Source organism: Dromaius novaehollandiae, chromosome W (assembly GCF_036370855.1).
Source record: "Dromaius novaehollandiae isolate bDroNov1 chromosome W, bDroNov1.hap1, whole genome shotgun sequence".
Classification (NCBI taxonomy): domain Eukaryota; kingdom Metazoa; phylum Chordata; class Aves; order Casuariiformes; family Dromaiidae; genus Dromaius; species Dromaius novaehollandiae.
In genome coordinates this window covers 19,784,219-19,928,397 of record NC_088130.1, presented here as the reverse complement: position 1 = coordinate 19,928,397, position 144,179 = coordinate 19,784,219, and the positions used below count along the sequence as shown (strand labels likewise).

Genomic DNA, 144,179 nt, shown 5'->3' with positions numbered 1-144,179 from the left:
CGTGCGCACTGCTGTTTGTGGAGCAGGTAAGTGTAGGGTCTGAGTTTGCTCCCAGGAAATCAGAGCCAAAACCTGCCTCTGACTTTGACCGCAGCAGCCTCGGAGCCGACCTACCACATGCGGTTGACATAAGGTTCTCGCAGACAGTGCTTTGAGGCATGACAGCTGTAATTTAAATATATACTTTCTATAGAAGGCCAAAACCTTTTTGCATTTTTATGAAAGATGACTGCTACATGACCACTTCGGTTCAAAGGTTTGAAACTTAAATGAAAGTTTTCTAAATGTTTATGGTACCTAATGGGTTGAAAATACTCTGTAAGACTGTTGGCAACAAAGCCTCTTGTGAAAGCCTCTTGTGAAAGCTTTTTTCCCCTTAGGTGATTTCTTTTGCATTTCTTTTGTAATCCAGAACAAAAATAAATATTCCAATTCATGAAATAATATGAATGAAATGTCTGTCTGCTTTATAGATTTTCTCCATGTAAAGCAAACCAGTTACTTAAGGGAGACACAATTCAGATTTCTTGTACGATCAAATCGGTCCAGAAGAGGAACAACTTGGGTTCTGGGATGTATGTTAAGGAATTTTCTAATATTTTAGCAGGAAAAAAGCTTCTCCAGAAGGTCTTGAAAGAAGTGTCCCCCCCAGCTTTCTCCAGCTTCAAGAATAGGACATCTTCCTGGTTCTTTATAGTCCACTGCCATTAAGCCCTTGGCTTGGCCTTCTCTGAAATTTTACTCTGAAATCTTTCTAAATCTGGCTTTCACCTAGTATGTCTCAGTGGGATGTACCCACTGAAAAGTGTATCCCCAACAGATTTTTTTTTCTCTTCAGTCAGAAGTACTTTGTATATGATATCAGGTTTGTATGTGAACCCATGAGCACTAGGAGCCTGCTGTCAAGTATGGCATGGCAGTGAACTACCAAAAAAATACAGGTCCAAATTAAGAGATGGAAATCAAGGCAGAGTGAAAGGTTTTTGTAGTAACAAAGAGTCACGTGGCCTCAAAGAGCAGAGCTGCTTGCACCTTGGATCAACTCTAACAACAGCCGGGGCTAGAAGCCCGCTGTTTAAACTCACTTTTAAGGGCCTGTCCTTGGACTTTGTCTATTACAGTTTTTCATTTTTATTTCTCATCTAAATACAGAGAATCATGCAAAACATCCTTAACGTGAGAGTTGGTGTTGGGTCAGCCGCAATGTTTTCTCAAACAGTTGCGTTGCTAAGGTCCTTCTTACTTACGATAGCAAGCAACGCTGCTGTGTGCCACCACCTCTCGCGCAAACAGTTAGAGACATGCAGGCATCTTAGCAGGCAGTTTGCAAAGAGACCATTTCAGGGGAGATCTTCAAGACTGAAAATACAGCCAAATAGCCCTCTAAGATCTAAAAACCCAAACCATGACAACGCAGTGCAATCACTTCTATTCCTAATGGAGCTGTTAACCCAGCCTGTATTTCTACAGTTTTCACTCCTTTATCATGCTTAGCTTGGCTTGCTCTTTTTCTCTATGCGCACTGCTTTTCAACATTTTTGGTAGAAATTATTTCACATTTACTACTATCTTGCAGTTGTTTCTTTCAAATGCAGTTTTTGTTTTCCTTTGTTCTTATACTTGTCTAACAGCACAAAACTTACAAGTAGACTGTTACCACGTAAAAGATAATGACAATGCAAACCTCTATATTTTAAAGGCTTTTGCTACATACATTACATGATTTATACACTGTACATACTTGGAAAGAGTCTTTTAATGCTGTTGCTTTAAATGATTGAGACAGGAGTAAAGCTAAGGATCAACTTATACAAGTTGTGAACTTAAAAAAAACCCTCAACTTTTGATTGTGCATAAGGCAAGGTGTGGTTTGAGACATTAAACAGGAATCTTCACAAGAGCCCAAGAAAGTTGGATGGTTACATTCCTGTCGAAAGACGATCGGAACTCATTTGAGCATTTCCCTTCAATCTCCACTGAAGCCTCCAGCCCTGATGTATTGTTGATGGAAGTACCATGGACCACGTTCATGGGGACCTGACCCCAGATGTTTATGATGTCTTAACCCTTACAGGTCACCGGAGCCCCCTCTGAAGCGGACCACCATCCTGAATGGAGCCTGGTAAGGCAGCGATGAACCACGCAGTTGTTTGCATAGAGGTTTCTCTGGAACAACCTCTCTAAAGAGTAAGTTTGGGGCTCCAGGAAAGGTGGAAGATCTTCCAAACTGAATGGGCTCCCATTCCAGATCCAAGACAGGGTCGGGTACATACGGAGCTATTCGCCTCACCGTTATCCTGCTGTACTGCGTCTTCCCGCTTGGGTCTGCAAAAGCACCCAGAGGTTGGAGAAGCATAAGGTCCCACCAACAAACAGTAGGATCTTGTCCTGCTAGCTGGACTTCTTCCCCGACCGAATCCATAATACGATCCCATGCCACGGTAGCACCTGGAGAGAAAACTAGGAAATCCCCAAGGAAACCTAGCTGTGGTTCACTGCTTTCTGAAATGATACTTCTCCCTTTCAGAACTGAAGAATCTCAGCTTAGGTAGTGCATTCACAATGTACACAGGTTTACATGGGTTTGACATACATTTTTAAATACATTGAAAATAGTAAGTAAAAATATATGCATTGAGATAGTACATACACTTGATATATGTGTATTGTTGGGTCACATTTTAACTATTTTAAATAACAAACGTATATATCCCTTCTCAATCGTTATTTGCTACTGTTTGTTATTTACTACTGTTTGTTTAAAATAAGTTGTGAAATGTCACAGTGACAACCATCATGTTGTCTTTCAATGAACATGAAAAGTTTGAGTAACAGTGAAAAAATAAAAATACTGCATTGATATGGCATGTTAAAGTTCCTCTGTCAGTTTAAAGCTACTTCTTCATATGTTTTCAAACATCCTCTTTGAAACACATCTATCTACTTGTATAATCTGTCATCTTACACTGTATACTGCAATACGATGTTTAGCATATTGTAAACTCTTGCCAAACAATGACTTTTTAATAAGGAATTGTACAAATATACAGATATTTATACCACATACATGTAAGGCCATTAACATAACAGCAAGATACGTATAGAGAACTATAATTGCCAACATATGTAATGAGCCTTTTTCCCAATCAGCAATAATCAGGCTCATTTTCTGATCCTTGGCAGTGTTCAGAATGGTGATGTTTCTGATAGATTTTATAGATGTCTTGCAAGATCAGGCAGTGCCATATTTAACCACATATATGCAATGCCATCGCGGTGTACAATGTCATTGGACATGCACGGACTCTGTCCTGGCTGTTGGGTGGGTAGCAGGAAAAGTTTTCCTGAATCAGGTGCATTGCTGAATGAATACCCAAAGCAAATGACTGCTGATAAATAAGTCCTCAAAGTTAAATAAGTGGTTAGTGTTTTCCCCTATGATTTAAGTGCATGAACATTGGAACTCCATTTGTAGATTAACCCTAAAAGCCACAGAAAAGTCTTTGTCTTGAGGAGTCTTTTATTTACAGAAGTTTCCATTGTGAAATGAAGATTCATTTTTCTCAATGATACATGAGGGAACATTCATCTGTGGGAAATCATCCTTTGGCTTCTGGGTATTGCTGCTGCTGGATTTACTTCGACTGTGATCTGGCGTGGGCTGAATAGGCAAGGATCTGGCCACTTTGGATTTCACCAGGCAGCCACAAACAAGGCGAAAGAAAGCCCGACGCATTTCCTTACTAGCCAAAGTGTAGATGATGGGATTCATTGCAGAATTGATGACGGCCAAAGCAATAAACCAGTTGGCTTTGTACAAGACGGAGCACTCCTTGACCCTGCAGGCCACATCGATGAGGAACAGAATGAAGAGCGGCGACCAACAGGCAATGAAGACGCCAACGACGATCACAACCGTCCGAAGGAGAGCCATGGAGCGCTCGGAGTTACTGTGGTTGGTGACGTTGCGGCTGCTGGACTTCACCAGGATGTAGATACGTGCATAAAGGATAACGATAGCTACCAAAATGGCTATGAAGATACTTATGCAGAACACAACATACTTCTTGGAGTAAAGAGGCAAAATTGTCGAGCAATCCGGTAAGTTGTTTATACAGTTCCAACCGAGGATGGGTAAGGCACCCAAGGAGACCGAAATCAGCCAGCATGTTCCAATGAGCAGGAACACTCGGTATTTCTTATTCGCATCGTAAGGCCTCATTTTAATCATAGTCAAATGCCGCTCGATGGCTATTGCTAATAAGCTGAAAGTGGAAGCTCCCAGGGCAACAAACATGCTGCCTTCCCTAATGAACCAGATTGTGGACGACAAGCTAAGAGTTTTTTTCCCAGACATAAGTATGTTTACTTTGTAAACGATCCCGGCTAGAAGATCACACAGAGCTAGATTGCCAATAAAAAAGTACATGCGGTTGTGAAATTTATTGTTTTTCCAAATGGCAATCAACACCATCAAGTTTTCCAGGACTATAAAGCTACACAGGATGAGAAAAGCAATGGTTGGCAGGTCTACCTTATCAGTTGCTTTTTCTCTGAGAATAAGCTTTCCTGTGTAATTGTAATGCAGCACGATCAGAGAGTCCATCTCCTCTCCTCCTTGGGGGCCACCGAGAGCGGCAGGTGACACAGTGATGGCTGCCATCATCTGCCAGCCGATGCGGTTCTTCGCCTCTTTAATATTGCACGAATTTAGTTCCAATAATTTTCCACAAGAGGGAGATCAAGCCACGCTCCTCCAAGCACTCCTCTGGGCAGGCAGCAGGGACCCCAGGCTCCAGCGCTCCTCGCATGGTAATTCGGGACAGCAGCTCTCAAACCAGGCCCTGAAAATAAAAACAGCAGACGGCCACATCAGTCTCGCTGGCATTTGATGTCATCTGCAGCCCCCACGCAGTGCTGCTGCCGTGGTGAGGGGGACATAGACTGCGCGTCCATCGAGGTGGCCCTGGGTAAGCTGTCCGTCATGGTCCACATGAGCACAGCCCTGCCACGGGAATATGAGGGCACCTCGAGAAACTGCTTAACAGTACAAAATCAGGCTATTTATAATTAAGGAGATGCTCTGAAAGGCAGTCACCATAAAATCAATCCCACTTCCTACTCAATTTAGGTGGCTTTCTCCTGCCGTTGTTCAGATAAACATATTAAGTCACATCTCTGGAAGTACCACCCAGACAAAAAGTAATTTCATAACACTGGGCTTTTTGGTCAACTTTACTTTTGTTTTCCCTTTGCTTTTGTACACAACATGTATATTTAATATTTAAAAAAAGGAGCATGTTATAACATCTTCGATTGTCCTTTTTTACTTTGGTTTTTCTTTAAATTATGACTTGGTCTAACCGCAAAGTTTTCCCATGGACTCTGATATATTGCGTTTTCCCAGCAGATTCTCCTAGTTGTCTTTTTTTCCATTGCCATATATAAATATTGGAAGGGACCTGCACAGCTTAGCAAAAATACCAGGCTATGTCAGAAGTGCTTAAGATCGTACAAGAAATGTCACAGTTTAGATGCTGCACACTCCAATGAGAATCAGTGCTCATGCCCCAAACAGTAAGAGTGAATGGACAGCCAATTTTTTGGCCAGGAAAATCCAACTAGGATGGGGATGAGGAGAGAACTAGTTTCATCTGAACCAAATTTGTAAATGTTCCATTTTTTTTTCCTGGGAAAACTGCAAAAATAAAAGGTTGTGCTGAGTGGGAGAGCACCTTCTCTTGGTCCAAAATGAAAGAGCTTATTTTGGGGAACTCCCTAAGAGCTAGAGCTCCTGACCTCACCATACTATTCACCCAGGGGTGACGAACATTTTGCAAGCATGTGGAAGACACCTTCAAAGGAAGGGTATCGAGAGAAGAAACTGAGACACCTCAGCACCCCCCAGGGTCCAGCGCACCCACAGTTTTCAACCTGTGATCTCCAGACCCCAAGGAATCTCCGAATTACCCTAGGTAACACAGACAGGCAAGCTTACTGTCACCAGGCTTAAATTTACCACATAAATGTTTGTACTTTCACTGGAAAATAGATAAGTTTCTGAAGATCATAAAAACACGAAAGGAACTGCTACTCCAGCGTCCTGATTTGGGCCCTTGAAAAGCAAGAGTGGCTTTTTCAAGTGCCTTCTGGAAGAGGGGAAGAGCAAACCACAGCCCACATGAATGCTAAGGGACTTACAGGGTGACCCACAGCCCTTTTCCCCACCCTCCCTTTCGCTGGATTCTCTCCTTCAGCAAAGAAATAATCTGACCAAAAGCCTACGGTGACTTGCTTTGAATCCATGAGTACATTCAAGAAGTTTTAAAATTATTTCCCGAGAGAGTAATTTACCTATTATTATATTTTGCCCATTCTAGGTGTTAGGCCTGAACTACTGTGGTGAGAGACACAGGCCCAAGACAAGGCCCATATTCTCCAATAAACACAGCTGAATTTCGGCATCCCAAGTCGTGTCTCTGATCATGAGACTCCCCCCTCCCCATGTGCTTCCCAGGGACGGATTGGGGCCCTCGAGTCGCTGACGCTTTGTCTGAAGCATTTCTGAAGCCCTTCGGCAGAGCAGCTTCACCTCAGCCGAGGTTCAGCGCAGTTGTAACTCGGTTACAATCTGCCCACTGTTATCACAGAAACCATCACAGCCTCTCGTTGTATTGGCTTATAACAAAATGTCAGTGTAGCCGTATGAATCGCAAGTGCTTCCCGCTGTACAATAAACAATTATATTTGACCAGAAAAGTATTTGGTAGCCACAGCTCAACCAGCGACATTCATCAGATCAGTTAATGGCTGCACAACGGAGTCATACGCAGTAGCATTCAAGAGCAGCACATGCAACAAAATAAAAATTTCAGTAAGGCTTCTCCAAGCTAAGTCATCCTATTGCTAGATCAAGGGACAAATATATTTCTTTCCATGAAGAAAATGACATGCCAGACATTGGACTTTATCAGCCACCACTCAGCAGCTCAAACTGTCATTACTCTACTAAGGGCACCGGCGCTAGACCAGCTCCCCCAGCTGAAGGCACCAAAATCAGCTGAAAACACACCAGGTCTCCTCTTCCATTGCTCCTAACGACTTCTGTTAATGTCATTGCAGCAAGTTTAGGATTACAGGAAAAGTAAATCTTTGCCTTGGGCAGCCTTGTGGCAAGGCAGAGGAGGCTGTAACAGTTTTACAAGGTCCCTGCTACAAGACGGGTCTCGCTGCCACCATCTGCAAGAAGCGGTATCACTCGTCAGGACCCTTGGAGAGTGGCTCTCGCTGGCAGGCCACTGGAAAGTTAATATAAATAACAGTGTAATGAATTGAAATTTATTCTTTTCCAGCAGCAGCATTTCAAGGTAATATTTTTGGCCATATTACTTTTTAAACAATGCTCTCATTTTTTTCCTGCTTTGGAACCAGCAAATCAAGAAAACCATTCATTTTTAATAGCCAGCAAATATAAAGTTGGTTGCATATTATAATAACAAGACATCAACAGCCAGCTCCTGCATATTTGTGTCACTGCTTCCTGACAGCTCTACAGCTTCTTCCTCGAAACGCCTTTGTCCTGGCCACATGCAAAGGACTGGTCACTATTTGCAAAGTTTGGACCTCAACCTGGCCTCTTAAAAAAGGACCTGAAAAGCGTGCGTGCGGCCCGTTGCGTGTTGAGCATTGCCTTGGTGAGGTACCTCAGTACCCCAAGCCCTCGATACTGCTGGAAATCAGCTTTACTCGCTCTAAAGCGAGCGGGAGCATCCCTATTGCTGGGAGCATCCCTATTGCTGCTCCGCCGGGTACCGCGCCGCGGGGTACGAAGCGGAGGAGGGATCCGGCTACGCTTCCTCACGGATGCTGCGGCCAAACGGGCGACTGCCAAATTGCCCAAATAAAGGAAGCGGCGGCCATGTGAGAGGCGACTCCGTCACCTCCCGCCACAGTTCAGCTGACCTCGGTGCTCCCTGCAGCCGGACGGGGCACAATGGGGCCATCCGCAGGCCCGGCGAAGCCTCCCAGCCCCATCGCCGGCTTCGCGGTCCCCACAGCTGCTGGGGGCCCTGGGGCTGCCGGGGCGCCTCTGCCACCAATTGCCAGTGCCGGGCCGGCACGAAGGGGGACGCCGAGCCCCCTCCACACCCCCTCCCCAGCAAACCTGGCCCTGCCCCGAGCAGGGACAGCGGCGCCCCAGCAGGAGCCCCCCGGCGAGCCGAGGACTTCTCTGACCCTCCCCGCAGCCACCCGGCGCGTTGCAGTAGGAAGAGCCAACAAGAACTTGGTTTGGAAGCCAAACTGCCCTCAACTTTCACTCGCACTGAAGTCAGAGCAATTTGTAAGGCACAAGTGAGAACAGGATTTAACTTACTCTCTCCTACTTTTGCCTGCACCGGACCGTGTTAGGCGACACACTCAGCACACCCAGCTGCAACCGAACGGTAACTCGGCTGCAAACTGTATTTTCCTGCCTCCCAAGTATCAACGAAAAGACCCGACCGGGGAGACCGAACCTCCCCCCAGCACACACACATTCCTCCTCTCCCTTCTCCACGCACAGCCACACGCTGTGGCCACAAATGACAATTTTCAGGGAGGCAAAGGAGGGGGACAAGAATGCATATTCAAAGCCCAACTTGGGTAAATTTCCTTTATTTTTAAAGCCTTTACCGATGCAAAATAAACACGTGTAATTTTTCAGGCACACCCTAGCAGTGTTAAATTTTAGGACAGAAAGGGCTTTGGAGAACAACAGCGTGCTTCAATCCACATTTCCACTCTGAAACTGAGCTGCGCTAGATGCAAACGGAGTTCAGACGACAAACAGCTGCTGCAGAACAATGTCTCGGACAACTCAAATAAACTTCAGAAAGATCTTTCTTTCAAATGAATGTGCTGGCAACTCATGGCCTAGGAAAAGCCTTTACTAAACGGCTATTTTTCTCGGCTTCTGCATTTCGGACGCCACCAGCCCGCAGGCTGCAACCCCGCGCACCGCACGCGCGTGGCTCGCACGGCAGCAGCGCCGGCCGGTCCCCCCCGTGCGCTCAGGCACGCTCAAGGCAGGCGCCGCCGCCCCTTCCCCTCACCGCTCCCGCCGCCCGGCCCCTCTCCCCGCACCGGCGAAATGCAGCACGCGGCTGCACATCGGCGCCGCGGCGGAGCCTCCCGCGGCGACCAAGCCGCTGCCCGAGCGACCCGAGCAGCAGCCCCCCGCCCGCTGCAGCAAGCCCCCAGCCCGGCTCGGCACCGCACCCGGCCCCTGCGCTCCCACTCCCCAGCCCCCCGGGCAGCGCTGAGCCGAGCCCCCGGCGCGCGGAAACCCCGCGAAGCGCCCGCCGCTGCCCCGAGCACCCCCGCCCCGGCGGCGGCTCCCCCCGCCCGCCCCTCCGCGCCCCACCGCGCCCCACCGCGCCGCTACCTGCTGCTGCTGCCGCCGCGGCGCCGGAGCCCGCCCGCCCCGCGCTGCTCGGCGGGGCCCGGCGCGGCCCCGCGGGCTGCGCTCGCCCCGGCCGCGGCCCCGCCGCCCTGCCCCGCCCCGGCCCGGCCCCTCCGCCTGGCCCCTCCGCCCGGCCCGGCCCGGCCCCTCGGCCCGGCCCGCCGCCCCCGGCGCCCCCGCGGCGGCCGCGGAGCCCTGCTGCCGCCCTGCGCTGGCGCCCGGGGCTGGCGGGGCCCGTCCCGGCGGGGCGGCTGGCCGAAACGGAGCGGCTGCACGCCGGCTGCCTCGGGGGCGGGAGCGGCGCCCTGCAACAGAATAAAATGGTGAAAAGCGAAGGTTGACACCCCGGGGTCTCCGGACTAGACGTACTTGCCAGGCGCCTGTGGGTACGGCAAAGCCTTCCGTCAGAAGCCGCTCCGGCGAGCTGGCGAACGGGAGCGCTGCAGCAGCCCTGCGCCTGGGGTTGCCCGGTCGTCGCGCTGCAGTCGGTGTTTTTCTTGGGAGCCTCCCGTCTGGAGCGGAGCATCGTCACACTGGGACTCGTGCCACGGGCTCAGCTGTCGCGCTGCCTGCACTCCCCTTCCCGGGCGGAGAGACGTCCTGGAAGAAAGCTGAGCTAGTCTTTAGAAAGCCGCAAGTTCAAACAGAGCCCAAGTACCAGAACAAGTGGCGGGTTTTGGTGACTGCTTTTAATCTACTGAAGGGGACGGAGGAAACACTTTTGGTGTAGGACCTTTGTAGTCCCCGGCAGGGACTGCACAGGGCGCAAGACACAAGGACCCTTGGAAGTGAGTGGAGCCCGTGGTTACGGCCCCACTGAGCATGGCTACCCTGGCAAGCAGTGGCGGTGCCAGCATCGTCTCTGTTGGCCGCTGATCGCCTGTGCTCGTGCAAGCTGCTCTCTTCTGTGGCAGGAAGGGGGAGTGGAAAACTTCTTCCATGCCAGATGAAAGCACGCACCACTTTTTACAGCAGAGCAGACTCTGACCTCTGAATAGAGGTCCCTCATTGCACAGACAAGTGTTGTCCAACAGTTTCCCTGCAAACCTCTGTCCCCAGAAGCCCCAGAAGCTCTGTAGTCCTTAGAGGCCACTGGCAGTATGCCGTCAAGTCCCAGGTCGCACAAGTCCGTCCTTTCCCTATTTCCTTGTTTTGCCTTTACTGCTTTTTTGCACCTTCAAGAAAGGAGCCAGAAATAGTCATCCTCATCAGACTGTCCTAGGAGAGGGCACAAGACAAGGCCTGCCATGGATCTGATTGGCTTTCTTCAATCTGGCTTGCCACCACCTGGTAGCAGCCCATTCCTACAAGGCCCCACAGTAGGACGGATGTCCCCTGCAGAGGACCGGAAGTGGTGCATGGATGGTGCAGCTCGTGTCATCTCTGACAGAGACCTCCCCAAGCGGCCTTGGCCATCTGAAGCCCTTCTTTGCCTGTGAAGTACCTAGAGCAAAGCAGTCCCACCAGCATGCCCCAGGATCTCCCGCCCCAGGGAGATGCTGGTGCCTCCATCACCAGAAACAGATCTTGCCACGCGGTGCCGGAGGAGTGTCCAGCTGCTGACATTTTTGCAGGTCAACGAGCAGCAGTTTCTGGCAGCCGCCCGGCACCCCCTGCAGCTGCACCCCCTTTTATCCTGGGATAAAAGGATTGACTGTCAAGGAAAAGACAGAAAGCAAAGGCTAGGAAAAAGGGTCAGTTTTCATAGCAACGGGAGGTCGCAGGCTGAGCTCCGCGGGGATGTGGAGCCTGTCCTGGTCTGGAGGTTCACAGGGAACCAGGCAAACAGGGTGAATAACGGGGGAGCAGAGCTGTTACTGAGGCTACTCAACAGGGAAACTAAAACTGATGACAAGAAGCAGCAAAGACCTCAAGATCCTGTGACCTGCTGGTACAACGGCCAGTTAATTCCCATGTGCCAAATGAAATGTAGAAAAACACAACTCTGATTTCACATGTCGCAGTCTTCACGGCACGCTGCGGCCGCCGCTGGCTCGGTTTCCCTGTAGCGTGTCACACGCAGAACCGGGGTTAGCAAATCTGTTGACTTCCACTTGTGGCATCTGAGCCCACGAATTCAGTGAAAGATGGATGGCATTGATATAAATGGGTTTTCAGCACACGCCTAAAGTTAAGAGGGGTTCAAATGATTTCTACTTATCAATACTGCGTAGTTACAAATGAGTGCATATACAATAAACGATAGAGAAGCTGAAGTTACCCTCAGACAACAGATGTTGCGGTTTCTGTGCAAACAAAACAGATTATGTGACAGGACAATATTATGCTTTTAAGTCTTCGAAGACACTCCTTTTTCGGTTAACTGTTTAGGGCCTGATGGAATTGTGGTCATTTTACTCTATCAAGATTAAAAAATTACTCGTGCTATATTTTATTAATATCTTAGTTACAATTTCCTTGTACTGATGTTCAACAAATGCTTTGATGGTTTGTCATTGATTTAATTTCCTCGTGTTCCTGAGTGAATGTGGCATCATTTCTTTTTCATTTGACTGGCATTGTATGCAAGCAAAACACGAACAGGACAATTTTAAAACTGCAATTCAAAATAGCATGCAATTTATGTAATTATTTTTTAACATATTGTAGCTCTCTACTTTTTGCACTGCTGCTGAGTTTATAGTTTTTTGTCTTAATGAGATATATTATGCATTGTTACATCCAAGTAACAGAGTGCTGCAGCATATTTTAGTTTTTAATCCCTTTTCTGTGCTCATTTCTATGTCTGCATTTCAATTTCAAGCCAAGACTGAATGCAATATGGTTTAATTTAGAAAGAATTAAAACAAAAATAGAAATTAAAATGAATGAAATTAATATTTTAATTTAATATAATATAAAAAAAGAAAAAAAGAAATTTTCTTGGGAATGCTTTTGAGCCCTAAACTGCAGTGACCAAAATATATTTGGTTACTACATCAAGAAAGTCAGCTGTCAATCGCAGTTAACTATAAGAAGCAATTTTTGAAACTTCAAAGATTAGGACTTTTCTCCACATCTTCATGCACTTACATACCATCGCTATGTATTTTCTGAATCCTTTTGTGTTTCTGTCTTTGTTTTAAAAATATCTGCCCTTTTTTCTTCTTCAGAAAGCAAGCTGTCAAGCTATAACCCTGGAAATCCCAAACATCACAGGAGTGCTCGAGGCCAGGATCCTGCAAATCCTATCTGTTACTTCAACATTTCTAACCCAGTTTTATCAACACAGTTAGAGCCACAGCATCTCCTAATTGGAGTGCAATTGAATTCAGCTATTTAAAATGGTGCTCTTTGGAAACAACAGCTTGATTCAGAGCACTGTAAAATATTAACACTGCTGTAGTACATGGCGCTCTGGAGTTTGGCTTAGAAACGATCAATAGACACGATAAGCAGACACGTACACATCTTCTATTCACGTCTGCCTCAGATCATTATTTGGGGTGGTGAAAACAGAGAGAAGTTCCTCGCTGATAAGCTGATTGCAAGCTCAGATGAAGGCTGTAGCGTTGGATGTCCTTTCTTCTTCTTTTGTGTAAGCGCGATGGCCCTTTGAGCGGTAGAGTCTGGTATATGTCATCTGTATACAGTATATTTACATGCTATATATTGCAACTGCGTAATGTGTATTAACTACCAGAATTGTATGCTTAACTAAGCCCAGATCTGGTTGCTTCTGCAGTGGTTGCCCTTCGGCAGGGATAGCAGGGCCAATGCTGGGAGCGTAGCCATGTATTTCTCGTTAGCGTTACGTTAGGAGAGACTCAGCTGATTGCATGTGTTAGGAGCTCGTTGTTATCACCACACTTGCAGCCAGACATGATGTAAAAAGCAAAACGGCAAGAAAGGAGAAGGAGAAACAAGGGTTCAACGAGATGTCAGACGGTTACGTGAGTTTCCCCGTCTGCATCCTGTGACTCAACAGCGATACTGTACGCGCACTTCACTTTTTGAAGGGTCCTCTCTCACCTTGCCCTTCTGCACGTTGCTGCCCCCGGCCCCGGCCTTTGCAGCCCCCTCCCTTACGCTGCGCCTCCGGGAGCGGGGACCCCTCGGTGTCGCCGCCAGGGCACTCATCTCACCTTGACGGCCAGGTCTCTGCAAACTCGTCCCCGGCGCGTGGCTCCCGCAGAGCTCCCGGTCCCAGTGGCAGCTTTGATGGTGCCTGCTGCCAAGTCCACGGCCACTGCACCCACGCACACTGTCCTCGAAGGAGCGCCGCTCCTCCGTAGCGCAGCATTACGGCATACGAACAGGCATGAGCCCTTTGGAGCAAGCTACCCCATTTTGGCTGTCTTTCCTAGGACGCCCACATAGTTACAGAGGGACGTTTGCAACACTGTTTTTCTGTGGCAAGCAATAAAGGTGGGTAAAAGAACAGCTCAGCTCTCAGCAAAGAGGGCCAGGAGTGGGAATTATTTTGTTTGAAGAGAAAATGACTAATGCTGTAGGTGATCTCATTGAACTCCTTCCAGCCTAGCCACGGGCTATTGTATGATGAAAGCTTAAAATAAATTTGAGTTTGCCGAATGGCTTGGGCTGAAGAGAATCAGATTTTAATTAAGAGGGTATGTAAGGAAGCAGATTGGAGTAGATGTTATCTGATGAAGATAGAGGTGAATAGATAGAATGGGTTTCTTTGCTGGGCAAGGGTCTCGGTTCAAGTAGAAGTTACATTTCTGGCTGAAAATGGCACATCGCAGAATGCAGAATTAACACATTCAGAATTTTGGATAACTCCAGTGCTCAGAACAGCAGAATAGTGAAGTGCTGTTTCGAGATGCTTTTTGCTCATTATTTTTACAAGAATTTTACCCAGTGGAAAGGAAGTTCCTTTCCCACTCCTGGCCCTCTTTGCTGAGAGCTGAGCTGTTCTTTTACCCACCTTTATTGTTCCTTTTGTTCCTTTCCACTTGGGATCTGGTGAAGAACCAAGTCCAAGCGGCAAACATCAATCTCTGGCTTTCAGACTGAAAGCTTCCAAAAGTGCCGAGAAAGTCCCTACCAAGACCTCTACACTGACACGGGTGGCAGGGGGGCTTCAGGGTAAATGGTGTAGTTTTCCTTTCAGAGACAGTCTGATCTCCAGGCAGATCCCACAATGTGTATGACTCGGTTGCTCGCCTGCATTTCAGACACAGCTGGGGAACGTTTCCTTCCACCGAAGCGAAACACCGAGCTGGCTCCCTGGCGGACATCCACCGCCGTGCACCGTGGCAGGCTCTGTGCGCTCGGCCATCACTGCTTTACATCAGGGAAGGATGCAACTGCCTAGATTGGGAGTCTTGAAGGCCGGGGGCAAGGAAAATATATGGAAAAGAGTTGTTACGGCAACAGCTGGGCTCTTGGGCCATCTTCCCGAAAAAGGGCCTTTTTTGAGACAGCAAAGAAGCACAGTGCAAGAAGCTAAAGTTTTCCCCCGCGCTAGTACTGATACTCTAAATAATCTTTTTACAATGCTTAAAGAATGTTTTTTATTTCGCGGTGATGCTCGGTGTGCTGTATTTAAATGTCACGATCCTGTAGGCACTGACTTCCTACCCCTGCTGGATTAAGCTGAAGCTTCTCCTGCCCACAGTTGTCTTTCCTGCCTTTTTTGCTGGATGTTTCCATACCTCCTCCGTAAAGGCATTTTACACCTTGGCACGTTACCTTAAGTGACTATATTGTATCCTGGGCTATGGAGAGAAGTGGGTTAGCAACAGATACAGCATTGGCTCTGCCATCTCCGATACAAGGGGCTGCAACAGCTGTTCAAGCAGGGAGGTAACACCCGTGATGTCAGGGAGCCCCGCAAGGGGCTGGGGCCAGGCACGGGGCCATGAGGGGCAGTGAGTCAGGGCCCTGTGATGTGCCACGCTTTAAAATGGAGCAGCTGGGTCCCATATCAAGTTTATTCAGTTTGTAAGAGACATGATTCTTTTCCCTTGAGTTGTCTCCAAACTCTCTCAATGTTTATTCTGAAATACACAGTCCCAAGTGCTTTCGAGGCTCGTGAGCCCATCTCATACAGCGTGCAGGGACTGTATGACCAGCTACATCTTGGCTACCACCAGCTGGGACAAAGCCACTTGTGATGAGACATGTCAGGAGCTAAGAAGGAAATTCTTGGCAGGAAATCTGGGACTCAGTTGTGGAAACCTCACACCTATTCTTGTCACAGCACCAATAAATAGACACCTTGGCTAGACCTGAACTGTCTAGGCAACAGTGGGCCAGAAAGAGGGGACTGAGGTTCTTCATGTCCACAGGCATTTCTTCATGTCCTACTGCAAGTGTGGGCAGCCTAAATTAAGGCTGCCTGCATACTTTGAAGACCTTGCATGGGAACAGCAGGATCTTCTAGGAAAGACCCATTCCCCCATCAGCCAACTTGCTTGTTTCATGCTGGCCACATGACATGACCAAAGCAAGGGGAAGAGCAGCTAAAACACAGGCCATTATTTATACTAATAGTATGCTAGGCTAGTATTCAGCAAAAAAATCTGCACCTGGACTCGCATCTAAACAGGCTGGGTGTAAGGTCTATGTACTGAAATACTAGTTATCTCTGCCATGAGTGATTTATATGCTGAGATTGAGTGTAAGGAAGGAAAACAGAAATGGAAGAGGGAGGGAGAAGATATATTTAAAAAAAAAAAAACCCATGGACCTGGTTTTCAATGCCATTGAGAAATTCTGATTCCCACAAAGGCTAAGGGAGATTGAGAGTGCTCAGAAGTGTTAAAAATCAGACATCTGTATTGACTTTATAATAATGACTCAACATTATGATTAAGAAAAGCATAAAACAAGCCCTGTTCAGAAAAGAACCCTCGACCTCTCACAGCAACCCTTTAATGATCTCATGTCCTGCTCCCTTCGACATCTGTTTTCCTTTATACAGGAGATAAATTCCTCCCATACCACATAGCATTCTTCAGAACTGCTATTACTCTCTGAAACAAGAAGCTCCCCACAAGCAATATGTGCCACTTCTGTGAATCAGACTTTAAAAGCTTCTTAGGGGCTAATGGAGAGTTTGTTGCTCTTTTATGGCACGCGAATGTCAAAGTGTCCTGGTAAGGGTCTGTGTAAGTAATGCCCAGCTTACAATACAGCTCAGGCTGACAATCACTTTAGCAGTTCCTTGTGCCTCAGACGGTATCACTGGATGGAGAGGGATTGCTTATGGAAGAGGATCTTACAGTGATATTTGCACGTATCCACACGATGCTACATGAAATAATTGCTTTAAAGATGCACAAGTGGTTTTTTTCTGTTCCTCCTGGGTAGGTGTATGTGGTGTAAGGCAGTGCTGTGGGGAGACTGCCACGCTAGCTCAGTCAGATGCTGGAAGCAGTACTGTTGCTCCGGTGTGGGACACTCCAAGGTAACTAGATCTGCTAAGCAACACATATTCTTAGTGACACTCTACCCCCTTTTCTGTCCTGTCTGTCACATTTCTTGGGGCCGTGCAGAAACCCTGTCCTTACTGCCTCCTACACACCTAAGTTGTTTTTTGTGTGTGAGGGCCTTTTCTGGCTCTGCTGTTTCAGTTGACCTACACCAGCAATCACTGTATGCCTTTCAAGTTTCCAATTAGGAAATTAGGATAATTGAAATAAGTTCACTGGATAGGCTCTATTAGCAAAGGACATCTTTGTCATTAAACTGTGGTTGAGGTCTGTTGGCCACCTCATCTTCTTCCATATATCACCTATCAATACAAGTAGGGCAACATACTGGTCTTTTTTAAGCCAATAGAAAGATCCCCATAGATATTAATGGGACTTATATTCTTCCGATTTCCTATTCCTAAGGCTCCTATTTACTATAGCTTCTCCCTTCTGTTTTTTCTTACACTGCCGGCTTTTCGTATGCCTCACCTTTCCCTGAAAATCAGATTGTCCAGCTGTTGATTCTTCTTTTCCAGTTCAGTTTCCTATATTATTTCTACTTTCTTCTCTTAGCCTTGAAATCTCTGACATGGATCTTCATTTAGCAATATTCAAACTATACACACCTTCTCCTTCTGCATATTCATTTCATTTCTCTTAGCTGTTCATTTCTATGCTGAAAGTCTTTAAAGCATCCCTGAGACAGAAATATTTAAAGCATCAGTGTTACTAAAAGTTAACAATTTCTTGTCAGTTTTAGTGTTACAGTTTATAGGCTCCTAAACATCTGCTAGAGTAGCAACAGCTTGCCTTACTGTGGTGGTAACAACTATGGCTCGTCTTCTCCTCCAGGACGTACCTGGGTCTGTGGCAGTGATATAAGTATATGGATGTAGCTCATGGCTCAGCTGATGTGAGAGGTGGTGTATACGTGTGATCGGAGGCAAATTATTACTGCTAATCCACTGCCAGAGCAATGTATGTCTCCAAAGCACACTATTTTCTGGGCAACTTTTGGAATGGTATTTTTTATGCCCCACCCTTTGGTCCAGCCTGGGAATAAAAGGCATAATCAAAGCCTTATTTAGCTTAAATACAGAGTTCTGTGGTTCTGGAACAGCAAATCCTCCCCTTGCCTCTCCGCTGATGGCCATGTAGTGCATGTAGACACTGAATGGTTACAAGCGGCATCCTTCCCTTCTTGTCCTGGATAAGCGTGTGTGCAGCAGGGAGGGCTGTGAAAAGGGGAGACAGACACCTTCACTGTCACCATCACTTTTACCACCATTACAGTGCAAGTTACAATAATATAGAAGAGTAAAAGATGGAAATGTATGTCTCAGAGTGCAGGACTTTCTGCTTAATGCAAGCTTAGCTCTCCACCGAGTTTAGCCCCCCCCCCCCCTCGTTGGCATGGGGCAGGGAATGAGCTCCAAGGCAGAAGACCCCTCCCTGAGGATGTCTCACACACTTACACCTCAGGCTCGAGCAGCTTGGACCCTTCAGGAGCTGGGGTTAGCTTTCAGAGAAGCCCACACAACAGCTCAGCATGACAGTCAGTTTAAAATCTGCCATATTTCTCTGCATTTTTCTTAGACATTCTTGTAACTTTTTCTGGAGTTATGGAAAGCCTTGTGAATCTTGCTGATGCTGGCGTTTCCTCCTAAGTTAAGTCTCCTAGGGAAAGTTTCCTAATTAATATGTAGAAGAACATTTTGCAAGTCCCATCTTATTCTGAGAGCTATTTGACATTTGTGGTATTTACCCACTGAGAAGTCTAGACATATTTTTACAAACATCCACCACTGTTCTATTTCATTCACAAAAATCAGTTACTGCACCACATTTTTTTCTCTATATCACTTTCCTGCCTATCTGTTTTTCTTAGTATCCATTTCCAACGGCTAATGGATAAGCTGCCACTAAAGAAAGGTGGAGTAGTTTGATGTTACGTTACTCCCAAGAACGGTGGGAGCTGGAGCAAGACAGGGTAGTGGCCAAAGACCAGCCTACCTAGAAGTGGATGACGGGGGTGTGAAGATGGCATGAAGTTTTGTGCATAGCCGAAATGTTATACCACTAATAAAGTATCAGGAAAATTCATCATGATATTTCGTCCAACAGCAACGTACTTTTTGGTGCTACAAAGGCACAGACTTCCTATGTAAGACACAAGGAGAAAGAGCAGTTAAAATTGATAATTTTTCATTGCATTCTGTTCTCAGTTAGAGCCTCCGTCCACTATTAATTCTGGTGGGAACTGTATGTGCACACGTATCCTAACCTGCGGTAAAGGGGATCGTGGCCATGCAGCTAACCGTTGCACACAGCTATAGCTGTGTCTGTACCAGCTAGTCGGTGTCTGTAAATGCTAGTTTACATCCATTCCTTTTCTTATAGGTCACTGTCTCATACCGCCTCCAGAAATAGTTCTCCTTGTCCTGGGAAACAAAGAAATAGCACATGATAGTGGCTGGGCTGGAAAATAATTTACAGCAGTCCTTTGTATTTGCAGACTTTGGAGATTTGTTTAAGAAATGAGTCCTGTCAGTTTTGCGCATTTAGACCAACGTGCAGTTTTCATTTAATTTCCTCACTCACTTTTTAGAAACAGAAAGTGATGTGTTCTTTTCAACTATTAGCTTGACTATGGTCCAGAAATGACGAACCATGCATTCCTACTGGGAAGTGATTTAGAGCGGGTCAAAACTTCAGCCAGGATGTGTCAAACTGATAGGCATTTTCCTACTGAGGTCCACACCCAGCTGTTGTACCACCACTCTGGCTTCCACGCCCAGCTGTGTTGCACCACCACCACCGCTTCAGTTTTACCTCAATAAAACATAGACGTATTTCCTTTGCTTCTCTTTGAAGCCTATTTCTGAATACAAAAATGAAATTTTGTCAATAGCTTCACCCTGCGTATCCAATGAATCATGAGTTTTTGAAGGGCAGAGAAAGATACAGGAAAGATTGGAATAAGGGTGTGATGCTCCTTGTGATGTCTTCCTTCAACATTGAGGAGATTGCCAAGAAATCTGGGCAAGCAGAAACACTGTTGAAAGAGCATTTCCTTGTAAGAAATCCCCTCGCTAATGTATGTGTGCAACAGTTTATGGGAGTTTGGGAAGGAAAATCTGTATTATTTTGACTAATGTTTGGTGATTTTGAAATGTGCTCTGTGGCCATATTTTTATAAGGGTTGATTTTGTAATCTCAGCAAAAAGAGTCCCCTTCTTGATTTTTTTGTGTGTATCTCATCCCTTCTGCATCGCTCTCTCTTGGTTTCCATTCCCACTGGTTAATCAACAGACTGCCTTTAAAAGAGTCCGAAAGCGTTAACTAATGCGAAGTAGTTTTCTGAGTAGACTTGTTCACTTGAATGGGCTTGCATGACTTTTTTCCAGGCATTTAAAAAGAAGAAAGGAAAAACTGTACTGCTTGTTTTGGACTTGTACCTTGTGCCTCTTGCTCCCAGAAAAGGTTCAGTGCATTCCTGCAGTCCTCAGGTGATATATATATGAGAAGAAAGTGGACTGTAATAACAGGTAGCAGAAGCATATGAGATGAGGCAGTTACCTACCACTATAATCTCTGAAGTTCCCCATAATTTTACTTAAGGGTTTGTGTGAGCCACATTGCCATTCATAACTAATGGTTATGCTGACAGGGATTGATTTTTTTTTTTACAGGCTTGTTTGGTGAGCTTTGTGTTGAACCTTGGTACTTGTCCTATCAGTTAAGGTCCTGTAATGCATGGGCAGCTTAAAATAGTGTGGCTTAAAATAGTTTGTTTGAAAGGAATTCTTTGTCTTACAAGAGTGGACGATCAAACATGATTCCCTAGCGCAGGAGGAGAAATGATACAGTGTCTTAAAAGTCGCTGTTTAACGTGGCATGGCTCCAGGTTTATCCATTTGGCCGCTGGTTAGAGATAATGGAGCCTGAGAAGCTTTTCCAGCCAGTGTGGTGCTGTGGGTTGTCCGAGGCTGCAAGGCTACAGGAGCGTTGTACAGTTCTTGTATAAGTGTCTCCTGGTTCCCCATGGGAGCTGGAGAAATGCACCTCCCCTAATTGTATTTTATCAGATGATTTAGCCTTCAGAAATGGCCTCTGAAGCCTCCTTTTCTAGCAGTGAAGAAGCCCTCACTGAGAAGATGAGGACCTGGGTATCTGGGAAGATTGGACCTGTTTCAGAGAGCAGGAAGGCAGGAGTGCTGACCCACTCAGCTGCACATTTATAGCATTTGCATGAATAATCACAGGATGAATGGGGAAGCATATCAAGAGATCACCCACAAAGGAGTGAAAAAATAACAGAAATACTATAAATATCTAGGGGATGCATGACTTGGGTGAAAGCGGCTATTTTAATAGACGAACTGTGGCAAAATTGCAGGAGGGAGGGTGTGTGTGTGTGTGTGTGTAGGCAAAGCAGCAGGATTTTTTGTGAGCACACCGCCTCAAGAAGATTTTTTGGCCTTTTTGACTCTAACAGACAAAGCTCAGAAGGGTTTGTTGATAAGAAAGGTCTCTTGAAGGTTTAATTTCCTTCTCAGTGGGTGCACCATCATCTCTTGTGTTCTCTTCTGGGAGATTTGTGAAATTTTATGTTGCAGGATAAAGCTGAACTGCTGGCATGGTGAGCAGTACCAGCTCAGTTTTAGGACGCCGCTTTATTAGTCCCCTGCAGATCTACTCCCTGCACTACCCATAATGGACACCTTCACAGGAGCCCTGCTTGCTATGGAGGAAAGTGCAGTCACCGTTATCTGGAATTCATTAGTTGCTAACTAGTTTGGTGTGAGCAGATCAATGCTGTAGGGACTATGCAGCTAGGTGTACGCATTGCTGTTGTCCTGTATAACAGCACTAGCCTTTCACCAGAGAATTTTAATAGGTTTTCACAGTGGGAATTACTGAGTAATATGGAGACGATTGATAGAAAGCAGATGGCTATTCTTTGCAGAGAATCATCTGCTTAGGTACAGAAAAGATTATTTCCCCTTCCTATTTTAAGGTCTGTTTGATTGCCATGGGAGATATCCTGATATTTGTGTAGAAGGGCCTGAAAAGTGTATGATCCCAGGAGCTTTGAAAGGTCTGGACTGCTTTTTGTGACCAAAAGTGGAAGTTTTGAGCTCAAGGAACACTGATGGCACGGAGAGTCCTCCATTCTTTCTTGGACAGCAGGACTTTCGTTTATTTCTGCAGCTTATGAATCTTTTTGCTAGGCACTTGGGTGGGAGAAGGGAGCTGTTAATGACCTTCTGAGTAGCTGCAGAAAGAAATGTGCATTTAGAAGATAGACAGATGGTCCCGAGAACCAGCTGCCTGCTACAAGAGCTGCTTGCTGTAGTTTGCAAAACTTTTTCAAAAGCAGGGGAAACTGCATTGCGGGTGTGTGGCAGGAAGAGGTGGGTGGCAGCTGAGTACTTCCATCAGTCAGACTGAAGTCCCCCACAAAGTGCTGTGACGACTCCTGCATGCAGGGTCCCTTTGCACTCTTCCTCCTGCATAGAAGACACCTGCGAACAAAATATGGGCTTCTCTGCCAGGCTTTTGTCATGATCACTGCATATGTCCCATGTAAGAACAAAACTTTTTGTGAGGATTTCAGCACGTTGCACGTGGGGTTCTACGGTCGAGCACGTTCACAACTTGGGCTGTTCAAAGTGGAAGGTTTAATGAATTGTTCAAGATACAAAACTGTAAGTGTAAGGGTATCTTCAAAGATTTTAAAATAAATCATGAAGAATACATCAAATTACATGTCACAAACAATAAAGGAGGCAAATGCTTTGTTTGAAGGATAGTGTCATGAAGACTATTGCCCAAAGGCAGAGAATGATTTTATTTAAGGAATTGGAAAAACAGAAAAATGGACCATTTTTTGTTAACAGAGAGCTGCAGAAGTGGAAGTGACTCCCACACTGTGTGGACAGGCTGAGTGGATGACACAGCTGTATGGTTTCTGTCATATCTTTGATGCAAGTTCTCTTTTTTTCATGCCTGTGTATGTATCAAGCATTGGACCAAAGCTGAGGTCTCAGCAACTGTGAGCCAGGGATATAATCTTCCTTTTTCTTTTCTGGATTTCACTTTCCTCCAAAAGGGAAATTCCTTTCAAACCCTTTCCCTTTTAGTACTTTCCATCCTGGCTTGTGGCAGGTTAATCAGAGAGAAGGTGAGATGAGTGCTGTAGCGATCTTCACTGTTAGTTATAGCTTGGTGTATTTGGAGGTGAAAAGAAGAGACCAGCTTTCTACAATTTCTGGCATTGCTGCCATTTTTAGGAACGAGAAGGGTAAAGGCTTAAAAAGGGTAGTTTGAGAAGGTAGGCCACCATGACAGTGCCAAAACGGTGCCTGGATCTAAGTGGTTAAAATCTTTCTTCTCCTTCCTAAACTTGGGCCTATGCCAGTGTCTCGGGGGAGGGGTTTTGCAATGGCAGCCCTACGGGTCACCTGGATGCAATGGGTTTGCTAAAATCCGGGACTTCTGGACCCACCTTGAGCCTAGGTGAAGCAGGGAGGGTTCCTGGTGGACTTGCCAACACGCAGTGCTGGAGAGGCGACCACTGGCACAGTGTATATCTGCTCCCTCCTGTCAGCAGGCATCGCGGTAGTAGGACTAGGCAGATAGCCACACCATTTTACCATGTGCCACCACGGAAATCTGGCTCTGAAGTGGGTTTAATAACATGCATTAAAACACCAGCTGATTCAGAAAAAAAAAAAATTGGCATATCAACACATTTTTATGCAAAATGTCTCAGATTGACCTGGCAAAAAAGTGTAAATAAGCCCTACCTCTAAAGTTTGTTTAAATTATTGCATGTCTACAGTGAATCAGGGCTGTTTCCTGCTTAGTTGTTAATCTGAAAGCAAAATTAGCTGAGGATTTTACAAACTGACATTTTATTCACTCAATGTATCTTGCAAATTGTGTTAAACAATTGAAAGGTCCTAAAGTGTTTCTATTTGTAGAATATTTTATTTTCTCTCTGTGATTTCCTACATGACTGTTAGATCCCTATTGTGTCTAAAATAAAAGCACAGGCACTTCCACTAAGCCTTTTTAGTTTTATTTAAAACAAATGACCAATGTATTAGCATCCAAGTTGGCTGAAGTGATACGACAGAAGTTTTCATTACAATGCGATATGAAAAATTGATGTACCTTAGCTCTTGTGGCATAGCATTTAAACAAACAACATCAAACCGCCACAGTCAAGGGTAAACATCTCAAGCGCCTTTCACAATTACAAGAAGTGCTGTAAAAATAACTAGAATTAAGCATACAATTGCTGACCTGGCCCCATGCCCGTGTGGGAGTGCTGCTCGCTGCCATGGGAGAGGGCACTTTTTCATTCCTTGCGACCATTTTGTCCTGCTGGGATTGCAGGAGGGGATTGCAAGGATGGCTAAAGGGTAACTTTATACCCCAGGGTTTTCAGGGTGGAATAACATAGCAACAGCATAGCCGAGGAACCGTCCCCAGCCACCCTGGGAGCAGATACTCAGCAATGCCGACTGGACTGCCCAGCCCATGGCATTTCTGCGGGCGGGAGAAGGGAACAACCGTGGGAGCCCACAGGCACCTTCAGGTACGGTCCAAAAGGTATCAAATGTGACAAGCTACTCTGTGTAAAAGGTGTGAACGGTGGAAAACCGATCAACCAAGCAAATCTGTGTGAAGGCTTGTTTTCACGGTCTCTTCCGCGTACTCACCTCTCCTTAGCTCTGCGTGCGGCTGGTGGACACCGAAGATGGCAGGGAGGCCTGTGTAGGCATGCAGCGATGCCACTCCGCTCATCGCAGTGACCCGTGCAGGCTCCTGGCGCAGGAGGGGGCATTGCCCTGCAAAGTACAAATATTCATTTTTTGTTAGCAGGACTCATCATTTTTATGATCATTTGATCATCATTTTTATAAAGCTTAAACCATAGAAAGAGAAAACGACTAACAGCCAGGGACCTTCAACGGGAAGGTTTAATGGGCTTGCTATAGTTTCCCTGATATACAGTTTGTGTGTTGTAAAATATCTTTGTTATTTATTTAAGAAATAAATTTTGCTCTTGTGTTGGATGTGTGGAATATGACTGGAAATGCTGCCTCTTCCTACATGAACTCTGGACTCAGGCACTAAAAAGTCTACATGAAATGCCAACTGATAATAAATTTCAGGCAGAATGCAATTACAACCGAGTCTCTTGCTTCCTGGGAATGTGCCTGAAATAAATATTTAAGGAATTTGATTGCAGAATGAATCACAGATGTTGCAGCCTTACTTTGGGTTTTAGAACCAGCTCTGGACACAAAGTGGTTGGAATAACCCACAAAAGAGCCTCAAGTATCAGAGGACTGTGAAATGTGTAGTGAAAAGGAGCACAAATCCCTGATATAACATAAATACTGACTGAAGTGTGCTTCACTGCTAGCAAGCAAATATTTAACAGGAAGCCCCAACAGCTCCTTCGATGGAGTCCTGGCAAGAAGAATTTCCTTTCATACTTTCGTAAGCTGACGGGGCTCACACATAAATGAAGCCCCCAGGAGCCTTCCTTCCTTCTCTTTTAGGAATTCAACTGGGAAAAATCTGCAATTAATTTGAAATGAAACAGCTACGCAGGCGACCATTGCCTCCCAGCCCTGGGAGTACCATGGAGAAGTGATATCTTGATGGCTTGTGACGGGGCACCGTTAGCTTTCAGACATGGCTGTGATAGGGCTAAGCAGTACAGTTCACAAATCACTCATATCTCATGTAATTCATCAAGACCCACATTTCAGGATGCCTGTGTAGTATATCCGTGCTGGGCTGGCCAAAGGCCACACGTTTCTGTGAGCGTGCTGCTGAGCTTGAACTAACCAGCCCTGTGCAGAAGGTCCCGCAGGCAATTTTTCCTTCAACATTTTCTGTTCCTCCTTCTTTTATTATCTCTTTGCGAGATTAAATCTCTGTTTTGATGAAATTATCTCTGGACTTCTGCATTTGAGGCAGTGTGAAGAGATGTCTGCGAGTACAAGGCAGCAGAGGTTGGGGTCAGAAACAAGGCAGCGAGTACAGCAGCGCAGCACTCCAAAATTAACCGTGCTACTGCCTTTTTTTCTAACTGTGACTCATACAGCAGGGGATCATCAGAAACTGGAGTTGTTTTCTGAACAAGTCACATTAATTATTTGAATATAAAATGTTCAGTACATTCCAGATCCAACACATTGTCCAACTGTCTCTGGGAATGACTGCTTTTTCACTGGCTGTTGAGATTCCGAAATGTGAAAAAGTCCACAGCTGTCATTTTGTTTGTTGCTCCTGAAATGAAAATGGTTAAACAAAATATTTCAAATAGAGGCTGAGTCCTGGACAGGAATGTGAAATAGATGTGTATGTAATGCACTTTCTACTTTTGACGCACTGCTCTTGAATTACTTTGCCAAGCCGTGTGGGATATATAGATGCTCCAAAGCTTGTGCATATTATTTTGTGCTAATATACATAACTTATTATATATTCATAAATAAATGGAGAGAAATATGGCAGAAGAAAGAAATTATAACTATTTTTAATTTTGAATTTGGGTTCAAAACTAGGGAAATTAGAAACAAAGGACAGTATTTTCAAAGCAATTAAATAATACGGGAACCGCGGTCTTAGAATTGGTCAAAGATATGAATCATAATGGCAAGTGTCTGTCTCTCTTCAGGTAGAATATAGTGATATTAGGACAAATATGCTCCTAATAAATATTTCTCAGCTGATGCAAATAATGTCTCTAATATCAGTCAAAGTCAGTATATTCTTGCTGTATGGATACGGCCTTCTGCTGAAAAACTGCATCTCTTTTGCAAGACACACAAGCTAATCAGTCTTGTTGAGCAGTAGCACTGGTGTGGTTACATTGCTTCCTTTTGAGTGTGAGCATTTCTGTCCTGCAATGTGAATAAACCATTTGCTTGTATGTGCTGGTGTTGCTTTTGAGACTTTAAAAGGTTTAAGACATATGGCTTTGGCAAAGAGAGACCCAAGAATGAAATTGGCAACAGGAAATATCTATTATTCTCCCACTTATTTTATTGAATAGGAGTTATAGAATTGGGGTCACTGTAGTTTTATGAAATTATAATGGATAGGTACTAAAATCACAGTTGTCTTGTTGCATAACTCCTTGCTATCATTTGACATGGAAGTAATATATCCCTGGGTGGAGCAGAGTTACGCAGCTCATGTTAGCAGTATTTCACAGAAGCAACAAGTTTTAGAAGCTTTCTGCTATATCTAGTCTAGTTCCTACTCCACCTGCAGTATTTTGGCTCTCGCTTTGATCAGACACAGCAAGCAGCCACTTCCAGTGCTCCTTGAGCATGCCTGTGCAGTTTCTTTACATGCTTATGGGGAACAACACAGACAGACATAGCCTAATGATTAGATTTTGACTGATGATTTTGGAAAGGACCAAGTCTTTTCCTGCTGGCCATGGTTATGCAGAAACACCCGACAGGTTGGGCCAGGATTCCTGACTGGAGAAAGAAGGCTCATCTTCCATCATGCTCCATATTGCTAAGAGCATAACTAAGGAAAAGGCTTTGGTAAGTTTACAGTCGTTGGGGCAAATTGTCATTGCAGGTCTCACTGACCCCATGCCATTTGCAAACAGCCACCAAGGCTGTGAAGGTTCATTTGGTTATGAAAAGAGGTCATAACTTCTCAGCATTGCAGAGAAATATATAAATAAATGCACGGAACCGTAAACCATGTCTCAGTTCTTCTGCGGACTCACAGTGGTTACGGCATATATATATATATAAAGAAAAAGCCAATACTTCTGCAGTTGCGATTCTTAGCCCTGCTGTGGCAGGAAAGCCACTGCTAACCCACTGCCGAGTTCATCTTGCATCACCTTAGGCACTTAGGTGGTTGGTGTGGGAGCGCTGTCAGCCAGCATCTGGGGAGTTAGCGGGGGGCAGGTGGACGCACACACGTACGCACACACACGCGCACGCCCTCCCAGGAAGCTGCTCAGCCAACCTCCGCTTAGGAGGTGCTTCTCTCTCTACCGGCTGTGGTGGGACAGTCTCAGGTGACGATGCATCTTTCTGAGGTATCTCAGTTAGCTGTCAAAAATTAGCTGGGTCACAATGCCACTTCTTTGCTCCTTTGGCCTATCAAATGCAAAAAGTACTTTTCTTCCAAGGCATGGAGAACCCCTCAGCTAAATGCAGAGTACGATTTAGGAGCTGGGCAGTGGCTTCCTCTCCCCTTCCCCAAGACCACTTCGCTTGGCAGTAGCACAGAAGATGACTTTAAAAGTAGCCTGGTTCCAGACCAAATAGGCCCTGAGAGACACAGCTACCACCTTGGGTTTTACCGGCATCCAGTGGTCCGTACCTCTGTCCTCTGGGCACACGGCCTCGTTCAATTCTCCAAGAAAAATGATGTTAAAATGGGGTCAAGCTGGAGAGTTTGTGCACACACAATTTAGGGTGATAAATATATCTCATGAGTGTTGTAATTGTTAAACAATAAATTTTTATATAGGTAGGAAGTTTCTAGTTAATATTAAGTTTACCAGAAATCCAAACAACCTTAATACTGTGTTGTAGGTAGACTATACAGTGTTCATGTAATAATGCTTAATCTGTAATTTTAATGACCATTTTTTTATTACACACTACGCACACATCAGAACTGAGAAAAACCTACTAGGGTGCTCCAAAATCTCCCAAAATAAATGTAGGGCAAATCTCTCAGTCATTAGGAACTAGCTTTTTTTTTAACCTGAGTGATTTCACAACTCCTGAACATCTGTAAGAGGGTATATAAACTGCTACTCTGAAACTGGTCCCTCTGGAGTTATCTTTGTTCGTTGATGGATTTTTTTTGTAGAGAGGAGCACAAAATGGGCGGATGCCAGGATTATTTACAAGCAGTCTAATCTCCCCAACAACTCTTCTAACCCATTCATCTGGTTCAGAATACGAAGGATACTCAATTATTCAATGAAAAGGTTAAGCATGTGGTAAATATGCATAGTCAGTATTGACGCGTACTTCCCCTGGGTATTTTTTAAAGGGATGCAGACAGACAGATGTTTACCACATCCTTTCTGGACATGTTTTCTGAGGTTTTTGTTTGTGACACAGCTTATGCCTCTTTTTGAAATGCAGTTCTTTGGCTTCATTGATTTACTGAAATTGTAGTTGGGTGACAGTGAAGAAAGTCAGCCGCGAGAGCGCCTGTGTGTCCAAGCTGGGGCAGTATTTCCCATAGCATTTCTGTGGTTCCCCCCACCGGGGGAATCACTTAGCTTAAAAAGAAGCTGGTGAAACCAGTTATTTTGAATGCACCCATTTCCCTGAGCCTGCGGCCTGAGAGCTGAATTCTGGTTTGGTTTCCCCCTGGTCGACAACGTTACAGTTGGAGCAGGAGGTTCACGCAGAAGCGGCAGGTTAAAATTAACACCTTGACCGAGCGACACTCATAGGGATCTTGCAGGGATCAGAAGGGCAGATTTAATGACGAATGCAACATGGAGAAAGCTTGCGTAGAAGTTAAGTGTTCCTGGTGTCTGACTCTTCTCTTTGAAGGCATAGAGAACGAGAGTGTGCTTAAAAGAGCCCTAAGGTCAGGTAAACGTCTTGGAAGCTGGAACATAACACAGGAAAAATCTCTTGGAGCTGATCTGAAGTACAGATATAGTTATGCTTCTATTTCTTTTTACTGACCTCTTAAGCTTTCGTAACCCTTGTCTATATTTGGACTGTGCAAACACATTTCTTATTTTGTACTTCTTTTGCACCCGAGGTTCGTGTTGATGCTGATTGCTAAGCGATAAACACCACCGGTGGTCCACCCCTGTGGGCATGACACTTTTCAAACCTGGGCTTGAGGACCACCTGAATGCTGCCCGGTGCCTCTACGTGATTTTTAAGCACAAGAGGAAATACAGCATTCCCCCACCGAGCTGCACGGGAGCTGGCAGCACGGAGACCCTGGGCGCTACGGATGTCTTTGAGTGAGCAGTACTAGCCAGGAGCACCCGGCTATAGAGCGAGATGCTGGGAAGAGCGCCCAAAGCCCGAGGGCTCCCCTGGTGCCGCGGCTCTGCAGATTAAATCCCGCTCCCCACGGCCGCTCTCAGGGACTGTGAGCACGTCTGCGGCGTTGGGCCGGCTTGCCAGGGCCGCATGGGCGAGCAGCGTCCGGAGGCAGCGAGGGGGCATGTGAGGCCCCCTTAGTCTTCCCAGAAAGTCAGGGCAAGCAAGAAAAGAAAAGTTTATAATTAATTCAAGCCAATCCTCAGCCCGTGGGTTTGGGAATTTGGCGGTTTAAGCAGACTTTTTAGAATGCCTCCATTTAAATATCACCTCATTTGCTGCCTTAATGTTTGCAAACATTTTTGCTTTGAGGGCTGGTCACTAAGGCCTTGGTTTCATCTGTTGCACACTAACAACTTGAAATGCTTTTAATGCTCTTTAAATTCCCATACAAAGAGAAATAGTTCAATCAGAAAATCATGTCAAAATGTTGATGATTTTTCTTATTTCCTGTGGAGCCCTTCTTTGGGAAAATGCCTTTCTCACAGTGTTCTAAGGATATTAGCTGCCTTTGTTGTGGAGGGCAGAACTTCTTTTATGTGGTTCTTTTTATTTTCCTGTTGTATTCTTATCATTACTCCATGTTTATGTTGCAGTAATGCCCAGAGACTCCAAGCACACTGAGGATGTCATTGCGCTAGGAAAAAAAAGAGGCCCAGTCTTTGGCCTGGAAGGCTGGTGAACCAGTTTTTGTTTGCTCTTTTTCATCTTATAGAAAAATAAGACTTCTGGGAATTCAGCTTCAGTGTTGCTGATAAACACGGGAAGGCAGGAGAACTTGTAGGCAAAGGCATGCAAATTGCAATAAATTATATTGTGCATTGTCCCCCAGCTGTGGGACAGTCTAGAATGACCTAAAATATATGTGAGACTATAATTTCCTACAGATATATATCAAATATAAATGCCCAGACATAGTAGTGGGTATATAATGAGCATGCACCTAGGAGGAGAGATAAACTGACAGATATTTAAATGCATGATAACGTTTTTTTTTTCAGTGAAAACTACGCCACACATTAAATTGGAATCCATTTCACATTAAGGCTGAGATCAAAGGAATTGCAGTGGAATTACCTTAGTTTCTTTAAACATCTGAATCTAAATAATCTCTGTTCTCAGGGGAACACGTAGGTGAACATCTACACAGAAGTGATGCTCTCTCATGAGAGATTAAAATAGCCTCACAACTGCAGCCATGGAAAGCACCATCATAACTCACTGAAGCCAAGATGAGAGGAAATTTCTCTCTGTGCGGACCCTGACCAAAACAAGAAGTTGCTAGCTTCCCTTCAATCACAACACACCAGAAGGCAGCAGAAGTCCCTGAAATAGGTATTATAAGCTGGCAACAGAAGACTTACAGAACTGGAAGCCTTGCTTAAATCAGCAGGAATAAAGATATGAAAAAAAAGAAAAAGCTAAAATATGATATCTGCTGTGGGAAAAGTACCAAAGTGCTGGATCACCATGTGTCTAAAAGGATAAAAATTAAGAACAATGTGCTAACCAAGTAGTAGTTGGAAGATCTTAATCAAAGCTCATGGGCACTAGCTGCATCTTTACAAATATAACATTGAGTCCAGACTCGACTGCCTGATTTCAAAGGGCCAGGTTCAAATTTGAGGGCTCACTAGCAAATGGCTAGTTCAAGCTCTCACTCAGACGCTTGGGAAAATTAAACTAACTCCTTGCTGCGCAGCTAATTAATTTTCCTCATTTATAAGGAAGAATCAATTGCCCTACTGGAATATTTTACTAAAAATAACAAGGCTGGGGCAGCGGGGAGATAAAGATATAGCAACACTTCATTATTCTTCTCCTTTGAAACCCAGCTATAACTGTGTATCGTCCTGCTGTCCGGCTGTTGCTGAGGCATGGGGCTGCTCCATGCTCTTCTGCTGAAATTCCAATTAACAGGCAGTTTTGCAGAATCCGAAAAGTTTAAAAACAACTTAAATCTTTCTTCGGAAAGGAGCCAAATTATTTGTGAATATGAATTTGATTCAGAACAGAAGGTCATGTGAGTCAAGATTTGCACGCGAAGATAAGGAGACCTCAAACAAGACATCTGTGCACGGCCTCAAGTAGCAGAAAATTCCATCCAGCCGTTTCGCCTCCGATTATATCTACACAAAACAAACTTTACAAACATGCATGCAACCACAACATTACTACCAGTTGGCTACGAGCGGCTGCTATTCCTAAGAGCATTCACAGAGGAAGTTTCTGTGGGATCAACATCTGAGGTAGCTGGGACTATAAAGTAAGTGGAGGAAAGCATAGGTGGTAGGGGGGAAATAGAGCAATGCGTCCCAACCTCTAAAAGAAAATAGAAATTGCAGACCACCAGGTTTGCCGCTCCACACAGAGCCTGGGAGAGTTGGGCTTTGTTTAAATATCAAAACATGGGAAATTCAGAAAGGGGCTGGTTTGGCTGGAGTGGCTAAACCAGAAGCCCCATTACGCTGAACCGCAGCCGGCCAGGATACCAGTTATTTTATGCCTGCCCCAGGCAGATCAGCTGCTGTATCTCATTTCGCTGTAGTGGTGCCACAATAGTTTAAAGGTTGTCTGATTTTTCCTGGTATTCAGATTTCATCGGTGGAGCAGAAGCATAGAAAATATATGGATATTTGTTCAGGTCGCAGCTTCTTCAGGCACGCTTAGCCATAGCGCTAGCAAAAACCCAACATTTGGAGCCATGAGTTAAAAGCATGTGGTTTATTTATGTCACTTCAACTATTAGGAGACTTGAGACAGGGAGAGAGGTTAAAAAGTCCAGGCTGATATTTCCTGAAAAGCCAGAAACACCCAGCGCTATTTTAAGATAAAGGGGCAAAGGCTGTCTGGAGGAGAGAGCATGTTTTCAAGTTGTTGATGTATGAGAAGTCGCTGCGCTGCAGAAAGATAGCTGTAGCGTAATGACTTCTCTATGGGTGTTTACCCTGACACCAAGTCAGCGAGTCTGCTCCTCTCAGGGTCCCCGTTAGGCAAAAGCCTGTGGGCGTTTCCACTGCTACCAGGTTTTGCAATGTACTGAAATTCTCACTGTTAAAAGTGTTTTTAAAAGTGTCTCAGCGCTTGCAGTCAGGATTTTTAGGGTATTTTCACATTCAGAAAATCACATTTTTAACTTGTGTGGCTACCTGGAGTCTAGTCAAGTGTAGGTTCAAAAATAGCGGGCAAATAAAAGCAGCACGACATTTACTGTGTGTTTTGAAACCCATGAATTTTAAGGCTAATCTCTGGGCTATTCTGGACATGACTCATGATTTTTGTATGTCGGGGGTTAGCAATAGCACATCCTGATTTACTGTTCGCTCCGAATCTGTGTGTCCACACCAGACTGAAGTCTAGGCCAGCTGGCTAAAATCACGGTGGGAACAGAGCTCCCCCGCCCATGACTGTGCCATTTTGAGGGTGCGAGATGTCACTGCGCTCGCTGGAGCATGTGAGCTCTGCTGACACATCTTGCCTGGGTCTCCAAGGTAGCTCACCGGGGCCTGAGGAAAAATAGGAGGGAAAGGTATCTCCTTCCTTCTAATGTACTCTTTTACATCAAATATCCGGGACGGAAGAGGTTTGTGCATCCCCCATTGCAGCTACGCAATGCAGGAGCCTCTCTTCCAAGCCGGGAGACCTCCATGCTCCCAGGGACAGTCTCCTTTCCCTACCTGGGAGCATTTCTCCCCGGTGGACACCATCCTGGGCTCAACAGCTTTCCTGGGGCGATACATGTCCATCTGTTTGGGGCTCATGCTTGGCTAGCCGAGGTGAGCCTGGCCAGCTCCAGCCAGCCAGAGCTTCTGCAAAAACGTGGTTGCTCCTGGCTGGTGAGCTGCAGCCGGAGGGCAGCTGGATACGGGAATACAGCACCGATGCTTCCACCTCCAGAGCTTCATGTTGCTGGCCCGCTCCCCTCTTCTTTGAGGGAGTAAAGCGCTTCAGTTTTCCCTGGGTAAAAAGTCGCTGCTTAAACATTAGGGACTGTTTCTTGGAAGTGGTTTCTGCCAAGAAAAATTTCCTCCATAAACACTAACATCTGCTGGTCCCAGGAGTCAGGTTCTTACTAAAAGCCAACTCTGCCCACAGTGCCCGGAGGAGAGGGACGAGGCGTCCCGCAACGCCATGGGGAGAGCAGTGCGGGCCCCCTCCAGCCCCGAGGCCCCTGTGGGCACCCCAGCCGGGGAGGGGGCCCTTAAATCAAGATGCCTCATGTTTGCTCACCCAAGCTGAGGCTAGTGAAAAATAGTCTCATGCCGTATCCCGCGTGATCCTCCTTGGGATGTAGTCTGTGTGGCCCTACACTGAGGACAGGAGGGTCCTCTGGTGCCTACAGTAGCAGGACCTGGGCATTTCGAATGAAGATGGTGATGGCAGAGCCCCAACCTCTTCAGGACCTCTTATTTTCTGCTTTGAGCAGGTTACTGGCTGAGCCAGCCTAACAGGGCTGCTAATGAGAATCGTTTCAGCTATCTCCTACAACAGTATTGGCTCTCTCTTTTGCAGAAAATCAGAAATCAAAGGGCTAGCACAAGAAATCTTGCTTTCTGCAGGATGTGAAGAAAAGACTGGGGAAAACTCTCAGTGAAAGAATCTGATCCAAGTTTACCATCTTCCATGTTGCTGCTGCTTGAACTGCTTAAAAATCTAAGATGCAAAAGCCAGATCCGTAATGGAAATCAGGCAGGCCCTGACACACCGCCGAATTATGGCAGCTGGGCACGTGATTCCCCTTGGGCATGAGGTGGTGGTGGCGCAGCGAGGGGCCGCCGTGGCAGGCACAGCCCCGCTCGGACCTTTGCCCGCGGTAGCCCCGAGTTACGGCAGCTGCTGCAGCCTCGGGGCTGTGAATCCTATGGCACCAAGTTGTGACCGTGGACGGTTTCAGCCAAGAAGGGCACGAGAAAACGTCTCTGCACGCTTGGCTGGAAATTCAAGTTCAGCAAATCCTCACACAGATGACTCCTACTTCCAGACAAGTGCGCGCTTGCCCGTCTTTAGGTCTTTCTGTCATCACTGCATCTCCAGTCTCTGCTCTTGCTAATTGGGATTTGCTATTAATTCTCCCCCATAAGGGCCTTCAGAAAGCAATAAATGCTCTCCCTATAACAGCAGGCTGGGAGCAGCAATCGAGGGTCATTTTTTATAGTGACTAACACAGGGGCAGAAGAAACATATAACTTTTGGTCTAGTAGCCTCAGGCACTTAGAAGTTCCTTAGCAGTCTTCCAATATGTTTTTTTTTTTTTTTAATTCCAAATATCCCGTAATCTCGTCTGTCTCACTGTTAGCAAACACTAGGGAGTTCTTCTGCCACCAGGGCTATCAAGTTACCTTAAGATTTATAGAGCAGTTAATAGCCTTCTTTACGCACATGATGAAGTACTGAGTTTTACCAAAACACAACAACATTTTTTTTCATAAGAGAATGATCAGCTATTATTAAATGACCAAACACAGCTGGCTTGAAGCCATTTTTCTGTCCTGCATACAAAGTTCTTCTCCATTCTTCTGACCCTGGGTAAAGCTTGTGAGCTGCTTTTTTTCTGAATTATTGCTCCTTATGATTCCTGCAGAGGAACACTCTTGCTTTGGAGGGATGTGAGTGTGTTTCAGAAAGCCCATTTCTCCCAAGGGGACACATGGGAGGAGAGAGCAGCCACCTGGCCTCACTGGAAACATGAAGAATAAGTAAGACGTGTCTTGGGACTTGCGAGAGCTGGAGAGAGGCCAGCTGTGGACAGAGGGACTGTGTGAACTTGAACATCAGCCCATATTCTTTTTTTTCATTTTTAAGAGAACGTGGGCTAAGGCTTGAAAACACAAGAGTAAATGCACTTTTGACCAAAGTAGAAGAGTCTCAGGAAAGAGAGTGAGTTGAATTTCTTTGGAAGTGCTAGTTTTCTCTTTATGTGCTACATTTCAGAGAGTTGTAAGAGAGAATAAAATAGATCTTGCTATCCAGCTCAAAGGCAAATGGGAAGCTCCTCACAAGTTCAGATCGTCTGGGCAGAACAGATTCGACTGGGCATTTTGAAGAAGGGAGAAAGGTAGAAGTGAGAAAGGCAGAAAGCAGCAAACATAGAGAGAAAATTTTCAAAACTTCTGGGAAAAGCATCAGTTTGGCGCTAAACGAAGCCTTGACAGAGGACTTTTGGATCAGGTTTCTCTTCAGAAGGCAGGGAGCCATCAGTTGGAAAGCTGTTCCTGCATGTTGGGTCCTTTGTGTGACCCAGAAAGCAGGAACTCATTTATTCTTGTAGATATATCTTTTGTCCAAAAATTCCATGTCCTGTCACCAATTTTTATTTCTAACTCAAGTAAGTTTCAACCCCCCCAAATACTGGCTTAGCCAGTAAAGTCAACAGAAATACCATTAATGTTTCACAATATTTGTACTGCAACTAAGACAGGGGAAAAATGCGATGAATGTATATGAAAGGGGAGAGGGAAAAGGTATATAGGGACTGACATATTGGCCACCTTCGCTCGCTCTCCCCCTCCACACGGTGTACGTATGCAGGCGGACGCGGCGTGCCAGCTCCGTACCTGTTGGGATGCGGATCCCGCCTCCAGCCGCGGCCAAAGTCAAGGCTCCCAGCCATGCTCTGACAAGCCAAGCCTATCTCATCGAGACAAGCCGTGCAATGAGGATATTTTTGGCTATGGGATTTTGAGAGAGGAAGCTGTCAAATGGCTGGTTACTGGTTATACCAGTTTGCTACTTTGCCTGATTCTCCGGGGCAATTTGAAAAGGAGCTGCTTAAAAACCTACAACTCACCTTTGGCCGTTTGCTAAAGCAGAGTTTATCCATGCTCGCCTGGCTGGTTGCTGGATGTGATTTGCTTCGACCTGTGCTGACTCTGAAGTCGTTTCAGCCTGGGATCAGCCAGTTCAGTTCACAGCTCTCTTCAAAGGCTGTAAAATTGTTCACTGCTCTCCAGACCTTAGTATCTCCTTGCAGCGCAGTCTAGAGGAATGGAAACATCAATAATTTGATTATATTCATTGACCGTAAAAGAAAAAGTGACACTTAAAAAAGATCATGGTCTCAATCACTGTAATTTAAATGCAGGCTCACTTTGGGTCCTGGTAGTGTTTTTTATGACAGCCTTCCTCCTATTTAAGGATGAAAAATGTTGTCAAAAATCAGTTGCCTTCTCTATTTACGTGTACAGAACAATACATTAGCTTGGCCCATTCTGATAAACTTTTTTGCTGTTCTAAAATCTCTTTCCTACTTCTTTCTTTTCTTCACATTACCACATTATTATAGTTTCATTTGCCACTTGCAGTAGCCAGTGTTACCTCTCCTGTTGTGCATCCTCCCTTGGAAAGCTTTCGCAGGTACCCATAATAGCTGTGCTTCCAAACCTGGCTCATCAAATAGTCATGCATGAAATACTGCATCTAGAACAGCGAAAAAGGGTGAAAACACCATGAGACAGAACAATACTAACTCACAGTGCAGGTCAGGTGGCAGATATTATAGATACATCCAGTCTAAACTATTCGATGTTGCTGTTTCCTAATGCTACCACATCCTTTTATGATTCTCGTAGGAAAGATGGACTGACCCTGGGTGGCTACAGTTTTATGACTTCAAAATAATCACAAATTGTTCCCCAAAAGAAATGGCAAAAGCTTTTCAACTTCACAAAAAATGCTTTTTGTGTTTCTTTCTTCCTGAAAGCAAGCAGAAAAAGATTTTTTTTACAACAGGATGACAGATACTGACATCTTCTTCTTAAGCTGGTATCAGTTGAAAAGAACCCAAATGAACCTGCCCACTCACTTTTTGAAAAAGGTTAAATAAAATGCTTTATGCCACAAAATCTTCCTGAGGTTTTCATTTGGTGGAAGCTGTCTTTGCAAGCATTTCTCATTCATAAACATGTGACTGAAACTTTAATGCAGGAAACTACTTGCGTATGTGATACAAAACTAATGAAAACACAGTAAGGATTTAATGAAGGAAAACAAATGCTTTTAGCAATGGAGGGCCCGACTCTCCAGTTCTCGTCACTCTATGCAGTTGTCCAGATCACTGCAAAAATGATGTGAACCGTTATTATTCTCATTGGCATTATTGTATGCAAGCTCAGCACTGGTGATTTAGCACACAATGACCCCGAATAGTACCAGAAGAGGATGCAGGTATTTGCTGGTTTGTAAACAAGGCCGGTAGTTTAGTCTTCACATGGTGTCTAGACAGCAGCAATTAGTAGTAATTAGTAACTGCATCTGCTGTCTGCTGTGCCCATGGCAGCTCACGTGCGGTGGAAGTGAGGGAACAGAAGAGCTTTACTTTAACACCGATATACCCTAAAATAGTCCTGCTTTGTATTTCTGTATTTTGAGTGCCTGCCTGGCTTTGAAGTTGTGTTTCAAAGCTTCTGAGAGGCTCCTGCCCCTGCTCAGGAGCCAGCTCAGCAAGCAAAAGTGATACATTAATATTAAACAATATAATGTTAAAAGAAGTCTTGAGCTGGGGGGCCGGCATGTAAATGAAATGTACTCCGAGGAACAAGTACAGGCCTCGGTTAGGTATTTGCAACCTGCCTTTATTGGGCTGGCACTGGTAAAAATACAGCCTTCGGCATGCTGTGCCAGCAGGTAGGTGCCAACTGCGCCTCGGGTGGAGCTACCTACTGCCCTGTCTCCGGGCGAAGGGAGGTGGGAACCACTTTCAGTACATCGGGTATCAGACCCAGCGCACTTAAACAAGTCTCCAATTTTTCCCGGCTCCTTCGCTTCCTTGCTGTCTGAGAGCGGCCCTACGCGGCACTCTCCAAGTGCAAAGCCACTGCTTAATGGTTGTGGAAAATGCCGTTGACTACAGTTCACATGAAGAGGAGGAATGTAAAAAAGAAACTTGTTTTTCTTTTTTTTCAGTTTGCTTTTACATGCCTGTATATGTATATACACCCCCATGGGCATTGCTGCTGGCGGCTTACATCCTTTTTATAGCATCTACTTGCAATGTATTTGCTCCCAACCACATGTAATTGCAAGATTAAAGCAACCTTTGTTACAAAGCCTGTCAGTTGTGTGGCAGAGCAGTGGAAGGAGGCTGGCCAAGAGGCTTAAAAACCTGGATTTTTCCTTGACACTGTCACAGATAGTTTTACTAAACTTTTGATTTTTTTTTCTGCTTGAGTGATAATATAGTCTTAAAAAACCACATAGCGAATCTAAGCTGTAAGTCCTGTTTCTGAGAGATGTAAGCCCGAATCCAAGAAGGACTATAACTAGCAGAACACAAGTGTTTGAACCTAACACAACCTTTCAGGGGCTAGACCCTTTGGTGAATTTGATGCCTAGGCTCTACATAAATTAAAAATAAGAAGTGGAGAACTCATGACCTCAGAATGCTGGCACGTAAAAATGATGCTCAGAGCTGTAAGATACTTAATGCAGTAGATACAAGAACAGTGGAGATCAGAATGTGTTTAAAACCAAACTATATGTTTACTAGTCATGGTCATTTACAAGCAGCCAGTGAAAACATCCTATCCAGACTACGGAGTGATTTTTCTCTCTCTCCCTGTCTTTTGGACCTTGTTAATAAACCTTATACGAAAAACTGAAAGAGCGTGGCAGTTCCCGAGTTGCCCTGAGGCTAGTGCCTTGGATGTGGTCCAGCATGAGGAGCTGTAGCTGCCACATTGCAGGGTTTTGTCTCTTTGTGTTTGTGCCACATTGCGGCTGCTTAATGAGAAGTGTTTGGGGGGATTTTAGCAGAAAATTCAGCTAGCTATATGCCATCACCAACAGATAACAGTGGCTGGAGACATCCTTCCAGGGCTTGGGAACATTATTGCTCTGGGAGCCAAGGTCTGGGAGCTGCAGCAAGTCAGTGTGAGGTCCTCGCAGGAGACCTGCAGTTCAACAGATTGCCTCACGGAAAAGCCAGAGGATTGCTGTGCTAAATGTAAGCCTACTTTTTAAAAGCAGATGGGCATAAAAAGAAAAAGAGAAAAAAGGGGTGAGATTTTTCCAAACAACGAAGATCTGCTTTGTTGCTACTGTTCTGGTCAGTAGCACCAGCCAGCCCCAGAGAATATGTTTTCTGAAGCAATGGCAGTCTGTAACTAAACCCATGCTTTAATTAAGGAGTAATAACAGTTAATAGGCCTGAACTATATTGAGTCCACAACAGATTTCGGATCCAAGCTGTGATACACATTCAAAGACTCTGTAAGTGATGGATTAGCCGTTCTGCAAATGAACATCGACCCGAACCTGGATGTGTTTTGTTGCTCTTGTAGAGTGAAAGAGCCCCAAAAGCCAGCCCTTACTGCATGATGCACTACATGAAAAAAGGATCTTGAAAAAAGCGTCTCCCCATCACATATAAACTACAGTTTTTTAGCTGATTTAATGGATAGGCTAATCTAGGGTGCATAGTAGTAACCTAATCTCCGCTTGAATCATGGGTCAAGTGAAATGGCCACAGTCCCTCAGTCAGACACATATTAAAAAAACCCTTATCCTGATCTTTATTACTGCCTGAGTATCTAAGATCATTTGTGCATCCAAAAGTATAACTAGATTGTGAAATCTCATGAAGAATAAATAAACATCTTTCTCAAGGCAGAGACAGTCCTCACTGGGGACTTTTCTGAGCTTAATCCTTTACCTTTGCTTTATATACACAGTAATCTGAACCCGAAAAAGTGCTCAACGGAGAAGCTGTGCTGTGATTTGCATTTACTCACTGAACACGAGAGAAGGCTGTCATTTTAACAGCGACAAGGATCCATGAAATGAATGTACAAAACATAAGAGCCAAGTCTATTTTGCCTGAGACTCAAAGATTCAGCTACAAGCAACAGTGATGGGATCTTTGGGGAATACAGAATATTTAATGGAGGAGATCACAGCTAGACTGCTATGATAAATCTCCAATTGCCCATTTAAAGAAACGAACACCATTGAGAAGTACTAGATCTAAACTGTTGGTTGCAACTTTTGTTTCCAGAAACTCCATGGAAAATGTATATAAAATCCGTAAGTAAACCTAGTGCAAAAGGAATTGCATCTCAAGTGGTAAACATGAAAAAACTCATTAAAATTAAAAGTGGAAGGGTATTCTTCAACATTTCATGAAATATTTGGCTAGCACTGGAGACGCAAACATCCACAGACTGGAAAACATATGGAGTAGGAGCATCATTGAGATGTGTGAAATGTGCTGTACAGTCAGTTTAGTATTCATAGCTCTCCTTGCGGATAATGAGTGTTGATGACTCTTTACTTCTTGAAAAGTTTAGCATCATTGGAGGATTTTCCTCGAAACGCAGTTTTGACAGATTTCCCCTACTATCCTTTATTCAAACATGTCATGTACTCAAAATCATCAAATGCCTTCTGCAGGAACAGCATACTTGTAACCAGCACCTTTTCTAAGCAGCTAAAAGCATTTCTTCTCATTCTTGCTTAAAGGACGGAGAAAGACAGCTAATCCCTTTTTTTCTGTTTTTTTTTCCCTCTGTGTTACTTCTTTTATCCCAAATAGCGAGGATGCAGTTCTTTGCCTTTTCTTTTTTGGTCCCTAAGGAGACAGCCAGAGCTGTGCACACAGTGTCTTGATGCAGATCTTGGTTAGCTGAATATACCGTCTTTTGCCTCGGTCAATAAATACAGCTCAGCTTTGGCTGTTGGCACGATGCAGTCTGTGCTGGCCTTGTCCACAACGGTATTCTTGGTGCCCCCTTTTTGGCTAGATTTTAAGAACGTTCTTCGTTGTGTGCGCATTTGGTCTAACACTTCCTTCGAAACGACGTTAACCTGCGTTTTGCTCACCTGGCGCGCTTCCCTCTGATGCCCTCTTCCCTCCTGCACCACCGGCATCTCTTTATTTTCCCTCCCACACCAAATACTAAGAATGTAAAACCTTAATGGGCTGCAAAATAAGCAGCGCTCTAAATGACTGCTTCGTGGGCTTTGCAGAGACCCATCCCGGGGCTAACGCCTGTAGCTCGCCAGGTGGAGGGGCTGCGAAGGGGGATCCCTGCCGCTGTGGGCATCGCGCGGCTGACGTCACCCTGCTCGGTACAGCGCGTCCCGGGGGTATTGCCTGGTTGTAGTCAGCGGCGGGTGCTTTTGTAAGAACTTTTGGCCTCCTCTGCCTTATACTTCTGCAGGAAAACTTCTCCGGCTGCTAATGAGAAGACTTACTCTTTCTCCGGGCCATTTGCTTTATTTAGCTTTATGAGGCGATTCTTTCTTAGAGTCGGGGATCCCAAGTCTTATCACCCTGTAAAAGAGCAGTAACTGTTTTTACAGCCTATAAAAGTTAGCATTTCAGTGTGCAGACACATCCGCTGCTTGCAGTCTCTGTCAATTTATGTTTCCCATTTGTAGCATGTCGTTGCTGGAAGGCAGAAAAGGGAGAAGAGTTATACAACAACATTAATTTCTTAATAAGGCCCTACTTAGTGGGCTGTAAAATATTCATACAGTGAAGGCTGATCTTTGATTTATACTGCCCCCCCCCCCAGCACTATTCATTTTGATCTGAGGGCAGTAAGGAGGACAGTTTTCAATTTTTTTTCCTTGAAAAGCTGTGGCAAAACTCCCTTTGTGCACATATATCCCCAGTCCCAGCCTTCCCCTCAAATGTGGTATGTGTAGTAGAACAACAGCCACACATAGGCTGGGGCTGGCTTGAGGTTTTTTAATCTGATGCCAGTTCATTGATTTGGCAGTTCTAGGAAACTCCAGAAAAAGATATTGGAGAATTATTTAAATGCTGCAGTTCAGATTGCCTAAAGAAAATCCATTGCCAAACTGACATCAGGGATGATCACTGTGTCCAAGGAAGCTGTAAACTGACAAGGCTACGCAGGCCTCACCCAAAGGCTGCCCTTTTTGCCTCATTTCTGGTTATGCAGTTGGCTTGCCGTGGCCAGAAGCTGGAAGAGTCTGGGACTCAGTCTGCACAGATTCAGGATTTATTGCTTCACTTAGAAAAGAAAAGAAAATACAACTAAAAGTTTAGTATCTCTTTGATGAAAAGGCGGAAAAACCCCAAACATTCCTATCCTTACATGGAAGCACTGTATCTTATGCCTTTTTGCTTTCTCAGTCACTCACCCATCCCACCACCTCCGCCAGCTGCATGTGATATATGAGAAGTAAGGAACAGGATAAGGGAATAATATACTGCCGTTGCTGCACTCGCTTACACACAGTCCCTCTTCAAATTATTACTCTTGTGAGGCCTGTGCGTTAGGTCATCCAAGGTGTGCATGTGGAAGGACGGAGCAGCACAGAAGTCTGTCTTGCACTGGGAACATCGCCCGACTTCAGCTTTACCCCCTGCTCTGCCTTTCCTGCAGACTCTGCTCTTACGTGCTTGGGCAAAAGTGCATCTTGATCAGCCTCCTTTCACTACATCTCTTCTATTGCCCACAGTGCAGATGCGATTAGAAATCTCATGAATGTCTGCTTCTTGCTTTCTGGGTTTTAAATATGTTTGCTGCTACCTTTTCAGCTCCGTGCCCCCAGTTTGCCTTTGACAAATTCTCGGGGATTAACGTCTCCCGTTTCCATGCAGATTCTTTCTTCTCCAGCTTTAATAAAACTACCTCATTCAAAGATGATGTGGAGAGCTTTATTCAGTGGGTAAAGAAAGGGCTGGAGTTTCCTAGGTTTTCAGTTCAGTTGTGCTTGGAATGAAAGAAATGCACCTTGGAGCAAGGCTAGAGCACTTTACTCCAAATGTTGCTCTGTCTGTGTTGCTGTACGCACTTCTACTTCTATATCTCTTGCTGCAAAAACTTTTCAAAGTGTTTATCCAGCTGTTCCTTGCCTGAAGATTTGTGAAATATCCCCAAACCTTGGTGGATGTCAAGGGCTGTAGAAGCATCGGATTTTGAAATTTTAGCTTTTGAATGAAGTTACTCAGGTAACTATTAATGGCAACTGAAATAAGAGTGGGACTATGGAAATAAAACTCTAATGGAATAAATTTTTAATAAAATCTAGGCATTTTGCAGTTCCACAGAATTGTTATCAAAATACTGCTAATGAGTGCCGCTTTGCAAAAAAAAAAGTAGTATGTGAATGTAACATTAGGCAAGACATCTGAGAAAGGCCACAGGAAAGTGCTTAAACATCCAAGGTCAAGACAAAGCAAAGCAAATGCAAAGGATGTTAGTGGTGAGTAGGAGTACATCTTAGTACAAAGTGCTGCTACTGTTTCCTTTGCAACCTTTTTAAAAGTTGTTGTCCTGACTGCATTAGCTGCTACTTTACTGAAGTGTTTGGATCCCAAATGCAAACATTGCGGCTCTCATCTGGCATTCATTTGCATGAGTCAGGACTGGAGCTGGCTCATTCATTCTTTATGCCTCTGTAAAACCCTTCTGTGAGTTCTTACTCAAGCCCAATGTGCTTAATTCTTCCATAACTCTGTCCAGCTCTGTCTATACCTCTACGCGCACAGATAGTATCTGAAACTCACTCAAGAGTTTCACTGATAGCCTAGAGTCCTTTGTGATTTTGAAACGACTGAAAGCAGAATGACTTTGCTCCTGAGAAATCAGAATATATCCTTAATACTTTGAGTAGGATGGTGGATAAGTGAAATGTGCTATGAATGCTTGATGGATTTTCCATCTACCAGCTCAGTCTACTTTGCAGACTCCTCATTCACCTGGGATTCTGCTGAGCAACCTGGCTTTAATCCACCAGACCACTTAAGCTCATACCCATCCTGGGGCATGTGAATCAGTCCACTGAGATCTCTGAATGACAAGGGAGCACTGCTCTTTTAAGCCACCAGTCCAGATCCTTTCCTGATGAGAACACAGGAACATTTCTGGAAAATCAATTAAAAGCAATATTTCATCTTACTACTCTAATAGTTCAATATTGAAGAATGTATCTCAGCATCTACTGAAGTGTCCAGGAATTTGGGGAGCTGCTCCCGAGCTGCTCAGCTCCCCAAACTGCTAGGAATCGAGAGGAAAAAGTGCTCATTACATCATGGAAGATGTTGGTGTTTGTGCGAGGGTCAGTAATACCGCCTACACCCAAACCAAATTCCCAGCTTCAGAAAGGCAGGTCATCACTCATCAGGCCAGCTGCTCTCTCTTGCTCCTAGAGCATTTATATTAACAAGGATCATTCTTCAAAATCAGTTTGGGAAGCAATGACACCTAATCTTAGCTATGGAGGGAGTCGTCTCTGGAGAAAGGGCAACAAATCATGTAGAAGAAGGAGAGGAAGTAACTTTTTAACCTGGCTTCCCTTCACTCAGATCAGAGCCCGCCTTGTCTTGCACTGCTTTAGACTGCAGTTCTTCAATCGCTTGCCCGTGTCCTGGGAGGCTGTAAGACAATAACCATCCAATTTACACCAGGAACCCTGAAAAACTGAGTAAAATAAAGTTGCATCTTAAAAGTAGGTTTGGAAAACTGCTTTTGATATGTAGAGAGAAGCTGCTTTAAAAGCTTTTAGATGGGAGGATTTTATCTGCAGGCACATCAGAGTAGTCAGCATGCGAATATATCACAGCCAGCCAAGCAATCGGTGAGAATCTGTGATATTACTTACTGGATAGATTTTAACTCCCTGTGATGAATAGATATGCAGAGCTACCTCTAGGAGTGTTACTCAGCTGAACACTGTTTTGAAGAAGTCTTTTTTTCTCTTTTTGATCTGTGAGAGATCTGTGATCATTTGTGTCAGAGTAGTCAGAAACCTGGAGATGCTAGAGTTCAGAAAGACTTGTTTTAGATCATTACTTCTGGTTCAGCCCCTCAAGGCCCCCTTATGAAGTATTACCTGTAGCCTATATTCTAATATGCTTCTAATCCAACTTTAAATGATTCAGAGATATTCCTCTCCTACGCCTGAGATCATTTTCTACCCCAGTCTAACAGACCTCAGTATTAATAAGCTTTTCCTATTATAGCAACTCAATATTCTGATGTCTTTTGCATCAAATTCCTCCTAGTAATTATATGACCACAGAAAAATGGGATCTCAGTAGACCAACTTAGTCAGAGTCCCTGCACAGAAGCAGGATGAATCACACTTAGACCATCCCTACTTGATGTTTATCTGATCAGCTCTTAAAAGTACCCAATGGTTATTTTCTTAAAGGGGCGTAAGGCAGGTGGAAACGCCCCCACCCTGGGGTGGGTCACAAACTGGGACCAGATAGGTCCCGACATCTCCCTCGCCACAGTGCTGGGAATGAGTTTGTTCTCAGGGCTGCAGCTTGACAGGAAGAGACAGGGAAAATCTGGTGTCCTGACAAAACTTCAGGAAATAATAACATCCTTCTCTTTTGTCAGCCTGCCAGGATGGCCCCTGTGCTCTGGGACTTCTCAGGCCAAGCTGGACATCTGGGATGGGGATTCATCTGACCAAATGTAGATGACTACATCACAGTTAGTCACTCCAGGCTTTCTTTGGAGTCAATGGGGAGAAAAGGGTACTTCCAGGGCGTTATTCATCTTATTATAAAGTAGATGTCTAGAAACAGATTGCCATGAATTGTGCCCTAAAAGCGCCCAGGTCTCTCTGATGAACTAGCTAGCTCATTCCCATGTTTCACCATCGTAGCACTAGAAAAATTTTATAGCATCTGTTCTAAATTTATATTGCAACAATTCAGACTTACTTCTTCCTGTCCTTTCCCCCATGGCCACATAGAGGAGTAGGTCACCAGACTCTTTGCAACAAGCCTTTAAGTATTAGACAACTGTTATCATGTCCCTGCGTCTTCTTTCTTCTAGACGAAATAAACATTTTTCCTTCAACCTTTCCTCACAGGACATGTTTCTTAATTTCTTATCTCTCTGGACTTTCTCCAGCTTGCCTTCATCCTTCTAAATCTATTCTGTTCTATTTTAATAACTCAGACTAAACAATTTCTCTTAGTGTTCACACCTCAGCCACTGTACTTCAGTTATCTCCCTTTATTTTCATGCTAAATTGAGTTCTTTTAGTCTTTCTGCATGGATTTATATTCATACACAACTTCCAAAATGAAACCAAACTGAAAAACTCAAGGACTCCTTCCCTCGCTTGGCATTTGTATAGAGTTGTGGTGCTGACACTGACAGTCCAGCAAAGAGGAAGCAAAGCAACACAGTTAGCAGCAGGAGCTTGGACCCAAATGCCTGCCAGGATAGTGGCTGCGCTTGGGTTTGGATTTGCATCTCAGCAGGAGGCAGATTTGCATTTCTACCATTAGATCTCTGTGAGAAATTCTGCTCCTCCTCACTGTCTCCCTGTGATTTTTCTAGCTCATAGTTAATGCATACACATAGATTTAATGCCAGTGGTAACAAATGCAGACATGGGGAACTGCAGGATAATGAGAGGCAGGAAGCAGTTCCACACAATTTCCATGAATGAAAATGTATGTGGGTGTTCGTATTTCTCACTGGGAGCAGAGAACCATGGAGATCAGTAAATACAAATGCTGCTGGATTGTCCCTTCTAAAAACCCCCTTCTGAGAGCCAACACTAGCCAGAAAAGCCCTGCAAAAAAACCCAGGCGTGGATCAGGGTTACACAGCTCTTCCATTCGCTGAAGGCACAGTGTTGATTTCAGTGGGGCTGAGGTTCCGAAAAAGCTTTGGAGATGTCGATGGAGGGGTTCATTCATCTGCTGGGCATTACCTGCTCAGCTCATTTATCTCCTTTACGGGTCTAGGCGAGAGAGAAAAGCACTTATTCATTTGTGTAAAACTATCCTGGATCACAAGTAGTTCTTTGCTTTATTTTAAATTTAACCCATATTTCTTTGATGCTAACATGGGTGGGTTTTTGTGGTTCAGTTTCAGTGTTTTCTCAAAGGTGCTATTTGCCAGTCTGAAAGCAGTCCTTTTTTTAACTGCTGCTAGCCTGAACAAGCTCACACCTGGGACCGATGTAGCATATGGCACAAAAACGCAATGCAATTTTTGTGTCTGTAGCCCATACCACACGTGATGCAGGAGAGACAAAGCAGCGAGGGGTGGTGTGGGCAAGGCTGGCAGAAGCAGTTCTGAAGCATCAGAACAGGCTGACAGAGGGTGCCCTCTGCTTCCCAGGCTTGTCTCAATTCCAACTATTCATTTTAAATTTAAGACTTTTAAATATAAAAGTTGTAGGTCATTTCAAACGGTGAATAGTGCAGGGTGCCCTACAGAACCTAATCAGTTGGGTATGGTGATGGTGGTGTGATGTTACCTCACATCTTATTCCTGCATGGAGTCAAAAAAAAAGCTGAATATTTTGAGGGACCCACCATGTAGCAACTGCTACATGTCAGTGCACCACATTTCCAGGATAGTCACTCCCATGTGCAGGCCAGTGGGCTAACTCTTTTTTTCCTCTGTTACTGGGGCACAACTGCTGCGGCAAAAGCAAATAAGGAGCCGTTTGATCCTCGAGAAACATGCTCTCTACTGCTGACTAGGGAAAAGAGAAAGGGCTGCTAGAAAACAAAATTGCAGAAAAGAACTGAAAACAGAAAAAAAAGCAAACCCAAACAGCAATAAAACACCAGCACCCCCTTCTCCCCTCTCCAGCAGCAGCAGCAAGGAAACAGGACAAGATGGGAGCAGAGGCACGTGTAAGAAGGGTTTTGCCTCAGATTTCTCCTTGCTAGAACTATGGAGCTAAAGAGGACCATGACTGGTCATTAAACCTCTGTTCTCACCATCTTTTGCTATGGATCTTTCTCTGCTCAGTCTGTTTCATGTTTATCCTTCTCAAGACTTAGGCCATGTCCTTTTTTCCTCAGATCCTTGATTCCTACTCTTTTTTTCTCCATAAGCCCTTGCTTTGCTTCTTCCTTATGCTGACAGTTTGTACTGCTGTCTGTTCACATCATTGACACTTACCTGGGAGCGAGGCTTCCCTATGGTGCCCAGGCAGACGTTGACAGGATGTCAGATGGAATCAAAATAGTTAAACAGCAATAGAAAACTTTGAGAATTATTTGTATTTTTACTCTCTTTACTGTCTACATATGTGTCAACATCTGTTGGTTAGTAGACAGTAAATGCTGCTTGGACAGTGAGATAAATTCATGGGTTTTATTTGTACTTTAGCCCAAGGGCCATATGTTCTTGTATGTATCTTAGAATTCATAGAAGTACTTATTCAACCATAAATCATGTTGGGCTATATGCTGTTTAAAGTCTCCAAGACTTCTTATAGCGATGTCTATCAGATTTATCCTCTTCTTTGGAAAAACAAATTTTGTCTGCCTAGGCAGACAGCTTCTTCAATAAGGATTTCTCAAGACTTATTTAAATGCTGTTTTAAAGCCAAGGGGGGCATGTTACCACCATAATGGCTGTCAATGAATGTTGAATGAAAGGGCAATGGTGAGACGAGCTACTAATACATACATTAAAAAACACAACTTTCCAGGGTATTTTCCCCCTTTTGAAGATACATTGCTGAATTTGTGCCTGTGACGTTCATGAATGAATTATAAGATCTCAGATCTAGGCATCTGTAATGAAGTGCACTGTGTAAGAATAATTTTTGAACTAAAACTTGTAAGGATGCACAGCATTTATAAGGATGTACAATCTCCCAGTTCTCTCTGTGTTTTGATCCTTATGCGAGAGCCTTATTTTCCATGTCATATGCATGTTTGCTATTGCCTCTCCACAAGTATCCTGCAAGTATGCCTCATTTGTAGGAATAGTGTCTAAAAATGAGAACTTTTTAAAGCTTTTTCTGCTTGTAATTCTTAAGCTCTTTGCAACTTTAAATCTTGGGAAAAGGCATCTCTTCTTGCCTGTTTGTTCTCTACCACCTATGCAAGAAGAAGGAATAAAGCCAGCAATTAGACTTGGTTACTTACATGCACGAAGATCCAAACTCGGAGTAGCCCGTGCTGTTCTGGTCAGCTGGGATCCTTCCTCTGCTTGTCCATGCAAAACTTCTAATCACAACCTAGCTTAAAATGAAGACATCCGATTACATTCACCAAAATGAAATGTTGTATGAGAGGCCTGGTTGGCTGTTTTTGTTTTTTTTTTTTTAACAAAGGAGGTAATTAAAATTCAGGCATGGTATTTAATCTGGCTTTGGAAAAGTGACAGCTTTTGTTTGCAGCAAGCATCACCCTATATTTTTTCTGAGAAAATAGAGATTTACAAGTTTCAGAAACAAGACACAAGCCTGGAGACAATCTGTGAGGTACTAGGTTGATGTAAAAATAGTTCCTGTATTTTCCCTGGATTATGAAGTGAAAACTTCAGCAAGCCTAACAGCCAAGCACATGTACATAAACAGAGTGCATTGCCGGAAAAGAGGGATCCAGGCCATGGGCTTGAGGACTGGCACACAGAAACCTAAAGCACAGTGAACGGGATGGTATGATTGCACCACCAAGCTGCCTTTCGCCTGGACTGACCTGCCTACTTTCTTCCAGACAGACCATATTCTTCTCCCTCAAAGGCTTTGATACAAGATGGCATCCCTTCTCATTAAATGAGCTTTTTTTAACTACAGGTCAGCTGATGCTTCTGTTGCTTTCATGTGTTTCTGAGATGTTTGCTACCTTAGCCAATGCTGAGGACTGAATCAGAAACTTGCAGACATAAAAACAAGATTTACAGCTTGAGCTAATGAGTATGCCTCTGGTATTCAGCAGAAGTTAAGAGATGATATATTTCTGGAGGAAAGAATATTTAACATTCAGTGACCAGTTGGTTGCATTTTAAACAGTATTAGAAACATGAATTCTGTAATGCAGGCTATTATTAACATATGTTAGACTCAGCATAAAAAATTAAAGAGCTGCTGGTTATTATCTACCAGAATAGCTGCATTAATATACATTTATGCTATTTGCACTAAATTTATACTGATTCTGGAAGTGCAAGAAAGGATCTTATTCTTGGAAACTTCCTAGAATAATTCCCTCTATAAACTATTTCAGAACAAGTTGGATAAAGATTTGTGGGATCATTGGAAACAAATATTTAAATGTTTAGAATCGAGCTAGCTGAATTATTAGGAATAATATATTCCCCTCTTGAAATATGCTAGCTGAGCTTAATTTCTTCTAATGCATTTATTATCTATGCATCTTCCCCAAAACTTTTGGACAGGTAAGTTTTAGGTGTTACGTTATTAGCGTAGAGTAGTATTAGCAAGAGTCTGGAAATCACTGGACAACCATAGGACCAAATTTCAGTCTTCTGCTTCATGAAAGGATGAATATTTTAATTTAAGTAGGCTTGTTGTAAGATACAGCTATCTATATTTTAGGTGAGTTATAATTATTTTACATTTGGAGAGAGAGAGAATATCCTATTTTCTAATAAAAAGCTTTTCATCAGTTGTTAGTTCTCAAATGGACTGAAAGCATCTTGCCTAAATATTTTGTCAATGTTTAGCTTTCTGTGATTTAAATTTCAATTTTACTTTTACAGCTCAATTTATTTAGTGTCTCATCATTGTAGCACTATTAGAAATGTCAACATTTAATCTATACTTCATTTTGCTTCCTTAAAAAGTCTTCTGGAGAAATGAGCTTGAAGTGAAATAATGATTCTGCTTTCTGCAAAATTATCCTTATGGATGCCAAAGTCTGAATGTGTCCTGAAGCGCTTCAGATAATGAAGTGCTTGGGAGCGAAAGGGCTGAGTGGAAGGCTTAGCAGCATAAATGTCCAGGAAAACGAATGAGGACTAAGAATGGGTGGTGGAGAGCTGATGATGGTGGCTTAAGGCAGCCTTAGAGAAAGCAGTCGGGAGTTTGGAGGACATCGGAGCAGGTCAGTGCAGGACAAGCTGGAGTAAGGAGCAGCCAGTTCGGGAGTGTTTCAGATAAATTCCAGGTAGGTCAAGCTCAAGAAAGACGCCATGCTCTAAAATCAGCCACTTACTGTGACTCTGTTTGGTAACAGCTTCTCAAGACAGCACGATCTTGCAATCATTCCAGGCGTATTTCAGCATGAAAAAATACTGCAGATCCAAGCCCCCCCAGCCTGTGCATTACGGGTTGGTGTTGCGCATGGAGGTTGTGGGAGCTGCCTGCCTCCCGCCACGCCGTCTTTCCAGAGGCTGTCTCTGTGGTACAGGCAGCTCAGTACTAAAACTTTCTGTGGGAAATGCATCACAACACTGAAACAGAGAACCACAGAATAAAGCTAGGTATGTGGTTTAACCTTTTTGTAGATTTAATGAGGCAGTATTTTGTTTTTTAGTCAAGGTGGCACCCATGAGCACTGAAAGATACCCACTATGTGCAGAGTTATTTTCCCAGCAGGCGATGGACCCAGGTACCAGCCATGAAACAAAGAAAAATCTCTCCAAGAGGCAGAGTGGTTTTTTTGCCTCTAACAACAGCACAGCTCATTTCTAAAGCCATGGAAACTGGAACGTATAGCTTCTCGTATGGTGTGGGCTGGAAGTTAATTTGACAAGAGTTAGGTACTAGCTGGGATAGGTGAAGCCAGCAGAGAATGACTCCCACAAATACGCTGCACGGTACGTGATTTAGGAATGAACATTTCACTAACACCTTAGGAAAGAATGGAAGGAGTGGTAATATTTAGATCATTAATATTAAAGTGTGTAGGAAAGCTTCCAGGAGCAAACAAAACTACACAAAAACGCTTCACTATCACCATAATTAGGTGAGACAGAATACATTCCCATTTAAAGTTGAACTTCTTCTCATAAATGCAGGGCATGTTTAGAAATGAAAGCATGAACTCGTTGTTAACAGAGTTCAACTAATGCTGCAGCCCATTTTTAATTATTTTACTGGTAAACAAGGACACGCTGGCAGCCTTGACATTGTGTCATGTTTACAAATCATTGACTGCACATAATATTTCAATGTACCAAGTAAATCCCCTGGTTTTCTTGCAAGCAAGCTTGGAAATCCTGAAAATTTACAAGAGTTTCCTTTATGTTTTCCAGCTGCTGCATTTATATCAGTGAAACTAAGGCCTGAGCTGAAGCCTCTTGAAGCCAGAAAAAAGGCTCATCTTGATTTCCATAGGACTGCTTGAAAAATTCAGTAATATAATTCAGTTCATTGTTTCTGTAGTAATGACCTAGCCTAGCTGAGACTTTTAATACCCCTCCACGTTGACAGGACTGCCCTCACTTGGGTGATGGGCGTTTTACCGTCAATACCAAAAGACATCAGTGGTGTTCAGCCACCAGTGAGCAGGCTGGAAAGATCTGCTCCTATTGAATACTGTAGGGCTGCCAGCAAACACAACTTGCTGTATTTTTGGGAAACCACACAAGAGAAATGAAGCAGAAAGATGTGTGTTTATGGTGGACCTTATGATGGAGCTATGTATGTGTTTTTTGCAAGCAGTGCTATGATGAGTGGTGCTGGGATCCTGCAACAACCAGTTTTGACTGCAAGCAAATATTTCCTCTTGACTTTTCCTATTTCTGTTATAAAGGAACTATAAAACACTCCTACTTTTATATTCTGGCCTCTCCTTTAACATTATTTCCCATTAATATCCATGCATTGCCTCTTGCTCTTTTCTTTGAATCACTCGGTCTGTTCAAATGGTAATAACTGGTGTATCAGTGACTCATAAGTCTTGTCCTTTTTTCTGACTTGTATCCCTTGACCTCATCCCTCCATTTCAGTCTCTCTGTCTGACATGTCTTCCTTGGTACCCAGCTATCAGATTAAACCTGACGTTAATTGGATCAAGCTCCTGATCTTCTCCTCAAGCTCTGCTTTCTTCCTTCCGCTCATTCTGGCAAACATTACCTTCTTTGCCCAAGCCTTCATCTAATTCGGATGCTGAAATTAGGAGATGATTAATCCTTTTAAGCTCTCTTGGGAGCCTAATAGGTGGGGAGAGAGGTTTTCCCAGAAGGCAGTGAAGGGAAGGCGCCTGAAGTAGATGCTCTGCCTCTTGCTCCGGTGACTGTGGGGAAAGCACCCATGCGAATAGCTTCCAAAATCTCTCTTAGACCTGGTCCAACCCATTCCTTTCTGGGTAATTTGTTCTTTTGCTCAGCTGGTTGGCTCACTTGACCAGCTCTCCTGTCTACTCATGCATGCTGTACCACCTACCAAGGGAGTCTGTAGAGGTTTAGAAGAACAAAACCCAAGACCACCTATGAGAGAAACAGCTCTGAGCTGAGGCAGAAGTATTCAGTTAAAACTGAGACTGAATAATCAAACTAGGTTTGAACAGATTTATCACACAGACTGGGTGTTTTCTGGAATTACAGCCCTTTAGGGGAATGGGCTGTGACACAGTCCTGGGAGATTTACTGATTCACCGCTTGTACCTCCCATTCCCATGAGAGAGGAAGAAATTTCACAAGTGTAAACTCCACGGCAATGCAGAGGGGCATGTGTCATTATACTGCCAGCAGTCCTGGGCAGAAACTAAGCAGGGACGAGCAATAGGGAGAAGCAGGACTAATTAAAGGGGATACGATGCTGATCGCGTATTACATTACTCTAAAATTGGAAAATTACTACTCCTGAAAGTATAACTTGCAGAAGGCTTCATCATCACATACAATTCTTTAATGAAAATGCAATCCACTTGCAGCCTGGTGGAAAATACCGAGCATCCAGTTCATTGTTTCGTGGCTAATGAATTTCTGTGACAGCTGAATACGGCCTTTAAGAGCAACTCCACAGATTATCCTAATTGGTAGTGCAAAGAAGGCACTTACTGGCATACTGTGACATGCCAGCTACTTTGTAAGTAAGGCGATGGTTCAACTCTAACGCATAATGGTGAAAGAACAATAAAATGCTTTTTGTTCTTTGACTTTAGTAAAACTTTTCTGGATTTACACATGTGAAGCTCAGACTTATTCATTCACCTTTAATGCAGCTTTCAACTTGTCATTAAGAAACAGGAAAAATGGGTATCATTTATGCCACTACTGTTTATATTTTTATTTTCTATTGCTCTTAAATGTACCCCAGAAATGTCTTTAAAAGTTGTTTCTGATTTGAATTTGGCTCTTGATTATTAGTACGCTTGTATTAGAAAAGTAACCAGGCTCACAGATAACAATTTAATCTCTTTTCACTGAGTTTCATCAAATTAATTGGTTTAAATAAAATGCATGTGAATGGCGGTATACACAAGTGGAATGAATGAAGTTAGGTAGGCAGGCTGCGCATCTTCTACAGCACATTCAGCCCCAGTGTGCTGGATTTAAGAACAAATATGAGACCACTGTTAATTTTAGAACACCAAGAGTGAGTTTTGAGGCACCAAATCCCCTTATAGGGATAACAGGTAAATTCCATCATCTGGAAACTGAAGTGTGTGCTGCCTTTCTATAATATATTTGATTGCCAAGGTATTATCAAAGACTGAACGATTAGATTCTGGTGGGGTACACTAAGTGATGTCTTTTTATTGTTTGCTATTGTTATATTGTATGTTGCAGCATAAGCTTTCTTTCACTGTAGTCCTGGTAATCACAAGTGAGGGGCACTGCCATGAGGCAACTCTAGACTGGAGCTTTTCATAATACCTCTTAGCAAGTCTACATCAAGCTGCTTGCTTCTTGGGAGGGAATCCAATAAATCTTAATGAATTTCAGAAACAACTGATGTAACTAAGGTAACACAAAGTATTTTCAAAGGCAATGATTTATTGTCATAAGGGAAAGTTCTTAATTGCAACATTTATAGCGTGCCTATAAATAGAAGCATGTATATTTGTGTTTGCTTCCCTCTGACAGGGCCCACTGAGAATAGCAGTTGCTCATATACTCCCAGGGCTCCCTTGTGTGTTATTCTACTGCCTTTCCTGTCTACACACGAGGGTGCGGAGGTGGCCAGGGAGATCCTGTCATCCCTTTCCCTCTTCAGTTCCGATACTACAATAACTCGAAAAATGGACCAAGCACCCCAGATTTTTCAGCAGTAGCCTCTCATGTTGGACACCTCAGTGTCTGGATGATTTTTAGAAGGAATCTAAGAAAATCAGAGAATCCGTACCACCAAATTACAGCTCCTCTTGGAAAACCTGCTCACAATATTTGAAAGCCTATGTATTGCCTGTCTACAACCCTGTGTACTTGAGAGCCTTGTATCCAAGCTCCAGTGGTGTGCTGTCCATTTGCTGTTCTGGTGTGAGCAATACAGGGCATAAAATATTCTTCTGAGTTTTAATTTGTCTTGCTCTATAGCACCTGAGGTACTTACAGAAATATGAGATAAGAAAGCAGCCTTTTATATTTTAAACAGGTCCCACATTGATCTCTTATCTAAAGATAAAGCCGGGCATGGTAAGAGATTTCAGTCCTCTTCCAACTCTTCTGTGATATAATTATTCAAGCTGTATGGAACCAATTAGATACCCTGCATGGCATATGTTGTATTGTAGCGAACAGAGCTGTGTTGCTCAAAGAAGTCTCTATTAAGGGCTTTTGCAGAAGTTGGAACACACTATGGGAATGTTATCCTAGTCAATGAGGGATTCAAGACTTCCTCAAAAAATATTAATGGAAATAGTTGTCCGGAGATTTCTCAAAAGATTTCAAGACTTTTCCCCTCCTCTAATAAAACAGTTGTTGAAAAACTGCAGACGTTGCAGTGCTCAGAATCAGGGAAACACTCAGCAGATGTTGTCTCTGTCCCAGAGTGAGAAGTAAGTGGCTTTTTTTGGCAGCCCCCTGCCTGTGTTGGTGGAGTTCACACAGGCTTTCTGAAAGGATGCTCCGAGGCAGCGCTGGCTCTGCAGGAAGCGTGCGTCACGGGCATGACGCACTCGAGCCCTCCGAGAGCGCTGAACTCGCCCTGCTCCCCGACACGTCCTGCTGGCAAGCACACGCGGCCGCGCGGGCTCTCCGAAGAAACGCTCGGTTGTTCCTCTGGAAGAAATTAGCCGGGCTAATTGTCAGTCCAAGTTAAAGCAGAGCGCTCGGTGGGAGAGCGACGCTGAGCCAGACTGCCGAGGCACCCCGCGCCCCGCTTTCCGCTCGCCCCTCGGCGCGCAGGGCCGTGCCAGACCTCAGCAAAGCAGCGATCTGAAAGCAACGCTTTTGGCAGGTATCGGGCACGCAGATAAGAAATGGTTAGTGACGGAGCTATGCGTGGGAACAGGACTGGCAGTCTCAGAGGGAGGCGAGAAAGGACGCAGAGTGGCGCCCGTTGTCCCGACGCCCAGGTCAGGCAATCCACCTCAGCTCTGCGGCACCCTCGCCCAGAGCTTCCCAGTTAGTTAGCGCTCCACGGCGGTGACACATCTGCCCAAGCGATCGCTGCCTACCACCAGAAACCCAGCATCCGTCCGTACTTCCTGTAGGCGCTTCTGTAAGGACATGCCACGCGAGCTCAGGGTTTCTGCCTAGCACGGGATGGACGTAGCCACGAATCACTGGTGAACGGTCCCAATCTTCGGCGTCCTAAATCCGTGCCCAGTCTGTCACAGCGCAGCATGCACCACCTTCGGCCATTTCGGCAGCTCATTCCGCTCCGAGGATTACTTCAAACTTTCTTCAAGTGTATGCTGAGGTAGCAGAGTGGGGCCACTAAAAGCCTTACTCCATATTCAACAGCAGTGCGCGCCTTGCTATACACTGCTGGGGCCCCTCCGTATCCAAGACCATAGATCCCTTCCTATTCCCGGAGCTAAAGAGCCTTACTGTCCAGCAAAGGCTGTAACAGGCATATTCTGTCCTGCATATGCGAAGTATCCATACAGGGAGACACACAATTTCTGCTTCTGTCAATATAAATCAAAATGAGCCCAGTGAAGCTCATAGTAATCGTATCAGTTTCCAATGGTATAAATATGATCAAAACTCTCCTCTCTTTAATTTCCTTTTTTTTTTTGATACCCATATGCCAGCTTCTGGTCTGGGGAGCTCTTTATCTGCTGGCCAACATAAAGCTCCTAGCACTTGCTCATCTGGGTACAGTATCTGATTCTTCGGTTCTTTATTTTTTGTGGTAGCGCTTTCAACTCAAATCAGTTAATATTGTTACTGCATCTCCACATCATTAGCGTAAAGGAATAGGAAAGATATGTTACAGCGTTTGTTCTCTTTGAAACGATCTAGCACTCCTTTGGAAGAGTATGCTGTTCATTTAGCTGTGTGGCAGCTGAGAGTAATGCTGTTTAAAGTCAATTTATTCAACATAAAAGAAGAAATCAAGGCCTTGCATTACAATCTCAAAGCCAATAGCGAGCCATATAATGTTGCTCCCACCAGTCTCTCCATGCACAAGGACCCACCGACAGACTGACTTTCTGTGATGCTATTTCCAGACCTACATCTGGGCTTGAAAACCTCCATGTGAAAATTTGCTGTAAAGTGTCTTTTGAACCAAAAAGGAACAGCAGCAAAAACCTGACTGTTAAGTTCTAAATTGATCTTGAATGTCAGGGGGAAAAAAAATCAAAGTGGCAATACTATGACATCTTCCAAAATTGTGATGTTCTTGCTGACATTACTTCCACAATGGCAATATCTCTACCTGTATGTATAAAAAAACCTAATACATCTTCATGCTATCATTTTGTATCTTGAAATAGGATTTGCAGCTTCACTTGCCTATTTCTTCTTCTTGTCTTTAGCATTTATCGATTGCCTTTTCAACAAGGAATATATTATGTGAAAACTAAAATCTCTTAAGGCACTTTGTGGGATATAAAGTCAGAGCAAATTTCCAAGGAAGGAAGAAAATGAAAGGAGCAATTCAAGTATTCTGGCCTTTTTCCTCCGATGCTGCACCGGCCACTGAGCCATACAAGTGTACACTATAATTCTCACTGTAAGTAGAGAGGACGAGTTCAGAACTGTATCATTTAGTGAGAGGAAAATGGCCAGGCATATAGTGCAATCTGGTATACATTGTCTTTAAAGCTGCTTACAAACCATACATTTCCAAATAGTTATGTGCTGTCTGCTAGTGGCTCATGTGGTCTGGATTAAAACAAAATTGCCTACGTCTGCATTTTATCAGGTCTTTTTGATCTTCTCACAGGCAGGGCCAACAAAAAAAAAGGTTTTGCTGATCTTTTCAGATTGCTATGGGGGAAATACAGACTGTACATATAAATACAGTGTGAGGCGGTTTTGATTTATTAATATAACCATATTAATAACTCCAGGCCCAGTTTCCATTAGAGATAAAAATAATAAGAATAAATATTGTTTGAGCTTGACACAGAACTGCAATATACAGCAGTCACAAAAAAGCTGGCAATAGAGTGAGTTCTAGCTTTTCCTCCAATGTCTGTTATGTTTCTTATTGATTCAAAAGCCATACAGAGGTCCACTATACCATTAGAAAGATTCACTTTTTTACATTACTTTCTACTTTCCTTCAGAGTAGAGAAAGGGGTTAAATTCACTGAAACTTTTCTGCTGCGCTTGCATACTTCAGTATTTTCTGAGATGTTTTCACCTTTAAGCAGACATGTAACCTGCTAATGACTCTGCAGAATTATTTTCCAATTTCAGTATTTTTAATGCACTTTCAATGTGTGAGATTGTATTACGTAGATCTTAATCAGCTTTAATTTTGCTTTCTACAGTTGTTGGAGAAAAACTGCCCATGGCAAAAAATGAGAGTCAGCCTGAAGCCTCGTCACTTTTGACTTGGAAACCTCAAATCAGCAATCTCTTGGCCCCGATTTAAGCAGTCTGGACGTGCCCCATTGGCATCAGTGAGGAACGAACTGCCGCAAGAGCGCCGGGTGCTGCGTGGAGGGGAGATGCACCTCCGTGCAAGTGGGGCTGCTTTTCACAGCAGCCCGGGGCAGGAGGATGGAGGGAAAACGGGAAGTTATCGATGGATGGGAGACGATGCTCCCCGTCCTCCCGCACGCGAGGGAGGGCCAGCCGCCGCGTGGCCGCCTGCTAGCGCGGGGCTTGGTCGAGCCAAGGCCATGAGCCGGCTGAGCGAGGGCCACGGCAGGCTCGGCTGGCATCCCTGGCGAGCCAGGGCGTCGTGACCCTGCTTAGCTGCACGTCCTGGGGACAGGGAACAAATCTGGATAATTAGAGTGTTGGAAAACTAAATGACTTGTGTCACAGTGGAAATTAATGGACTGGAGGGAAGGCTGCTCTGGGCGACCGAGGTTTGAGATATCGTGGGAATACTGCACAGAGGTCGGGCAGGGGGGCTATAGACGCTCGTGGCACGCAGGGTGGGAGAAATCAGGTTTCTACAATGTTACTTCTACAGCCATCTATGTTCTTCTACCAGCCAGACTTGGGGATGTCACACGCAATGCTGCTGTTACATTTTTAGCTTACGTTCCCACAAATCATTATTTTCCTAAATTCCTGACATCCAGCTATGAAAAAACCACAGTGAGCAGCGGATCTCTACGCAGACAGACTCCACAGTCCCTGTGGCACAAAAAGAAGCATGTTTCCCTGTCGTTGCAGTTGTTTGCGCGGGAGCAAGCACAGAAACAGCGCAGCGGGTCCATGAGACAAGCACAGCGCAGACCCCGGGAGGCTCTGCACAAGGTCGCCGCCCCAGCGCTCACAAATGGCCTCTCGTGTAGGACGCGGCAGCTTCTTACCTCCATAAGCCTGATTTTCAAGGGTGCTGAACACCAAAAAATACCCTTTACAATGAGAAGAGCCCGCAGGTTTGCCAGGCCTCTGCAGCCAGTTCCTCAGCTGTGGTCATGCCCCGATGGACAGCAGATGCCTGAGAGGGGCTGAGTCAGAGAGAAGCACTTCTCCTCTACCTCGGGCAAAGATCAGAGAAGCCCGACACACGGCAGCAGGTTTCCACAGCAATACATTATCCTGGATCAGCACAGACACACAGAGCAGTCAGGAATTCACATCTCAGGAAACCCCTCACACCTTCGCTTTCACACTTTCTCACATGCAGCAGGAATTTCTTTTATGCCCTTGTCCTTTTACCAGGATGCTATTTAAATAACACATCTGGCATACTGAGCCCTGTACACCCCAGGGAACCCTGTGATATTTCTTCTTAATGTGGTTTTTCTAGTAGAAACCCTGGCTGACTAGATAAGAGTTGCTGCTGCATCTTAAAGTATTTATTAGTAACTATTGCTTCATTAATATCATTAGTGGTATCGAATGTAATATGTTACCCTTGCTTTTTCTCATGTGCTAGCTTTATTAAGGAGTTTTATTTGCTTTACTGTTATTACTTCCTGTACCAGGAAACGAAACACATTCTGGAAATGTTAACAATGGATTTAAAGTCGCCCATATGTAGCTTGAGGGAATAATTTTTATAAGTCCACTAAAGGGATGGAGTAGTTTCATGCGTATTTCTGTTATTTCCCTAGAAGGAAGCAGCTTGATTGCCTGGCTTTATCTGCAACATATGCTGATATTTGTTTAAACTGGCTGTCTGCCTGAACAGCTCAATTTCCTATATTTCCGACCCAAGAAGAATCCTAACGATACTCTATAGCATGCCCAATTGCAGCCAAAGGAGCATCTCGATTCCTGAGCTCAGCTGGAGGCATGCCAACAGAAATCAATTCTCACCGGAGCTGTAAAGCACGGTTACCCAGTTACACGTACACAGGAAATCCCCTCACACACAGGTCCCGCAGAAAGCGTTCGGCACTTCTGCAGTCCCAGGCAGCCAACCGGAGGAGCACTTCTGCAAAGATGCGCCATTTCGTGCATCCTCATTTACGAAGGCGGTTGTCCTAAAAGCTGTACCCTATGCAGGTTAAGGTCACAGGCAGTTATGTCTATGGTTGAGCAGTCCCAAGAGAGTTTAAGGCAAGGCTTAAGATAAAGCAGCCTACAGCATCAACACAGCCACTCAATAAGCAAGCACAAAGATAGACGTTTTGACCTGATGCTTATATGGTCCTCAGGAAAATTCTTTACCTCATGGGAAGTCGCCTTTGCACCTTGCTGTCTGAGGGGGCGAGTGTCTTCATCACAGGACTCATTTTCTCTCTAGGAGCAGCTGAGGGCTTTCTCGTGAAGGGATAAGGTCTTGAGTTCAACTGGAAGAAAGAAAAAAAAGATAATGCAATGCCCTCATGGTGCAGAAGCGTTTAGAAGAAAAATGACTTCCCAGAGTGATGCTCACACAAGGGACATGGACACTTCATTTGCTGATGCCCCCCCCCCAACACACACACCCCTTCCAGCTTCTCTCTATAATAAAACGATCCCTTTTTTCCCTTAGAGCAGCAGGTCCATGTTCAGACAACACCTCTTGCCAATACTGCTCCATGTAGAAAACACCTGGCCCATCTTGTTGTGTGAATTTATCCACTTCGGAATAACTACCTAGATTTTTCTTCTCCAAGGTCCTGCAGCTTGAAAAACTAAGGCCTGAAGAAAACATGCAAAAAAGCTATGCAGTGATGCCCACTTTGCTACCATAATCCCATAGGTAGGAGCCCCAAGTGTAACTGTCCCCAACTTTCTGGCTGGGACAGCCAGGGTTTTCTGGCTTTCTCCATACCTCCTGTCCTGCTTCTGCTTGGAGGTTTCCATGAGGCAGTCGCTGTGAGGGATCACCGTGAGCAGCACGTGGATACTGCTGCGCATCTCCGAAGCTGCCTGCATGGAGGTCACGCTCAGCAGGTGTGGACAAGGAGCAGGCCACGGGCTCTTCCAGTCTCTGCCAGAGCTGGTGCTGGCATGAAAAAAGGCATTAGGGTAAAAGGATCGATACTCAGCTTGTGCCAGTACCCCCTAGAAAACAAGTGAGGGTGATAATACGGCCCAGTGACTCTAAGGGGAGCAGGACTGCATCAGTGGAAAGCTGCTCTTTCAGGGACGTCTCTGAGCCTCACACCACTGAGGCAGCAGGCCCTGTGCACCCATATCAGGCTGTGGCATTTGGCTGGTGTTGCTGCTTGGCCCAAAAACCCAGCGTCTGATGCCTCAACACTGAGGCCACGTGCTGCTGAGGTTTATTTTTCACAAGGATGTGCTGATCAGATATGAAGGGGAGAACATTGCTCATAAATAAAATGCAGCTTGCAGCCAAGATCCTAATGAACCACAGCTGGCTGCTGGTATGAAGGGCTGGTATGTGCACTAATTACATCATGATAAAGCATCCTTGCTGACATGTTACAACACTGCTTTCAGTACACAGAGTGCAACTAGCCAAGTCTATATATAGGGAAAAATGAGTCTGCTTACTCCCTAATTCTTCAGAATAAAGCAAATTGCAGAAGCAGAAATCGCTGTCACAATGCACAGTGATGGGCCTGAGTTTCAACGTTTTAATCAACTGATGAACTGGGGCAGCTAGGATTAAGCAGATCCAGTGCCGGGGAAAGAATATGGGGCAGCAGCTGCCTCTTCCATACACGAAGGCAATGACCCACAGAACAAAGTCCCCGGTGATTCGGCCTCTATCAGCTGTGCTGGGCTCCAGTCTCACAGCCAGACCTACCTTCTACTATATTACAAGTCGTGGCCTCTAAAAAGACTGTCTTTCTGCTCCTTTTCTTCTTTTCTCACATTAATGCAAGGCCTGAACTGCTAGATCTGCTCAGAGCTAAGAAACATTAGCGATCCAGAAAAACTGGATGTTTTGCTGCCCCTGCAAAACTTATTAATGGTGCCAGTTGTGCTGGAGCACCATCTACTGTCAATTAAATAACCTATTAACAGATCATAATAGCTAGATTAAGTTCTTTTCTTGCACTTATAGCAAAAACTATGTGTCATCACCTGCTCCTGATGTGAATTATCTGCCTGGCTCCTGGATCCTGTCTCTGGTACAATGCATTGCTCTCTTCTAGGAACATGCACATGTGTGTGTCTCCATGACAGAGGCTTTGGAAAGGGGGAGGTCGAGAAGAGAGTGAGTGTGCGTGACCTGCAGCATGAAGAGATGGACTAACAGGACTGCAGTAAGACAATCCCACCCCTGGACACAGCAGGTTAGGCCCCACATACATCCACACAGACACACTCACCTCTCTCCCAGCCAGGCTAACGTAAAAGCAAAAGTTTTCCATGGGCCTATGAGAAAACCTGGCGTTATTTCGTCTTTCCTTCCTGGAGGGACATGGGGCTGCAAACCATAGAGCAAAAGAAAATCTTCTGCACTGGTTTTGCAGGCTCTCTGCAAGTTCAGGCAAACATTGTTGCATCAGTTATGCTACTTAGCTCAATTACAGCTGTTATATTAATTGCACTAGTGCTTTCAAGGCTTTTGGCAATGATAGTGGGTAGGAGCTTAAGAAGGTGAAGTGAGATTTTCATATAATCACACAGCTCTGGGACCTCTGGTCCTAAAAGTGGGCCTGTAGTGCTTATCTTTCTCCTCCTGATTACAGAAAGGTTGGGAGGGGATAAAATGAGAGTAAAGTGAGAGAAGAAGAAAAACAGAGATTGTGGCAGGTAGAAAACTATTGAAAGAATAAGTGGAGGAGTAAAAAGGGGAAAAAGTAAATGAATGAAACAGTGATTACACAATACAGAGAAAAGTACCGAGAAATTACTGCTGCAAGAGAGGGAGGGAAGACTGGTCAGAGAGAAAAAACTAGGTGAGAAGACAAGGCAGAAGGGAGAAACAAAATGAATGTAGAAAACAATGGGAGAACAAATGCAATGAAGGGGATTTCATTTATACATCATACCAAATGGACAGCAAGCATTTAACAGCAAAGTATTCTGCTATTCTGTTAGGTGAGAAACGTACATGCAATCGTGAACATTCATCTGGGACCACAAAAAAGGGATTTCCGTCTGAATTCTACATTTCCCTCTCTGCTTTAACCACTTTCAATTAAAAAGCCTTTGTTCTTGGGCCTCCCTAAAACTTTTTTTTTTTTTTTAAAAAGGTGCACCTACACATGTGAAGTTGTAAATGAATGTGGTTTTAATTGTGCGATATTATCCTGTGACCTCGCTATTAGACCTCTGGAACGTTCTCCATAAAATCTGCTATCGCTAGAAATGTTACTGTTCAAGTTTGTAAGCAAAACAAGAGTCAAGCAATGGACAGATTTCTTTTTCAACAGCTTTTAAGAGACAAAAGTTCCTTGCCCTCTTTGCCCTGAAGCGCAACTCTGTGCCTCCTCAGTGAAGCAGTAACTGCTCTGTTTTCCCATTTCAAATGTTTAAGTGATTCTTATAAACAATTTCTATTTACTTATGGAAAACAGTTGTTCACTGTTGAAGTCAGTGACGTTTTTATCATTGCTTTCTGTGTATTTGGCCCTGGAAGAGGATTCAGAGAACAGCAGGGGATGAACTCACTGTAGAAGTCAGCCGAACCAACCAGGCAAACTTCAAGAGTTTCCAAACAAAAGAGTGTTTACAGGTTTATCGGAAAAAGAAGGCAAATACTCGTTCTGTTCCCATATTTCTAAAGACCTTCCTTTTGAGTGTTGTCAATAGCCAATTGTAACCAGTGCCTTTCGGATGCCGTTGAAGAAAAGTCACAGTAATTTGTCCGACTGTCTCTGAGTGCACTGACAGAAGATAAAGAAAAGGGCTTGGAGAGGTAGATGGTTGGTACAAGAAGCCCAGGGTTAGGTCAGACCTCCTGAGCTCCTGCTGTCAAACAGGGGCAGAGTAACAGAGCATTAATTCAGCATTAACGCCACACAGCTCAGGACTCTAACTGGGAAACCCTCTGAGCTCAGAGCTATGTGGTACTTGACACAGTTTTTTTCTAAAGAGCGTATGTATTTATCATGCTGTAAAATGTAATCTGTTTAGTTTGGAAATATCACTATACCAAGTAATCTTCCGAGGAAATGCAGTGGTAATTCTGTCTTTGGTAATTTGCTTTCTGTTCCATCAAAGGGAACGGTCTGTAAAGCTCTGCGCATGTCTTGGGGTCTGCTCTTACCCCGTGTGGCACCTCTTCGGAGAGTCCTTTTGTGTGTAATGTGGCAACAGACACTAGTCACGGATGTAGAGGTTTAGACAAGATCTGTTTGGGGCCTTAACTGATTGCCGTCAGCAGTAGCAACAGAAACTTCAAGACTTCTTTTGTCAAAGAGAGGTTATCTGAAGGTCACCGGGTTTTGAGAAGAGCACACGTCTATCTCCTCCTCCGCCGCTTTCACATTCCACTCCAAACCGATATAAATAGATGTTGGCTCCTTCAGACAATGCATTTCAGATCACGAGTTTAAAGAAATCAGTGGCAAATTATTAATAAATCTGCTTTTCCAGGAAAACTGCATGTGGTTTCGGCTCCTCTGGCTGAGAAGTGACAACAACAACAAAAAAATCATGCTTTGGGACGATGGAAAGCACAAAGTAGGTCAGCTTGTCCCAGTGTACCACACATCTTAATGTGATCAACTCATACTTCTGATGACTGTGATTCACTAAGATTACTGCTCAAAATGACGTGAAAAAGAATTTGGAAATACCATAAATTTACAACTGATAAACAAGGATACGTTTAATTTAAAACTGGGGATGACCCAATGCTTGGTTAACTACAAATCTTCCTGTTGGCACTTCTGAGAACTGATTTTGACTTTTAGTCCAGATACATGAAAAATCACAATGTGAAACTGATTAAGGCAAACTTATGCCAGCAGCATTTTCCTTGCCTTGGCCTCGCTGTGCTTAGGACTATGATATTTCATAAGTGGTGGTCTAATCTTGCAATCTCATGCTCTTGGGAGTGCTCACAATGATAATTATGGAGTCTGATTAAGTGATAATGACTGGATTTCAAGGGGGCGTAGAAAATCAGCTTTTCTCTGCAAGACGCAGAAGTTATGTGGTTTTCCATTCCATGGTTCTGGCATTCTTGTTCGTAACTAAAGAAATTCTGGATAAACTTAGGTACTTGCAGAGTGAAGTATTCAGTGTGAAGGTGGGAGAGTATTGTCTTTGTTCAATAATTGGATCCCAATCTACTCAAATCCCAAAGTATCCATGACAGATATAACAGTGCTTGCCTGGGATGTGCCCTTGAGTAGGAACTTGACGTAGGAACTTGACACGGTGTACAGCCCCAGAAAGCCATGAGGTGAGTAAATATCCCCTCAGAGGTAGCTGTGGGCAAGCAGTTGTGGGGAAGAGTCTCACCATAAAAACATGTGGCTATTGGCTCACCTCTCCCCAAGGGCGTAGTGGGTGGAGGGGTGGGAAAGGCATCTGTCCCGTTTCCTATCCTTTCCCCATAGCTGCTGGTGGGAATTGCAGAGGCAGATGAGTACGTGGAGTTAAGGGGTGGTTAGGCAGCTGATTTGTCTCACAGACGTACAAAGTGAGAAAATGGATGGGGACAGCCAGTTTTCTCCCACAGAGAAACTACATGTACTAAGCTAAAGATCAATGCAAGCTTCACCTCCAAAATAATCAGTTAGATTGGGTACATCTTAGCACGTTCATCTCCTTCCTGTTCTTCTCATGGACATCTGACAGTAGTCTGCCTCTATTTTCCTGACATAGGTCACAGTACCATGTCATAGGGAGACAAGTATAGAACATAGTACAAAAACAGTCTTTCAGTTACTCTTTGAGAAGATTATGTTTTCTGTGCAAGTTTTTCAGCTCTCATAGGAAATTGCTGAGTCTTTTTTTTTTTACAAGCACATCTGCTTAGCATCTGAATTTCTAAATAACTTAAAATCAAATAAAGCAGCGCATTAACTCATGTGAGACTAAATATGTGGCTTCTTAGGAACTTAATTTCAAATGCTTCATCTGTTTTGCGCTATGACAATGACTATTTCCATATAGCTTTTTTATATGCTCTGAAAACACAGGAATGTGGAACGGAGATCAGCATGAACTGGAGCTTTATATGTCCCTTCAGAATTGTTAGTTTTACAAACACATTTATCTTCACCAGTTAAAGGGAATATAAATGATCAGAATGAATAACTAGTGATACCAAAACCTCAGGCATGAGTTTGCAGATAGAACTAAAGCTATTACTGCAACTTGTCTGTCCAGATTGCAGACATAAAAACCCAAGGACGCTCTTTGTCCTGAGTCCAGGTGCTGCTTTGGGTGCTCCCTGACTCTCCATGGTGGTGAGAACCACCCAGTCCCACCTCCTGGTTTCCACAGCATGGCCTCAGCACACCCCAACACCTCCTTGCCTATGCCAGCTGGGGTCTGGGACAGCACAACATCTCATGGCCTCCCCAGCAGGCAGCTGGGATGTAGCCAGCAATTTTTAATCACATGTATGAACAAAAAAGACATTTAATTACCTAATAAAAGGGCTGTTTTTAAATTTAAGGATTGGTTTTGTTTTTAATACTAATGCAGCAGTGATGTCTTTTCCATGTGGGTTTCTTAGATACTTCTAGATTAGCAAAGGTAGCTGGTGAACGTATCCAGCTCCACATTCCAGCTGGTATAAATCAAGATGGCTTCACTCTTCCTGTGGAGCTGCCATGACAATTACACTAATGGAAAATCTGGGCCAAGAAACGTACAGGAAATGGCTGACAGCGCACTAAAATGTTTGTGTCTTTCCAAATAGCACTGTTTCAGCTCATTTTCTATTTCTTGCTGCCAGGAGGCCTGGTTAACTTCTGCCTCCCCAATAAAATGCTAGGAGAATTTGATTCACCGCTTTTGCCAGATTGCCAGTTTTCACAGGGAATAATTACCACCCGTAAGTAGGAAATGTCACCCTTCACATCTTGCTAGGACTCAGGCCCACCACGTACTTCACTGACTTTTGACACCAGCTTTGTTTTAAAACTTCATGACAATTCTAGCATCAGCTCTATGGAGTAAAATAGCTCATATCTCAGAATTTACTGTGCAAAATCTCTCCCGACCAAATGTAGTAACAGATTTAGCAAAATTGTCACTGAGATGTGTCAGTGAAGATGAGAATTTCATGTGTCAATCTATGAAGTTTAACTTTGGACCAGTTACAGACATCATGAAGTAGCATCTTTGTTGTAAAAAGCAATGAGAATAACACATCTTAAAAAAAAAGAAAAAGGAAAAAAGAAAAAAAGAAAAAAAAAGGAAAGGAACAAAAATCTCAATTCATGTGCAGATTTGGAAACCCCCCAACAGGCTTATTACTCAATCCTCATGTCCAAAGTCTGGACATACCACAAAGTGGTTTTTTTGAGGGGGAACAACTTCCTGCTCCTTTGCCCTTTCTTTATGTACACATGCAAAATGAGGAAAGACTGAACTGGTTTTGAAATTTTATTGCAAGTACTTTTTGCAATCCTTTAAAAAACACAGTTATGTTTAATAACACCATGTTATTATTATTGATGTGACAATTGGTTCTTCAGGCAGGAAATTCTGACACAAGAGTTCTTTTGATTTGTGTACTACAGCTGCTTGTGTACATACTGTTTCTGATTTTTATCTTGGAGGTTATGATGACATTAAAAAAACAAACAAGGACACATATTTACACATTTGCTTTACACTCTGATTTATGAAGTCCCCAAAATATCTGACTTCAGGACCTAACCTTGAGCAGATTAAAAATGGTTCTGCTAAAGTTCACAGGACTTGAAAGGAAAGGGATTCAGCCTTATGAATAATGTATCATTACTTAAATTATGACCATCAAAGGAAACAGTGGTTGAAAAAAACCTACCTGAGAAACACTCGCAAATACGTAGAACAAAAAGGCATCTTGAATGTAAATGCCTCTGCTGGAGGAGTTCCTCAGGACCTACTAGAAATGAGGACCATTTCGTTTTTCAAAGGATCTTGTAAAACTTATTCCACATTCTTTATTCATACTCTATAGATTTAACCAAAAAAGAGACGTCTCTAAGTTTATATTTCCTATTAAACCTTAATGATTCTTTTCTGTATGGAAAAGGCTGCTCACCACATGGGGATACAGCCCGTTGCACCCCCTGTGGGTGCTGACATGGGATCACTGGTCTTACAAGGGTGAGACTGGAGCTTCTGGGACGGGAGCAGCCCTTGACACCGTGTCTGATCCCACACAGTGCACCAGGGACTTTCGGGGTCCCCTCTTATTGCTGCGGCTGGGGCTATGCATACACCTTTTGGCACCCATCCTCCGGAGAAAGTCCCTATTTCTCAGGTCCGTTAGGGCTCGCGGTGCTCTGACAGGGCATTTCCCTGAAGTCATCTGCACTCTTTGCCCTGTGAGTGTTGAACAAACTGCTATAAACGGCAGTCTGGCCCTCACACGGGCTCTAGAAGAAGAAATATGAGAAAGCATCACTGCAGATGTTCTCACTGCAACCGGAAGATACCGCGCCACTTTCTCTAAGACCAGTTTCTAGCCTGGCTGGATCTATCACCTTCGGCCTTTTTATGTACACACATCTTTTTAAAGACATTTGTCTGTGGAAAGATGTCCAGATCCCTGTCCAACAGCTGGCACTTTGCAGCAGCAGCCACCAAAGGCCTCAAGACTGGTAAATCATTTCCAAACACTCCCGTGCAGGACTGTTGCTTTGTTTGAACTCCTCAGTTGATTCAGCATTAGTGCCTGGGGAAGGCTGATTAATGGTTTGCTTGTTTTACGGACTAACACTCCACAAGCCCACTGCCCACAAATGTTTCACCCATGAGCACAAGCCTATTCCTGTATTTCAATAGGTTGCTAAGAAATTAGACCTTTACCTTCCTGGACTGTTCAGGATTATAAGAACAATTACGTGAAATGGAGTGCCGATTTAAAAATGATTATTTAAACCTAACATGTAGCCCTGTTTATTTACCAAAGTGCATAAAGCTGTCTGAAAAATTCCCTAGAATTTCATTTAAGAATGAAATTAATTTCTTCATGAAATGCGTGAAAAATAAATTTCTTTCATATAAGAATGAAGGAAATGTAAGATAAAAAGCAAGAAAAAAGAAGAAAGAAAAAAGTGATACATTGGCTGATCAATTGAGACAAACTGTTACTACAGTTTGTACAGCAAAGCAATAGTTCACTGAATTATAACTTTATTCATTTATTTTAATGCACTGGTATTAAATAGCTCCTGCTTTTCAGATTTTTGAAACATATTGTCTTGTGTTGGCTGTTTTGAGGTGCAAGTGCTGACTGGCCTGTATTTTGGAAGAAGATGGATTTAGAGTTCATTCTCATGAACTAGATAAAGACAGTGCAAAAATAGAGAGGGCTTACTTTTTGTGCTAGTCTCTTGCTGTGATGCTTGTGACAGTGGTAGAAGAGAACATTTCAGACAAAAGCAGCCTTTGCAAAAAGAACATGCTCTAATTTGCTCACTTTTGTTCAAAGACTCTTTATTACCTATTATCTCCTACAAATGATGTTTCAGGAGTTATCTTACTGAAATATCACGATGGGAAAAAAACCCACCTTTCACAGTTTTCCCCTTCTGCTTACTAAAGTGCTTTTGATAGCACTGTATGCTCTTTTTTAGCCTAACAACTTCATTTGAACATGGAAGATTACATACTTGTCCAAGTGTCTTCAGAGTTTGAAGAAAAATGTTTGACTTTCTCCTCGGAAGTGCAAAGAGGAAAACAGTAATGCAATTTTAAAGCCAAACAGGGAAGGACAGAAGGAGGGGATGGGACTCATTATAACATTTTTGCTCTGTTTGCAGGTTCTCTTCTGTTTAAAGGGCTTAGAATTTCTAGGTTCTTCTTGAATGTATTGGTAGCTCCAAAGGGGTGGGGAGCTGGATTTTTGTTTGCTGGTTTTTTCTTAACAGCTTCAACCATTAAGGCTGCATAGAGAGTGTGTGCCTCCCGAAACTGTCATTTCAAATGAAATGGATGAAAAAAGGCTACAAATCCCTCTTAGTGCCTAATTTTCAGCTGTATTTAAAATTTTCACAAAGCACTGGAACACTTCCAATTATATGAAAAATCACTTCTGGAATACACGGGCCACTCTGTTTCAGTTTCACCTCCCTTCCTCCCTCATATTCACATAAATAGTGGGTTCCAAACCCAAAAGAGCGAAGCCCTCTCCAGCCTGCAAGGAATGAATTCCTCAGGAAAGATGGGCAAGAAATCTTCTGTGAGTATCAGTCCTTCTGTAACGATCAGCCTCAAAGCGCACCTGTAACTCTGGAGAGGAATGTAGAGGCCCTGAATCACGACTGCAAGTTTGCTCCTGGAAGAGTCCATGGTGGTTTAAGAGTCTGATGAATACCACATCCCCACAAAAACTTCATCTGACTAAAGCTTTCTCTCTCGGTGGACTCAGAGTAGCTGCACCTGCAACAAATTTGCCCCACTGATGTCTGGTCGAGAGGACAAGGAAGAGATCAGCAAGGTCCTTGTAGCAGCCGTGGCTGAGGACTTTTGCTGTCCTTTGTAACGGAGGACTGTATATTGTTTTTTCAGTCAAGCTTTCCTTTCCAAATCCCACCACAGTAATACAGCATAGCGTGGATCTGCTGGGCAATCTTGGAAGGATAGGAGGACAGCTTTATAGTTAATGTGCTTGGTTTTCCTTTAGAATTTGTTTCCAAATTACATCCTGGAAAGGGATGATTCTCTGTAATGTATTCTTTTAAAAGCTGGCAAATTCAATTCCATTCCATTCATTTGCAAAGTGCTGAGCACAGGCACAGCCCTATGAGGTACTGACTGCCACCAACTCTTTCTGCGAACTCCTGGGAACCGAGCATACTTGGCACTTTGCAGAAGCAGGCTCATCATTAAAACAGGGGCAGAATGGGCCCCATGCTGAAGTCTAAGGAAATCTGAATTAGTGCAGGCCGGCTGATCACACTAGGCGTAGAAGAATCATTGACACACTGAAATGTCATTTACCTTTGATAGAAACCTCTCAGTCATGCTCAAAATTGGCACACAGCAAAGGGCTGAAGGTAGAATCGTTCTCATGCAGAATACTTGATTTTTCTTAGGAGAATAATCACTCTAGGCTCCTCAGTCCTCAGTGACGTTAGGGAGGAAGGGAGATGGCTTTGTTCTAAAAAAGCTCATCTAAACATCACATCTCCTAATTCCCATATACCCGGTTTAGGTGCTTATTTATCCATTTAGGTATGGAGCCTCTTCCTATGATTTTTCCCATTGCTTGGGATCCACGTTTCTGCTCATATAAGCACTTTTGATATACAACACTCCTAAGACATTGCAAGCACTTCTCCCCATTCGGGTCCATGGTCCCAGTGAATTACTCTGACCACTTCCCTCTGTTTAGCAGTCTGAGGGTATAGGCACTCTCTGTAGTCCTTCGCTTGTGTGAGCCTAGACTGAACCTTTGTGTACATACAGTTCAGGTGAATAAAACAGTTGCATTTGTGACCAGACTCTTTGCTGCTGCTGCCTCAGCCCGGTAACCAGTACACTGATACCTGGATGTGATGAGAGTGTGACAACACCACTTGGCAGCTAAAGCAAAGCAAACTGATGAGTAAGTGGGTTAGTTACAAATGGAGCATTATTTACTATGTTATTGAAAATGAAAGTCCACAGATTGTCAAGGGCACTGATTTTTAAAGCTTGACAATTTCTAGAAAATCAGCTTCTCTGAAGTGTCACAAAACCAGGAACTGAGGGGAGAAAAAAAAAAAGGGGACATTCAACCATTAAACACCACTGAAAATGTTAGCCAACAGTTTCCAGAGGAATAAATGATTCAGTTCTCAGTTGTTGTCTGTTGTACAACCCCACTACCACCATAGTCCCCGAGAAATGAGCAATCTAGTAATAAATCCTGCATTCTAAACAGGAAATGATTCCCCGCCTAGGGATGGCTAAAAGAGAAACAAGCTGCTGTCTCTCAAAAAACACGCAGTGAAATGACTGTGTTCCTCAGCACTAACCCCTGGAGAACTGCTGTGGCTCAGTTCCGCTGACTTATGGTTGTTACCAGATATACGGGGTAGGGGCAGGTTTTGAATTTAAGGTTACACAAGGGGGACTGAGACGCGACCGTTTGTTTAGGTTTGGCCTCTGGGGTGTGAAGGGAAGCACTGAGGGCACTGACCTTGCTGCTGCCGAGATTTTTTTCCTTCTCTACAGCTCCTAGCAGCAAACTGTGTGTGTCTCGCCGCTCCTGATGCACTGAGAGCCAGCAGCCTAGCCATGTGGGGCAAAGGCGACAACTACTCTTAGTTCAGTAAAAAGTGAGTCAGCTTAGATCCCGTCCTCTACCTTTCCTTCCCTTCTGAAGTCTTCTAGCTTTCCTGGCACATAGATTGCTGGAAGGCAGAAGAGACGTACGGATACTGTCAACAGGATAAATGGATACTGACAATGAAGGCCGAGCTAGGCGATAAAGACAATCATTTGATTACATGGTGAATAGTGTTTCTGCGAACGATAGGGCTCTGCTGTCAATTAGAAGAAAAGCCAGAGCTGGAACAGAGCAGAACGATTACCTTGATTGTGAAAAATGATGACAAAAATAACCTTGAATCGAAGTGGCTTGACTTTAACAGAAATTGGGGTAGGTAAACAAAACCAAACAACCCCGTGAACCCAAAACGTTGGGCATGGCTCCTGCTGGCTCTCATGCTTACATATGCTTTTGGGATGCAGCATTCTTGTTAGCCTGAGCTCTGTATCTAGTGACTGAGACTCATTTTTTCTCTCATTGATAGAAGTTTTGGGCTATCACGGACCTTGCCATGTTATTGCTCTGCTCCTTGTTTACACGTTCACATTGGTTCAGAGGGAGCAAAAAGGTCCATGAAACTGGCAGAAGTGGTTTTGGTCTTGTTTCATCATTCAGTAGAATTAGACTAGTATAAATAAATGGTGGATAAGTGGGAGGAGAATCAAGCCTAGCAGGCTACATTTTCCACCTGGACTAGCGCAGCGTGACAAAGATCGCTCCAACAGCATATGTATCTGCTAAAGCCTGAACGATGACAGCTTGGCCCTCATCAGCCCCCCTGTCCTCTCCACATTTCCTCCCCGCTGCTCCCGCGATGCAGCAACGGTCATGTCCTGGCCGCCGCAGGAATGCTCTTGCTGTGACGGCACGTTAAACTGTCTTCTCTCCCTTACAGCTCATTTCCTCAGACAGATTTTTCCAGTCAGGCTCCTGCTTCCACCACTTCTCCATTTCAGTCTCCAAGATCCTTCAAAAGCAGGTTTAGCGAAACAGGATGATGTCGTCTCGCCATGTTGATCCCATCCATGACATGCTGCCAAGAATTCAGTCCTCTCCCACTCGTGCACAATTCCTGTATGAAAGAGTAAATGTTTAGAGTACCGCTCTGCCAAGTCTCCAGGGATGAGGCTTTTTTCTGCTCACACTGATTTCCCTGGAGGAACAAGGGCTTCGGTCTTACTCTGGCTCTATATAATGGGAAATATATTCTGCAGGACTGACCCTAAGTTAAGGACTTGCCACTCATCCTGCACTTAGATGGCATTACTTTGCCTGCCTGAGATGGGTATCTTCCCATAGTCCGATCATATTAAGTATATTTAAAATACATATGATAAAATATTAGCTATAGACAAATTAGTAAAAAAATAGCTTATTTATGTTCAAATATTTTTAGGCAGTATATCTAAAATACCTGAAACATGACTTTATTTTTTTAAAGAAACATAATTCTCACATTCTAAAAAAGAAAGAAGGAAAAAAAAAGAATTATTTTCACAGAAGACAAAATACCCGTTTTAAAATGCATCTTTAACCTTCTAGGAAGGACCTAACACCAATCACATCAAAGTCAATCAAATCAACACTGGAAGTAGGACGCAGACCTTTTTGACAGAGAAGCTGATGAAAATCGAGAACAAATCACTGAGGGAAGTGACAGTTTCTCCATTCCTAGGAACTCTCAGTCAAGACTTGATTCACCCCAGAAGATATGCTTTAACTGCCTGCATACAAGCTGAAGGAAAAAGGTTGATGAAATACTGTGACCTGTGTTGAAAAGGGTGGCAGCCTAATGGTTCCCTGTGGCCTGGACATCTGTGTCTACATTAATATTGGGGTGTGCTATTAAAAGGTACTAGCTTTAAAAAAAATGCCCTGTAACTACTAAGCCTGTTGCAGCTACCTCTCCTGCCTGCTATACACAACTGACCTAGCATCTTCTGCAGACTGCAATGCTTTGTAATCGAGGTTCTTCCTCCAAACTCATCCATAGCAATGCTATTTCATTGTTGGTTTTAGTCCTTCCTCTGCATGTTTTTCCCTTTTAGCTTACTGTATTTCGACTTGCTGTTAGAGTTCAGTTAACTTCTCTGCTTTTTTGACATTTCTCTGTGTTTAAGAGTTCTCAGATCCAAAATCTTTGTTCAGCCCATCAAAAAGAGACAGCCTAAGAGCAAAATTCCAACCCTAGATTTTGATTTCTTTGTCAAAAGTCATCGTATTCAGAGTTCAGGGATGTTACTGCTAATCTTTCCTTTCTTTTGTGGTAGTGATGTTCTGGCAGCAGCTATAAAATTTCTCGGCTGAATTTAGTTGCCTTTAATCAAAGCCACTTACTAAGTCCACTGCATTACTCACATGAGAAAAAACCCAGCCAATTCCCTGCCTAAACCATGTGTGTGGACAGCAGAACTGAGCCCTGAGTCAGAAAACACTTCAGCTGGGATTCCTTTCCATTCATTTTCCAATCCCCTCTTTGCCTCTCGTCTCAATCTGCAAAAACTCTACAAACTCCTGAGTAAACTCTGACCAATTGCTTCCCATCAAGCTTGTATCTCATCTTGTGGGAAAATCATCTGTGGTTTTGTTTTTGATTAGAAATTTTCTGCTACTTGTTTACAAGCTGACATTCTTTAAGCCACACACACACACACTGCTTTCTGCTTCACTGCCTTACTCGGACAAGCCTAAAACAAACTGCAGCTGATCAAAGCTTGTGAGAAAACAGTTCATGGAGGCAGGTGTGACAGATCAGAGATGACTATTACAGTTGTATGAGATCGTACAGATGACATTTCCTCTTCTTTTAATTTTAACATCACTTTTTCCGAACAAGCTTGGAATTGCTTCAGTTTGTATTGCTTGGAGCAGAGCTGTGCAAAACTTCTAATCTGAAATTCAACTTCATTACCTGCATTTGGATTTCATTATAGGCATGACCTGAAGCCACAGCTTGTACATTTTCCTAATTGCATAAATCACTCAAATGAGCTTTTACAATATGTATTTCAACAGCACCATGAGAACCTCGCAGTTTCTCATGAAGTCACTTGAGACAAAACACATCACAATGGTTTTTGAGGAATATTAAGGAAGGAGAAAAAGTACAGGAATTAACAAATGGCTTTAAGAAGATATGGCAAGAAGTTCTCAACATGTTTTCTTGTAATGCCAACATGGGTAGAGCAGTTATTGTATGAACATAACTGAACAAAATGCAATATGATAAAAAGAAGTACAGCTTTCACACAACGAAAATTAAATCCATGAATTCCACTTTCTAAAGAAGCACCGAAGAAGGATTCAAAATTGGAATTAGACATTCATAACAAGTATTAGAAAAAAATAAACACAATTTTGGAAAGGACAGAAGCGCTCCTGCTTCAAAGCATAAGCCAACCTGGAACTCCTGAAGCAACAAGGCATCTTAGCATGGTAGTAGCTTAAATCATGGATGGGTGATTTTCCAGGGTTGTGTTCCAGTTTGTATTTTTCATTTCCAAATTTGAGGTGAAGTTCAAAAATTAGTGAAAATCTCTGTGTGTCCTTTGACACATATTATCAGTTGCCAACTCCTGGCTTGGAGTACACAATTTCTTCTTCTGGAGGAACCAATAATAGCTATGTTATGTCAAGAAATGGCACAGATGGACCACTGCTGGGAACAGCATGGCATCGGTTATGTTGGTATGTGGTCTGAGTAGTCATTTGGACAGCTAAATTCCATGCTACTGAATAAATTAGATATCCACAGACAGTTTAGTGACAGTTCACTAGAAGCACAAAACTATTCAAGGCAAGAGAGACATGAAGGAAAAAATTCATTTTTACCAAAGCCAAGGAGAAATTCTGCATGACCTGTCCATATCAAAGGTTGCTGTCAATCTTAGAGTTCTACCTCAATTATACTTGCTCTCAGTCTTTTTTCAGCACAGTCATCCAAACGTACCCATTTTGGACAGGCATGCAGACAGGATGGCTACTCCTCGGACAGCCACGTCTGTTCTGTTCAGTGTCAAGAGAGCTCTTCCTTCCAGCGCTGGCTCTTTTCTTTCACCTGCTGGAAGCCAAAAATATTCTTTGAACACTGAAATCGCTAGCTAATTGCTTGCCCAGGAAACAAAGTTGAAGGATCAGGAAGAAAGAAAATGTGGGCATGTTTGTGAGCCTGGCTACATGTGCTAATCAGGCTGATTTTCAGAGCATTTATGCCTGAGAGGATTTATTCTGACCCTTTACGAGTGAAATTTGATGGAGTTCTTTGCATTCATTAATGAAACCTGAATTTATGCTGCCTGGCCTCTCAGTGCTGCAGCTAGCTGCAGAGAGAGGGTGACATCGGTTGGCTGTGACTGTGCTGGCACTGTGTTTGAAATTTCCTAGTCTCTGCAGTATCTTCACCCGGCGTTCCTCTACTTGGAGAAGCAGAGATGACAACGAGCAGGCCGGTCGAGCACAGACACAACTAACTTGCGTGTTATCTAGCTTTGCTCCAAGCAGCTGCTGAACGCAAGAGCTGATAGTGACTCAATCCATGCAGACGCTGTTGACCACTGATAACCTCATAGCAGAAGTAGGGCTCACTAACACGAACCCAGAAGTGAAAACAGAAGTGGATTTGTTGGAAGAAAAATTCAGGGGCTGCTAATAGGGAACGCTAGACATGCATCGATTTCCCTCCCTAAAGCAAATGAAAAAGGACCAATCAATGTATCAATACTCCTACTTTGAGACATGGTTCTTTCCTAGAAATCAGAGTTTATAAATGTTAACTGGTGTGGGGTAATAAGAATGACCCTTCACCTCAAAGTTAGCACACCTCATTAGCATAACTTTAGGAAAATACCAGAAAACATTATTATATACGCGAGGTACAATAAAAATGGCAGAGCTGCCACCTCACATTAGCATTCACAAAATAGTTAACATTCAAAGACTAATTTTCCTCACCATTAACTCTATGATTGAAATGTGGTTATTTTTTAAACAGATATCTTTAACTAAAAGGCAGCAGGTATATATTAGGAACAGAGGGAAATCCCATTAGTGACGAAAAGTAACATTCCTTAGGGGAAAAAATTAATTTCATCAAGTATAGCTTTTAATTACCATTACTATAAACTCCAGATTGCAGATAGATAAATTTTTCTACTAAATTCTATTGAAATTTTGCATAAGAGGAAAGTATTCTGAATAAAAACACACTAGATACACTTCATCGATATTTCCTGTAGGGGCATTTCTATGTTTTCTTCTTCCTCATCTTCCATCTCATCCTTTTTGACACCAGCTTTTAGTTTGGACCTCTAATCTTCTGAACGCAGCTCTCTTCCTTTTTCCCATAGTCACGGCCGCACAGAATGGATATCCAATAATGTAAGAGTTTGAATAGAAATGTTGACCTTCTTTAGGAAGTGACACTTTGCCAAAGGGAGGTCACCTGTTCCCAATCCATTACTACTAGAAGACCCATGATGCATATTTCAAAAAGGATATCTTTGATGAAGGTAATTCAAACTTTCTGTGAGTTGAAGGAAAAAACACCGCAGATTCAGGAAGGCAGTATTTTCTTCTTTGTTCTCCTTTCTAGTTCGCTGAATTAAACTAAATGAGGTTGTTGCATTTGGTTTGGGATTTTTCCCCCTGCCACTAACTTCCATCTTTTCAGCTTTTTGGTGATCTGCAGAAAAGAGAAGAGAAACATTATCTTGAATCAAAAGACACCTTGCACTTGTTAGAAACAGATCAAAGGACTGCAAAGTAAAGTTGACAGGTATTCTCACTTTGGCTGAAGACATGATGCTTTAATTTAAAAAACAAATGAGACCATACAAAGGTAGCTTTAATCCTACTTGATGAGGTGCAACAAATTGGGTTCTGTGCAAAGCCACTCATAAGAGCAGATGTCTCCAATAAATACTAAAATCTATAATTTTTATGGTAGCCATGACCTGAACTGAAAATGTGTTTACAGAAGCAAGGCTTATATGGCGAAGTAATACTTTTCATTAGCTCAACATGATGGACTAAACCATCGATCGTATAGATCCGTTGGCTAAACTATATCAGTATACTGCTTGCTCTTATAAAAAAGATTATCTTCTCTCACAGACAGCTTCTCTGATATGCTTAGACTATCGCTGTTGCAATAAAGCTACTACCAAGAAAATGTTATTCACAGTAGATAAAATCTGAAAGACAGTTTGAGGATAAAGCTGAAAGAGAATCAAGTGCCTTTTGTGGTATCATAACACAGATAGCATCCCAGAGCAATGCTTGTCTACTTGTTTCCAAAAACAGCTTGTCCTTATCCAACACACGTATCTGTGAATATGCACAACGAGCTGCATCTTAATAGATACACTATGGCCAAATTATTCACACTCAAGGGTCCAATAATTGTTAGGTACCAGCTTAAATTGGTTGGTTTTTCAGTACCACTCAAGCCCTCATTGGAGTGAGAAGGAAAAATATATGGTTATAGGTGCTGAGCCAAAGGCACTGAAGGAGAGGGGCAAAATCCTTGACCTCAGCAGGTTATGTTTTGGAGCTTGAATCTTAGCACATGGCCCCAGGCGGAGGATCTGATAGCAGAATTAGAAAATATTTTTTTTCTGGGGAGAATCTGGGAGTTGGGCACCCACCAAGGTCTACCTTTCAAGTACTATGAAAAGGCTCCCAGAACACCAGCGTCTCCTCTCGATGTGCAGTGACAACAGCGTGCATTAGGTTGCTTGCACTGCCCTTTCATTCCCCCTGCAGCCACGTCACTGATTGCACATGGGATGGACTGGTTTCAACCTTTATATTTAAATGTACAAGGGAGGTTATGAGGAGCAAAAGGTCTGTTCACCCTCCTTGCCAGAATGGGTTAACTTTAGCAAGACAGTATTTTCCAAGCCAATGTCATCCTGTGCCTTTTTCAGTGTCTGTCCGCCCATTTTAGCTAAGTTTTGTTAAATTACAGTCTGCTGAATAGAATCAGTCACTCCATTTTTCTTACTGCATTATTTGCGGATGCAAATGACGTCTCATTTCAAGAGACAATGTCCTCTGAAATAAAGCAGTATGCAGTGCTTCACCAGTTCATAGGGAAAGTCGATTTTAAAATCCATGGTAGTTAAATTGTGTCCAGTTTATCCCTGTAAGACTACTGAAATATTTTCAGAAGAAAATGGGTGGACTCTCAAATTTATTTTATCTCTCTGAACCATTCCATCACTGAAAAATAAAAAACTCTTGTAATCATCAACCATGGTTCCTGCAGTAGTTCTCAGACTGCCCCTTATGCTTTTCCTTACATGTTCTTCTCCTGAATAGTGTTGACTTTGACATGAACGCTATCTTGGGGTAATAAGCAGCTTATCATACATTAGCATGATGGATTGCAGATATAAAGTATTTCAGGAAAACTGACTTTCTCTTTTTTATATCTTAACCACCAGCAATTTTTCCCTCATTGAGAAAGGAATTCTCAATATTCAAACAAATCATAAATATACAATGTATTTGGTATATCTGTAACTGGTATGAAAGTACTGAGTACCAGAATGCTTGATTACATAAACTTGGGCTAAAATTAATTTCACCAGACCATTCTCTTGACCCATAATAGCTTAGAGCTCAGTTTAGAGATTCTCTCACTTGCACAGATTTTATTTTTGATACATTTTGAAGCATGGCTTTCTACTCCCCTTCCAAGTTCTACATTTCTCTTGGGCTTTAAAAGATGCAGTATGTTGGTCTCCACCAGGCTGTTCACAGGGATATCTTCTGCTTCCAATTTTACTGACAATGGAAACTTGAAGGCTTTTCTTCTGGCACTGCTTTACAGAAAAAGCAATGGAGGTTATCAGATAGCTCTGTTCCACCTTCCAGAGACTCAGAGAGTTTGAGAAAGGCACCTATTGCTCCACATAGGTGTAAATAAGGCACACTTAACTACAGTGAGGTTTGTGGGGTAGATTCTGAGAGTCCGTGTAGGGGAACCAGAAGGGAAGGGGTACACAGGGAGGGGAACCAGAAGTGGCAATTTGTGGTTCGAGTCACAAGGAGAACAGGATCCCGTGGATCCTTCCTGCCCTTACGGTGACAGTCAGACAGTTCAGTGGGACCCCACTCCAAATTTCTTACTTACACATCTCAGGATGCAACTAAACTTAAACAAACCAGGAAGGCACGTGTTGCACTTGTATGCACTTGCATAGAAGGAGGAAATGCCTAAATACATTTAAAAGTGCAGGTAAATGGATTCAGGGGAAATAATATTGTGGAATTCAATTTTATCCCATCTGAACATTTCCATGCCATATTAGCTAAATCTGAAGACGAAGGACTGAGGGTTTCAGCTCCAAATTAAGTTTGGGCTTAAACCTGCATCCTTTTACCTGTTCATATTATTGTCAGAAACAGTACAAGCTCAGAGATCAGAAGTTATGGCATACTTTGTTGGCAGCCCATGGAATAGGATCGAATCCATGTCTTGGCTGATTCTGCCACAGGTAGTAGTAAATTGTCAAAAAATTTCACAAATGGGACAGAGAGATTAGAAGACGATATGAGGAACAAAAGGAAGACATTTTTATGCAGCTGCTTCTGAGGATGGTAACAGACAGGCGGGTAGGCCATCGAGACTTGCAACTTCATGGCTCTAGAGAGCACTTAAATGGCTGAAAAGATGGAAGAATTGGGTCCAGTGACATAATGTCCTGGACCGAACATCAGCAGTGTCCCATACAACGCATTTGTCCAGGATTTTGACTTTTATTTATTTTTGTATCACCCTATCATTTTTTACTTGCACTTTTGTACTTGCACATGCTGAAAAATAGTTGCAGTATCAAGGCCTTGTCTTTGCTGTGTGGTTAAAATCAATTAGCCTTCAATCTTCTGGATCTGCAGCACACTTCAAAGGGGCTATGTATTGAAATTCAATAGAACAGCACTGCTTGTCTTTACTTTCTAATTATAGGCTTTCTATTTGACTATATTACTTCTCATGAAGTTAAAGGAATGTATGGCCAATTTAGGATTCAGAGAAACGGAGTCTATTGTAGCAGCTACTTTAAAAATTAGAATAGTGTTAGAAAAAGTTGTTGGGTCACAGTTGCAAAATATTGCTCTTCACTTACAAAAACAACCCTATATTTTACTGTATAGTACTGATACTTTCAGACCACTCGGACTTTTTTTTTTTTTTTTTTTTTACTTTGCGCATCTCTTTGCATTGGGCAAAGTGTTCCCCATTGTATGCTGAACAGAGAATAGCTAATGTGTCTTTTCCTGTGTTACTAAAACGTATTTGTCCAAGGTCCTTCACCTGTGTGTTACATGCAACCAAACTTGAAGTCAATACAGGCTTTCTTTTCTAGCATATGTTATCCGAAGTAATAATAATTCCCACTTTACTTCCTATACAACCTCCAAATTCCTTACAGGGTGCCTGAGAGGCACGATGGATTCACGCTTTGGGAAGCCCGCTTCAGTCAGCTTCCATGTCTTTGCAAGCATCATCTGCCCATCAGTCCCCTCTCAAACCAGGCAAGTTAATGCTACAACAAATATTGCTCATCCTTCAGAAAAAGAAACGGGAACCAGAAAAAGAATAAGACCACATGTTAAAAAAAAGACACAACTGAACTCAGTCGGACATTTTCTGAACCTTTGCTGCCTGTATTACTTGGGAAAAACAACACAGGAGCAGGATCTCTGCAAAACTAGAGGAGGTATTGTATGGGAACAGGTCTCACACTGCTAAAACCGAAGGAAGAAGAAACAGAAATCAGTCTATTTCCACTTCTACATTCTAGTGCTTGTGGTTGTCACCTCTTTAGCTGCTGTCTTGGTTGCATCTTTTGCAAAAGGGAGTTAAGCAGTCTGAACAGACATAGAAAATGGCTGCTGGGATGCCTGGTTTCTAGGCAGACATGTCATTATAAAAACTGTGTCAAGGCATCACTCTCTGGGTTCTCTCTCCATCAGTTCAATAATGTCTGTTAGCAACTATTGTATTCTCAGAGGCTTCTTCAAGTATCAGCCCATCTAGAGCTCATTTATTCTGTTCATTAGATGCTGAGAAAGCTCCTATTATGGTTAAAATCCCTGCCACTAAAAGGAGCAGCCATGGAGCTCTTTGTTGACCTCAAACCCATAATGAGGTCTAAATCCTTTGTTTCTCCTGTCAAGGAAGTTAAGTCCTCTTACTGGCTCCCCGCTTGAGTAACCTTATTTTGTTGTTTTGTTTTCTCTTGAGTTTAATCTGTTGTGTCTTTCATTAAACTGGATCAGCTATTACCTACACTCTGTCCTCTTTCGGAAAAAATGCCCTTTTTGCCATAAAAAAACAAGAAAAGAAAAGAAAAACAAGGGTTTTACCCTATTGCCAAAGACTTGCCAAATGAGTTTAGGCAAAATTTTCTGGAACTTGTGCTGTTTTTTCCAACTCCACCAGCACTCTATCTAGATTTATTTACTACCTACTATAATCCCGTAGAATTTTGGCTGAAATTATTGTACTGCAGGTCCTGTGCTTCAATTCCATTTTGCATATAGGCTAAACAAACAGCTCTCTTGTCTCTATCTTCCATGTGCCTATTTACTCTGATTTTTTCTTGGTCTGTTTAATGCAAATGCCTGTCCTAAAGTGATAGAGGCATTTTCATCTAAATTCAAAGTGAAGGTTTAACTTTTTCAAGAAGGCAACTATTAGCAACATGAAGAATTCCTGCATCACAGTTGCATTTCATTGGAAAAAATATCAGCTGTCAAGGATTTATCACTCAGTCATCATCAAAGTTTCTTCAATGCTATTTTAAGGACTTGTAGGTCCTAATCTCGCAACACCTTTCTAAGATACTTCACAGCTGGAGACAGGCAGCCCCGGAGGCAGTGAGGCACTCCTGCTACCTCTCGCCAAGGCTGATGAGAAGCAGGGTCTCCAGACCAGTGATGTGCACAACATGTCCAGGAACGTGTCCAGGAACACCACGCGGGGGTCATCGCACCACTGCTGCCCAGCACTTTGATCCCCAATGAGGCACCCTCTCTTCAGCAAATCTTTCCTTCGCTTTCCCTAAAGAGCTCCAGCTGTTGTGTGCAGCTCTAATACTACCCTTAAGCATAGCTCCATTTCAGCAGATGCTTAGATGCAAGCAGCTCATATCGAACGTAAATGCTCACCTCTCTCTCTTACACACACATATATATGCGCATTTACTTTTAGATATAGGCCTACACATGCACTCCCCACTTCTCCTGCACCAGAATGGGCCTTATGTATCAGTCATGAATCTCTGCTTTATTTCATCAGCTTCTCCTTCCCATTACACAATTCAGAGCTGCGTTAGTGTTGCCTGGGAAAAATTCTGAAGTGTCAGCAAGCAAACTCCATCATTTGGAAAGCTCTAGTTCCATACCTTTCTCCTCTGTCACTTTTTCATTTCCCATCACCCCTGCTTGCACACTGCCAAAAGTTGGTATTAAACACGCCTGGACATTGCCCTAAAGAGGCCCTAGCCCTCATTTTGATATTTCACTGTTATCATTCCTAAGCTGTAAGGCATTTTACTTTGAACAAAGAGTTAGATTTAGTAGAGAGCACTGCACATGCATTCCTAGCGGGGCATGGCTGGATTTTGTTGTGTTAACACCCCAAATTAAAAGTGATGAGTGTGCAGCTTCGGAACTGCTCAAGTCAGCTGTGCTTGTTGGTAATGGATTAGAGATTTCCCAGAACGCATGAAGGGAGAAGCTTCCAGGAAAAAAATAAGAAAGGAAAGATTAAAGAGAACTTCTATAGGCTGTGCTGGTGTTCAGGAACTGCAGTGAGGGTAGCTCATTCAAGTAGCTTCATTCTTTGTGAAAGAGAAGCTCGGAGACTTGCAGCCAGTTGTATCGGGAATATGTCTTTTGCTGTTCTCAGAAAACCTGCTAGTGTTTGGCTGTGCTATTGACTGTTGCAAAATTGCTTTTTTGGTATGAATTGGGTGTCATGGCAAGCTCACAAACTAGAACCGCATGCCCCAAGCACCTTCTTCTTTCCCAGGACACCCAAATGCCCCTGAGGCCTTTCCATGGCTTTTAAGGGTACAGGCATTGATATAATTTGCACTTTTCTTTCATGTACACCAACACAGAGAGAACTCAGACACTTAGCATGTTATACAGAGATGAAATTAAGAACTGTGGAATTAAACTAAGAAAAGAGAAATGCCCCATCACAGAGGTGAGCCTTCTTAGGCTACAAAGGATTTACCTGAGATTTCCAAAAACAATGTAGAGTATATGGTCTTGCAGTGAGGAGGGAATAAAGGAGTGGTTCAAATGCAATCTTACCTATTTCCCACTTTTCCAATTTATATTCCAATCCCAGACAAAAACTATGGGGAAATTGAGTCTGAGAGCATATGTCATCAGGATAAGGTAATGTACAGTGTAGGGCTGGCAGAATTACTCCAAAGCAAAAATTATGAGACCATAAAATTCAGACAATAACTTTTACAAGGAGTGATACCCTATGGTAACTATCATATGCTTATGATTAAACTGTTTTGATCTCCACAACCCCAAATTAGAGTAAACAGCATTTTAAAGACACATTCCTCCCTCTCCACCTCCTACAATGGTGCCTGAGGCAGAATTAAAGCTGCTTGAATATTCCAACTGTACATTTTTGTAATTTAACGGAAAAAAAGAAGTTATTTTTACATCTGAATTTCTCAGATTTACCGTGCTTTGTCTGTTTGGCAAATTTCATCTATAATATTTCAGAAAAAGACTTACAAGGTATGATTTGTTCTTACAGAATCCAGCACTGTGGGATTCTAGAACTGGCTGGAGCACCTTGCACCCCTCATGATCTAATATATACAATTTCAGTGAGGCATTGCTACAAGGATGTCATAGGCATTTGGTTATTTAATAATCAATATCATTCAGAACAAAGGCATGTTGCATTTCCAAAAGGACTTGTTTTTTTAATTTCTCTGTTTCATATGTCTTAAGGGTCTTACAGTCTCCAGCATATCTGTCCTCATTAGAACTCTTTCAGGAAAAGAAACGTTGTTTTCACTGTTTGCAGGAAAGAAAGGAGATGGCTTGGCCAGGATCAGAAATTAAGTTTGTGGTAAGGAAAGAATTGAACCCAGCTTCCAGAGTCCCAGGCTTAACCACTAACTTCCCTGTAACTTTAGCTCCATCTATTTACGGGTTTCTTGTAACTTTGAAAAAGATGCAGTGCTCAGAGCTAGTGCTTTTGTTCTCAGAAGATGGGCTATATTTTTCGTATGTCAAGAATGATGCATTCCTGAAGTAAAACTGAAACTTAACTGTACATGTAGCAACGTGCAACCAAAAGCTGCATAACATAGCCAATAGAAAGCAAGAACATTTTTACACATACACCAAAATAGTGCTTTTGTGTTTTTCTTTTTAGGGAAGGAAAAGGTAAAAGTCATGATTACAGTTTTTTGGAGTGGCTGTTTTCACAGTGTTTTTATAATTCCACAAGACACTTCCGAAAGCTCTCATGAGCTTCATGCTATAAATACCAAGTCACTGGAGCGACACACACTGCTGAAGACACATTGGCACTCAGATGCTCCAGACCAGGTCATGGTGGAAACCTGAAGATTTATAGTAGCTAATGAGAGATTCTGAAGACATGAAAAAAAATCTGCTTTTTCATACAATCCAGTTATGGTGTAAATTTAAATTTCAGATCTGCTCAGGAATGTTTTAAAGTGTTTTATTGCCAATTATTTTACATGAGGGTAAGGGACATGTCCTTCTACACCTCATAAATTTGACATACTGTAGTTTGAAATCTCATTAGCTTTCCCTGTTGCCAGATGTAGCTTAGAAACATTAAGGGTCTTATGGACATGGCTTTATACAGTTGCGCTCTACCAGTGCTAGTTTTTGCAAGCGTATGTTTTGTATTTGTCCTTTTCATGAACCCTCCATTTTGTTTAGTAGCTATATTAAACTATTTTACTATGAATCTAGCTTTTTGACTACTCTGGGGTTCTTTGGATGATTGGTGCATGCTCAGAAAAGTTGTATACATAATTTTGTCCTCTGGAAGTACATTAAATATCCATAAATTACACTGAAGTATCTTGTGGAAGAATGTCTGCTATTCTGCTGCAAAATCTTAATCCATCTCTTTATACATTGGCAACATATGGTATTTTAAAAGCCATGTAAAGTTAAGGCTTTGGCTTAACTTGTAAGTGCAAATGAAATGACATCTTATCCTTAATCCCATGACTGTGTGTATACTGTCCAAAATGAGATCCTGTAATTCTCTACTAGCACTGCTCCACTAATGCAGACTACCAGACTTTGTGGTAATTTTGGTATCTGCACTTTCTCTACTCTGCAGCTTCTACCCAAGCTCAGGCTGGCAAAAATGAAATCCTTTCTCTGCAAATTTAGATGAGACCTAAATAGAGAAAGTTAGTTTTGCATGTACAAAATCTAACTTACAACCACATACATCTATTCTGTGTTCAGTGGTTTATGTTTTACTGGCAGCAATAAACCTATAGTGTTTTTTTAATGCGTATTTTTAAATAAAATACAAATTTTAGCTCTGTGTTGTTGGTCAATGAATTCTCTCTCTTGAGCATTTAAGAACTGAGTAAATTAGAAAGAACCTTCTGCTGCACTCTGGCTAACGTGGGTACTACATTGATTTAATAATGTATGGTATAAGTTAGAATTTCTTAAATGCCCTGTTATCCATTTCCATGTTAGATAATGTAAACCATTCATGGTAAAAATTTCCATGCCATCTATCTGCCTCAAGGAGAAATGCACTTTGCCAAATGACAAACCTTGAGCAATCTCAATTGGTACATTGTCGTTACAATAACCTTTGATTTTTGCAGTTACATCTCTAAAGATGCTGTCCGCCCTCACACGTCTGAGTCTCTTGCAGACCCCGGCGCTGAGCAGTCACACAGAAGTGCGCGTACTCCCCTCCTGGGTTACAAGCTCAGGACTGCTGGCTAATGGCTGTGCTCAGGCCTTGAGATGTAGGATCTGTCCAAACTGTAAGGAGAACAGCTTTATAACTTAAAAAAAATTGGAAAATCCAGTTTGAGAAGGCAGCACTAGAAATCTTCTATCAGCTTTTCCTGTAGAAGCTCTGGAAGAGATATCTTTTCTCTTTTCTGACTAACAGGGGGAATTTCCCCATATGTAAACTTTCTTCAGACTACTGCTGTCTCCTCCAACATACTTTTGTCTAGCTCCTGCTCCTGCTTCACTGTGTTCCCCAAAAGATAAGACCCTGTTCTGCACTGTAGTCAAGGGCTTCACAGATACACGTGCTGGGAGAGGCACTATTAATTTCTGGAAGAAGTAGTTGTTTTTCACAACATCTTCCATATTGAATTTCCCGCAAAGATCCTTCTTCCTCCTAAATCCAACTCGTTTCCCTGGGAAGAAACATATATCACAAAAAGTGCTGTGCAACGTCCAATCTGCACACCCCCTGGGGCTAAGGCTTCACCATATGCTGTCTCCTGATGCTGCCAATCCCTCTGGTTCTCAGGGAGGAAGCACATTCCCAAAGACATCTGCGAACATGCAGCTCATACGTTTGTGAAAATAGAGGAGGCACTTCCACAGTGAAGTGACTCCCATGGGAAACACAGCTTTCTTCCTTTTCTGGGTAACGAGCTAGCTCATAACTGAGTAGTCACTATCATTTCACTCTGCCTTTCAGGTAAACCACTATTGTTTTCCTTTAACTCCAGTTTTGTTTAATGCATTGGCATTATTCCTGTAAGATTAGCGTGAAAGGGGGCAGAAAGACTGCCTCTCTGTGGATTAATTGGCTTGGCCTGAGTGAGACCCAGATAGAGCAGCTGCCATTCATACGACTCATTGCACAGATTAAGATTTGGATTATTTCCCCTCTTTTCAATGTCTTACAACAAACCGCCGCAATTAGACATGATCCCTTGTGCTTATTTCCACCATTCCTGAAAATATCGCTGGTGGCAAGCCATGCTGGATATGAAGACACCAGCCAGATCTGGGTAATGGTTTCTGAAAGGTTTGTCATTGGTGGCAGAAACATCTCAATTTACGGCTTTCCCTAGTGAGATAGTCCTGTAGAATAACCTAAGACTGAGCAGCCTCCAAATGCTCTGCACCCACATCATCCTCAGCTATTAACCTTTTGGCCTAATGCACCTCAAAGGCAAAGGGGACAAAATGATCTGTGGTTTACTTTCTGAGGACTCATGCTTTCCCCTGTCCATGTGTCCTTTCATCTAGACAAGCTTTCCTCATCCTTTTTCATCTTTCCACAGCACGAGGCTGTGTCTTGGCTCTATGCAAGGACATATGGTCTCCCACTGACTAGCCAGCTCTTTCTCCAATCCCCCATAGCTCCGTGGCTCCCCCAGTTATTTTTGTTCTCTTGTGCTCCTCCTCTGATACACCATTATTGCAACCTTGACACAAAGCTTGCTTAGAAAATTGCATTGTCCTACTGCGAGCCTTTTATTTTGGTTGGTTAATTTGTTTAATATACTTTAGCTACGAAAATATTTTGATGCATATCATTGGGCAGAGCCAGGCTGAACTTTAGCCAGGCTAAACATTCATTAGCAAGCCTGCAAAAATAAAATTGTATTGTCTTTCCTTCCACAAATTTAATTCTTTCTCATTATTTCCAAGTTGATGGATGTAGGACTGGCAGGAGGGCAAGTTTAGAAACATAACTGACCCAACCCAAAACAAGGTAGACAGAACCTGAAATACTACAGAACGTGTGGGATAGTGAGTGTGTGTGTATCCACGTAGTATTGCCTGTCTCTCCTTGTACTTTCAGACAAACCAAACAGTTACTAACAATTACTACTAACTGCAACTAACCAGTTTATACTTGCACTGATACTTTTTAAGGGAATGAATTTATTGCTTGTTCTTTAAAAATTGAAGTATTTCTACTCCTAGCTTCTCCAAATCGTGGTTATCATAGTCACAAGTTTTATGGGGTGAAGAGCCAGCTCTGGTGGTTTTTATTTTGAACTGAGTCCAAAGCTAAGTGTATAGCTACTTCTGCCCAGCTAGAAATGCCTGTGTTTGTGGGTGGGTGGGTAGGTGGGGGTCGTCTTTTTTAACTAGACTGATTCAGCACGGGGACACTTTGTACTTTTGTGTATGAAGAGTGAAGTCACTGCAAACTCACGCCAGGTGGTACTTCCACTGCAGGGGATGTTATCAAAGTACCAGAACATTAGCTATGTTTACACTGGAGAAATACGTTTTATGTCGTATACATATATAGAGCATTCTTGACCCTTAGTCTTGGCTCCAAGTTTTCCTCTGTGTGGAAATCATATCTAGAACAGATGTTTCGTTGTTTCACACCAGCCACTGTAGACACAGCTGATACTCTTCAGTGGACATGTTTATTGAAACTTCCAGACAGAATGTCCCAATCACCTGGTAAGCATTTTAATTTGAAATCTGCCTTTTCTCTATGCAGTACGAAGCTTGCTTTTTGCCTCACCCCTTCCTGTGTATTCTTTTGCCACTAATGCCAAGCTTGAACTCTGCTTTACCTGGAGTTTCACTTTATTCTGGGCTGTCAAGCCCAGACATCTAGATTGCACTTTCACACCAAGTGATTTTATAAATTAGGATGTAAATTAGGAGGGGAAATGGTTTCCACGTTTCAACAGACGTTTACCACAGACCTTAAGGGTACAACACTGGGGATTTCAAAGACGAGATCAAAAAGTCTTTAGCTGACTAGAAAGGGAGGCATTAGCCCCACTTTCTGTGCCTTTTTCTGCTTTTTCCCTGGCCCTATTTCTCCAACTGGTTTATTGAAGTAGCAACCACATGGCCCAAGAGAAGAGTCTGCTATTCTGAGCTCTCCGTGTGACAGCCAGTTTACGACTCACAGGAACGTAAGAGTCCAGCTCTTTCTTTGTAGAAATTATATTAAGTTGCATTGAGAGGACCTTACCCTGATCTCACCCTTTGCAAACCAGGATTAATCTTCAGTAAAGCAACAGAGTACACAGCTGTAAGACAGGCATAGGCAAGACCAATGTAAGACACGCAGTCTCTGGTGTGCTGCTGTGTACGTTTCCTTGCTGCACCAACCCAGCTGTGACTTTAACCACAGCACGCACAGAAAAGCTTCCCAAATGTGAAACACAGAGAAGACATTCAATTTCTCTAATTTCTACAGGGAATTTCTTTCCTCCCTCCAGGGGTGGAAATGACCATGCGACCTTCTGAAATGGTTAGACCAGCTGCTTAATGTGCAAAATATTGCTGGGTTTGGTAGATTTGCTCTTGCTATTTCTTTCCTCACTGAGCTCACTGCGATTTTAATTCCACCCCAGTTCTCACAAAGATAAGATGTGAATAAACTCAACAGGGAGATGCTGGATACAAGAGCAGTATTCAGGCAAAATTTCCCTCTCCTCAGAGTCTGAATGCCAAAAAGCTTAAAGAAATCACAAACTAAACCAGCAACAACAAAGGCATGTGGCTGATAAACATCTTCTGTTTTTCCATTTCAGACAGCCTAACACTATTTCATCACCAAAACACTTCTGCATCTGACAATAATTCACATTAAAGATCCTATTTTCCTTTCTATCCATGCTTAAAATTCCTATTGGTAACAGTGGGTTTCATGTCTTGTCCTTTTCCCCTGGGTAAAATGGCTTTTCCAGCAGCCAGGAACTGCTTTCTACCATAATACAGAAGAAAAAATTTTCACATCCCTAACGTCTGTTGAAAACACCTCTTTTACATAGTTCTGTTACAAACAGAACTGAAAAAAAATCGCACTAGAGAGTCTGGGTTTGATTTCCACCTAGCAGTGCCTTAATGAACACTTTTTTTGCCTTTGAGCTTGTCAAATGTACACTGAAGTGCACAAATAAGTGTATTCGGACATCCTGTTACAGCTCTGCACAAGACACAAAACACAGACAACCTCTGCTGTGAAGAGCCTCAGTTTAAAACTTCAGTGCTAAGTTGAGACAAAAATGCAGCAGAGATTGATGGTCTTAATTTAGAAGCCTGTTCTCAAAAACTGGACTTCCCAAGAGAAAAGCTGATAGTCAGAGAAATATTCAGGGTAGTGTGGTTATTGTGCTGGAGGAAGAAGGTTGCTTGGTTGTATAAGTTGTCAATGTCCTCTGCTCATCTGGACATGATTCTGTTTTTCCGGATACACAGATCTTTCCATTTTCTTTCTTTAAATTTAAGCAGAATTTTTTAAAGCAGTTCTTAAAATAGAACTGTGCCGTGAATGTCTTGTTCAGGCATTTGCTCATTCCTTTAAATGTGCAGAGTTTACATAAAAGAAGCTGTTCTTTCAAAATGGCTCATAGGAAAGATACCTTTTCCCCAAAGGTATCAACCTCAGAGGCTTCTAGCTGACTATCCGGACCTGAGACATTTTCTTCCTGCTGCCTTTAATATAAGTAATAGGTAGTCCATTACCCTCAGTTGCCTGAGTAGTCCCAAAACTTGGCCTCAGTTTCACCTTTTGAGGAATACTTGATCAACACAGTCATTTCAGAGCTAACACCCAAGCTGCTCACATTTAGGAAAAAATCCCGAAATAAGGCATCCCACTTACTTAAAGCATCCGACCATTGAAACAGAAGCGTGAGTCCAGGCTGGTTCCCCTTTCATTCATTAAGTCTTCCTAAGGACATGGATGGGTGACCTGTGAGGACAAGAATACACGACAATGTCATTTATATTTCTCGTTTTAGCTACTTAAGAGGTCACGAAACACATTGCCTTTAGCAAGAGTTTACTCTGAAGTGAATTACTTCTGCCTGCAAGTACTTTTCTTTCAGTGCAGATTATTTTACAAATGTATATTTAGGTCTGTTCCTGGTTTAGAATCTCCATTTTCTAGGCGTCTTAGGTTGCATATTTTATCTTTTGAGTTATAACTCAAACTTGGGTTTTTTTTGTTTTTTTTTTAAGAAAAGCGTTTTCACTTTCTCTCAGTTATTTATAATTAAAGGAGCAAAAAGCTGATGTTAGGTAGAAAGCTGCCCTCATAATCAGGCTACATACAGCTCTAATGACAAAAAAGGATCAAGGACACGATCTGTAGCCCTGAGGCACTGTGTGTCCATGAATTGAGGGTTATTTTAGCAGTATATAAGCCACTGAATCTGTTCTTTCTGCAGCATTTTGGGAAGCTCTATGAATGGACCTTGGGGGGAAAAAAGTCAGAAATCCTCAAGTTTAGCATTCTGTTGCTTCAAAAAATGTTATATACAACAGAAGAAAATATGTCCTCATAGAACCATAGAATAGTTTAGATTGGAAGAGACCTACAGGGGTCTGCTGGACCTCTGTCTGCTCAAAATGGGGCCAACTTCAAAGTTAAATCAGTTTGTCCAGCTGCAGTGGTCTCCATCTTTGTCCAGCTCCAAGGATGAAAATGCCGTAACCCATGTTTGACCACTCTCCCTTTGAAGATTTTATTTTTTATATCCAAAAGCAATTTCCCTTGCTGAAACTTGTGACTTTGTCTCTTGAACTTACCTCCAGAAAGAGTCTAACTCCATCTTCTCTCTACTCCCTTTAGGTAGCGGAAGACAAGAAGCAGACTCCTTGACCTTCTCTTCCCTAGGCTAAGAAAACCTAACTTCTTCAGGCTCTCCTCAGACATCACGTGCCCAGTCTCCCTAATCATACTGCAGGCTGCTTCAGTTTGTCAATATCTTCCTGCAAACCCTTACCTATGTGCTTCACTAAAGGTGAGCACAGGCTTAAATGTTCATAGCATGGGAGCCTAAGACATTTAATGAGACAAGGAAAAATTCCAGACACATCTAAAGCTAAAATAAATGTGTTTATAGAGGTGCCTTTTTAAAAAGCAGCGCTGCGATCCATGTGTATTGTCTCTCGGTGATGTTATCTACAACAAATGGACATGGTGGGAAGAAAGGTGGGGTTCAAAGTTTCAGCCTACTATTTGGAAGTCAAGCTCTGCCCTGCACATCATCAGCAACCATGGACCTTAAAATTACTGATGGTATTTCAGACTTGAATAAAATACCAACTCACTCTTTCCTAGTAGTATTGTCTCTAAAACCTCACTGATGCCCCTGAGGTAAAGAGATGTGACTAAGATGACACACACAGAGTGGGAACTGAAAAAATAATGAAGAAAGTGCCATTTTCATTTTTACTTCTGTAATGGTAATTTCATTACTTTACAGCTCATGCATAGTGTCAGTCATTATGTCTCATAAAAATGAAAATGCACAAGTATTTCACAGAATTTTTAAAGGGAGATTTACATGTTTTTCAGTTTTCTAGATGATCTTGTATTGCGTGAAGAAATATTGATCAGCTGTCTAGAGCATGTCTTGATCCCAAACAGTAGGGCATACTAGGTTAAATCTAAGCTGTGTGCCTGGAAGGAGCCAGATTGGAGGAACGCAATGGTATGAAGCCCGTCTTTATCCCACTCCCATCTGTCTTGGATCTGAGGCCAACGTGTTTAGCCCTGAGGTCTTGATCTGTCTGAACAAACAACAGGCCCCTTAAAACAAACACTGCAGACTGAACAACCATCAGTTAATGTTTGCATTGCAGAGCATGCCAAAGTTACATGTACAAATATACAGTACAAATACAGTAATAAATATGGCACCTTTCTCAGAGGGTCTGTGAGATAAGGAGGTTGCCCATAAACAGAATTGTCCTGGATCTGTCCTATCTAGAAATCTGTATCTTGCTATCACTACCTGAGCCCTTTAAAATGTGATGTTGCTGGTGGGATGGTTTTTGGGTGGATGGATGTTGGGTGGATGGCTTTTCACCCACTTTTTTACTTAGCATTCATGCTGCCCACCAGCAGGAGCTCCATTGGCACCTGCAGGATCTGTTGACTTTTCATATCAATAGAAAGTAATGGAAAGCAATACCAGCACAAATCAGTTCAGAATCTAGCCTATACGAAAATACACCTTCTACACCCACAGAACTTCATTTGTATTATTGCAAAAACAAAACATTGCCTCTGTGCACCAGAAAATACAACACTTGAGTCAAAATAGATGTGGCCCTTCCCCAACTTTTACAGCACCTGCTTAAGTGACTCTGAAAGGAAATGTGGGTCACTTTATAAGAAAAAGAGCTGGAAAAGACTGGCCTTACATGGAAATTACTTCTGCCTGCATATGCATAGGAAAAGGATGACAGAATTCGAAGTCACATCAAGGAACAGTTTATTCACAAGGCAACTAGAAAGCCTGTAAACTCACGGCAGAGATGATATTGCGAATACCCTGCATATTTATTTTAAGATAAATCATAAAAGAAGAGATCAGCATCACCAAAATATACGTTGCAAATACAATCAAGGCATGGGATAAATTGCGGCGTTCAGCCTGTATCGGACAGACTTGCCTCAAGACTCAGTAATTGCTACAGTCTGCTGTGTAAGAAGGAGAACAGTGAAACAGGTAGGCCGGACGGGAGAAACAAGCTCCATTCCCTACAAAGAAATTACACTCTTGCATAAAACCAGGGCTCTCTTTCTGGAAGATCTGGGTATATTCATACAGAAAGAAAGAACCAAGCATAATTACTTGCAACCCTACCATGCGTATAATTACAGTTGTGATAATACGTGAAATGAGCCAAAACATTTTCTGGGCTGTTTTCTTCAGAAGTACCCAAAAAACACCATAATAATAACCCTGCCAGGCTAGAAAAGGACAACTTTTGCTGTGACACATGGACATAGCTTTGAAAAAATTATGGCTGCCCTGCCAAATATGAAGAGACTTGGTTTTCTTTTCTTTTTTTTTTTTTTCTTTTTTCTTTTTTTTTTTTTTTTTGCTCTCTGGGCTGGTTTAACACACTGCCTTAGAAGTATTACTTGTGCAATACATTTTGCATCCTTGCCCTCTTGTCTTAGCTCTTTCTTCAGTCTTCTAGTTCAGTAGTTTTCAAGAGCCTTCCAATATGTGGACTCCAGAAAGATTCCCAGCGGGGAGGTGGACCAATTTCCCATACACATATTGTTGTACAGCATATGCAGATTTGCTTTCTTTTGTCACTTCTCTGTGACCCCTTAAGAGCACACACAGGTCCCCCATGGTTTTGCAGTCTACAGCCCAAAAACTACTGCTCTATACACTTTCACGTTTGATTATGTTTCTCTATCGTATTTTTAAACAGCCGCTTTTCAGAAGTAGGTCAGCACGTGCAAGTGGCTCATAGTCTGGAGAAAAGAGGACACACTGGGTCATGCCTCACCACAGCTGTGGGGCACCTGATCTACGAATTGAGTGTCTCTTCAATTGCTGCTCTGGTTTCTCAGATCACACACACACACACACACACACACACACACACACACACAGAGTGCACCATCTTTTTAAATCGTAGGCAAATATCTGTTTCCTATTTATAGATTTACAAGCTGAGTAATTCATCAATATCAAGTGCATTTTTCCGGAACAAAGAAGAAAGAAAATCTGTGTAGAGACAGCAGGATTCAAGCCCATCTTCTTTAATGAGGACTCCCAGGCTCATCTGCAATGACCTTCATGGCAGGCTTCCCATAGGTTTCAGTAGGGTCAGGGCTTTGCTTTGAACACTACATGCTGGAACATGTCGTTTTGCTGAAGGAGTGTTTAGAACTTGAGGGAAATGGAACTTGCATACTTAATGCAGAGGGTTTTAGAAACCCCGAGCAGTTCATTTTCCTATGTTAACTTCTCCAGCCTAGTACACCACATTGTAACCTCAGGCACAGGGGTTCAGCTGTCTGTGTCCAAGAGGCAGATTTGCAAAGTGTGGAAGGGCTCCAACATGACATCATCTTATTATGCATATTGCAACATTAGAAAGCTCTTGGTTTATATATATTTTTTTCCCCTGGCAGATGGGGAAATGCAGTTCAAGGTTGCCCAATGTTAAGACAAACATGACCGAGTAGCAATCCCATCCCTACTGTTTTTCAGCGTGTGGTTACTTTCTGTACCCACAAGGGACTTGCTGTCCCTGTCCCTCCAAGACTAATACTAGCCACATTGTTGTGCTGAATGCTTAAGGGATAAGTGGGTTGATTACTGTAAGCATCTTGCCTAATCTACTAAGTCATGCAGTTCCACCTGGTGGTAAAAATACTTTATGAAGATTTTGTCTTTGTAGGTTTGTTAAAAGGGAGCCAGATGGTGCAAGTTGTCCCTGCTTTGCACTTCCGAAAAGCAGTCAACAAATTTAGAGAGACAAACTCATAATTTTGAAGACCTTGTGACAAAATGGGTTTGTTATAGCCTAGATAGCTTTCAACAGTGGGAAAAAATGTGTGCAAACATTCATTCAAACCCTAAAACAAGTTAACCGATGTTGTCATCTTTAAAACATGACCCTGTCCCCCCACCAGCATACAAAAGCATATGCATGTACACCTATCAGCAAGCTAACACTATTTTGAGGCATTGACTCTTATCCCAAAGTGATAATTTCCTCACATTTGGGAAAAACCCTAGTACTGGAATTTTTTTCATTCTTCTCCACTAGACTCTTTAATGACATGAATTCTGTTATCCTGTTTCCTGTGGAGCTTGCTTGTGACTTTAGTACCAGAAATTACTTGCTCATGCAGAGCAAGTAACAATGGGATAAGCAACACAGTATTATTCTGATTGTGCTGTTCCAGATGATGTTAATCAAATAAAAAGTAAATGTGGCTTTTAGAGCAAAAGGTAGTTCATTTTGAAAATTGCTTTTTTGTCAAAAACTGTGCATTTCATTAGCAGCAATCAGAGCATCAGCAAATGGTAATCACAGTGCTATCATTTTCTTCCTTTTAGTTCTAAAGTTACAGAATTTAAGGCAAGAAAAGAGCACTTGTACTGAAAAAACACATCTCTTTTAGATAAACATTACTCTTACCATCCAGAATTGCAAAGATGAAAAATCCCAGTGATTTTCATTACAATCCCTGTTATGATTGTAGTTATCCTTGACTCAAAATGTTGGGCTTTACTTCTAGTCTGAGCTTGTCTAGCTTCAACTCCCAGCTTTAAGCTGGTTTTCGCACTACTTTTGCCTACTAAAGGCTCTGCCAAAGACGGCTTTGCTCCTGAAACCTGGGAGCTCTGTTCAGCCACACTGTTACCACATTACCGTGCTTGCATCTCACCACGCTGAGATCTTCCACTTTGTGAGGACAGAATAAACCCAAAAAATGGTTAGCCCCTTAACTCACTTCCTGGGTACAAGCTTTGTATATATTACGCTCTCTTTGCATTCCTGCTCTCAAAGCCTGTTCTGTTTCCTTGGATTTCCTAGGGTATAAATACACCCTTTCTAGAGTGCCAGTGTAGGCGTACAAGACCGAGCTTGAAGAGAGACAACACATGGTCTGTAGAGGTTTATAAACATAGCCACTCCTTACTTTTTAACAGCAGTGATGCACAAACCCAAAGGAAATAACAGGACCTTGTATTTCCTGAATCAATGTCCTCACCGCTCTTAAATTCTCTGTTTTCACTGTGGGCCTCTGAAGCCTCCAGATATTTCTCTTGTAACTTCAACCTTTTCCTCTGAATCACTAGAGAAGCTAAAATGGGTGCTTCCTCTGCAATAAACTTCATTTTTCTTTGGCTGATCTCACAGTTTAATCCACCAGCTTCAGACTACAAAAGCATTCCTCTCTGTTTTTGCACCTATCCAAATATTTGTTGCTTGTAAATGCCTTCTCCGGCTTTTTAGACACACTGTTTTTGAAAGGCTGTACCATGAGTTGGCCTTTTTTTGTTCAGCCCCATGTTGAAATGCCATCATTTTCAAATCCTAAGTCCCTTTGAGAAACTGCAGACAAAGACTTTCTCTTCGGTTTCCACTTCCCATTCTTTACAGGTGTTCCCAGCAGATCGGGAGCCATGTGAGTAATCTCTGCATTGCTCCCAAGACTTCACTCTAGTGGCAAATTATCGATTCCACAAACACCAAGTATTTATACTTCTGGTATTTCATAAACTCAGCCAGAACACATGTAAAACCAGACTCCTCAAAATGCCACTTCCCCGGGTAAATCAAGTCACTTCTTAACTTCTCTTTGATAAGCAGGATAGATTGTGATCCTGGACACCAACATTAGAAATCATTGCGGCTTTTTTCCCAAACCTTAAATCATACTCAAGGCTCTGCTCTGACCATCAATATCTGTCAATCAGTGATATCAGAAATGCAGTATTTCATTTCTAACCATACCAGTGATCATATCATAAAATAACTTTGTTATTATTTCAGAGAGCCCCTGGATAAAATAGAGAGTGTTGGGACAGGGAAGAGAACCTGAGAACAGACTGCAGCTCCCGAAACAGCGCTCTGAGCATGATGCTACTAAGATACATTCCCAATTACACCCTCTCATCAAATGTTTCATCTGAAGCTACGCAGTTACACAACATTAAGAGCACTTTTGTGATGGTTTGGGCATTCTCCTAAGACAGAGGTTTGAATTCCCCAAAGAAGCAAGCTGAGACTCCATCTAAACACATCCTCTAACCACTGAGTTATCTCTAACCACCTTCTCCATTTTAAGCTATATTTTAAGAGGAGAACAAACCAATGTCCTCAGCTCACTGTTCAGCTTGCTGGAGTTGAAACAGATCGTACTCAGCAAAGTTAACAGATGCAATTTCATGATGAACCTCTAGTCAACCAATCATATAATCTGGGGCTATTTCTTGTAGAAGCCACTGGGCATTTCTGAATGATGGGGCCATCTTTTTGGAAGGTCTCACTCATCTTCAGTTGAAAGAAAATCAAGTACCCTGTGCACCTCAAAGAAGGAATCAAACTATGATTACCTGATATTGACAAGTCATGAAAATTGCTCTTTCTTCATCTGTCATCCATTTCCCTCCCTCATGCAGTAGTCTGGTTTCCTCCAGCTGTGATTCCTTCTCAGTTTCCTCCATTAGAAATCCTCAGAAAGGGTCCTCAGGATTAAATGTTTGGGGGGGTATCATTCCAGCTAAAGACTGTGCAGATTAAAATGTAATATAATAGAACAAATCTTTTAGAAATATGTGCTTACAGACATTTAACTACAAGCAGGTCACTTTTGGGGTCTTATTTCACTGGACACAAGCCAGCTAATTGAAAATCACATGGAACATAACTTTCACAATGAGAATTTTTTCATGTTGCATCTAACTACCAGAGACACCAATCCTCTCCACTTGTGCTCTGCCTTTGGCCCCCTTCTGAGATTTAGGCCACCAAATTGCTTCCACATGACATGACCTGGAATGCTGAAAATCGATCTAACTTACCATTCTAAAGTTCAGTCTCTTTTCAAGAGTCATATTTCAAAAGTTAGCAACCGATCCCTTTCCTTTTATAGCTTCCAGTCTGGATCATTTAAAGGTAATTTAAACATTATGACAGGATTGTAATATAAACTCTTTCTCTTCATTCATTTATTATTTTAACATGGAAGAGTAAGAGAAGAAAATCCTTTTATAATTTATCAGGCACTAATATTCAGGCATTAATTCAAGTGAGTATCAGAAAGAATGAAGAGTGCCAATTGCTATTTATTTGCACAAGTCATTCACTATACAGCTTAAGTCTTCTGCTCATTTTCAAACCTTCCTCTTCCTGACACAGATTACTAGACACACAAACCTCGTTTCTGGCAAACTACTGCTATGCTGAACAATGGATTTGGACACCTTTGGTCAATCTTTACACATACTGCAGGGTAAAAAAAACAAACAAACTTTTCTGAGGTTTTTTCAGCCCCTCCTGAACTGCAGTCTCTGGCTTGTCCAGGAAAAAGATTATGTACCAGCATTGAAGTGCTCTTGGTATCCATTCTTTCCCAATGGCCATGAAAGAGCTGTGGTGTTACAGTAATATCTACATATATAGTAACAACATTTCTTAGACCATTAATTTTATGTGATCATTTCACTAAATAGGACCTAACTGTTGACTTTTAAAGATCTTTTCAGTAAGATGAAAAGCAACATAATAAGCAACGTATAAATATTTGGATACTCTGCTGTTTATTAAACAGAATACAAACCACTTGCTTTTTTTCTGAAGGACCTTTCTTTGCATTATCCAGCTCTACTTTATGGCCCAAGGGTTCATATTATACAAACAATCATTTATTTCAGAAGAAATGTGATCATTACTAAGCTATTCCCTTGGTTAAAGAAGAATCTCTGCTTTCTTTATCCCAGCTGGGTTGAGGTAATTGCCTTAGGCTGCAGGCAGGAGAATGGAAAGCAGATGAAGCATGTTGAAGATTAACCACACAAAGAAACTGCCTGAACAAAGAGAGGACTAGAATCGGAGGAGGGGAGAAAATCCCGCATGCTGGAAAGGGAAGAAACTGCACAAAGATGTTCACATCTCATTTATAAGATTTGCATCTACTGCTTAATACAAACCCAGGAAGAAAGTCATCAGCATTTTCTGTAGACTGATTAGTATGTACGCAAGCAAACTGGGCTCTGCAACACTTTCTATTAAGAAATAAAATGCAACAATCGGCAAATGATACTGGTCATTAACCCAAATGCCGATACTAGGAAGATTGCTTAAAGGTGAAACTTTTTTTCATTTTTATCTGCTCACGCTCATATTGGAAACCAGGGGAGACTATTTAATCCTGCTAGGGACTCAAATCTACTACGAAATTTTCAGAAATCTGTTCTGTCATGTTACCCCTACATGACGCAAACCCACTAAAAGTCTCCTGTCTGCTGTAACATGCGCCTTATGTGGGATTCATTTCACCTAACTGAAGAAGTTTAAAAGTTATGAAGGTTTAAACATTTGAGCTAGTCACGCTAGCTGCCTTTATAGTCAAGGGAGAAAAATAAGAGTGATTTACATGACTCATCTTAGGCATATGCCTTAGAAAGAGATGAATTGCCCTCTGGAGACGCTCACTTCTTTCTACTGACTGTAGAAGGAGACGATAGTGACTATTTCAGGCTTATAGTCCAACTTTGAAAGGTCTAATTGAGGACAGACGAAGCCACCAGCCTGTCCTGGAAAAAAAGGCTGATAAATGCCTATCCATGATGCAGGCATACAGACAGGGAGTCCACTTTCTGCTGGGGGAAAGTCTCTCCTCGTCATTTCCAGGAGACTGGCAGTGTCTTGGCAGCAATGTCATTCTGGCCTGCTATCCTGTTGTTAATAATGACAGGATTGCTTTTTATTTTTATTTTTCCCATTAAAAACCTCTGCTGCCTCAGCACTGAAGCGTCGGTTGATGTTCACTGCAGGTTAGGCATTGCTTTACCTGGTACCAAATCAAACTGAAAGGGAAATAGATGTGGAAACACCTCAGAACCATGTCTGGTTCATGGGAGACCCAGGGAGAAAAATTCTCTCAGTGGAGACAAGCCTCTGGAAGGCCTCCTCTGTGCTTCCTCGTTCTCCAGTAAAGGATAACGCGTGCCAGAGACAAGCAATCACGTTCTTCAACTAGGTAATTCTTACGGGGCGCAGTCCTGCACCCCAACCATTAATCTCAGGATGGATCTTTATTTTGAAAATATTTATTCACTCCACATTAAAGAAACTCTTTTCAGTTATTTTTAAAGAGGAATTATTCCTGGTTTTACATAGCTTCTAGTTGAACAGTGTGATAGCTCAAAGAGTGGAATGAGCATTCTTGGAAATATAAAGCTAGCTTATTTGGATTACTTCCATTGCTATTTTTGTGCTTAAGTAAATACAAGTAAGACTGGAATATGAGTAGGAGTGATATACTAACACTTCATTAGCTACCATACACTATTCCCTTTTCCTTTCCCCAATGAATTCAATCTTAATTCTATTCTCCAGCTACAATGGAAATTTCCACAAACAACTGAAGCAAACTTTTTGAAGGTAGGATAAAATTAGCAAAATATTTAAGTACCTAGACTTTTTATTACTTTGAACTGATAATTAAAATAAGAAAGCTGGATTACACATATGTTAAGAAGGAAAAACATAAACAAGAGTAGTAGTCCTAGCAAAGCCCTGGGAAAGCCATATGGGTCAGTTTATGGAATTCAGCTGCCTTTGAATCAGACCATCGTTAAGGCTTTGCACTTAAATGATATCATAGACCCTTGATTTCTGACTTTATCTCTATTTCAATGACTTCTATGCTAGAAATGGATAGAAGGAAAAATTCTCAGAAGTTTTGCCACAGAAGAGGCCCATGTCAAAGTCATGTCATAAGGGGATTTTGAGTGATACACATAATAGTAGCATTCTGTTCTGATAGGGGATAAGCTGAGTTAAGTTCTTGTCTATCCAAAGTGAATGACAAATCTATTCATTTCAATGGGATCAAAAGCTCATACCTGGATTCCGTGGGAAAAGGCTAATTGGATTCCATCACTAATTAGTTGACATGTCAGTGAAAAACTCTCTACAATCAGGGCTTGCATTGGTACTTTTCCATGAGCTGGTTTAAAAATGCGAATTGGAAAGGTCCATCATCAACCCACCAAAACAAGGTTTACTACCTTTTCTTTACATAAAAATTACATTACTTGAATGCTGTTTTTTTATGTATATACATACTTGGAGTGGTAAGTCTGTCAAAGAATCTAACAGCTTTCTCCTCTACTTGCTGAAGACACATTCCTGACTTGTAGTGATGATGGGGGAAAGCCACTGAGCAATCAGCTGTTTTTTTATTAGATGAATCCAGTAGAATGTTTCATGAGTCTTTCAGAGTACAAAGACCTCATACGTTTGAGCACATGAATGAAATTGTAAGTCTTGCCATCTAGGAGCAATACAGATTTTTACAATTCATAAATATTTGTTTTGACTGTTCAGCAACAAGGCCGCTCTCAGCACATAGCCATTATTAGCAGTGTCACAAAAGTCTGTGATTTATCTGTAAGGGATGGTTTTTGTCACTTGGGGATACAACCACTCTTTTGCTTGTTTTATTAATGTTAAATACTTAAAATAAAACTTCAATTTCCAAGGACAACAACTATACACTGAAATGCCATTTCAGTCTCACTGAAATCCTCACTTGCTTGTTCTCTTTCAGGTCACACTAGACTGTAAATTTCACTCTTGAGAGGGCCAAAAAGTCATATGTGCCTGTGGAGTATTACGTAAATGCTGAAGTGATTGGATTTTTAATACCAGAAATATAAGATCTGGGGCCTGAAATTCTTCTCTTGTTAGGTTACTCATAAAAAAATATATCATGCAGTTCTCCAGGGGTTTGTCCATATCTCACTGACGTTGACTAGTTGCAGAGGAATTGTTCTGTACCCTGCTTTGTTCTTGCTCTTCGCAATCTTGAGGCTTCTCTTTCTTGTCACAATGATGTTTTAAAAAACGGAATCTGTTTCTGTTTTGCATTTTCTTTCTGTATAACTTTGTTACTGTTTGAGAATAACCACTGAAGCTGACAAATGTTTTCTGATTTTGCTTTGAGGATGCGCGATATCTATTGCATCACTGTTTTGTCAGCAGCATTCAAAGTGCACTAGCAGATGAGTGTGTGCATGCTTCTGGCTCTTGGATGTGGAGAGCTATTTGAACAGCAACAGCCAGCTCCATTGTGTTCATAGCAAACTCCGCGAAGTTCCTTTCAGCTACATGTCACTTCCAGTTTATGTTATTTGAAGATTTAACAATGATAGACGATACAAAGCTCTTTTCAAAATTCTTATTCAAGCAGGAGCTGATATGCAAACCTGGCTGCACATTATGCCTTAAGTATGATGACTTTCTCAATAAGTGTGAAATAATTTTGATAGGCACATTTAGACATTTTTCGGACATTCAGATATTTTAATCTGTATATTAGGCACTACTGGTTACCTAGGTGGAAAAACATAATAAACTAAGCAGATCTTCTGGATGAAGAAGACACAAATGAGAGGTGCTTAGAGCTTTGCTTACACAAAATAAATATTGCATACTTTCATATTGTTGTCAGCTTTAATTTCAGCTCCATCACCATTTCCAAAGGCTAGCAGTACTTACCTAACACAGAAACTGGCCTAACTATTCTGCAATAACTCCCCCATGTGGGCATTCAATTTTATTATTTCATTTTCAAAGCAGCACAGTTATCTGAAATACTAATTTTGCTTTCTAGTAGAGTGGCTACACAGGCAAATTATTCTGGAATGTCTGCACATGGAAATCTTTATCTTGGTGAGTCTCCCTCTGTAAATAAAATCTAGAGCAGCTCACCTATGCTAATCTAAGCTTTAGTATAGACAGACTGTTTTGATTTCCCCTAGATTAGGAAGGATGGTTCAAATCAGATCAGAGTGAGCTGGTTTGTCCCTCCTGGTAATAGAAGGCTAACAGTAATCTTCTCCCTGATTCAGTTGGTTGAGTCTGAGTCCTCTCAAAGCTCAGTCGACCAGCCGAACTTCACCTCGGTTTGTTTACTGAATTTAGGCAAAGCTTGTCTGCCATCGACAGCTCTGAGCATGTCTAATTAGCCTGCTCTTTGAAGTACTGGTCAGAGCTGACAGCAATCCCTTGCTAATGCTGGCAGCATTGCTAACAGACATGGATGTGAACTGGTTTTGCAAAATTTTGCAGGATTACGGACCATCCAAAATTCTGCATAATCAGAACAACTATGAAACTTTGTATTGGAAGCGTAATGATGTTAATTGTTTCTAAGCAGCTTGATCACACTAATTTTGATTGCTTCCCTGCTTTTTATCTGGAAATAAAAACGGTCATCTAAAGACCCAGCAGGCATTGCAGGAATAAGTGCTGGTTTTTGTCTTCACTTTATCAAAGACTAAGCCTCTTCTTTCAGTGACGGATTACCAAAGCCACTAACTATGTCATGTTCCTGCTGGTTGTATCACACAGTCAAGCCGCGCAGGCTCTTACGTGGGCAATGAATGCAAGTTGGCGTGAAGAGGGAAAGGAAGCCTCCAGTTCGCTTCCCTCTTTGAACTGGTTGATTGAGCAACGGGCTGGAGGTAGGCAGAAGGGAGGTCATTTTCAGGCTGAGTAAACAGAGCAATTTCTCACCCAGAAATCTCCCCCGTGGCAGCCGTTTGACCTACAGGGAGCTTGTCTTTTGTCTCGTCACAAAGCAAATTGTGAAACGGCCGTTCTGAGATACTTTCTTTCTTCTTAAACTCTTCTGAAAAATTGTCATACATGATGCTGGAGAGCAGCAAAAGAAACGAAGGACTGAGAGGCTTCTTTGTTAGCCATTTGGGAAGAAAACTATGAGTACAAACCCAGAGATTGTCCCGCAGGCTTTATGTGGATTAACTGATGGTTTACCAAAGGATGCTGAATGAAACAGCATGGAGCCCATGCAGAAGGGATCCTGAAGCAACACTGCCCTGATTCATCAAGGGCCCGATTGTTCACTTCTACAAACGGAAATATTTAGAAAAGGGTCTATGAAAAAGATGGTATATATGAACATAAATGGCAAGAGACAGAGAACAAAATGGGGAGAAAGCTTCTTTGTATGAAGCTGAGGAGGTTTATAATTACCTGCGGGTGGTGGGTGGAAGAGGAATGGGGGCAGCGAATGCAAAAACGTGACCCTTTTCCTGTTGCAGACTAGGATACAGGAATGACTTTTTGAAAATGTTTAACAATTCTTTGGAGAGATTATATTTTTAATTTGCACTTCCTCATTTCATTGGGAAGCTGAGGTACCAAAATACCACAGTAAGGGCAGTTTCTGTCCTCTTTTCAGATGGGCCAACTCCAGGGAGTGCTGGCATCTCTCTAGGCCAGGTTTTTCACAGGATTCTAGACCAATTTTCAAAACAAGCTGATTTGGAGGATTTTAAATTAACGTCAATTACTCATGTCTTTTGCTCAGGGAGAAAAAAGAAAAAAAAAAGAAAACTATTTGCTTTGTTAATCTAACAGCTTTTTGGTTTGTCTCCCTGTCCAAACTCATACCCCAAATTTCCCCTGGGACATGTCTATATAAGCTATTAGTAATGCAGTCTTTTTACTGGCATTTGTTAATGAAGAAACTGTGCTTAAAAGAAGGCCTTAGTATGTGTATTTACATATTGCTATCTATCAACATATAATTTGCCTAATGAAATTTTGTATGTATACCATTCCTAAATGTAGAGCATCTTTTAAGTAAATTGATCCTTAATAAGTACCTGTTGAAGAGAACTGAGTCTATTAACACAAATGCTGAAATTGGAAACTTTTTAACTCTTAAGGTTTTGTTAATTTACTAAATCCAGGGTAAGAATTCTTCATACTTTTGAGAGTAATTACTCCAGTGCATTTACACATATTCCAACACTTCCATTTTCTTGTAAGCTCATTAAAATGCTGTGACTCCCATTCCAGGGGCTAAGTGAGTGTTTGAAATATCAGACTGAATACTAGAGCCAGCCCAACTGCCTGGTTACTTAGCAATGTAAAAGAATTTGACCAATGTAACATTTTCTATGGATAAGGTGCATAATTTATATATTTTCCTAATTAGCAGATGCAGAAGACAGCTCTCCTTTCATCTGAGCTAGAGCTTTTATGCATACTGTAACTATGGCTGAAAGATAACTGTTGAATAGTAGGGCTTATATTTAATATAGACTTCAGCAGCTTTACTCTAAGTTTCAAGTGCTACCTGAATTATTAAGTCAACCTGAACCATCATATGTAATGAATTGCTGTAATTAAGTAAATAATACCCATTGCATCTTTGTAAAATCTATCCTTCAAGGATATTAAAGGTTTTTCTAAAATTTCCGTGAATTAAATATTACAACACACAATTGAAATAGCCTGAGAAAGTAGAGACGGTGAATGTGGAAGCTGGCACAGGTTATGTATTCGTACCAGCTGCTTTACGTGACGAAGGGTGTGACTCAGAGACAAAATTCCCTAAGCAGTCCTAAACAGTTAGCGGAGAGATGCATGCCTCCACAGCCTGATTCGAAGCACTTAACTGAGATGCCTGTATGTAGCTAGCTGTAAGTATCACAACCTTCATCTTCCATTGCCTTCATGAATCTACCACTGTGCAAACAGGAAGACATTCCTAAATGAGTTCTCCCATTTTTCACATTTGACTCATTCTTTCATTTTTCACCTGAAGCCTGAATTTCCTCCTCTTAACATTAGAAATCACTTAAGCTAATGAGGCTTTTTACTGCCTTGTGTACATAAACCTGGTCTCACTGGAAGCACGTGGTGTATGGCCTCCTCTTTACTTTTATTCTGCTGAGAAAGCCAATGTTATATTGACCGAATTATACAATTTGGGATTTTTCTTTTTTGTATGGAAAAATATAATACAAGTTTTGCGTGTGTCACTACCAGTCCCAGGAACACCTCATGTGGAAATAGACTTTCAGCTAGGAAAGTCCACAGGAGCTCTACTCAGTGCTTAACAAATTCTCTCTCTCTCTCTCTCTCTCCCTCTAAATTCCCCAGCTTCTCTAGTGCTTTAGAATATTAAATTGCATTTGCCCCTTTCATACTGAGGTATTGAACAAAGTCAGTGTCTGCAGATATGGAAATGAAAGGCAGAGGATCATGTGCTAAAAAGGCAAAGACAACTTCTAACTATAGTACTGGGTTCTGCAGTCAGCAGTACACAAGCAGGCAATAGGACTAAGCATCACTTCTTGCTGCCTTTAAGTGCCATGTTTAGGTGCTCAAGTACCACATATGTCTGTATTTATTGGTACAGCTTTCAGCATAAGTGCAGATTAATTCCCAGATACTCTGCCCTAAATCCGTAGAAAGATGCCTTAATTGCTCCATTACCTCACAGCTTTGTGCTAAAAATACACTGGCAAATATGTTTTAGCTGCACTATGCAGAAACATACCAATATGTTCCCTGTGTTACAGGAAGATTAAATGTTTGGAGAGTGTGACAGATTTCTGGGAACAACAAATTAAAGAATAAGAAAAGGAGCATGTCATGCTGCTCGCACTGCTGTCAATGGGAGGACCCTGCACACTGCAGAACAAGACACTGATTTTCTGTTTCCAAATTATGTGCGCGTTAATTCCTTCCCTTTCAGCTGGACTGTCAAAGACAGGGAAAACCAGATACTGGTGTCATTTTAGCGTCAATTTTCTCAGGAAGCTTATTTATTCATGCACTCTCATCCCGAAGTGTACAAAATAACCCAGCATGAGTCAGTTTTTAAATCCAGAGGGTGCTATTCCAGTTATTGGTTCTGACCTCTTTAGTAACCCAGACCGTCAAATTTTACTAACTAATTTGTGAACCAGTCCTCAAAACTTACTCCCAAGCTTGTGTTTGTACTACCCAGCATCTGCCAAGACAGATGCTGTGAATGACATTATTAACACCATCCACATTTTTGTTACAGGTACCTGTTTTCACAGCTGAAGCTAACAGCCAGAAATTGTTGTTTGATATGTACCTACACATGTTAGAAAGCATCTCTTATTTGGCAAAGAAGAGTGTATTGATCCAATGACATGACAGCTGCACAGATAAGCTTAAAAGTGTCAGGAGTAAAAATAAATGACCTAATCAGCCACCACATGAAATGGGACAAAATGAAGGTGAGCACAACCTGATTATCACCCTAATTTTAACACCAACCTATTGCAAAGCAAAACTGAACATTCTCCATTGCAGGAAAATGCAATAAGTGTCCTTACCACGAAAGGCAACTGTGTATGACCTTAAAGACAATTTTACCAAAAAAAAAAAGCATCAGTTTTTTTTTTTTTTTTTTTTTTTTTTTTTTTTTTGTAGTCACCAGTATCAGTCCGTTGTGACTTTGTCTCAGCCAACACACAGATTCTTCCCACTGCTTGACTGGCCAATTAATCCTTTTCAGTAAAAGGGAGTATTTGTTATTTTAACACTGTTCAATTTGGCTGAGGCTAAGCAGTATAATACGGTCTTACTTAGGTATAGTTTTGGACATTATGTCAGATGGCTTTTCACTCTTTATGTCTATTTCTAAGCACATTCACTTCTCATGAACCTCCTTTTCACTGCACCAGAAAAGTCAAGCTTGAAATGGATACGTGATACGCATACAATAAACACAGTCCTTGGTATTATTTTGTTGGAAGTCATGTGCCCTGCGGTGCACTATTTCAGAGGATTTTTATCGGTGTAAAGGGACAACTCACAGCTCCTGCTGTTTCACAGTACACTATTTTCCTTTGCTCTCCCTAAGTCATTGGCTGAGTTGAACTACACTGAAGAATAACATAGCTAAAACTGGCAAGAGCGATCTATTATAACTGATCTTAATCACAAATCACAAACTTCATGACACAACCTTCTCACAGTCGATGTAGGAAAAGATAATTTTAAATATGTTGAAGGGATGGTAAGCCATAAAACAGACAGAAGTCATTTCAGTTGGCTGGGAATTTAAAGAGAGTCCCGCTATGCTCTGTGCCCAAAAGAGAAAGATTTAATGATTTCCAAAACAGATCTGCCAGGTCCAGCTAAACTATTAATTCCTATAATTTTACACGTCTGTCTGCAAAGTACCAAACAAAATGTCAAACACAAGTTATTTGCACTTGTTTGATTCCAAACAGGTATTATATCTGCAGTCAGAGACAAACAAGTCTGGAGAAAGCTAGAGTGAAACTGGTTATATAACTATGTTCTGCAAAGTAACAATCCCATCAGGCATCAAGCATTTTCCATTACCCCAGTAAATTTCATTTTGTTTCTGAAACTTTTGCTGTTTTCCATGAAGATCTGTTCTAAATGTAGAATTCCTTTTCTTGTTGCCCCAGCTGAGGATCAACAAATTACCACCAGCTAATTCAATATTATGCATCAGATTAATTACTCTGTTGGAAACATGAGTGTAACTATTGCTTTTGAAAGGCAAGGACATGATCAAGCAGCTGAAGATGTTTTTTTAATATTTGGACTTTGATGATCTAGGCCTGAAAGTACAAAGCTGCTGGCTCTCCTGACTGGGGATATATCTAAAGGACATATAAAGGTGCATATAAAGGACACTCTGATTTATATTCCCTCTTAAATAAGATGACATCAACCTCAACCAATCACAGAGGCTGATACCTCATCTGTGGTACTGGATTATTCCACAAGTGTTGACAAGTCACAGATGTCTTATTTCTTTGGAAAGTCTCCCAGAAAATACTCCCAGTACTGTCCAACACCACTATTATTACATTCCTTTCTGCTTCCTTATTTTATATATTTCTCCCACTCACTTCATGTAAAATCAGAACTGTATTGATTGTCGTTACTCGGTTATTTGCAACGAATAATCGGTCACACACAGTGCACATCCAATTTCAAAGGAAACCTCGGGGCCACTTTGCTTGGTAGACAGCAGGCTGTCTGTTGCTCGGCAATGAACTCTAGTGTCCAATTAAACTAGTAGAATCTACAGCGATTTCAAGTTGGTAAAACACCTTTTAGGTAGAAATAATGTCAGAAATTATTCATAAAAATGATGCCAAAGTCAAGTGTAACAAAAATACCTTTTAAATAGTTTTATATCTCAGTGACTATAGTTATGCCTCAAGTATTTTAAGATGATCTGGTTATGTTTCCTCAATACATAAACAGTTTGTTTATGTCTTTTCCAAATCCACTTCTCTGCTTGCTCTTGGTTTAACCGCAAAGAAATAAATCAAAAATTCCTAGCCATCTCTATAGTCACCTATTTGGAAAAGTTTTGCAACAGCTATCACTGAAGTGACAATACCCAGCAGTCATCACTTCAATTAATTAAACATGGCTGCGTTAGGACAAAGCAGAGTCTTTGATGAAGGATATAAAGCAGATCCTTACTAGAGTTTTCACAGGGAGAATGTGGCTGCTCTCAAACTTGCATACTTCTGAAAGAAGTATTTAATCTTACTCAGATCATCTAATCGTGAAACGTTATCAAATTCTCTGTCTGATTACAAGTTACAGAGCTGTACTATTTGTCTAGCTATAATAACAGTCTGGGAATCATCGCACTTAATTTTAGGCATCAACGGCTGGGCGACAGTCTAAACTTCTTCCGTGGCCAATGGAGACTGACAAGAGCCTTCAGAGGGCAATTTATCATCAGCCTCGACCTGCATTTTTGGACAAGATAAACTGTGTTTCCAGGGTGGCTGTCTCTTTCTATCGCTACAGAGGAAAAGTTAGACACCTAACTTTTAGACAGCTAATGCTCATAAGACAAACGCCACCTACAATAAACAGTTTGTTCACAGGAGTCTGCAGTGGTTTATGAAACAGTCTGAAAGCAATTTAAAAAAATTAATTGCTTGTGTATATTTTTAGTTCATATTAATACTTTCTGTCACCTCTTTGAAATACCTGGGGAAAAGAAAGTCTGCTTTTCTATACATTCTTTTTATTTTTCCTGTAACCGCTACACTGATTTAAAGAAAAAAATCTTAAAGAATTTGTAACATGAGCTTACAACAGGACCATGAAAGTAAAAAATGTAAGGACATTATTTTTTTATGCTAAGAAATGTAAAAAAGATCGTACATTATACATACCTTTCTTTTCCCCTCCACTTTCAAGGTGCCATTAAGATGCTTGAAGCGTTTATTTTCATTGCTGGAACTCTCTTGGATTCCCAGAGTGTTTGCTCTCAAGTTTCTCCTTTCCTGAAAAAGCAGTCTGGATTTTGTTAAAGCCTATAAATAGCAGTAAAGAATATGGTATTTTAATGAATTTCGGAGTGTGGGATTTTACATATTTTCAGAACTGGAGAGCAAGGAAGGAAATAAATCACATGTGTAACCGCACCTAATGGGTAAAATAGGCATGCCTGACATCTGATGGTTCACAGCTACACACATGTCATCTTGTCCCCCTCCAGCTACGGGCAGTAGCATTATGCTACAAAAGTCTTGCTTACTCTTTGGTCCCAGCGTTTGTGCGCTTGGCAGCACAGTGCCCAGCATCATCCATGGGCCTGGCTGGCGCAGAGTGTGCTAATCATAGCACTCCTTTTCCTCAGAGGTGAAAAAGATGAATGTAAATCCCTGCGGCTGAGGACAGTTTACAGGCCAGGTTTCCCGCATGCTGCATGAGTGTTCCTGCCAGCGGGTAAGCGAATAAGAATTAAGATCTATAACTAGTACTCAGCAGTAGCTGAATCCCATACACGCCCCATTTAAAACCCCGAAGCTGCCTTTGCAGGTGCTATGTTTCATTTCTTCCATACTTTTGAATTTTAAAAAATAATTTATTAATAAGATTTAATCTTGTAACTATTTTCTTTTTTAAAATACATGTTTTCACTTCTGTGGAATGTGTGTCATAATCTTCAAAATGTGCACAGTGACGCAGGATTTTAAAATCACTGTCTCCTTGTGAATTTCAAGGCTACTAATCTTATCTTCCTGAACACTTATCTATCTATACTTTTCACAGACTGTAAATCATGGTCACGATTAACCTTTGGTGCCAGAAACACTGATTTTTTTTTCTTTTTTTAACATTCCTCTGATTTAGATTTTTCTTTGACAAAAAATATTACAGAGGTTACATAAAGCAAAGCGATTTTTCATCCTCATTAAAAAGGTTTTTTTGTTTGTTTTTAAGGACAGATTTTAAAGACAGAAATGTGGCAGATAGTTACATGTGCAAGAAACAGGCATAACCAGCCAATTTTTGCAAACAATTGAGATCACATATTAACCACTTCCCCTCTTTCAGATGTGCAAGTTCAAGTGCTAACTGAAAAATTCAAGTCTTTTTTTTACCGTTAAAATAGTTACAAAAATTACCCTGTAAGAAATCTCAGGCTAAATAATAATGGAGCAAGCATCCTTAGTTGCTTTTCCAAATTAAAATTCTTTGGGCCATACTCTTAGAGGGCCCAACATCCGTCAGCCACATTTCTGAACAGGGTCACACAAGGGCTGGTCAGTCCTGCAGCCAGTCCCACACTAAGTCAGGTGGAGTTTAGAGCAGCGAGGTCAAACAGCCTGGTAACAGTCCTACAGTCTTGGGAAACACAGAGCAGAGTTACAGCCCCTCCTGCCAGCTATTCCATGCCAAGCTATGGGATCAGCACCTACCCTTGTTTTCTGGATAGCACCGACATGCATACTCATAACTGTCATACCTACAGTGTGAATTTCTATAGCAGAAACGATGTAGAGAAATGCTTCATCTTTGACCAAGAGATTCTAGATGAAGGGAACTCATAGGGGAAGAATTGACCCTGCTGATGGGATTCATGTAACCTAGCAGAAATATCTACACTGAAGATGGCTACATTTGATGTCTAGATCAGGGTCCCCCTTACACGGAGAGATACAGGACCTCCTAGGGCATGATTCCTCTCATCCTCAAGTAGACATTAAAGCAGTACTTATGAGTCATGCTCTGTTTTCCCCTGACTGGTGTGACTTCCTTAGACTTAGATGTCTATATGGAAAATGTTTACAATTAGGTGAGATGAATTCCAGCACCTGTCTCTGAAGATAAATCCCATGGGACTGATCCGAAGTCCACTGAAGTCAATGGGAGGCTGTTTGTTGACTTCTCCCTGTAAGAGATCATTCCTGAAAGATCATTAGTGCACGATATACTGTAATAGAGCATGTGTGTAGGATTTCTTGAGTTTAGCTGCCATGCTTTCTCAGTATAGTGACACAAATATGGGAAAACATTAGTGACATAAAATCAGCATTTTCTCACATTAGTCATTGGACGTACATTTGGGTATTGGCCATTTTCCTTTCAGCTCTTGATTTAGTAAGAGAAAAACAACTAAACCAACCTTTCTTATTTAGAAAGGAAAATATTTTTTAAATACGTGGAAACCTTTTAAAAATTCCAAGAAAGGTTTGACTGGGGTATGCCATGTAGAGGTTAGCCTCCAAAGAATGCGCTTGCCAGGAATGTGCCACTCAGACTTTTCCCTGAAAAGAGGTATCAACCCATTTAAAAAGCAGCACTCACTTGTATTTTCAGTAATGTTACAAATGGCTTTGTGTCAATGATATCCTTATGGCTCTTGGGTCACACAGAGCATACGAGGTCAAGGTTTCGACTGAGAACAACAAATGTTTTCCATACCCAAGAGAGTCCTGAAAACCTGGCATGTTCAGAACTTTATGGAGAGGTCAAGAAAGTCATGCAAGTACCAGTCAAAAGAAAGTCCTTTTTTTCATTCCAAAACAGCGACTATTTTGAATGGTCAGATGTTCTTCCCACGGAGGGAGAGTTGTTGAGGATTTTCACACATTTCAACTGCAGAGTGTTGTATCAACTACAGTAAATATTATGAAATTCCAAGCTGTTGGGAGAAAATGATCAAAGCAGGTCAGCTCAAAATTCTAGCTGGTGTTTCATCATTTAATTATGAAAGCATCCGTATCTGTGAGAAATGAAAGTTGTTTATATGGAAATAAAGTCATGTTCCCTCTTGACACTGCTACAACCCTTCTGAGATTTTGAAGCTATGTCATTAAAGAGGCTCATCTATAGCTACCTGCAAAATTGTGGTGTGCTCCAGTCATGGATGATGTGGTTCTAATATTGCCTGTAACGAACCTCTCTAAGGCCTTTACAACCAGATGGAATATTTGCTGGGAAAGAACTTTGTTTTATCTTGATAATTGAAGATCATATGTGAAATAGCTATTAACTGTAAATAAAACCTATTTTTTTCCAATTCTCCATGCCCAATGGCAGACTTCTTCAATTGCATTTCAAGATTGCTACAACCAATATTAACTACTGTAAATCTGCCTTTATATTAATTATTGCTCATTACTGAACACCAAAGGCCATATTTTCAATTGCGTGACTTGAAAGTTTCATGCATATGCTCTGATTTTAGTTAAAAATCTTAGGGGCGGTATAAAAGTTGCACAGTTGGTCATGAAACATGATTTTATTAGCTAATGTTTCTGCAGTGTTGAATTTTAATGTGGAATGATAAGATGCAGACACTGAATAATATATGACAAACATGTCGAGTATCAGCTACAAATATAGACCAATAAATCATTAAATGTCTTAGGTGTAAGATTAGTAACACTGTAGAATCTTAATACTAAAAATGAAAGTCTCATACACCAAAAAAGGTAAGAATAGAAAAAAAGCAACAGAAAAAATACTTACTGAGAACAATTCTGCACTGGTTAGAATACAAATGTAGCTTCTAAACTAAAACAGGCTTAATACTTCAGAGTAACACTTTTTGCTTGCTTGCTTGCTTGGTTTTTGAGAGAAACAAGGTTTCCAAAATAAGAGGTATGACATAAGGTTCTCCGCAAAAAAACTTTCGACTTTCATTTAAAAATGACAAACTTTTTGATAAAAAGTCAACCTTCTCCAAAAACAGGAAAAATCGGCTTTCTTTTCCTAATAATCCTAACTTTTTAAAAATTATAGCCTAAATTAAGCCTTTTTATATTTCTACAGGTTATAACATAATAAATGCTACAGTCAAGTAAGTGAACAGCTTCTTATTGTTTTTCACTGTGACTTTTTTTCTGAAACAAAACAAGAGAAAAAAAATAATCCAGTAACAATGTGATCTTACAAATGTCAGTATGATTTAACAATAATTAGGATAAACCAGTAACAAAGATAATTTTGCACTGTCAAAGAAACAGTGCAGATAGTTTAATTTTTCCAAAACTGCCAGTGACTGAACTTAAAAATAATTTTTACAAGGTTTTAAGGATAACAAAAGTTGAAAGGAACTAAAGCACAAAGTAATAACTAGTATCACTCATTTTGACTGAGGTAGCTTTGATAAAATTCAGGGTCTTGTGGATTATTATGGTAAGAATAAGTGATAGGTATGTTAGATGCAAATCTGCCTCTTTGCAAAAATGTACAAAGTCATATTTGCCTGAGCATGAGAGGTATCAAAAAATCACAGACAGTTTCCCCACTTGCATCTCCAGACCTCTCTCAGCCAGCACCAAGAGGTAAAAATCCCAGCTGTGTTGAGATCAATGGCAAAAGGCAGAATTGACTCCAGTGGGGCCAGGATTTCATCTGAAGAAAAAAGCCAAAGTTGCTATTAAGTACGCAGCTATTAACCTCTTAACTATTGTATTGGAATAGCTAAGAAAATTTCTTCCTCATTTGAAAGTAAAAGAGAGTGAGGTGTACTTTGTAAAATACCCATCGAAAGGAGGTAACAGACCGCCATTATCTTCCTAATAATGTTTAATTATTCATGCAAACGTGCCATCCATATTATTTTTGTCAGAGACACTAAGGCCATGATTTACAGAAGCAAGTTCAGAGTGTCTCCTTTTCTGGATACCCACCTGAGAAAAAATATAGGACCTTCCTCTCAGAGATCACGTGTTCAGTCCTTTGAAAAACTTGAACAAGTAAAGCTCCATTGCTCTCTGTCCAAGTTGTTTTCCCTCTGTATGACTAAGTTTCAGCTACCCACATCGCTAATGTCATTTTCACAGACTCTATTCTAGAATTCTAACTTCTCCACTGAAAAGGAATCCAGCAGGGTGATGTACTGAGCAGTATTCACTGTCTTTTTATCTTTTCTAAGTTGGCGGGGTTTTGTGTGGCAAGAAGAGAGAATGAAACTTACGGTTTAATATTGTTTTGCCTCGCAAATTATTATTAGGAACACTAGAGAGCACTGAGAACCCCTCATAACACTTCTTGACATCCTGTTTGAATTTCTGTAGGTATTATATTTTGTGAAACATGAACCTCCTAAGACAGTTAGGGCCTTTTTTGGTCTCATACCAATAATGCCTCCAGCTGAGGCACAGGAAATCCAAATTGCTCTTCAAATTAAATCACGGGAAACCTTGATTCCTTACTTGTCTCAAGCAAAGTTAATGAGAAACAGATGCACACCCCTGCCAAAACATTATGTTGTATGTTTATCTACTATTGGCTCATCTTTTGGCCTATTGAGTTAAAATGAGAGGGTTCAGATTATTTTTGCTTTAATTAGTACTGCATTTGGTTGGTGGGCTTTTACAAAATACTAATTAAAATAAATTACCAATTTCTATTGACAGTAATAGCTCTAATAATTACTGGCAAGGTTAAACCACTAATTTGATCAAAAATGAAATTTTTGTCCTCTGGGAAAAACAGTAACAAAAGTACCATTCATGACCTGAATTGGAACAGAAGGATGAAATACTTAATCATTTCGTGTAACAAAACAGTTTACCCACACTCAAATGAAATATTTTGTTTTGACTTCACCCAATAATAAATTCTGCTAAAATAAATCTTGCCTTAACAGAAAATGGCGATCTTTCTTAGTTTTAAATTCCCCACATGAAACTAGACAATTCCTCCAGTAGAACCATCATTTCAATTGCAATGAAAAAGGCAGAGACTCCTGGGTATCCTGCCTGAAAACTCTTGAGACAATGCTTAAATTCATCAGTTAGATAATTATGCTTATACACTGTACAACATGTCAGCCATTGCCAGTGACAGTATCAGGAAAAAGTACTACTACTGAGCTGTTTTTCTAGATCAATATGAACAGTGATTATGTCTCTCCCTTGTATTTCTCAGCCCTAGTCATGGACAAGGATAACATCTCCTTCCTCTGAATAGGAGCTTATAAGAAATAATCTTGCATGTAAAAAACATTTTGTAATAGTTTCAGTGATGACTGTGCTACTTAGTGTAAACAGGGGTCAGTGATAACCAGTCACATTTAACAGAAGTAAGGCAAAAATGGAAAAAAAACTTTTCTGCTTTGTGAACAAAGCTAGATTTTTTAATTTAAGTTTTTTATCTTTTAATTAATTTTTGTTTATATGTGTTAAATAATCGTGATATTTCAAATTATTAATTTTATGTATGTTTAGATTTATTGATTTAATTATACTATTATATTAAATAATTTAAGTTTTTTTAGTAAGTCATTATGCAATCCAGAAAGGTGAACAAAAACTGCTTATAGATGAACACAGCATTTAAAACCTGTCTTTTGTATAAGCCCAACACATTCACCCAGCTGCATCGATACGCATGGCTGCTAGTGCAGGCTTTTCTTCCCTTAATTCTCCCCATTCTCTTTCTCATCTCCCTGTCATATTGGGAGTTGGCCAGTCTTTAATTTACCCTTCACTTACCGCTGAAAGTCCTCCTCAGCTTTCTCAGTGAAGAAGCCCCTTAGCAAATGATCGACTCTACCCTTCAGCTCTGAAAGGGATGAACCCTTTCTCTAGTCCTCACTTTTTTCAAAAAATATATGACAGCTTAGAAGAGTGGTGGTGGCGGTCTGGACCAGTCACCGTGGAGCTCTGCCCACAGTCACCCTGGTATAACGTCGGCAAAACTCCTGTGCTTTAACTGAGGTTGCTGTGAATTTATGTCCATTTCACTAAAGAAGCGGTGAGTCCGAGAGATTCATCGCGTCCTGTTGCCTTCTTGAAAACATAAGCTTAATCACCCTTGGGTTTGAATGTTTTTGAATGAATGTGTTTTGAATGACAACTCAATGGAAATGACTAAAGGAACCGGAGCTCTCTTGCAAGTGTTCGAAGCTTCTCCATGCTCTAGTTTCTGTATCAGCATCGTGATGAGGAAAGGACGAAAACAAAATGCAAAGCGAGGAAGGTTTTGCAGAGCCGACTTCCCCTCACACCTCTGACCTGTACGTGTTCGCTGTCAGCTCCTCTGGAAGGTCTCCTCCCTGCTCTTTCCAAAGCGCTATCCCAGCTTGCCCCCAGCTCGCATGACTGCCTCTTTCCTTACTCACTACCAAGGACCTGGAGGCAGTGATGAATCTACATACTGAACCTATTCCTGCAGTATTATTTTTTAATACTGTTCTTACCCTGTCTCTTTCTAGAATGTATTTTTACAATGTTCCACAGTAGTAGCCTGGCCTGTTAAGTTTTTTGCCTTCAGCCACAAAGTAATTTTGCACTTAAGATAAGAAAATAAATAGAAGCTGTTAAGTTTTATGTCTTCATTGCCTTACTGGCAATAGGCCTAATCTAACAAGCAAAATACATGTTGTTAGGAAATGCCACGATGGAGGTTTTAGATAAACATTTGAACATAGTGTCACTGAGGAGAAGAACTGCACAGGAAAGGACTGGAGTAGTCATTTCATTCAATGCTTATCCTCAGAGAGAAAAAGTAGTTACACAGCAGCCCGGACGGTGTACCATCATCGAAAGTATAGTGGTTCGAACTATGCCGAAGAGGTAGGGAGAGAGAAAGGTAGGCAACACAGACAAAATAACTGTATGAAATGCCAGGGGTCATGAGTTGGGAAGGAGCGGAGGTGTCAGGGATGCACTGCATTGTCAGAAAGAGAGTCAAAAACTGTGACAGAAACCTGAGGGTAACTTGCTTGAGGCTGGGGAGAAAGAGTGAGGCTGTTACTGCTGATTTTGTCTTCATGCCCTGTGCAGAGCACCTGCGTATGATTTAGGCTGATGATGGCTGAGCTGGGTTTTTTTTTAATGGACACAGCTTGCCAAAGGCATGTTTCCAGTACAACAGACCAGGCTTGGGATTTTCCATGCAGTATAAAATCACTCACGGAATGGCTTAAACTTTACTTAGATACCTTTTTTCAAGTATTTGAACATTTTATGGGAGCAAATTCTTGGTATTTCAGTCATCCCTCTCCCTATGGTGTCTGGGCATTTCACATATTAATCTTACAGAACTGAGGTGAGATGGAAAAATATTGTTAACCTATGAGGCACAGACAGACGTGGCTTGCCCAGAGATAGTCTGCAGTGACTAATTCCCAAGTGAGCGTTCAAACTACTAACCTATTTTACTCTAGATTTCAACTTCCTTGCTGCTTCCTGTCACCACATAAAGCTGAGACCTGCACTGATAGCCACTAAAAGAGGTGATGTCCCGTTTAATTTATGTGTGGTTAAACAACTGCTCCCCTGGTTAATCTAGCCACCTGTAAGTCCTGGCAGGTTGAGCTACGTTGCTCTTTGTACAGTCTTGCCCCATCCCATCTTCATAAGCAGCATTTTGGAGTTTGTGGCCGAGAGCCAGGTCCTGTTCTCAAATACAGCTGGATAAATCTGTTCTACTCAAAGACTTACCTTGTCAGTCTTCTCCTCTGGTGTCTCAGTTGGCCTGAGTTGCTCAGATGCTTGTATATTTTGTATGCTGCCATATAGTTTACATTCTTTGTTTTACTTCTGACTTTATAAAAGGCTAAAATTTTTTATCTCCTTTTTCTTCCTTTTGCACATTAGATGCTTTTGATCTGGTGCAACTCTACCAGGATGTCCTCTCGACTACTTCTTGATTACATCAAGGTCAAAGTAAATCATTCCAATGTGTGCACAATAGTGCAGTGTGCACTATAGAAACACACTGAGGCAAGGTTATGTATTTTGCATGCCACAACAATCTTTTGATATCTAGTACAAATGATTCATTGCAGTTTCTGTTGGTTATTATCTTCTCGGAAAACTAGTAAATTCAGTCTCTCTTCTTCAGGTTCTGTTTGGAAGTTTGTATTTCTGGTTATTTCCCATCATAGTAAAAAATTTAAAAAAATTAAAGGGACAATGCTCACAGCTGCAGGAGTGATCTCTCTTAATACCACCATTCTCCCACACTATCCTTTTTTGGTAATGTTTGTGTTGGTTATGGACATGAAACAAACTATCTGACAGAAGAGTGCCTTGATGTTTGCAATGGTGGAAAATTCCAATCTCCTCATTAGTTTATTTACTGTATTTTACTGGGGACTAACTGCAGGTTTAAATGCTTGAAGTTGGCTGTGATTATTTTTAATGATGTTAATAAGAAACAGTCCTGCTGCTTGGAAGTGACTGAATTTTCTACAGAAATAAAAAATACTTTGGAACATCAAAATCAAAGCCTTAACTATAAAACAATCATAAATTGGTGGGCTAATTTTTTCAAAAGTATTTTAAGGAGTGATTTACTTCTAATGTCACAATATCTCTCACCATTCCTGCTGGGAGACTGACTTTTGCTGACACAGTCTCACTATGTCAGACACAAAAGAATCTATTAATTCTCTTAATTTAAGTGGGTTTTGGATCAGGCCCAAGGGAGGGGGAAAAAATAGCAGAGGGAAGAGGGTTACAATTCCAGCTATGCAATGAAAAATAATCTACCAGTCCAGAGGGAAGGAAAGGAGAGAAAAGGAAAAGGAGAGTGGCTTCCACCATCTGAAGGCAGAGAGGGAAAGGGAGAGAGCTCTAGTTTACGTAGTAAAATGGCTTTGTATTGTGTACACTGAAATTTATGGGATTCTTCCTGTTAGAGAAGCTAACATTTTGAGAGCTGCACGGAGCTTTTTACTTTCCTTCCTTCTCAATCTCAAGGCCATCCAGCCTGAGGTACTGATGGGGTTATAAAATCGGTGCGTGTGTGTAAGCAACTGTAGCCAAGATGAAGAGGAAACTGGGGCCAGGCTAATTCAGATGAGGACAGAAAGGGCAGACAGCTAGGACGCGCTTAATGTCGTCTGTTGAAATTGTTGTGCAGAAAAAAAATGATTTATGGTTCTTGGTAGCAGAAAAAAAGGAAGGCCAAGGTAGCTAAGCCCTTAGGGCTCTCACTGAGCTAAAGAACCTGGAGTTTTGTCTTTACACTGTTTTTAAAATGAATACTCAAGCAGGGTATGTTATGTATTCCTTGTAGCAGGGATCGATGCCCAGGGTTTTTTATAATACATGCTGGTGTGCTTTTCTCTGCCTTTCCCCCCCTCAAGACACAGAGCAGTAATCCAAAATACCATTCAGACTGATGATTAGTGCAATTAGGAGATAGAGGTTTGGAGCTCTGCAAGCCCCCAAAAAAAATTAGCCTGGTTGCCTACCTCCTGAGCAAATGCTCTAAGCCGCTAGGGACGGAGATGAACCATCTTCTCCACTCTGCAAAGGCCTAGAGTCGGGTGCTGGGAGACGCTGCCAGCATGGGTCCGGCAGAGGTGAGCAGCAGCGTCTCGGGGCAGGTCCACGGGAAGAGGTTGGCATCTAGCCGCTCGGCTCTGTGCAGACCTGGGCAGCTCGAGACATGCCTGCAAGGAGACATGCCAGCATCTGAGGAACCACTTTTTCTGAAACAGAACTGCTGCAGGATCTCAGACCTAGGAGCGAGCAGGTGGCAAACTGGGCTGATCCAGTTCTGAATGCTGGATTTGGTCAGATAACATGTAAGTACTGGTTTTTGGCCTTTACTGGTTTTACAGCCATTAACCCCTTTGGCCGACAATGCAGCTTTCGGTGACTGTGACCAGCAGGTTTGAGTTTGTTAGGCCCACACTGTAGGAGCAGAGACCCCCCCTGTAACCCAGACCTGTCCTCTGCCTTAGCTCTCCTGCCCAGAGGTTCTCTCCAGACTGGGTAATGGGGATAGAGGGGGCCTTGGAGCATGAAAGCAAACTGGATCCTGAACTAACAAGAGATCATAGACAGTCTTTTTGCCTTCAGTCCTCAGCTCTAACATGGGACCAACTAGGCTCCTTTCTCCAGCTGTTTGCCTGTCTTGGCTGCTTATACTGGAAGCTCTTCATGGCAGAGACTAGTTCTTAATACTCCATGCTTTCTAGCTGAAAGACAGGACAATGCAAATAATTGGGGCAGAAATTAAGGCATTTCTTATTTCTGCTACAAGGCTATCTGGAGCTGGATTATGCCTGGAAGAGCTAGTCTGCACTAAAGTCAATGCCACCCTGCCTTAACTGCTCTGAGCACAAGCTGCACTGATTCAAAATGCTTGCACATGGTGCAACCATTCCTCCCACTCACAGAAGGGAATGCCCTACATCCCTTTATTTTCCTTGCAGAGTATTGCTACACTATTCTGCTAAATTGCAGAAACATCATGAATGTTTCCTCATCATTCTTAATAGCTGATTAAGTGGATTTATTCTTACATACTCTAACAAGCCCTGTTTAGCAGGGCTGTGTATTAGCTAACTCTGATGTAGCCAGTTGGGTTTGGATTTTCTAATGAAAATGCAGAATGTCTGTTATCTAGAGATAGTAAACTGCTTTAGAGGTTCCAGCAGAAGATTAGTAGATCCACCTACACTTTTGGCCTGTACCTCTTATGCAGCCTCAGCTTGCTGTGCAATCAGATTTTGTCCCAGTACTGAATTATTTGAAGATTTGTGGTTAAATACAAACTTGATCATAGAGCTGACATTCCACAAGTGGTTCAAATGGCTTAAAATGAACTTGACCTGACTTTTTGACCTTCTTACCAAGCTATGCAGACTGTTTATACAGGCAGGAGGATCTAACGGTTGGGGTAAAAAAGTGGAAGAATGAAATTCAATCATCTAATCTTGGCTGAGTCACTAACTCACTGTATGACCCGTGCAAAGCACTTGGTCTCCATTGCCTTACTGGCTAAAGTAAAGGCTATTTTTTTTTTAATAAGAGTACTCTGAAAGCTAAATATACTACTTGAAATGCAATTTCTTGTTAAATCAACATCTACTTTTAGAAAGATTATCTAAGCATGGAACATATTGTACAATGCTAAAAACAACACAGATATGCTAGAAATAAAGAGATTTTGGAGTCTTCCAAAACATAAACTGGGCTATTAGTACACAAACATCATACTTACTGCTGCCAACAATTCTTGAAAGTCCACTACAGCTTGTATGGGTTTGGTCATGACTCGATTCTTCTCAGAATTCCCTGAACTATCAAGAAGTGAGACTTTCAGCCAGTTGACCTAGACTTAATCTCTGTTCTTCAGAACTGAATCGTAAAAGCTTAGAGCCTTGGGACACTTTAAGAGCTCCCTCATCTGGCCACTCAACGAAGGCATGTTCAGTCCAGCGGTGGCACTGGACTATTCAGAATTTAAAACTGGATTCTGCATAAAATCTGTGCAGTCACTATTGCCAGAAGTGTATGGTCTTGGGAATAAGAGCTGGGGAGGGTTTCACTATGTCCCTGTGAAGCTGGTGAATTTCTTAAAATATAGTGAAATTATGTATTGGGATAATAGGAGTTTGCATAAGGTGTGCATTTAGGCACCACCATGCTCTGTTGGCTCTTTAGGTTTACCAGGAGCTCTCCCAGGTTCAAAATAACTAATATAGACAAATTTATGAACCTTATCCTCTCTTCTTTCTCTTCCTCCTCAGCAAGCTTGGCTTTCTAGACCGTGGCATCAGCAAAATATTCTGTAGGCTTTAGTCATTTTGTCACTCTGTAGCTATCCTGGCTGTCCTTCCTGAGAGCACTCTGTCTCAAGAGTCGCAGTATGAAAAAGATTGAACCATGCAGTGTCATGGTTAACCTGATACCAGCAAGAACTGAGTATTTAACAACTTTACACTTCTGAAGAAAGCATTTACTAGCTTGTGGAGTTCCCTAACGCTATTTATTGTCATGTGTCACTGTGAATAATCTAATCATAACATCGAAGGTGCAAAAATATACTTTCATTTTGGTTCAGACAAGTCTTGTGCATCTGATTTACAAACACTAAAAAGAGCAACAACACAAGGCCTATCTATAGCTGAAAGTAGACAGTATCACACTACATTGTTAATTATCCAAGAATCCCCCAGCCTTTTGCAGAGAGCAACTGCCATTTTGTATAATATTTCATGCCCAGAATGTAAGGGAACAATTTACTATGTGAACTGTTGTGTTCTTTATAATAGCTCATTCTTTATTTTTTTATCCTTAATTTGCTATTGGCACAATAAATATGCAGAATGAAGAGAATACAACTAAATCTGCTGTCCATACTTTTGCCACAAGCCTAGAGCATGCCCACAGACTGCGCCTTGACATATATGCAACACTTTTTTTAGTCAGAGTAACTTGCCTGTGAGTCTGGCCTAAAATGTCTTGCCATCTGTCTGTGGAAAACAAATATGCCGTAGATAATATTAGCATATGATCAAAACTGCACTGACAAGAAAAGGATGGTTACAATACCAAACATCACAATTGAAATCATCATTTAATTTTACCTTGAAAGAACGGCACCCTACCTGCTTTTCTCCTAAAGCAATAGGAGCAAGGAAGAAGGTTCCCTCTGTCTTTCTTCATGTCAGCAGCATTTGGCCTCAAACAGAGGTACGGAGAACGGCTGAAATGAGCCATTTCAGTCAGGACGCTGCCTTTTCAAATCTCTTAGGATTTCTGGGGACAGGAGGTCCCTATGTGCATAGCTTCGCACCGCCTCCATACTGCGGAACAGGCTGCCCTAGCTAGGGATGGACTGGGAGGAGCAAGCTTGAGCAGAGAGAGGGAAAAGGGAGATGACAACCATGAAGGGAGAGAGCTGCCCAAACAGACTTTCCAGTAAGAAGGGAGAACTCTGTGCCTTTCGGTCAGGTAGAGAGAGGAAAAAAGTGCAACCACAGATTCTGAATTTAATTTAATTAAGCCAGAGTTTTCTGTTTTAGAAGGTAATTGGTGTATTCTCTTACCTTTGCTGAGACCCAGAAAAGAACAGGCAAATAAAAACAAGTTTGAAGAAAAGTCGGGTAAGCAGCTATGAAAAGGCCTGTACTGCAAGAGCAGAGGCAGTCCTACTGATTTAGTGAATAGAAACAAGCCACCGGGGCTACAACTATGACTGAGGTGTCTGTATAATCATCCATCACCTAAGAAACCAGCTCCTCTGCATTAGCGTCCTTTTGGTCCTTTAGCCAGAAACAGATTGATTATTTGACTGTGTTCTTTCTCCATGATATCTGCAATCTCTAAAGAGCTAACCCCAGTTTCATGTATTTAATGTCCATTGAAATTAGATGTCACAGGTTTGTTTTGTTTTGAAAAAGCACTGATGCTAGACTTATTTGTCAAAAAGATATCTGGCTAAATCTGGGCATTCTTGTGAGGGTGGGGGAGGGAGGGTGGAAAGGGAGTGGGCAGCAGAGGAGGAAAGCAAAATACCGTGTTCAGATTTAGACAGAGACAGGAAATAAGAGACAGTAGGCATACTGAAAGTTATAATGGCCATGTATTCTCTGTTGTGAAATTATCGTGTCTTTGCAGACTTATTCTTTATGGCTTTTACACTTCTTTGCAGACCATCCATTAGTCTCAAGGGTTACTGTAACAAGAACTAGCTACTGACTGAAACCTGGGAAATGACAAATTTATTATTTTAGCAGAGTTCAATAAGGAGACAACACTAACAATCTTACTACCTGGCATAGGAAAATAACTACTTCTTTTGCATCTTTTCAAACTAAACTTGCGTTTGCCTATGCCACATAACATCCTGGTATACATATAAAGAATATCCAACAGTGTCACCATTAACTATAACAAAAGTTTTTTAAAAGGAATGCTAGGTCGCAGGCAGTTCCAGAGCTAGGTAGCACTTCATTTGTAAGACAGATGGTCCCTCAGCTGTCCACTCCGGGGTTCTTGTACCTTCTCCCAGAATCAGCGTTGAAGCCATGACGTTAGACTAGGTAGACATCAGGTGTGATGCTGTTTAACACGTCCTATTACCCTGCTGGAAGCACTTTGATGACTGGACAACTTGTTTCTCTACTCATGAAGTAGGTAGTTTGGATAAGAATGATGCAAGCTTAATTGCAGCTACTCAGTGGATACTTTAGCCAGCTTGCAAAGTACAGGAGAGTTCAGTTTACTTATCTCTACTAATTCTGTGCATATAAGATCTGGCAGAGCCTAAGAAATCATAAGATTCACTGAGATTTTTTTCTGTGGGACAGAAAACACCTTTAAAAGCAGCTGTTAAAAGTTTCAGAAGATCAGTTGCAGAAGGCCACATCCCCCAGCACTTCTCTGTGGAGCAAATAAATCATTGACTGGAAGAAGTGCAAGTACTTTTCTTGCTGTGATGCGGATTCACTGCGGTGGATGGTAGTCAAGAGGGCAGTTATAATCATCTCATCACCTGCAGAAACGAGAGCACAAGGGGAGGAGAGGAGCTAATTTTGCTTCTGCCATGAGCAACGGACAGCATCACCCACCCTTCCTGACAAGGAAACGAGGAATAAGAGGAGAGTTTAGAGCCATCTTTTATTGACAGAAAATTCTATGCAAGGGAGACATCCCATTTCATAAGTGCTAAGACCACACAGTGTGGCTACGGCTGACTGGAGAATCCTTTTCTCTAAGAAGCAGCTGTGGTATGTCCAAGCCTTTGTGAGGAGGAAGTCCCTGCAGTGTATAATATGGTCACAGAATAGTTTCTGCTTGCAACCCAGAAAGAGTGCTTCCCCTTGTTACCACACAAGCTGATTTTACTGTTCTGCTACAGCCCAGGGCTAACAGACAGACTAGCTATATGCCTCATAACCAGGTTTGGGGCTCAGCTCTACCCACCTCTCCCTGACTCCACAATAACTCTTCCCTGGCCATGAACCCTGAAACCATAAGAAGAATCCTGAGGACCAGAAGAAATCACCGCTGCTTTACGGAAGGGTAATGGTAATATTTAGCTCAGCTCACAGAAATAGAGTGGGAATGCTGCAGTAACGTTTCCTGACTTACAAGGCACCAAAAAAGCCAGTGCTACCCCTGGAAAAGCCTCCACCGGTGCCATTTCCAGAAAGAAGGTGATGGTTACTACCCAGATTCATCCTTGTTTCTTTGGTGTTGGAGAGAAGGCAATGGGACACATGTATTATCGTGCACTTTTGGAAAATGATGAAACTTTTTCGTAGTTTTATTGCTCTGCTTTTAGACTATGATGCTATGCCACTGCTGTGCCTTCAAAACCTTCAAAAATAGGCCTGAGAGGGTGAGAAGAAGCAAAGGCATCAAAATACGGGAAACAAATGGAAGGGCAGTACTCGGAACTCTACGAAGTGTTACTAATGTTAAACTACAGGAAAAGTGAAGACCTCCTTCTACTGTCACCTTCCTGGGTCACCTTTGATTTCTAAGATAAATTCCACATTTTTAGCATCTTCTGATCTCAAAGCATTTTTTCAAGGTAAAAAAACATCATCCCCATTTTTTTCATGGAAAACAGTAGCTGAAAGATCTGCTCAAGGTCACAGAGTAAGTGAGTTTCAGAAACCAGAAAAGAAAATAAACTAGTATGATTTTCAGTATCTTTCCCTGATCACTGGCGCACACAGCTTTCCCTTGAGAGACAGTTACTTTCATTGTCCTTTCAGTCGTCAGACAAGCTCTTCCTACCTCTGCATTTAATGGGAGGTGGAAACTGTCCCCATCTGCATCCCACTTCAATTGTACTTTTTTAAACCTGCACCAATTCTTTCCAACACTGATAGTGCTTCCCTGGGAGTGCCACATAGTCTGCAAAACACACAATAGGATGAGCTCATTGCTTTTTATAAAAAATCCCTGAGAAAGAAGGATGGCAGTTTATTGCTTATAATAAAGGTCATGACATTGCTTTCTTATATTTGCACTGTATTTTTAGAATGCTCACTCAGCCCAGATCACAAAAATAACAAATCTCCATGTGAATTTTGAGGCTTCATCTTGGAGGCAGTTTATATTGTTAAGCTATTCTAAGTCACACTAAGATTTCACAGTCTTAATCAACTGTTGATTGTAATTGTTAAGTATAGTTTATCTGTTCCAAAATCCACAGGCTGGTAATGAAATTAGGATGATTCTTCATATTGCATTAGCCACAACAAGCTCTAAGCAGAGGACTGATCGTCAGTGCACAAAGCACACAATAGAAAAAACATCCCCTGCCTGACACCAACACCTCTCAAAAATTGTTCAGCACTCTGCAGGTCCAGGGACCTTGTGCGCGCTCTTGTGTGTTACCCCTACTGCATTATAACAACGATTGATGTCCTCATCTAAAGAACCCCTGAAGCCCACAGCCCCCTTGCCACAGCTGATCCTGCTTTGCCTTCTTTTCTCCAAGCCCCTGTCTCAGTGGGCTCATGCCTGCTGTCAGCCTGCACTTGTCCAGGTCTGCCACTTTCAAGTGGCAGAACAGGACTGTACCTTGTCACCTTCTCTAGGACAAATCACTGGTGAGTGCTTTCTAATTTAGACCGAACTGTCTTGTGTTTAACCAGCTTTTGTCCAGTATTATGTTGTGGCTGACTGTTCGGAGGTGTGCGGCGTTAACCTCTTCCTTCTCAAACACCCAGGAGAAGAGAAGAGGATTATTCTGATCTGCACAGTCCCGGACCTGAAGAAAGTTGGGGCAAATTTCCGTACTACTATACAATCTCATCCGTCAATCCAGAAGTAACCATGCACCAGGTGATAACTGGCAAAGAACATCATGACCATAGGATCTAGTGAAGCAACATCCATGGGTAGTAATGAGGTAAAATGGGTAGTAGGAGAGGAAAACAGGAAAAAACCATCAATGGAGCACTAGAAACTGATACAGTAACCAGAAAATAAACATACAGAATTAGGATTTGGCAAGGAACAGACTTGTTTCTCTTACAAGTCATCATTTTTCTGTTTTTCATTATAGGACAATAATAAGTTATGACACCATAACAAGGCTTTAATCCTTTACTGTCTCAGTTCTAAATGATGACACTTGGCAGCACTTGCAGGGACCATTGTGCTAGTAACAACAAGAAGCTCCTTAGCATTGCAGGTTGAATTGTTTGTTTTATGGATCTTTTGCCTTTTTTCTTGCAAATGTGTTAAAGAAACTAAGCTTCTATCATGTTCTGTCTTTCTACATGTAGAATTTCTGTTTTGTAAACACAGACAAATATGTAATTAGAAGAAACAAAGACATACATTCAAAGCCTCCAGCAAGATGGAACTACAACAACAGTACCACATTAACGGATCTCTTGTCAAATGCATTGGACTTTCTGGTTGGACAACACCTGTTCATTTTAACTTTTCATATCATTATTTTCAAAACAATTATTTCCGAGGTCTTCTGTTCAAAGAAGAGAACAATGTGCACATTTGAATTCCTATGCTGAAATCCATGAAAGACAAAATGAAAACATGTCAGCTCACATCAGCTGAGTGCAAATAAGAGTGACTGACACATTTATCTAAATTTCTTTCCCAGACTCATACAGGTTAATGATTACAGGATCAAATAAAAGAAACCACTTTATTTCAAACTGCATTATTTTCTAGAGTGCATTTAGTATTTCAAAGGGTTCTATTTCAAAGCATACCCAGTTAGTCTGGAATAAGGACAGAGGCTTAAAAAACATTCAACAAAAATGCAGTGTCACTGTTTGAACTGGAGAGTGGCCTTATCTAGATCTTGTACAATAGTATGACTTGTCAAAACTAGCAGAGAGGCTCTCACATCATGTGTGCTGTGCTCTGTAGTTTTGTACCACTGGCAGTGCAATCTAGCATTTTTGTAAGTAGAATCACCTAGCAGCAGAAGAAAATCTGTTATCAGCATTTCAGGTGTCCCACATCTCTAAGCCAGGGTCCCAAAAACTGCAAGAGAGGTTCTAGGAAAACAACTTTTCTTCTACTGCCAAACATGGTTTAGAGGCAAAGCTTCTTGAACAGTGCGGGGGATAGTAAGCCAAGTTTAATTATAAATTGTGTAAGAGACATTATTTATTTTAGCAGGACAAAGAAAACTTTGAAATGCCCTTCTCTTCTTTTCCATAAAGCTCTTACTTTATATGCAAGAAATGAAGACAGTGACTGTATGATGACAATCATCTAACACAGGTAACCTGCCTACTATAGAACCACATGCCGGAGTTCCCAGCTCAGACCAATTGTCAGATTATCTGTCTTAATTTGGCCATCCTCTGTAGGTTATAAGAAGAGGATAAGAGAATATTCTCTCTCAAATTTAGTTTGTTCAGTTAGAGCAATGTTTGCATTTGACCGCAACTTTTTTTGAAGGATATATCTAGGCAACGTGTGAAAACAAGCAACTGTGAACTGCACAGAAGTGGCAACAAAATGACCTTTGCAGTTTATAATGAACATAAAAGTAAAAAAAAAAAAAAAAAAAAAAAAAAAAAAAAAAGAAGAGGGGTGGGAGAATAAAAACAGCTTTGTGAAAATTTGGGGGCTCTTCTAGTGGAGAATGAAACTAACACGGAATCTCTGGATAAAATGAGAGAAGAGCTATAAAGCAGTTGTAATGTGAACTGAATAGACATTTAGGGCCTACTTTGCTATACTTTGATCCTTCTACTTCATTCATGTAGCAGAAAAAGGCCTTAGATAGATGTGAAATGGCTACTCAGGCAGCGGAAAATATAAAGCAGCTGAAAGAGACTACAGTGCATTGTTCATAGTGAGGCAACAGAGTTCCCTTTCCACCACACTTCTGCAGGTGTAACTGAGCACTTCACAGATCATCACCACCACAGCACATGAGTAATTACGTCCAAGACTGGACTGAATGTACGTTATCTACAAAGGCAAACAGCACCAATGAATGCAAAAAAGGCATCTGCTGAGATCATTTTCAAATGTTGGAAAAGTCAGCGATTTGAACTTTTCTGATCCCAGAAGCCCTGCATTACCAGATTCCAAAAATATATCTAAGAAAAATAAATTATTCTGACTTCAGTGAGTTCTCCATTTTGGAGAGCTTTTTTGAAAAAAAAATATTAAAAGCTATATAACTCAATTAGAATAACTAGAATCACATACCTCCAACTGGAATGCTTTGTTCCTTGATGTAAGTTTTAAGACTTGGAGCATCCATGTTCTGGGAAAAGTAACTACTGTGGGAGCTTCACCTGTAATACTGAAGGCTCCCTGTCTGTGTCTACAATTTCCTTTCTAAAGGGCTATGTCAGAACAGAAGGCATGGAGCCAGGAAGCCCTGATACCTAACCCTGGATGTGACACGGACTCCCCTGGGTAAGCCATACAGGCTCAATCCTGAGAGATACCAAGCACCTCCTGTGAAACAGGGGTGCCCCACTGGCATCTGCCGATAATTTCTGCCGAAGTCTCTCTCCTGGAATACCATTTGTCTTTGCTGCATTGTGGCGAGGGGAGACAATCATGTAAAGGAGTGGGATGTTGCAAGATTGTGCTTGTATTGCTGACATGTCAGATGGCAAAACAACTGGTAGCACTGGGATAAATGTTGTTGCTAGCTAGTCTTCTGTACATACAAAAGCCAGGCGGACAAAAGCTGGCTGTAAGGACTGTACTCTTTAATGAGATGGGTACACTTCCTGGAGGGACTAGGCACAAACTGACCCATCTTGGGCTCAAATACGCAAACACAGATTGTTACTGTTATGTGTGAAGAGCTCTTACAGTAAACTGCATGAGCCCAAGATTGGCTTACAGCCCAACGTACATAAGTGCGTATCAACATACTGATGAATGTTGCTGGAGCACTGACTAGGCATTCCCATCTTCTCTCTTGAACTTCTTCGCCCCCCACCTCTCCGCCAATACCAAATACTTACTGTGCTCACGTGGGCTAGATAGTTGTATTATTTAAGGATAGTAGGCCAGCACTAAACCTCTTTTTTTTTTTTTTTTTTTTTTTGTGGTTTATAATTCTGAAGCTGATAACTTCTTTTAAAAATATTTACAAAGTAAATTACAAGATTTCAGCAGAACACATTTGAGACGCAAGTAATGACAAAGATCCTCTGGGTTTACACTACCTTTTGCCAATGAATGGCCTTCCAGTTACTGATGACTAATAACCATATTGTTAAATAGGTTTGTTTATGTAAGAACAACTCTGGGAACAGAGTAGGGAGAGGTTTGCGGCTGCAGTTAAGCACAGGATGTCAAAAGCTCTGAGGATGTTTTGTGCTACCAAACAATTGAACATAGGGATGACATTGCCCTCTCGTGGGTAATCGCCGAAATGGAAAATGGCAAGCTCTAGTCCTTGTGTTGTCCCAGTTTATTAATCCCACAAGTCTGATTCCCGCAGGTGCTCAAAGCCTCTCCAAAGTTTAAGCTCATGTGTTTAGGTCATACAGAGTTGAGAACTCATGGTGTGCTGCAGGACTAGGACTTAGTCTTGGTTAGAAAACTCACCTAAGACTACACCTGTGAGGCTGTGACCCAGAAGCATCCCTAAAAATGTTAGATATTTGAGCTGGAATGGCAGGCACAAGAAGGAGAGAAAGAATCAGAAGACAGACTTTCAATGGGATAAGGAAAGCATCACATTTAGCCTAAGAGCTAAGACATAGAGCTAAGCCACTGGGAGTTAAATCTGATTAGGACTGATTTTGCTTTCAGACTGCCCCTTCTTTTCTGCTTGTTACCAGTTGTTTTACCCTAAGTGGTTCAGATCACATCGCCTAAGAGAGGAGTTCATGCAGTATAAAGTAGAGGGATGCAGGAGAGATGAGATTTATTTGAAAACACATGAAAACTAGTTATGGACTGTATTGAGAGATCTGTGATATAAACTGGGCGATAGGCCTGTCATGATGGTTGTGGAAATTAAAAAGTGGTCTATCCTGAGGTTACATTCCATAAAGAGAGCTCAGTAAGAATTTCTGAAGTCCACATTGCTGCAATAGCCAAAGCCTCATAACCTTTAATCTCAGAATATCTTTATGAAGGAAGCACACGGCTTGTAAGAGTGGGACATTGACAGTGGCATACATACATGGCTGCTGGGATATGACATATTAATACACATCATCTTATCAACTCCAGAAGAATATCCCTAGCTCCTGTCATCCACTGTGAAGAAAAGTTGCTAACAACCACCACAGCAAAACTTCACAACCCTACATTAAACTAGCAATGTTCTGGTTTAAAAACAACTTGCTTATGTCACATTCTCCCCATATATATTCTTAAATGCTGCTAGGAATTGCAGCCACCAAGTAAAATGTTAATCCATCAAAGTCCTTGTTCTGTCTCAGTTTCAATTTATTTGGAATGAAGGAAAAATACTGGAAGAACAAGTTGAAAGAGAAGAAAAGAAAATGGAATTTTGTCTCATCTAAAGCCCCTTTTATAAGCAATGTCTTGTTTAGAGAACAAACATTGCTGTGAAGGTTCAGCTGACTGTTGGAAAGGTAAGATTGGACATAAGTGGACTACTTCACAGACCAAGGCACACAAAAAGAAGCCACGTTCAGATAGCTTGTCCTTCAATGCAGTATAATAGAGAATGCAACCACTTTTTAAAAATAGCTACATTTATTGCATTGGATATTGAGCGTGGAAAGCTCTTAAAGACAGAAAGATTGTAGCAGTACTGCAGCTCTATGTGAAGCCAGTGGTACTAAAGTTTTGAGTTAACTTTAATACGCTTGCCAGTGTTTAGCTAAGGGAATGATGCAACATTAAGGTAAGCAAAGCAGTACAGCACCAGTGTTCCCTGCTTGAGCTGCACATCCTTTGCACTGTCACAGCATGGTTACTGTAGAACATACGAATCAAGCAGCATCCTAGCTGTAAAAGAAGTTCGTGAGTTCCCTAGTGGCACTCAGCATCTCTTCTGCATTGCAGAAGGCCCCAGGGTGCATCCCGAACATTACATACAGCTAGAATGGCCTGCTATGTGAATTTAGAGAGTGTTATTTGGAGTTGAAATGCTCGTGCTAAGTTTATTGTACAGGGGATAAAAGAAGAACTTTCCAATATCAAAAAAAGAGGTAGGATCTGGCCTCATGGCTGAAGTGGGTGTTACACAAAGTTTTGTATATGTGCCTCTGACCACAAACCTTAGGTCTCACTCATTGTCCAAGTGGTTAAAGGTGGAAGTGCCCCAGTTTAACATCATTGCTTCTGGATCTTCACAAAGCTCACAACCACCAGCCTTTCATGCTCTAATCCCTTCTTGTCCTGACACTGCCAGTGTATCCCAACTCAGAATTACATGATTGCAAGATGAAAATACAATCTCTCTCATTCCAGATCACCCCACTCCTTTCAAATTTCTTTCTAAATTCTTTCTCTTGAGCTGCCAGCATTTCCCTGTCTCCTAATCCTGGCCTAAATTCTCTGTTCAGAAGCCAGATCCCTGCTGCTCAGTTCTTCCTGCTCGGCTGGCCCAGATACTGCTGCTCCCACTCCCACACAAAAACTCTGGCTCCTGCTTTCATAGAGATAAGAAACCTCAGACATAAGCTGCTTTTACCAAAAATCTGTCTGGGCAAGACTCTGAAAGTAAAAAGAGAGAATGTGTCCTGAAAAAATGGATGTAGTTGCCTTAGCAGAAGCATATTGAAGTAAATTGTTAAGGTAACCTATTGGTATTACCGTCTCTTTAAAACGGAATTAGAAGGTACCTGCAGTGATTCTGCCTCCTTCATGTGTCCTACATTATCACTGGTGTCAGGAGAATACTGGAACTATGTCATTTTTCTTGGAGTAGATGTTGTCTCTCTCTTGACTTCTCTTTCTTTTTTAAGGTATACATAACATATTTTGCTACCATGGTGTTTTTGATTCACACAGTTCTTAAGAGGGGAAAAAACAGATGCAGGAAGGCACAAAACTGTTTAGCTGTTATAGCTACAGGCTTTTCTGGTTATTTTGATAGTCATGCAAAAGGCAGTAGTTTCCACATATTTCAGCCCAAGAGAGCGTGATTTTCACACTCCCTTTCGATCAACTTTTCTAACTGAAAACATTATAAAGGCAAGACAGCTTTGTAGACCAGCTATCCATTATTTACCGTGATTCTGCAGTGGGTCTACAGCCAGTCACATCGCAATCTTTGTTTTGGTCCTGGCACTGCCACAAATTTCACAAGCAACCTTTCCAGACACTTTCATTATGTCTTATTTTCCTCATCGCTAAAATGAATACAGATCATATCAGCTGCTTCTCCCAGGACTGTTGGGATGTCTGGTGCTGCAATGATGGAGAAATCTGGATGAACGTGACCAGACATGCACAAAGTATCATTATTGTACTTTACCACCAAATAGACCCCTTTAGGTCAGTTAGACTTCAGCAGACTTTAAGGAAAGCAGATAGGGAAATAAAAAATAGGCAAAGACTAAAGGGCAGAGAGTGATAATCATCTCTTGCTGAAATAGGGGTTTGAGAAAAAAATGTCTTGGTTTAACAACACAGCAAACAGGCAGGTCTATCTACAAAAGCAGCAGCAAACCAAAACAAACTTGAACAGCCCTCATAAAAGGCAGTAAAAACTGTTCTGCCTTTAGCTACTGCCTTGTCTTCCCTGGAGTTGGGTAATGAGGCATAATTTGGCACAATGTTTTAAAAAACAGAATGCTTCAGCCACTAAATAATACTCATTTTTCTTTTGTTTAGGACAGACTTTCAAGTCATCATTCTCCTGTCTAGTTTGCAACTTGTAGCATGTAGCATGTAGTATTTCAAAAGAGAGACTTTTCTACTAGACTAAGTAAAAAAGCAGTGCTGCATTGTTTCTCCTAACAGAGTTATTTTCCTAGTGGATGAATCACACCATTTAACTGAAGGCTAAGAACAGAACCTTTAAAATCCCCCACAGAATCTGCTATTTCTCCTGTGCTTACTAGTTTCCACTCATGAATCCGTCTGCTAGTTTCATAGTAAGAACAATGGTCTACTATTCATTTTGCAGTTATTTGAGTCCTAAGAGGAAAAACATTCTGCTTTTCATCATTGCTGCTTCCATTGATTTGCTTGTGCTGTTATTACAGCCTATATCAGCCCAATTAAAGATTGCCACTTAGTGGAAAATAAGGCAAGAGTACCACTGATCCATGTTCACAGTATTCAAGGACAAGAATCATTATGTCTGAGCATGATTATAAAAACGCTTAGACTTGTCCACTTTACATGGAGGAAAATAGTTATTTTGTAATGGAAGTTACTCTACATTTTATTTTCCTTAAAAATTATGGCTAACGATTATGTAAAGTCTGGGGACATTCTAGATTAGGAATCAAGAATAAACAGAGAAAATAGTGTCCCTAGAGATCAATGTCATGGTTGTACTGAGATCAGTGCCAGGGGAGAAAGACAAATTTCATTGCTGGCCTGAAGATCATCCTTGAAGCTTTGAATCATTTAAATCCCATTTAAACCCTCTTTGAGAATTAAATTGAATTTAAGTGGGCAATTGACCCTGTTCTGGCATAGGAGATAATTTCTCTTGAAGACTCTGGCTGGTTTTGTATGGATATCTGTGCATTACAGATAAGATTTACGAACCTGGTTTAGTTGTTCTCATTATCACATTATATCTACATACACCCACTTACCTAAGACGAAGCGGCGATGAGATAACTTCCTGAGCACTATAAGCAGTTTCAGACATGCATGTAACTAACAGTGTATTATCTCACTTTCTGAATTAAGAAGAAAAGAGGGAAGGGAATAAAAAAGATTAACTGTTAAATGCATTTTAAATAGAAGCACTGTTTTATAGTTGCTTTTGTTTTACACACAGCAACAGATATCCTGCTATGATAAACTAAAAGGCTGAGAAACCAAAGTATTCATACTGGGATCAGACAGTTACCTTCTAATGCACCAGGTCAGTGAAACTGCTTAATTATTTATCATCTAGAGACAGAAGTTAAAGATTGATGAGCAATTTTCTTGCAGCAATTTGACAACAGATTTAGGAGAATCAAAGAAATTTGGAGCTTCATGAAACCTTTCATGGAATAAAGTGTAACGTTTCTGGGGAAAAAAAAATTCCCCCATGAGCAATTGCCCAGAATGAAATGAGATTTGCGCTTCAAAGCTGTTAAAATCTAGTGACATAGCTTTATTGCCTTTTAAAATCTCAGAAGGCCATAATAAGGTGCAAGTTTTGAGAGTCCGTATTCTCCTTCCTCCCACAATCACATTGTTCATGAAGACACACCTACCCTCTGAGGCTCATTCTGGTCCAGGGGGTAGTCTGAGGTTAACGGCTTGGAAAATCTTTGATGTCTCTTTTCAGTAAAATAGATTCTTAAGCAACAGTTTCATTTTTCAAGATGAGCTAGAAAATATAGAGCTTCTCAATGTGGTGTAAAGGAATAAAACCAGTAAGAGGGGTGTTTTGCTGTTCAAACCTAGTAAAAATGGAATCAGGAGTATACCACTAAAACAGCATGAGTAAGACAATCCAGTTTGTTGCCTCCATTTTTTTTCATTTATTTTTTGCTAAATTATATTTGTTACCTATTGTGTCATCTCGGGTAACAGATACTAACTAGAAATGCTTTCCTGTCTGGTCAATAAGCCTCCTACTTTTCTGAGTTCTTAGTTATCCATGTTCAATCATGAGTTATTTCATGTTTATTTTTAAGTTGCTATAATTACAGTTTTATTCTTAAAGAAATTTTCTGAACTATTATAAAAAATAAATTGAAGAATTATCTTTGTGCAATAATGTACCGTTGGATAGCTTTGTGGGCTGTAAGATAAGCTATTTCTAGGGGGATCATTTGATATCAAACAATACAACTCAGTTCCACGTGTTTAAAACAGACACATATATACAGACCATAAACTTTCAAACTTCATTTTCCTTCTTAAATTTCAGACTGACTCACTGGTGTAACTTTATATAATCATTAAAAATGCATCCATTCTACTCATGACATGAATTGTAAAATACACATAATAAAATAAGCCTTTTAGAATATTTTCTCTTACTAATGCAAAGGCCTTCCTAAAAATTTAGGAGCTAGTAGATTGAAATACAAATGGTAAATAAATGAATGATAAGTATGGATGATGAAGACTGAAGAAACACATGGAAAAGTGAAGGTTATATTCTGAAAACCAGCATGTGACTGCTGCTCCAGTGCTAACCCTTGCATTAAACTGAACTAACTTGATATTTAGTGAAGTATGATGCATGGTCAGATTAAAATAGCCTGTCTCACGAGTACTCAAGAACTGTGAATCTCTTCCTTAGATAAAAAACTAAGGATTTAGAAATGAATTCAGAGCATCATAAGGCAACCTAACAGATAAGATTTCAAAACATGGGCATAGAGTGGGGCTGCGGAGAGGGGGATGTGACAAATGCAGTTTGCAGTCTTTCCCCTCCTTCACTTCACCCAGCTAAAGGCCAAGTCTTGTCTTTTTGGTACCCTCAGACAGGGATTCAGGTTCAGCTCTTGTGGCTGGATCTCAGCTTTGCTCTTCCACACAGAAAGCAGATGGAACATGGAGTGAGCAGAACTGGCCCTTCCTTCCCCCTTGCGGTATAGTTTGAGCTATGCTTGGCCTTGGGATCTGCAGCAACAGGTATCAGCCTGAAGGCAACTGGCAGCCAGCAAACACAGACTAATACGCAATCCCCCTTTCGCTTCTCCGTTCCAGCCAGGAGCAGCATCAGCTGGCTCCGTGTCTTTTTAGCCTGCTTCACTCTTAAACACCCACACCTTTACTATTCCAAGTGGAAGAGACCTTCACAGCCTCAGTAACTGCTCTGGTTCTATCCAACAGGAGAATTAAACCATCCTTCTGAAAGCCACATAAATACTTCAGGAACCCCTGCATTAGTGCATTATGCACATGCAGAATGATAATGGGGCAGAGCAACAAATTATATGTCACCAAGTACACCTTGTCAACAAGTACAGCTGGGAATATACTATCGCATATCCATTGCACTTCACTGTCACAGCTTTCCTTTAAGCTCTAACAGAGCAAATACTTTTAACATAGCTTCCGGTGTCCTCAGAGCTCATATATTGTGCTTTGGCATATGACAATTAGATAAGCAATGTTCTAGGATGGGATTGAAAATAAATAGCTCCAACTGATAGTGTTCTCTCAAAGAAGTGTGTCAACTCTTTTTTAAACAAATCTGGCAACAAGACTAAACTGTGGCACTGAATATGGAACCAGGGAACAAAGCATATGCATTTCAGTGCTGACAGCAAGTCAGGAGTGGGGCACAAGGATGCAATCAAGCTCCCAACCCATTCACTTTGCTTACCCTTTCAGGCTTTGTTCTCTTCACCACAAAGGACTACAAGTGACAGTAACTTTGGAAGCTATAGGAAAAGTTACCTAGACATATATCATGGAATTTTGCTTTGGTGTAACCAACAATGAAACAAGTGCATGCCTCTAGAGTATGATTACTATACTGGGTCAAAATGAGCAGGCATCAGCATACTTGCGAGCTCCAGAAACACCTTTCAATCTCAATCTTCAGAGACAGCACTCTTATTATATGCTACAAAGGGAGAAACTAGGAGTAGAAAGGTTGAGTTACTTGCAAAATGAAAGAAACAGGGACCCTGCAGTATCATTTGAGGCTCAGAAAATTGTTTTTAATCTCAAAGTAAGAGGTAAACATAACCAGTAGATGGCTGCATGTATGAAACAAGACTAAAAATGTTCTTGTTTACACTTAAGCAGACTTGAGACTCTGTCAAGGAAAGCTTGGGTCTCAACCAGTCCTGTTAGACACCTGAGTGAATTTCAAAGCCAAACTGGAGCTACTACCAAAGACCAGAACCTCACTAAAAAGCCTCATTCTGAGACAAAGTTACACCTACTTGCTTAAAATCACCTCCTTTAAAACAATTTGTTCTAAGTGTAGAAATACTAGTAAATTTTGTGTGCACTGAAATTGTGCACTCAAATCATACCCAAAAAACCACTCATCTCTGAAAAATGTTTTTGTCGATGTCCTGTGTGTGCACTTACGATTATTAGTATGTGAAGGGGAAGGGAGGGGAGGTTCAGCTACTGTCTATGCAAAACAGTTTATCATTCCAAGGAGCTATTACTTTACCAACTGCTTATAAAAATGTCAGTAGGCACAATTACATTATCAGCATAGTCCAAAACATTTCTGCGGCAGTAGTTTTGTCTATTCGAAACTTGCCTGTGCAGTTTTGTTCATCTAATTGAATTGTCAGGGCTCACATCATTCCAGCGTTACAGGATTCTGAGAACACTCCTGTGCTAAGTTATTTCAACCTGTATTTACTCAGAAGCATTCTGCTGTGCTTAGATTCAGGGTTTGGGGGACAGAAACAGCATTTCCCTTAGTAACTTCTGCAGTTCATGTTGACAGCATTTCTTAACATCAGAGTCAAGAATTGCCTTGAACTTGATTTAGGAAGATTTAAACAAAACGGAGAAGGCAGAAGGTTTAAATCCAACTCTATTATGGATTTGCTCATCTATATGTTCATCTTCATGGAAACTGAGAAGAGAATTTAGGACTGCCCATTCATTAATGTTGCCTATACACAGGACATGGAAGTGCTAGAGGTGACTTATCAGCACCTGGTCTTCTCAGGTAACTCAGTCACACAAAAAGCAAAATCAGCTCTTGCACAGGTTGGAAATGTCATAGAAAGCAAAACGCTGTCATGTATGTATCAATTGTTCCTTTTGTCTAAAGAATACTACTTTGCAGTCTACTCTTTTCTCTAATTGCACAGTTACTATTTCATTTTGGATTTACTGTCAATTGAGATGCAAAATGAAATATTAAACCTTTATTGAAAATGCATATTCAGGAAATCATTACAGCATCTGAAGAAACTTCCAAGGGGGCAGTGCCCATTCTAGATCTTCATTCTACAGCCAAAAACCTCATAACTACACACTTTTTTTAGCTTATGATTAAAAAAATTGTTAATTTCTATTTTTTACTCCCAGAGAAAACCTGAGTTTTGTTAAACATCACTATTTTCTGCCTAGATATATATATCATGATCCCATCACACTCTGGTATTTGTAGATTTGTAGTTTTCTTCCCAGAGCTCCCCAAGGAGTCTTCTAGATAACAGACCCAAAGGCTAAAATGAGCTTGAAAATTCCTTTCACTGCAAGTCATCCAAAAATTGCAACAATGTGATAAACAAATAACTTTCTTTTTACATTTACACATATGCATATATTTTAATATGTTTCTGAGACACTATCTCTTTACATGATGCTATTAACTGCGTGGTGTTACTAATGCATTCTGTATCTTATTGAATAACACAGAACGTATACGTAACTGAGCTGTTCTATATTGTTTAATGTATATTATACAACTGTGCTCAGTAACAGGAACAGCCACAATTTACATTTTACACAGGTGACAAGGTGTGAATTGGAAATGGGACATTGCGTTAAGTACCCAATGTATCTGACTTCATGCAGGTCAAAGACCTTTACTTTTGATTCAAAAACCTAGTTCTAGGGTAATAAGAGGTGCTGAGTCAGGACAAAGGTATCCAGCATTTCACAAGTCATATGGAAGGAAAGGTGACTATCAACCACAGGAATCACCTCTATTAGGCTAAAAATGGCATACAGGATGCACAAACAAAGCAGCAGACATACTGCAGCTTGGTATATATATCCCAAGTAAAGTATCATCTCTCAGAATCAAAAAAACCCTCATTATTACTCAAAATATGTGAACCTCATCTTGGACAAATTCTGAAAGGAAATGGTAACTTTTAGTCAAATTTATATGGTAAGATTAGTGTACCCTTTGTAACATAAAACTTTTCTTTTCTTTTTTTTTTTTTTTTTTTTTTTTTTTTTGAAAGAAAGCGCATTCAGGCTACTCAAGGTTTTATAGTCTGTCATTAGATCT

The 144,179-nt window shown here is 41.9% G+C and overlaps 1 protein-coding gene and 1 long non-coding RNA gene across 4 annotated transcripts; both read right to left on the bottom strand.

Moving 5' to 3' along the window:
- Positions 1–1,668: 1,668 nt before the first annotated feature.
- Positions 1,669–10,836, bottom strand: LOC112978779 (sphingosine 1-phosphate receptor 3). Of its 2 annotated transcripts, none has more exons than XM_026092493.2 (2): positions 9,812–10,836; positions 1,669–4,844 (listed from the first exon to the last, which is right to left on the bottom strand). In XM_026092493.2, exon 2 carries the CDS (start codon positions 4,664–4,666, stop codon positions 3,521–3,523), a length of 1,146 nt encoding a protein of 381 aa, XP_025948278.2. In that variant the 5' UTR covers positions 4,667–4,844; positions 9,812–10,836; the 3' UTR covers positions 1,669–3,520. The 2 variants fall into 2 exon arrangements, with proteins under 2 accessions (XP_025948278.2, XP_064356970.1); XM_064500900.1 differs by lacking the exon at positions 9,812–10,836 and adding an exon at positions 9,425–9,564.
- A 60,072-nt stretch (positions 10,837–70,908) lies between these two features.
- Positions 70,909–114,294, bottom strand: LOC112978750 (uncharacterized). Of its 2 annotated transcripts, XR_010385663.1 has the most exons (6): positions 113,372–114,294; positions 100,715–100,888; positions 93,484–93,573; positions 78,960–79,530; positions 77,800–77,910; positions 70,909–74,922 (listed from the first exon to the last, which is right to left on the bottom strand). It is a non-coding gene; the product is annotated as an uncharacterized LOC112978750 (long non-coding RNA). The 2 variants fall into 2 exon arrangements; XR_010385664.1 differs by lacking the exon at positions 100,715–100,888.
- Positions 114,295–144,179: the final 29,885 nt, after the last annotated feature.

What these genes read in the sequence shown, in the direction of transcription:
- LOC112978779 (XM_026092493.2), bottom strand. Translation starts at nt 4,666, where the DNA reads ATGATGGCAGCCATCACTGTGTCACCTGCCGCTCTCGGTGGCCCCCAA.